Source organism: Dromiciops gliroides, chromosome 3, assembly GCF_019393635.1.
Source record: "Dromiciops gliroides isolate mDroGli1 chromosome 3, mDroGli1.pri, whole genome shotgun sequence".
In the NCBI taxonomy this organism is placed as follows: Eukaryota; Metazoa; Chordata; class Mammalia; order Microbiotheria; family Microbiotheriidae; genus Dromiciops; species Dromiciops gliroides.
Window position 1 is genome coordinate 404,152,762 of NC_057863.1, and position 133,703 is coordinate 404,286,464.

The window sequence follows — 133,703 nt, forward strand, 5'->3', positions numbered from 1 at the left end:
GAATCAATTTACACTTGCCATGGCAACCAATTTGCCAGGGAAATGCTTTAAAGAGTTTGATCAAATAATCAGTTGAGAAAAATAACAAAAACAAATAACTCAGAATATGGGAGCACAATACTCCTAGAATTAACATTGTATTATGAAATCAAAACCATCTTGCAATGTTTCAAAATTAGAGATGAATAAATAGAAAAAAAATACACATGGAACAATAAAAGACAATGAAATTCAAACTAGGGAAATCTAAATGAATATGAACTTAATATTAATAAGAGTATTATAAAATATAAACTTGATCACATGACTATAAAAAACTTTTACAGATATTCTCCTTGTTTTAGAAACTAAGTATAAGACCCAATCTCAAATGCATGAAAATCTCTACGAAAATAAACCCATACCATTAATTTCAAAATGTATATGTAATGGCATAGAAATCCTATGTAACCTCTGAACTGACATTATTACTCTGAGTGAATTCAGAACACTTTTGATTCCGATATCTAAAATCCCCAATACTCATATCAATACCTTGCTGCTTACTTCTACATTTCTGTAAAATATGTACCCTTCCATGGCAAAAGAAGCAGAGTCTTGAACTATGGTGATGATTGTCATTCTTATTCAGCTTAAGTTTTTCTTCTTTAACCCCTCTATATTGTCTGTCAGTCTTTTCACCATACAAATGCTTTATAAGATTACTAATTAAAGACAAAAGCAGGTTAGCAAAATTATGAACAAAACAAGCATATCTGGAATTTAAAGGGCTTTCTAAGGTTGTCTCAGAAGCACAGCCAGGCTGGGAAAGGGCTGAGCCTGAAGCTGCAAATGCAGGTAGAAAAAGTTGAGCATGCGCATCAGATCTCTGGACTTCCCAGGCAGGGGAAGCTATGGGCTTGGCCATAGGAGGAGTAGAGGGTGGGGTCTGGAGAGGAGGGGAGGGACCAGCACAATTTGAATCAGACTTGATTTTGAACTCAGGCCTGGATTCCTCTTCCCCCACTTTGCCTCCAGGTGCTAGGGAATTAAAAGCTTCTAGAGGGTGGGTCATTGCCTCCAGGCATGCAAAATTAGAGCAACAATTAGTGTTAGAATTGGGAAAAGCTGCAGGAATCTCTTCAGGTTTCTCTGAAAAAGCATGGTTGGGAGAGGGAGAGATATTTCCTTGTGTGAGTAAGTTGCTGGCTCTTTTAACAAAAAGAAAAAGAAAAATAGAAAATCCACAAAAACAAAGCATTAACATGATCTTATCTCCCATTTGTCTGGTTAAACAGACCAAAATCAAAAATAGGATAATTAGGGAGTTTAAAAGGTCCATTCGAAAAAATTCAAAGGAAAAACACAGCCAGTACACCAGTACTTAGCAGTTAAAGGGAGAGGGAGGGGAAATTTCTTACCCAACCAGCAGATCAGAAGAAGACTGAGGGTTAGCTTGTCCCTTCGTGGTCGCCATCTGTTAACGGCTAAAATTCTAGCTAAACTGTCTAAAATATCTAATGAGTGGTCGCCAATAAATTATAAGCTTTAGCAAGAGTTAGACTTTTAAGCATTTATTAAGGAGAATAAGAATTTGGTAAAGAGAGAGAGAAAGGCCTAGATTCCTATCTATTAAAGGGAGAGCACATTTCTAGCTCCCTTCTCCGCCAGAGTCCAGAGGAAAGAGAGAGCGAGACTGAGCGCCAGTCTCTTCCTTCCTCCTCCCACTAGCCCGCGTCACTTCCTGACTCCTGGTCTTGCCCTCAAAGACCTTCGCTTCATGGGCAGAACTCTTCTACAGTTAGTATCCAGCAGGTGGCGTTATTCCAATCGTTACAATGGATATATAATTATTCCTTCAATGCCTTGGGCCTAGGTCTAACTGAGAAGGACAATAAATTGAGAGGCCTTGGGTATTAATAAAAATGAAGTCATAACATTTTTGTAAGTCATTTCATAGGTCTTGGTTAACTCGTCTTAAAAAAAAAAGCTAAGGGGGCAGCTAGGTGGCGCAGTGGATAGAGCACCAGCCCTGGAGTCAGGAGTACCTGAGTTCAAATCCGGTCTCAGACACTTAACACTTACTAGCTGTGTGACCCTGGGCAAGTCACTTAACCCCAATTGCCTCACTAAAAAAAAAAAAAAACTTAAAAAAAACAAAAAGTTAAGCCCCTCTAAGATTCTTCCCACCTTTGAATTTATATGACTGATTCATCAATTCTTTAATTATGTTTTTGTTTGTTTGTTTGTTTTTTTTGGCGGGGCAATGGGGGTTAAGTGACTTGCCCAGGGTCACACAGCTAGTAAGTGTCAAGTGTCTGAGGCCGGATTTGAACTCAGATACTCCTGAATCCAGAGCCAGCGCTTTAACCACTGTACCATCTAGCTTCCCCTGATTCATCACTTCTTCTTTTTTTTTTTTTTTTAGTGAGGCAATTGGGGTTAAGTGACTTGCCCAGGGTCACACAGCTAGTAAGTGTTAAGTGTCTGAGGCCGGCTTTGAACTCAGGTACTCCTGACTCCAGGGCCAGTGCTCTATCCACTGAGCCATCTAGCTGCCCCAATCAATTCTTAAATATGTTGATGAATTCAGTGTATTGAGCAAAATTAATCTTGGTCCAGTCCATTTAGCACTGAGGCTCATCCTAGCTCCAGAATATTGTCCCTAACACAGGACAATATTCTGGAGCTAGGATGAGCCTCAGTACTCCAGAAAGATGAATCAATCCCAGTTCATCACCTAGCTGTCACCTTACTTCCCATTTGGTATAACTGGTCAGGTGTAAGTAGTAAGGAGGTTGCATAAATTATTAGAATTGCTTTTTAAAGACCAATACCAGTTTTTAATTTAACCACCAGGTGGTGCTACTAAACCACTGATACACCGTTGGGGTGCCTTGCAGTTTCTGGCATTCCAGCCTGCTCAATACAGTGGAAAGCAGAACTGCATTTGGAGTTAGAGGAACTAAATTCTAATCTAAATTTTTCTAAGTTTAGAGGATCTAAATTGTATTCTAAATTTCTAAATAGCTACGTTATTACCTCTGTGACCTTAGGCAAATTACTCAACCTCTTCACGGCTCAGTTTCCTCATCAGAAAGATGGGAACTAGATGACCTCTAAGTTTCCAATTTTAAATCACTGATCATCTCTGATCTTAAGTCTCTCATCTTTGTGGTTTTGTGCTCTCCTGAACACCAGACCAAGGTCTGGGCTTTTTACGATTCTTGGGGGAGTGAGAATCCTTCTGTCTTTCAGTTCTCTCTCTCTCTCTCTCTCTCTCTCTCTCTCTCTGTGGTCAGGCAACCCATATCTCCTTCCTTAATCAGTTGTATTTCAACGAACACTTGTCATGTGATCAGTTCATAATGGCCTCCAACACACAAGCAAACAAGCTTGACCCTATGCCATGTTTCCTTTAGTAAGGGATTCAGTAAAAGGAACAAAGCTAGAACATCAAGTGCATGCCTTTAGCTTCATCTAGACTTAGGCACCTTTTTTTTTGGTTGGGCAATGAGGGTTAAGTGACTTGCCCAAGGTCACACAGCTAGTGAGTGTCAAGTGTCTAAAGCCAGATTTGAATTTAGGTCCTCCTGACTTCAGGGCTGGTGCTCTGACTACTGCACCACCTAGCTGCCCTGACTTAGGCAACTTTTAACCAGTTGATACCAATGGATAGTTACAGCCATAAATCTGTTACTTTTATGATCTAGATGTCCAACCAGCTTCTCCCCTCTCCCAAGCAAGCAACAGAGTATAGGAAATAAAAGTTCCCAGTTTCTTTTCCAGTCATAACATACTATCTCTCATTCTATAATTGATGTCCAGAGAGTTTCTCCCCTTTATGCTGAAAGGAAGCAGTAAGAAATTTATCAAACACTGACCACCATACCATCTTACTATTGCCAAATGACCTCAAATTTCAAAAGCATTCCTGCTGTGTGACTTAAGAGTAGATAGCCTTTGGATTCTGCACAAGTCCCAAAGATGTTTCTTTAAAAGTTTCTACTGCTAGGCCTACACCAAAAAGAAATCAAAGAAAGAACAAAATGCCATTTATGTATAAAAATATTTATAGCAGTTCTTTTTTCGTGATAACAAGAAATAGAGAAGTTTTCTAACAATTGAAAAATGGCTGAATAAGTTAGAGTACATGGATGTGATGGAATACTAGTGTGCCATAAGAAATGAGGAAAGAGAGGATTTCAAAAACAGAGAAAGACTTCAATAAATGGATGAAGAATGAAATGAGCAGAACTGGTAGAACAATTTATGCAATAAGAACACTATAAAAACAAATGACTTTGAAAGCTATGCGAACTATGATCAATGCATTGACCACCCATGAATCCAGGACAAGGACACCAATGACAAAACGTGCCCTCCATTACAGAGAAGTGATGGACCTCTAGTGGGCCTAGGATCAGTCAGAGGAGGCTCTTCCTGTGAAAAACAAAATGATTAATCAACTAGATAACAGGGCAGACATATCAAGGAATTAAAGGGACATAAAAGTTAATAGCAGGAAGCCAAATGGTAACCGGTGTGTTTACTACCTTACTAGAACCAGGAGGCAACAATAACCCTAGAATTCAGGAATGTGACACCAACTGTTTCAAGTATCCCCCACGCCCCCCAAAAGCTGTAACTTTTTGGTTTCAAGTCCCCCCATCTACCCTTTATAAAAGCATTGCCTTCCCTCTGACTCAGGGAGAATAAGGTCTTAAATCTTCTCCTGCCTGAGATGCTGAAGTCTTAGACTTTCTCCTTCCTGCCACATCCCCTTGTGCCAAATAAAAACTTTATCTCTGTTGGAATATTTGCCTGTGTGCATGCACGTGCATGTGCGCGTGCACACACACACAGAAAACACATATATGCACACATATTGAAGGAATTTGTTTTCCTTGACTGCATATTTTTTACACCAATTTTAATGTTCTTTCTCCTCCCCCTTCATTGGAGGGGAATAGAAGGGAAAGAAAATGGATTTCTATCAACTTTTAAAAGAAGTATGTTGCATATATATAGGGGGACAGGGTGGTGCTACAGATCTGAAATGTAGACTGCCCTTTCACAGATTTTTTTTTGGGGGGGCTGGGCATTGAGGGTTAAGTGACTTGCCCAAGGTCACACAACTAGTAAGTGTCAACTGTCTGAGGCCGGATTTGAACTCAGGTACTCCTGAATCCAGGGCTGGTGCTTTATCCACTGTGCCACCTAGCTGCCCCTTGCCCTTTCAGATGAGGTTACTGGTTTATTATTAGTTTGATTTAACTGTTTTACTTTGTTACAAGACCTCTCATGAGAAGGGAATATTTGGTAAATGTCTATAATAAAAAAATAAAATATGTCAATAAAACTAACAGAAAAAAAGAAAGAAAAAGAAAGTTTTCAAGCAATATGCTTGCTTTCTCCAGGGCAGTAGTACTTCAGTTATATGGCCCAGAAAAACCTCAGCTGATTCTTCCCTAGCAATATATGGATACATTCCAATGAAGGTTCTGAACTTAGGTTTTTAGAGAAAATCTATATCCATTACCATCCATGGATACAGCAACTTATCTAAGTATACATTTTTCTTTAATAAATTGTTCTAGTCTATCCACTGATACACCTTTTATGCCTAGTAAGACTTCAAATCATCTCAGCAAGTCTCTATGTTGAAAGGGAGAGTTAGTGTTAATCCTCTAAACACAGTCAAATTTTAAACCTCATCATAGATTTTTACAATAGTCTACTTGTTCTGTATTAGGTCTAATTCAGGCTAATTTGTTGATGTAAGCTCAGGATTCATTCCTGAGCATTCAAGATACATTCATAGGTCATATAACATGTAGCAAAAGAAGTTTAACAGTAGCCTGGATAGATCAAAGAGAAACAATATAAGAATTGTCAGACTACCTAAAAGTTATGATAAAAAAATCTGAATACAATTATTTTTTATTTTTTGCTTTTTAAGTGGGGCAATTGGGGTTAAGTGACTTGCCCAGGGTCACACAGCTAGTAAGTGTTAAGTGTCTGAGGCCAGATTTGAACTCAGGTACTCCTGACTCCAGGGCTGGTGCTCTATCCACTGCGCCACCTAGCTGCCCCTGAATATAATTATTAAAGAAAAATGTCCTGAAGTGCTAGAACAAGAGGGTAAAACATAAATAGAAAAAATTCTACTGTTCATCATTTGAAAGAGATACTAGGAGGAAACCTTATAGTGATGTCATCATCAAGTTTCAAGATTTCCAGGATAAAAAGAAAATATTGCAAGCAACAAGAAAAAGAAATTTAAATACTGTAAGAAAAGTCAGAATCTCACAAGACCTAGCAACTTCTACACTAAAAGACCATAGGCCTTGGAACATTATGTTTCAAAGAGCAAAGGAGATGGGGTAGCATCCAAGAATAACCTACCAGCAAACTTGAGTGTGATCTTGAATGAATAAAAATATGGATATTTGAGGAACTAAAAGACTTTCAGGTTTTGTAACAGAAGACTAGAACTTAATAGAAAATTCAATATAAAAGATCCAGAAGAAGTATAAGGAAATCATTAATGATTAATTATAAAGCACTGATAAAGTTTAAACTGTTTATTTATGATATATGAAAATGTTATCTGTATTCTTAAAACTGTTATAAATACTATGGTAGTTTGAAAGGAAGGGTGTGGTTGAGTTGTGTATAATGGGGTAATTCTAAAAAAAACAAAATTGGGTAGGAAGAGGTAAAAAAGGAGTAATTGTTTCATAAAAATGGGACATGAAAGGAAGAATTAATACAGAAGAAACAGGTGACAGTGTAGGGCCAGTGATGTTGGAACATTACTCTCATCTCCATTGAAGAGGAAAGAAAGTATATATCTGAAGAGGTTCAGAAGTCTTCTGAACTTCTAGCAAGGTGAGAAAACATGGGGGAAGCATAGAGGAAGGACTTTTAAAGGTGTGCATATCTTAAGATTAGGCAGGTGAGGGAAGAAGATAAGGGAGGGACTTTTATAGGGGTGGGTAAAATAGGTAATAAAAGGGTAAGGAGAGAAGATAAAGTAATAGGGATATGGTAGAAAGACAGGCTGAGTAGGAAAAGTGAGTAAAACAAGATGAAGGGAAATTCACAAATAGTATTATAACTTTGAATGTGAATGGGATGAACTCACCCACAAAATGGAAATGGATAGCAGAATGGATTAAAAATTAGAATACAAAAATATGTTGTTCACAAGAAACACATTCAAGAATGAGAAATACATACAGAGTTAAAATAAAGGGCTGGAGTAGAATTTATTCTGCTTCAGCTGATACAAAAAGAGGCAGGGGTGACAATTATGATCTCAGACAAAGTTAAAGATAAAATATATTTAATTAAAAGAGATAAACGGGGTAACTGCATTTTGATAAAAGGTACAATAGACAATGAAGCCATATCAATACTGAACCCATATGCAGCAAACATTATAGCATTTAAATTTTTCAAAGAAAAGTTAAATGAATTACAGGTGGAGATAGTAGTACTATAATAGAAGGGGAATTTAATCTTCCCCTCTCAGAATTAGAGAAATTAAACCAAAAAATAAATAAGAAAGGAGTTAAGGAAGTAAATAGGATTTTGGATAATCTAGATATGATAGATATATGGAGAGAATTGAATGGAAATAGAAAGAAATACACCTTTTACTCAGTGTTTCTTTGTACCTTTATAAAAATCGACTATAAGTACCTAAAACATTTTATAGTTAAAAGTAGAAAAGCAAAAATATTAAAAATATCATTTTTAGATATGAATGTAATAAAATTATATTTAATAAGGGACCAATGAAACATAAATTAAAAATTAATTGGAGATTAAACAACCTAATCTTTTTTTTGAGGCTTTAAGAAGTTTAATGAAATATTTGTCATATTGTACTTTATTTAAAAAAATTTTCAACATTTGTTTTTATAATATTTCTATTTTCAAATTTTTCTCCATCCCTCCCCTCCCTCCACCCTCCCCAAGACAGCAAGTAATCTGATATAGGTTATATATGTACAATCACATTAAACTTATTTCTGCATTAGTCATGTAATGAGAGAAGAATCAGAGCAAAAAGGAAAAAACTCAAAAAACAACAACAAAAACAATAGAAATAGTATGGTTCGATCTACATCCAGATTCAACAGTTCTTTTTTTTTCTGGATTTGGAGAACATTCTCCATCATGAGTCCTTTGGAACTATCTTGGACCATTGTATTGCTGAGAAGAATCAAGTCTATCACAGTTGATTAACACACGATGTTGTTGATACTGTGTACAATGTTCTCCTGGTTCTGCCCATCTTACTCATCATCAGTTCATGCAAGTACTTCCAGGTTTCTCTGAAATCTGCCTGTTCATCGTTTCTTACAGAACAAAAGTATTCCATTGCATTCATATACCACAACTTGTTCAGCTATTCCCCAATTGATGGGCAACCCCTCAGTTTCCAATTCCTTGCCACCACAAAAAGAGCAGCTATAAATATTTTTGTACATGTGGGTCCTTTTTCCTTTTTTTATGTCTTTTTGGGAAAAAGTCCTAATAGTGGTATTGCTGGGTCAAAGGGTATGCAAAGCTTTAAAACCCTTTGGGCATAATTCCAAACTGCTCTCCAGAATGGTTGGATCAGTTCACAGTTCCACCAATAATGCATTAGTATTCCAATTTTCCACAGCTTCTCCAACATTTATTATTTTCCTTTTTTGTCATATTAGCCAATCTGATAGGTGTCAGGTGGTACCTCAGAGTTTAAACAACCTAATCTTAATGAATGGATTAAGGAACAAATCATAGAAACAACAAACAATTTCATTAAAGAGAAGGACACTAATAAGACAACATATCAAAACCCATGGGATACTGCAAATGCAGCGATTAGAAGAAAATTATAATCTCTAAATGCTTACATCAATAAAACAAAGTGCAGACCAATGAATTAGATATACAATGAAAAAAAGCTAGAAAAAGAGCAAACTAAAAATCCCTAATTAAAAACTAAATTTAAAATCCTAAAATTTAAAGGTGAGCTTAATAAAACTGAGAGTAAAAAACAACATTGAATTCATAAAACTAGGAGTTGGTTTTATGAAAAGAACAAATCAGATAAACAATTGGTTAATTTGAGTTTTAAAAAGAGAGAAGAAAAAATTACTAGTATCAAAAATGAAGAGTGACTACATTACCAATGAAGATGAAATTAAAACAATTATAAGAAGTTATTTTACCCATTTATATACTAATAAATTTAACAATTTAAGTGAAATGGAAGAATGTTTATAAAAACATAAACTGCCTACATTAGCAGAAGAGGAAATAGAATATCTACATAGACTTATTTTAGAAAAAGAAATTGAACAGGCCACAGATGAGCTTTCTAAGAGAAAAGCAGCAAGACTGAATGGATTTACAAAGGAATTCTACCAAACATTTAAAGATCAATGAATTCTATTGTTGAATAAATTATTTGTAATAATAGGTAAAGAAGGAATCCTACCAAATTCCTTTTATGAAACAACTATGATACTGATATCTAAACCAGCAAGAGTAAAACAGAAAAAGAAAATTAAAGACCAAATTCATTAGAGAATATGGATGCAAAACATTCTAAGTAAAATACTAACTAAAAGATTACAAGAATATATTACAAAGATTTTACATTATGATCAAGTTAAATTTTAGCATAATTGATTATATCAATAACAAAAAGCTTAATTATATTAGTAGATGTAGGAAAAGCTTTTGATAAAGGTCAATACTTACTTTTTTTGGGGGGGGGGGAGTCATTTATCAAATGATATAATACAATCTGGAATTCTAAAATTCTAAATTCCAAATAAATAAATTTCACTCTTTGAACATCTCTTGTTATTTTTTAAACACTATGTTTGGCCACAGCCCAAAGTTATTCTGGTTATATATTCTTCACCCTTTCAAAAGACATGGTATATCAACTGTCCAGTTACAGATCTTTTTGTTCTTCCATTCATTTGCCCCACTTGGGTTAGGGATAAGGGTTAGCCTACTGGCTCCTTTTCTGCACAATCTGAGCAAACCGGCTTGTGATGGTAAGAGTAGTATCAATGAATTGGTCAATGCAACTGGCAAGGCAATTTTTAGTTTGAGCATCTAGATGACTTCCTGGTTTTTCAACGCATTTATCCAAGTACAAATCCACGAAGTGGTGTACCTGTGTAGTGAACTGCGCCTTCTGCTGTTCTGCCGCCACCAAATGCTGCAGTTCAGGCTCTTCGGCCTCCACCAATTCCACCATGTTGGCCCCTCCCAATACTTATTTTTATTAAAACCATTTAAAACATTGTTATAAATAGTTTTTTCCTTAAATTGATAAAAAGCATCAGCAAATTGATCTTGTGTTGTTTAAAATATAAATTTTGGGTTCTAATCTGTCTCCCCCAGTCTTGGGGGGAAGCTGGCTAAAATCACTGATAAATTCAATAAGAGTTTAGGCTTTTAGGGGCAGCTAGGTGGCACAGTGGATAGAGCACTGGTCTTGGATTCAGGAGTACCTGAGTTCAAATCCGGCCTCAGACACTTAACACTTACTAGCTGTGTGACCCTGGGCAAGTCACTTAACCCCAATTGCCTCACTAAAAAAAAGAAAAAGAGTTTCGGCTTTTAAAGATTTATTAAAATATATATTATAAGTTAGTGGACACCGAGTGAGCTCCTGAACTCATGACACGATCGCTCCAAAAAACATCCAAATAAGGTCATAGGAAAATGCTCAGAGCAGCAAAACTCAGAGAAGAATGTGCTGACATCATCTTCTAACCAAGAACTGCTTGTAAGATCAGAAGGAGGGAGCTGCTGTGCTGATACAGGAGTCGGGCCCAACCCCACAGTCACCCTGACACAGATCCAGTCTCAGGAAGGCCTCACCAGAGAAGGAGACCCCCAGAGCCTCTGAACCAGCTGAAGCACCAGTGCTGAATGGAACTAAGCTCACAGTCTGGGGAGTGGGCTGAGCCCTGGGCAGGGGAGAGACTACAGGGGTCTATACTGGTTTGAAGGCAGAACTTGGATTTTACACCCCTACTGAGAACCAGGTGGTAGGCTTGAGTAGAAGTGGCCCAGGTGGGGGAGGGGCACAGGCTCATTGGAGCTAACAACCACAACACACAAAGCTGGTTGATTGGCAAGTTGGTCTGGGGTCATCTAGGACCAAGAAAAGGGTTGGGCGAGGGAAGAACCTGATTCTCCTTAAATCATACCACCTGGGACTTCTTAAGCTTGGGATACTGCAGCCTGGAAACAGTGCCCCACTTTAGGGAGCTAAAAGTGAAGTAAAAGAAAGGCAAGATGAGCTGATAGAGAAAGGTGAAGACCATAGAAAGTTTCCTCAGTAACAAGGAAGACCAAGGGGCACCCTCAGAGGAAGATGTCAACATCAGGGCCCCTATATCTAAAGCTTCCAAGAAAAATATGAATTGGTCTCAGGCCATAGAGGTGCTCAAAAAGGACTTTGAAGATAAAATTAGAGAGGTAGAGGAAAAAATGGAAAGAGAAATGTGGGTGATGCAGGAAAGACACGAGAAAAAAGTCAACAGCTTGAAAAGTCAAATGGAAAAGGAGGTACAAAAGCTCTCTGATGAAAATAATTGCCTAAGAATTAGGATTGAACAAATGGAAGCCAGTGACTTTATGAGAACCAAGACACAATAAAGCAAATCCAAATGAATAAAAAAATAGAGGGCAATGTGAAATATCTTCTGGGAAAAACTGCCAACCTGGAAAATAGGTCCAGGAGACCAAATAATTTGAAAATTATTGGTCTACCTGAAAACCATGATCAAGGAAAGAGCTTAGACACCATCTTCCAAGATATTCTCAGGGAAAATTGCCCTGAAATTCTAGAAGCAGAAGCTAAAATAGAAATTGAAAGAATCCACTGGTCACCTCCAGAAAGAGATTCCAAAAAGGAAACTCCTAGGAATATTATAGCCAAATTCCAGAGCTCTCAGGTCAAGGAGAAAATATTGCAAGCTGCCAAAAAGAAAGAATTCAAGTACTGTGGAGCCCCAGTCAGGATAGCACAAGATCTAGCAACTTTTACATTAAAGGCCTGGAGGGCATGGAATATGATATTCCAAAGGGCAAAGGAAATGGGATTATAACCAGGAATCACCTACCCAGCAAAACTCAGCATTATCTTTCAGCAGAAAAAAATGGGACTTTAATGAAAAAGAAGACTTTCAGATATTTGTGATGAAAAGACCTGAACTGAATGGCAAATTTGACTTTCAAATACAAGACCCTAGAGAACCATAAAAAAATTGGAGCTGGGGGACATACCTGGGGTTGTACAGTGGGCAACTGTCTTGTGTCTGAGGCCAGGTTTTGGCTGGGATCCCCCTGGGTCCAGGGGTGATGATTTGTCCACTGTGTCGCTTAGCTAGATGATAACATCTTTAGGGTTTAATTGAGGGGTGAAGGGAATTCATTGGGGGAGGGGGAAGGGCAGAAGCGAAATCCTATATGAAAGTAACAGGAAAAGGCTTATGGAGTGGGGGAAGAGATGGGAGAGGAGCAGGGCAGTAAATGAATTTTACACTCATCAGAAAAGGCTCAAAGATCTTAAACTCATCAGTTGCCTTAAGGAGGGACTAACACACACACACACCCAACTGGGTGGAGTAATCTATTTAATCTGGGCAGTAAATGAGCCTAACACTCATTAAAATTGGCTCAAAGACCTCAATCTCATTAGAATTGGTTCAAGGAGGGACTAATGTACACACTCAATTGGGCAGAGTAATCTCTATAACCCTGCAGGAAAATAGGAGGGTCAGGGATAAAGAGAGAGGGGCAAAAGAAGGAAGGGCAGAGTGGGGGAGGGGACAGACAGAAGCAAATCCCTTTTGAAGAGTGATAGGATGAAAGAAGATGGATAATAGAATAAATATCATGGAGAAGGGAATAGGATGGAAGGGGAACAGTTAACAATAGTAATCATGAAAAAGAGAAAAGGGGGAAAAATTGTTCAGAAAATATTTATAGCAACTCTTGGTGGAGGCTAAGAATTGAGAATCAAGGGAATGTCCATCAATTGAGGAATGATGGAAAAAGCTGTGTTATACGATTGTAGTGGAATGGTCTTGTACTACAGGAAATGACAAATAGGATGATCCCCGAAAAACCTTGAAAGACTAATGAACATCAATGTATGGTGAGGTGAGCAGAGCTGAGAGGACATTGTGTGTAGTGACAGCAGTATTGTTCAATGAGTAATTGTGAATGACTTAGCTACTCTCAGCAGTACAACACTGCTATAGAAAGAACTGATAAAAAGAACACTTCTGGATTGTACATATATAACCTGATTGTGATCTTGTGGAGGGGGGAGGAAAGGGAGGGAGGGAGGGAGAAAAATTTGGAACTCTAAATCTTATGAAAATGAATGTTGAAAACTTGTTGAGAAAAAAAAAGTTAGTGAAGAGAGAGAGATTGAGAACAGATTCCTTATAGCATGAAAATCCTAACTCAGATCTAGCCAAAGAGAAAGAATTTCCTTTCTTAGCAGTCTACATGAAATCTCTCACCATCACGATGGTGTCTGAACAACTAAGAGGCCCCCCCCCCCCGCCCCCCACCCCAAGTTCTCCATCTGCTGCCATGCTTGTTTCCTGGAGGAAAAGAGACCAATCCTCAATGGCTTCTGTGAAACAGGAAGCAGGGCTGTCCACACACACACAGCTTTAAGCTAATTGGCTGGTAGCTCTGATTGACAAGTCCCACAGGTGGCTCTATAGATGTAACTACTGGATGCTAAAGTCACATGGTCTCTAAATCACATGCTTTCTCCTCATGGCAGAACTTCCCTACAGTATCTCTCCAGCAGGGGTGTCATTCCAATTCTCACAATCTAAAACCATTGGTGAGCATTATTTAAAATGGGAATAAGGGGCAGCTAGGTGGCACAGTGGATAGAGCACTGGTCTTGGATTCAGGAGGACCTGAGTTCAAATCTGGCCTCAGACACTTAACACTTACTATCTGTGTGACCCTGGGCAAGTCACTTAACCCCAATTGCCTCACTAAAAAAAAAATGGGAATAAACTAGAAGCCTTACCACTAAGGTCAGGTGTGAAATAAGGATACCCACTGTCTTCAATATTATTCATTATTGTATTTTAAATTCTAGAAATTGAAATGAGGAGAAGAAAAAATAGAAGGAACCAGAATAAGGAATGAGGTAATAAACTATCTCTTTTTGCAAATATTATGATGATATGCTTGGAAAATCCCAAAGACTAAACTAAAAAGATAGACTGAGGTTAAGTGATTGGCCCAGGGTCACCACACAACAAACAAATGTCTGAGGCCAGATTTGAAACAATTAATAATTATGGCAAAGTAGAAGGATATAAAGTAAATCCACATAAATCATCAGCATTCCTAAGTCACAAACAAAACTCTGCAAGGAGAGGTACTAAAAAGCCCCACCCTATTTTAAGTAACTCTAGCCAGTATAAAATACCTGCAAGCACACCTGCCAAAACAAATACAGCAATTATTTAAAAAAAAACTATGAAAAAATATTTTTATAAAAATAAAATCAGATTTAAACAATTGGAGAAGTTAATTGTTTATCAGTAGGCAGGGCCAATAGAATAAAAATGATAACTTTGCCCATACTAATTTATATATTCAATGCCATCCCAATTAAATTACCAAAATTTTCCTACTGAATTAGAAAAAATTAATAGCAAAATTCATTTGGAAAAAACAAAAAGTTAAAAACATTAAAGGAAATAATAAAAATAAAAAGTAAAACAAGGAGGCTTGATAGTACCGGACCTTAAACTATATTATTTCAGTAATTATCAAAACTATCTGGTACTGGCTAAGAAATAAACAGGTAGATCAATGAAGCAGATTAGACATACAATTTACAGCAGCAAATAAACAGAATAACTTTGTATTTAATAAGTGTAAAGACAAGATTTGGGCATAAGAATTCATTATTTGGTAAAAATTTTTGGAAAAATTAGAAAGCTCTATGTCAAAAACAGAGCATAGAACAATATCTTACACAATTTACCAAGATAAGGTCAAAATTGATACTTGACCTAGATATAAAGATATATTTTACAAGAAAATTAGAAGAACATGGAAGATACTACTAATAAGATTCATGGATAGTTGAATAATTTATGAATAAACAAAAGATAGAGAGCAAAGTTAGGTGTAAAATGGATAATTTTGATTACATTAAATTTAAATGTTTTTGCACAAATAAAACAAATGTAGCAAACATCAAAGGAAAGTAAAAAAATTAGGAAAAAAATTTATAGACAGTCCCTCCTATAGTGGTGTCATGTTTCAACTATATAAAGAACTTTGTTACATCTATAAGAATCTAGTTATTCCTCAATTGATACAAGGTCAAAGATATGAATAGGCAGTTTTCCAATGAAGAAATAAAAATGATTTATAGTCATATAAAAATGCTCTAAATCATTATTGATTAGAGAAACGCAAATTCCTTGAGATATCATTTTATACCGATAAGTTTAGTTAAAATGATATAAGGGCAAAGTGACAAACATTAAAGGGGATGTGGAAAAATTGGGACAATAATTCATTGTTGGTGGAATTATGAACTTGATCCAACCATTTTAGAGAATAATCTGGAATTATGCCCAAAGAGTTATTTAACTACCTATACTCTTTGACTCAGCAGTGCCACTACTTAGCCTGTTTATAGCAGCTCTCCTTGGGGTGGCAAAGAACTAGAAATTGCAGGGATGTCCATCAATTGGGGAATGGCTGAACAAATTGTGGTATGTGATTGTGATGGAACACTACTGTGCTGTAAGTAATAATAAGCTCAATGATTTTAATTTTTAATTTTTATTTTTTGCAAGGCAATGAAGGTTAAGTGACTTGCCCAGGGTCACATAGCTAGTACATATCAAGTGTCTGAGGCCGGAGTTGAACTCAGGTCTTCCTGAATTGAGGACCAGTGCTTTATTCACTGAGCCACCTAACTGCCCCTGAGCCCAATGATTTTAGAAAAAACAAGGGAAGACACATTAAAAAATGAAGAATGAAATGAGCAGAACCAAGAGATCATTTTATAAATTAATAACAATATTTTAAAGAACTACTTTGAGTAAGTTATTTTGACTATTATAAATACCCAAATTAACTATAAAGGACATATGAAGACTATCTACCTTGAGGGAAAGAATTGACAAATAGAAGTATGTATAAGATAACTATATCTATATCTTTATCCATCTCCATCTCCATTCTACACCCACACCCACACCCATACCTATATCTGCATCATCTACATCTACATCTACTTCAACATCTACCTCTATATCTACATCTATATCCATATACACATCTATATCTATAACTATATCTATATCTACCTATTTGTGTCTAATGATATCCATCTTTAGGGTGGGTTGGAAAGGGGGAAAGGGAAGAAAAAATGGATAAAAGACATTTACATGATAATTTTGTTATATATTTGAAAGGAATAGCAAGTTGTGCATAGTAGATTTGCAGTTTCATGTACAATCATTTTTTATTGTACTATGTTATAGGAATGTTTGTTTTATTCCACAAATTAAAAATTAAAAAAGTTAAAAGGGATATTGAACAGGCAATTTTCAGATGAAGAAATCAGAATAATTCATGGTCATATGAAAAAATGCTCTAAGTCATTCTTGATTAGAGAAGTGTAAATTAAAACAACCTTGAGATAGCTCTTTTTTTTTGGGTGAGGTAATTGGGGCTAAGTGACTTGCCCAGGGTCACACAGCTAGTAAGTGTTAAGTGTCTGAGGCTGGATTTGAACTCAGGTCCTCCTGAATCCAGGGCCGGTGCTCTATCCACTGCTCCATCTAGCTGCCCCCAAGATATCATTTTTATCAGATTAGCTAAAATGAAGGAAAGGGAAAGCAACAAATGTTGGAAGGGATATGGAAAAATTGGGACACTAATTCATTGTTGGTGGAATTGTGAACTGATCTAGCCATTTTAGAGAGCAATCTGGAATTATACCCAAAGAGTTATTAAAGTGCCTATATCCTTTGTTTGTTTGTTTTTTTTTTTTTGGCAGGGCAATGGGGGTTAAGTGACTTGCCCAGGGTCACACAGCTAGTAAGTTTCAAGTGTCTGAGGTCAGATTTGAACTCAGGTACTCCTGATTCCAGGGCCAGCACTTTAACCACTGCGCCATCTAGCTGCCCCTTGCCTATATCCTTTGACCTGGCAATACCACTACTTAGGTCTACTTCCAAAGATGATTATGGAAAAAGGAAAGAAGTCTATATGTTCTAAAATATTGATAGCAGCTCTTCATAAATTAAAAATAAGGCAATGTTTTTTAAAACAGAAATAAAATTCAGGAAAAAGAAAAAAAAAGAAGAAACAAGACTTTTCCCAGAGGAACTGGCATTGCATTATTTATTTTTCTTAGCCCAGGAAGAAGGCTGAGAAATGAAATTTGAATGAAATGTGTGAGTATTTTGGTTTGGTTTTTGATTTAGTAATTGTTTTGTAGAATATTTTCTCTTGACATTTCTGAGTCACTTTGTCAAAAATCTGTAGATACCTTTTTTCTAAGAAATAAATCAGTCTATGTGGATTAGATGTCATTCCTAACATAATATCTATTAGAAAGGAGAAAAGCACTCCAGATGGGGGAGTGAAGTTTGCCATTGAGAGAGAAAACAAAATATTAAATAGAGATATATGCAATTAAGGAAAAAATTTAAACTTCAGATCCTTATTTTGGGCCTCTGCTGGTCTTCACCTCTATTGTGAGTGAGCAGCTTTAGAAGGAATTGCAACTTTAGGTTACAATTCAGTTTAAATATAAAGCATTGGGGCAGCTAGGTGATGCAGTGGATAGAGCACCAGCCCTGGATTCAGGAGGACCTGAGTTCAAATTCGGCCTCAGACACTTGACATTTACTAGCTGTGTGACCCTGGGGAAGTCACTTAGCCCTCATTGCCCCACAGAAAAAAAGAGAATTAAAATATAAAGCATTAAAGTGTCCATGTGAGTGCTCAAATTCTATTGGAATACAGCTTAAAGTATTGTCCTTTGTGTGGGACCCAGGTAGGTGTTGCTTGGAGAAGAATGTCTGTATAACTGTGGTTATCTAGGTGTAAAAGACAAAGCATTTTTTGCATTCGTCAATGTGACATTGTATCATTCTATCAGGTGTGGACTGTTAGACTTGTGGTGGAAGATTCTGTGGTAGTTTCAGCAATGGTTCCAATCTATAAAAAAAAGTTAGTATGACATTCTATTTTGCCTTATTGCTCTTGAACCAGGTTGATCATTGCCTGCATGTTGTATGCACCCTTAGAATATGAGTGCCTCTGTGACCTTCTGAGTTGTGTCTGGATTTCAGGCCCGTCAATTTTATCTTCATAGAATCTCTCACATACAGTGCCCCCCTTGCCCTTGTCTTCTGAATACTGCCACCACCCTGGTGCAGTCCCTCATAACCTCATGGCCGGACTATTGCAATAGACTGCTGGTTGGTTTCCTTGCCATAGGTATCTCCCTACCTTAGTCCATCTTCTACTCAGTTGTTCAAAATGATCTTTCTAAAGTGCAGATCTGCCTATGTCACTCCACTACTTAATATGCTTGTGGCTTCCTATCACCTCCAGCATCAAATATAAAACCCTCTCTGTGCCATTCAAAATCTTTCATAACCTAGTACTCTCCTGCTGAAGGAGGTCAGCTTTTATTCTAAAACAGCCTATGTCTATGGATTGCTGCAAGGAGTCCCAAAGTTAATTCATTTTGGTGAGAATTTTAAATTTTCCCAAAAAGTAGACTTAGAAAAAAAAAGAGAATTCTTTACAGAATTGTACTTCTGTACAATCTTCCTGAGCCATTTCTTCTCTATGCTCTTTTTACCTTTTTAATTTCTTTTCTATGCTCTTTTTAAAAAATATTACATGCCTTTGATTTCTCATGAAAGCTAGCCACATAGGCAAGGTGGTGAGGATGCTTCCATACTTTTTCTCAAATTATCCTGGATGCATATGACATTAGGAAGAGGACATAAAAATTGTCCCTTTTTTGCGACTTCCTTCTTTGGTCTGTCATGTGACTTTATTGATATTGTCTAATTTCAATGGTAGTCTTAGTGTTGTTATCTAGTTTCCACTGAGGGAATCAACTCTCATTCTTCTGTTCTGGCAAAGAAGGGAAAGAAATAGCAAGCAATTTCAATAATCCATCACAGTTTTGCTTTTTCATTTTCCTCTTTCACTTTTTCCATCCCTTTAAGATATGAAACATATCTCTAGCTGCCCTCTATCTCAGGTGACTATTTTTCAAATTGGGTATATACTAGATGTGATATCAAACTTAAGTGGAATGGTAGTCACTAAACCTTGCATAGAGATCTCTGTGGAAGCATATTGACTTTAAAAATACATATTAACATTGTACGTGTTTCATTGTATTTTTATTTATTTAAAAAATATTTCTAATTACATTTTAATCTGGTTCAGGTCATACTCTGGAATATGGCTACATATGAAGCCTTCAGGCTCCATGTTTAACAACTTTCCACTAAATAATAAAAAGAAACAAAAAAGAAGGTAAAAGAATAATGGCATTTTATGGAGGTCTTAAGTGTGTACTAAGACCATGAGACTGTGAACAGACCATTAAAAATAATAACTTTCGGGGGCAGCTAGGTGGCGCAGTGGATAGAGCACCGGCCCTGGAGTCAGGAGTACCTGGGTTCAAATCCGGCCTCAGACATTTAACACTTACTAGCTGTGTGACCTTGGGCAAGTCACTTAACCCCAATTGCCTCACTAAAAAAAATAAAATAATAACTTTCTAGCATTAGTGAGTGGTTAGATTGCTTAATGTGTGTAAAAGAGATAAGGGATAATCAAACTATCATTTCAGTTTTATCTTTTAGTATTTGACAAGATTTCCAACTCTTCTACCCAGCAAGTACTTATCTCTGAAGACATTTAATGCTCAGATGTAAAATGTGTTAGATCCTATTTGATCTTCAAATGCAATATCTTTACTATTTCAAAGAATTTTCCTTTAGGTTGGATCTAGAATTCTTTCACTTGGTTAGCCACCATGCTTCTATTTGGAAAGCTCCTTCCCTCTGTATTGTCTGGTATATATCCTCCTATGTATACCTTCTCTGATTTCTGTTTTGCCATGATTTGGATAAGTAAATTGCTTTGATAATAATAATAACAACAACAATAATGTAGCATATTTTTTTTTTTGTGAGGCAATTGGGGTTAAGTGACTTGCCCAGGGTCACACAGCTAGTAAGTGTTAAGTGTCTGAGGCCAGATTTGAATTCAGGTCCTCCTGACTCCAGGGCCAGTGCTCTATCCACTGTGCCACCTAGCTGCTCCTGTAGCATCTTTCTTAGTGCCTTGTCTTCCTATAGGGATTCTACTCCACCAGTAAATGGTTAGGAGTTTTTACCACTTGGCACCATGGCTCTTATTGATACTCTTAACTGGCATGCTCAGGCACAGTTATGTTATCTAGTTTCCACTGAGAGACTCAATTCTCATTCCTCTTTTTTATTTATTTATTTTTTTCTAGTGAGGCAATTGGGGTTAAGTGACTTGCCCAGGGTCACACAGTTGGTAAGTGTTAAGTGTCTGAGGCCAGATTTGAACTCAGATACTCCTGAATCCAGAGCCGGTGCTCTATCCACTGCGCCACCTAGCTGCCCCTTCTCATTCCTCTTTAATGGATAACAGGAAGAGAAAGAAACAGGAAGCAATTTCAGTGCTCCATCACAGCTTTTATTTTGATATTTTCTTCTAATCTTTTTCTGTTTCTTTAAGATATGGCAGATATACCTCTGACTAAAAGACTGTGAGTGAGGAAGTATGCCTCTCTACCCTTATGTACCTTCTAGCAGGATGAAAGAACTAAGAAGTGGTTTGCTTATAGGCAGGAATAAAAAACCCAGTACATTTATTGAATAACTATTACAGATACAGAGCAAAATAAGAGCCAGGAAAACAAGTTACACAATGACCACAATAATGGAAAGGACAACAATACTGAAAGATTTCAGAAGTCTGATCAATGTAATGACCAATCAGAATTTTGAAAGACTGAAGATGAAATGTGTTTCCTACCTCTCAGTAGAGAGGAGATACAGAATGAGAGACACATGATCAGACATAGCCAACGTATTGGGTTTTTTGGCTGGATTATACTTACTTGAATTTTTTTTTTTTTTGGTGAGGCAATTGAGGGTAAGTGACTTGCCCCGGGTCACACAGCTAGTAAGTGTCAAGTGTATGAAGTCAGATTTGCACTCATGTCCTCTTGAATCCAGGGTTGGTGCTTTATACACTGCACCACCTATCTGCCCCCTGAGAAATCTTTTAAGAACCTCACTGCTCACTCCTATTATGAGGAAGGGGCTAGAAAATGTGCCCCGACTATACTTATTTGAAAGTAGAGTTCCTAATTGGAGGCAGGAGGAGATGGTTGGAAGTGATAGAGATTTTTTAAAAAGAAGAAAAGAAAGAAAAAAATGCATCACTAAATCGTAAAGAGAAATTTCAGAGGGATAAAGACAGATAAGTATGACAGTTTTGTTACTACTGTATGAGATTGATATGGTTTAAAGAATTGTACATAATATAAGTTTATAGCTCCATATACATTTTTCTTTTCTGTACTTTATCTAATGAAATGTTAATGTTTATTGATATTTATTAAGTTCACAATAAGAAGAAAATATTCTTTATTAAAATATGTAATTATATAAATAATTTCATTATATAACATGTGGAAATGTATGGGCACATAAACATATGTTGTAAGAATCATCAAGCTCAAAAGATACAACAATTTATAGTGGTTTGCCTGTTCTTAACAAAGTTTCAAATACATGCTTGAGCATTGGGCTCACCAAGGAGGAATCAAGCTTTCTCCATCAATACTGAGAGGCTTATTCATTCTCAACAATGAGCCCCATTTTATATAACACTTTGTTGAGGGCAAATTTCACATCCTTATTCCTTAAACTATAGATCAGGGGGTTCAACATGGGGGTCACAAGATTATTTAATATCTGAACCACTGAGCCAAGCAAGGGACTGGGAGTGGGTTGTAGGTAGATGATGATGACGGGTCCATAGGCACAAAGGATTGCTGTGAGGTGTGCACTGCAGGTAGAAAAGGCTCTTCGTCTACCTTCTGTAGAATGTATTCTTGATATAGAGATCCCAATGCGAGTGTAAGAAATGAGAATGAGAAAGAAGCATATGAGAGACAAAAGACCAACATTAGTGAAACTAACCTTCTGGGCTAAGGAAGTATCTGCACAGGCCAGAGGTAAGACAGCAGGAATGTCACAAAAGTAGTAGCCTACTTGGTTGGGGTCACAATAAGGTAACTGGAAAGTAAGGGAGGTCAGGATAGTAGCGTGAATACACCCACCTATCCAGGTACTTGTTGCTAGGATGGAGCACACCCTATGATTCATGATAACTGTGTAACGTAGAGGGTGACAGATGGCAACAAAGCGGTCATATGCCATTACTGTATACAGGAAGCACTCAGTGCAGCCCAGGAAATGGTAGAAGAACAACTGGGCTGCACACCCCTGGAAAGAGATGGCTGGTGTCTGACCAGAAAGATAGAACAACATTTTGGGTGAGGTAACTGAGGAGAAACTCATGTCAAATATAGACAGGTTTCCCAGGAAAAAATACATAGGGGTATGAAGGCGAGAGGAAGAAATGATAGCCATGAGGATGAGCACATTCCCTGACAGGGTGCACAGGTACAAAGATAAGAAGAGAACAAAGAGCACCGTCTCCAGCCCCACTGTTTCAGGGATTCCCAGCAGGATGAACTCAGTCACAACTGTGTAGTTCTTCATTTCCATGGAAAAATTAGCTCTTAGCTATCTGTGAAAAGAAATGTGTAATTTAATGTAATTTAAAAAAATATTACTTTTAAAGCCAAGAGAAAGAAATGATTCAAATTGCTTCGGGGCAGCTAGGTGGCATAGCGGATAGAGCACCGGCCCTGGAGTCAGGAGTACCTGAGTTCAAATCCGGCCTCAGACACCTAACACTTACTAGCTGTGTGGCTCTGGGCAAGTCACTTAACCCCAATTGCCTCACTAAAAAAAAAAAAATTGCCCCAGGAGTTACAGACTACTGCTGTCAGGGTCCCAAAACTTCTGTGTACTAAGTACTAAGGATCCAAGATCTCTCTGACATAGATATCCATGAAGAATAAGACAGAAAGAAGGTAGGTTGAAGTCAGACTGTGGGAGACTTTAAATACCAGTTATTTTATCCTAGAGGCCATTGAGAGATACTGTAATGTTTTAATCTAGGAAGAAACATGGTCAGAAAGCAGAGTCAAGGTGGTGGAAGAAAGACATTAAACACACAGAGCTCCTGATACAATTACCCCCCAAACAGCAATAAAAGAACCCCTGGAGCAGAAAAACCCACAAAAATACAGGCTGAGATTATTTTCCAGCCATAGATAGATTAAAGGGGGCCGTGTTGGGCTGTGAGTAAAGTCCAACCCCACGATCATGCCAACAGAGACCCCAGGCATGCCACACCAGAGGAACTTAACCCCTGAGTCTCTGAATCAGCTGCAGCACTAGCATCTTCTGGAACTGAGCTTGCAATTGGGTGAGAGGGATGAATGGCTGGCTGGGGGTGGGGGTGGGGAGTGTAGGGGTGCCAGTGGGACCTAGGGAGAAATTTGGCTGTTCCACCCCAGTGGGGAACCAGGAAGAAATCCTAAGCTGCAGGAGGCCCAGGTGGGGGAGGGGCGCAGGCTTGTAGAAGCTAAAAACCACCATAGTGCTCTGCTGGCTGGTTAACTAGCAAGTTGGCTTGAGATTATCTTCAGACCAGAGAACAGGCCAGGTGAGAGAAAAACCTGCCCTCCCTCAAATCAAAACACCTGGGACCCTTTGAAGCTGGGGACAGTAATGTAGCCTAGAAGCATGGCCCCCCAGTGGGGAGTTAAAGTCAAGTAAAAGACAGCAAGATGGGCAAGCAAAGAAAGTTCAGAATTATAGAAAATTTCTTCAGCAACAAGGAAGATCAAGGTGTACCCTCAGAAGAGGAAAACAACCTCAGGGCCCCTACATCCAAAACTTCCAAGAAAAATATGAATTGGTCTCAGGCCATGGAAGCTCTCAAAAGGGACTTTGAAGAAAAAGTAGGAGAGATAGAAGGAAGATGTAGAGAGAGGGAGGAAAGAATGGAAAGAGAAATGAGAGCAGTGCAGGAGAGTCATGAGAAAAAAGTTAACAGTTTGAAAAATCAAATGGAAAAGGAGATTAAAAAGCTGTCTGATGAAAATAATTGCCTAAGAATTAGTATTGAACAAATGGAAGTTAGTGACTTTGTGGGAAACCAAGACATGGTAAAGCAAATCCAATTGAATGAAAAAATAGAGGGCAATGTGAAATATCTCCTTAGAAAAACAGCTGACTTGGAAGATCAATCCAGGAGAGATAATTTGAAAATCATTGAAAAAAACCATGACCAAAATAAGAGCTTAACAGCATCCTCCAAGAGATTGTCAGGGAAAATTGCCCTGATATTATAGAAGCAGAAGCTAAAATAGAAATTGAAAGAATCCACTGATCACCTCCTGAAAGAGATCCCAAAAGGAAAACCTTCAGGAATATTATAGCCAAATTCCAGAACTCCCAGGTCAAGGAGAAAATATTGCAAGCAGTAAGAAACATGGTCAGACCTGTGCCTTAGAAAACCTATTTTTTCAGCTGTGTGATAGGTGGATTAGAGAATATAGAGACAGGAAGCAGGGAAACCAACCAAGAAGCTATTGATAGAGTCCAACCAAGTTAGAGGGAGTGAGGCTCAAAATTAGAATATTAGTAGTTTGGGTAGAAATAAATAAATATATTTGAGAGATATTGTGAAAGTAGAATTGTCAAGATTTGACAACCTCCATACAACCAAGCCTACAGAATTCTTCTAAATTCTTCCTCACTAGAACAAAGTGGGACAACAAAGATTAAGTGCTCAACAACCTAAGAAAGGATCAAGCCTTGGTTTTAGTTCTTGGTCATTCAAGTTGGTTCCCCAGGAGTTCCAGCCATTTCTAAAACCAGTGGATTCTTGGGAACCTTTGGTGTTCTAGCTACTTTCAAGAGCCAGAGGATTCATGGAAATATTTGAATTCAAGACTTTCACTTTTCAATTATTCCTAAATGTCTATCATAACTTAACCCCAATCTAAGATATTGAACTTCCACAATTTTCTTGACACTTGAACCTATTAACTCCTTGGATTTTAGAGGTTTATTATATTCAATTACTAATTGCTTTCCTCTCCTTCTTCTTTTCCTTCTTCCACCATAACTTTTCACTCAAAGCTGACATCTTCTACCTCTTTCCATTTTACTCCTTTTCTATACACATATAAACCCACAAGAATGAATTTCTGCTATTTGTTTACAAGAGATATAAATTTATGGTAAGGTAATTGGAAGTGAGTATAAAAGAAAATTATACAGTTCTAAATACTTGACACAATTCATATGTTATTCTATCTAGGTATAGTTTCCTGGGCCTAGCTTGTTCCATCACAATTTCAATTGTCCTAGTACTTCAAATTCCTTGAATGCACCAGGAAAGAAAGATATCTATTATCCTAGAACACCCTTACATAATTGGGATCAACTACTATCTTAGCTGACTGGTCCATTCTAAAATCTGAAAGTCTCTCCTATATCAGAAAGCCTTTTGAATGCCTCTCGGGCTGTGGGTTCTCTATCTACCTTCCTAGGTAATGGATTGAGCCACTTTGCTCCCCTTCTCTTTTCTCCTCTTCCCCTCTCCCTTTTCTCCTCCTCTCCTTTCATCTTCCTCAACCAAAAATAAAAACAAACAAGAAATGCAAATGATGAAATTAGAAAGTGAACCCATAACCTCAAAGATTAGAATAAATTAATTTGAGACAGTTTAAGCCAAGGCCTAGAAAGAGGACCCCCATCCCCACCCCATGGATTTTACAACTAGTTAGGGTCTCATCCCAGTATCATTATTAGATCTCAGAATTTTTTCAACTGACCTGCTCCTCACCTAAGGTGAAATGTGATATCCTTATAGAGAAGAGACACAGATTCCTCTCTACTTCATGCTCTCTCATCTTAGAGATAAAAATTAAAGATAGGAAACCAAGAAATAGCAAAGGCATAGTTGCTATACAACCAAAATTTTTGTCATTAATTAGACAGATTGCCAAAGAAGGTAAATTCGGAATATCTTGGCAAAAAAAATCACAAACCTTTTATCCCTTTGAACCTAGCTTCCTTGTCTTTGTAAACAAGTTCAAGTTGATGAATTTTGGGGACAACTGTTCTCCCTCATGTGGCTTTTGACAATCATCTAATTTTGACTTTTCAACAATGAGAATGAGGCCTCTGTACTCTAGCAGTCTCACTTCCCAGGGTCCAAATTTCTTTAATTGAAAGTGAGAAAGTTGGAAAAGTAGAGAAAAAAAGGATGGAGTGGTGAGGGAGGAGAGAATCAGGGAGGAGAATAAGAAGAGGGCAAAATTTTTGCACTCACATTACTAACAGCCTTAGGCATGACTGACTGAGACTGAGAGGTAATATTTTTGTTCTTCCAAGATTTCTCCTGTCAGGCAGCAAAGATGGGAAAATTTACAATTCTTGTAAAACCTCAACTTTGAAGTCAGGGACTCCAAAAGTTTCTCTTTTTCGGCCAATCAATCAGGAAGAGGATGGTACAGATCTGACAGTACCCTTGCCTCTTCACATTGTGCAACTCTCAGATTCCAGGAACTAAAACGTTTCATATATAAATTAGAGTTTAAATGTACTTATTATCCCTTTGGGACCCTATCCTTGACACTCAGCAAACCTGAACCAGAGGGATCAATTAAAACATGGGTACTCTGGGACCTTAGACAAGGGAAAACACTGGCATAGATAGAATCTTTAAGCTTGGCTTTGGTGAGACACTATGACTCTTTTGTTTGGGTTCCCTAATGACAAGTATTCTGACATATTGCTATTTATCTTTTCACATATGTGTATATTTCTTACCTCTCCAAATATAATTATAGGAGTTGTGGCTTTTATTTCATATTATTTCCATAGCACATAGAACAGTATTTTATAAAAAATAATGAATATCCACAATTAAGATAATATAAATGATTAAGATCGTATAAATGAAAAGAACTCTAAAAGTACCTAAAACTCTGAGTAATCAAAATAACTAGTCTTAGTCCTAGATAAAAAGTAATAAAATGTACTTGCCTTCTCTAAGCAGAGAGGGCAGAATATTTCATACTTTGTAAGATACTGCTACTATGTTAATTAATTTTACTTATTACAAGGAAGAGCTCAAAGTTGAGGTGTTGGAAGATGGCTATAACCAGAAAGGACTAGTTAACTGTTGGCCACACTGCATGGTTCATTGGTATCCATTCAATGTCAAGGGATTTCAAAGTAAGTCCCTTGAACATTAGCTGGGCACCCTTTAAAAGACTGACAAGAGGACATGGACAAGAGGCATGCAGAATAGGCAGTCATGGATGGACTATGATCTACATTATCACAAGGAGTATCCAGACTGATGACTTCACAGGTACAACAAAAGATCCAAGTATGAAAATTTTAATTCCCTTATGACAAAGAAGAATTCAAAAAAGAAAAATATGACAAAAAAGTCCAACACTGGTAAAGCTAAGTTGACTGAACTCTTCAATAAGAAAAACATGTTAATGAATAGATAAAAAACAAGAATCTGGTTGTTTTCAGGAAACACATTCGATGTAGAAATATTTACATAGCTTTGTCTGAAAGAGTACTATAAAATTTACTGTATTATCATACTAAATCATGAAAAGTAAGAGTGACAGATAATAAGCAAAGTAGAATTCAAACCATAAAGGCTAAAGACATGTAGATTGTACAGAAAATTCTTACTTAGATAATATGAATAGATTCCTCAAAGAAATCATTGGAAAATCATTAAAAGGAAAGTAAACTCCAAACAAATGAAAAACTAAGAGTTGTCCCAGAGAGCAGATAATGAAACATACCTTCCTCCTTTAAGCAGAGAAACAGGAGGCTACCAGGACAGAATGTTGTATTTATTGTCAGAATCAGTCACTATATTGCTTAAATAATAAAAGGGAGAGTTTGTAACAATTGGAAGTTTGGGGTGGTAGGATGAGGTATTTCTAAATGTCTATGATTTTAAAACAAAAGGCATCCCTAAAACAAACAAAAAAAATTAAATAGGAAGGTACTAGATATTATAAATACTGAACAAAAACACAGAAAATGAAATTGCCTCTATTTCAATAGAGATGAAATCACTTGTTACTGATGTAGGGCTGGGGAGAGTCATTATTACTAATGGGGAGAAGGGGAGACATTTCTTAGTATTCTGTGTATAGTCAGACCAGTGACTTTTTTTCCCCCCAGCGTGAGGCAATTGGGGTTAAGTGACTTGCCCAGGGTCACACAGCTAGTAAGTGTTAAGTGTCTGAGGCCGGATTTGAACTCAGGACCTCCTGACTCCAGGGCCGGTGCTCTATTCACTGCGCCACCTAGCTGCCCCAGATCAGTGACTTGTTAATGCAAAGATAAAAATAAATACAATTCTAGAAGCAAAAAAAAGATGAGGAAAAAAGACAGGTTTTTTCCTCCTCTATTTTTCTCTTTATCAGTCTCTTTGATAGCTTATTTGTGATATCCTCCCTGTGATGAGTTCTTTCCTTTTCCATCTTCCCTGCCTCTTACTCTTTTTCCTTAATTGTTGCTACTTTATAGTGAAGAATGGGGAGGCTGCTTTAGCTAGGACCTTTTACTTCTCCACCAGCAGTCCCCTTATGCTGGATTCACTTTCATTTCTCTGGTTATAGTTGCTTTTCCTTGTCTTTCATTTATTTTTTGTCATTTAGTGTTTTGGCTTTTCTGAATGGAAAGGCTGAGTTCATATTTCACCTATTACTCATCCTCCCTTTTTGTTCAAAAAGAATCTTCAAAAATTTCAAAAAAGATTGTATAAAGTTGTATCCTCTACCTCTTCTTGTTTCTATTATTTTATTTTGTGCATTTCAGTTATTTTCTGCCAGTTTGCCAGAAGACTCCATATAATTCTTCTTTAAACAACTCCACTTTTCCCCCTACTTGAAATTATTTCTCATTGGATCTACAAAATTTCATTAATGAGAGCTTACTATTTCTCCTTGACTGAAGGTCCTTGTAGATTTTTAGGCCCTGGGATCCTACCTCTCCACTTTCTGCACCATAAGAACTCAGCTATTCTCAAATATAGGAGCTTCATCAGAGTACCTTTCATATCTACCTTTCCTCTCCTCCATCATAAACTCTAAGGTGGAATAGCTACTTCTACCCAAGCTTCCATCATTTCCACTATAACAAGCTTCTACTTCTTGGTGAGAATCACATTCAGAATAGGTTTCTCATTTTGGTTCATTCTCCTTTTGAAGAATGAAATAATCATTAAGCAATTCAAGAAATTATCAAAATCACTTTTTGGGAGAGAGAGGGAGACAGAGAGAGAGAGGGAGAGGGAGAGAGAGAGAGAGAGAGAGAGATATCAGACATATCCAGACAACTGGATCATTACCATATTATTCCTCTGTGCCATTCACTTCACTTGTTTCCCAAACTTCTTATATATAATATTTCATTGTATTTGTCTATGTGACTTGTAGAATACTCCAGTGTTAGTTTTGCTTCCATTTCAGCCACCACATCTTTACTTAAAAGTTTTCTGCTATTTTTCTCCTCTCTGTTCCCCAGTTCCTATATTTCCTCACATAAGCATATATTTTTAGAATATAGCTCTATTCCAATCTTATTCCAAACTTAGTCTGTTTCTTTGGTACCCTCCCAGACTAAACCTAGAATAGAAAAAAGTAGAAATTTTAAAATTAAGATAGACCACCAACTAAACACACACAATAGAAAACTATTCCAATGCTAGAACTTTTAGAATGTTCATAAAATATGCAAGTGTGATGATAATTTTTCATCTTTGATTTTGTGAGATTTAAAATTGGATATTAGATCATAAATCTCCCCTCTTTAACCTTTCCCTTAATTTATCTCCCAGACTAGTAAATGGAAGAAGCTTCTGGTTTTCTAGTTAGAGCTTTTATTGTATGGTAGTCACAAGGTGATGTTGATTAGAAGGATAGGAAAGTAGAAATACAATACAAATCGTCTTAAATCTAAGCTTAGTCAATATTCCGTATAAAACTCACCAAAAGCCGAAGGCCACCTTTGGGGAGAGAGAGAGAGAGACCGTGTCAAGCACGTGCTGCTGCTAACTGCGAGCCGGGCCCAGTTGAACTCTCATCAGCATCAGCCTGTGCAGCGCAGTCAGGAGACCAGCAGAGCAGGAAAAAAGTCCCACTTCCGTTCTCTCCTTGCCTTTTAAGCTCGCACCCTGGAAGTGGAGTGCTAGCAGGCAGTCTGACGTGCGCAGCAGGCGAACTGGCGTGCGTAGCTCATGCCATTGGTCTCCTCCCCGAAAGGGTGGTCCTTAAAAAAAACTGGCATCTTTCAGTTATCCTAACCGACTGTTAAAAAACTTTCATATTTTTTTTACCACAATTTGCTTTTATTCAATTTTGTTATGCCATTCTTTCTACAATGTTTGGCTAACTGAAGCCTTTCTTCTATTAATATTAAGTTTACCTTGCTAAAACCCAATTCTTGGAATGATAGTAGTAAAGGGAGACTTTTTATATTCCTCAGATAAGAAGACAAAGAGGAATTTGAACTTCCCAAAGTGATTTAGCTATTTGTGGAAGGATTCCCCAGATAACTATTTGTGGGAGGATTTCCCTGATGTAAAGCTTTTTGGTTATCTTTGTGATATATATATCCTTTCCCTCCAACTAATATATTGTGACTTCTTTAAAATGTAGCCTTGTAGTTCTATAAATGTAGGATTTTGCAAACTCAGTGTTTAAATCTATATCCTTATTTACTAATTTGTTCAAGCTTAATAACATAAAAATAAGCATGTAATCATTTATCTGTATTTCTAACTTTTATGGCCTAGGAGGACATACTAGATTGTTGTATGTAAAAAGGCATTTCTCTGTTTCTTTGACATATTTTCATCTATAAAAAGCCTCATTGGAATCCTAATCTTTGTTCAGAGTTATTTTTATACCTCCTGAAACTATGCTTAAGCATAAGACCCAGGTTTTTACATCTATGATTTCTGCATTGTAATAGATTTATTTGGCAATGGTGACATAAACCATGAAAACTAAAGAGGAGATATTTTTCCCACAATCAAAATTAAAAGGTTTCACCATCCCACTATGAAAATCTTTACCCCATGAAAGCAGAATTGTGTGAAAATCAAGAAATATCTTCTATGGAGCATACACACAAACAAAAAGACTACTACTTAATCTCCTCAGAAAGACTTTATTATATGTTGTTGCCTTACCCTGATTCACCTGGAAGTGAATCAGGTCCTTCACACAAATTCTTATATTCTATTCTTGTCTATAGGCAAGCCAAAAGGAAATTGACAGTGCTGTTCTTTCATACATTGTCTCAAATGATCAAATATCCCCTTTTGTTCTAGACAAGAAGAGTGATGAATAATTTGTAGAATCAGGAAGACCTGAGACTCACATTGACTCTGTTATCAAGGTTAAGTTATTGATCTCCTCCATGATGCTAAAGCAGAAAAATTACAGTTAGTTTGGATATCTGCATTAGTGGAGGGAGTTTCTAATAAATCAATTAGTAAATCAATCAACAAGCATTAATGCTAGGGATACAAAGACAAGAATGAAATAGTCTCTGTCTGCAGAGAGCTTACATTCAACAGAGGAAACAACATGTACAATGACAAGAATATCTGGAATACACAGAAAGGAAATAAAAGATAATTTTAGGGGTAAGAGAAAAGCACTAAGACCTGGGAGGAGGGAAGGCTCAGAAAAGGACTGAAGCAGGAAGTATCTTTTGGGTTGATGTTTGAAAGAAACTAGAGATTTTAAGAGGTGGAAGTGAGAAATGAGTACATTCCAGGAATGGGGGACAAGGTATGACTCAGACACTGGAGTTCAGGAGAAAGATTAGAATTGGATATTTAGATCTGAGTATAATCTGTGTAGAGATGATAATTCAACCCATAGGACCTGATGGAGTTACAAAGAGATAAGGAGGAAAAGAGAGAAGAGATTCCAGGAGAGAGACTTGAAGTATACCCATAGTTAGGTGGTAAGATAGGGATGAGGGACCAGCAAAGTGGGGGAGCAGGGACAGATAGAAGGAGAATCAAAAGAAATAATCAAAGAGGAGAAAGTATCCAGGAAGAAAGGGTCTTCAACAATGTAGGATGATGCAGAGTTTAAGAATGAGAACTGCGTAGTGGATAAAGCACTGGCCCTGGATTCAGGAGTACCTGAGTTCAAATCCAGCCTCAGACACTTGACACTTACTAGCTGTGTGACCCTGGGCAAGTCACTTAACCCCCGTTGCCCCGCAAAAAAAAAAAGAATGAGAACTGAAAAAAACCACCATTGGATTGGGCAATTGACAAACAGATCACTTATAACTTTAGAGAGATTACAGTTGGATAATTGAATAGTTGAGGTTAGAAGAGAGTTTGCAAGGGGCTGAGAAGTAAGTAAAAGGGGAAAATGTATACAGGCTTTTTTTTTTTTTTTACAGGAATTTAGCCATGAAAGGGAGGAGAGTCAAAGATGAAAACCTGAGGTAATGGGTTAATCAAGTAAACTGTTTTTCATAAGATTGGGGAGAAGGGCATTGGGGTGGGGAGCAAAAGAATTGAACCAGAAGATAAAGAAAAACTGAAGATTAGCAAGAGATCTTGCCAGAAGAGATGAGATAGGATTGTATGAGATCAAAGGTACTAGTAGAAAGCCTTGGCAAGAAGGGCCACCTTTTCATATCAAAGACTAGAGTAAAAAAGGAGTAAGTGGGACATGATATTGAGAAGTTTGGTGATATAAAACAGTGGGAAAATGGGTTTTCACCAATAATTCTCTACACCAATGAAACTATAAGTCAAGACTGTCCCTTACTTCTCCCAAAGTAACACTATTCAAAACTACTACCATGAGAAAGATAGATACACAAAAAAGATGAGTTTCTCTTAGATAATTATTTCAAATGAAATAATAGACAGGCACTGCCTTTCTGGTAATAGACACTTCACGGACTTTGAAGGGAAAGTGAATCTCAACAGGAAAGCTCTTGAAAAGAAGAAAGGATACAACTAACTATTTTTTCTCATTATGTCCTAATTTCTGGCATATGCATTATATGGAAAAGATGGAATGATGACACAGAGAGAAGGCAAAGACATGGTTGCCATTTGATGAGGGACAGGAATCTGACCAAAATTTCTACACAAAGATGGAAAACAGGAGTGACAGTTAGTCCTGCTCCACACAAAACTCTTTTCAAGGCTCTTTTTACTTCCTTGTTCCTCAGAGAATACATTAAGGAGTTCAAAATTTAAATCACAGCACCAAACAAAGGGTTGGTTGTGGACTGCAAATGCATGATGGCAATTGGTCCATGGGCACACATAATTGCACTGAAGTGGGCACTTCAAGTAGAAAAAGCTTTGCTCCCACCTTCAGACAAACAGATTCTCAAAATGACTATCCCAGTGCTGGTATAGGAGACAATAATAGTAAAAAATAATGTTAAAGCTAGAAGGCCAACATTATTGAAACCCACTCTCTGAGCCAGCACAAGCCAAAGGTAGAATGGCAAGACTGTCACATAAATAATAATGTACTTCATTGGGTCCATAGTGAGGCAACTAGAAAGTTAGTGATGTCAATATAATGGCATATATACAACCTACCAATTAGGTATATGTGGCAAGGACCACACAAGGTCTAGGGTTCATAATGACTGTGTAGAGCAATGAATGACAAATGGCAATAAAATGGTGATAAGACATCACAGAGTATAGAATGCCCTCAGTGTACCCAAAAAATGATGGAAGAAGAGCTGGGGGGCACATCCCCTATCAGAGATGGCTTAGCTATTTCCAGAAAGAAAGACCAGCAATTGGGGGAACTCACTGAAGGAAAAAAAAATATGTCAAAGGTAGATAAGAGGCCCAAGAAGAAAAACATGGGAGTGTGAAGATGAGAGGAAAAGATGATGGCCAAGAGGATGAAGGGGTTTCTCATCAGGGTAAAGATGTAGATAAATAAGATGAGAAAGATCACAACCTCCAGCTCCTCCGTGTGGAGTGTGATGTTTAAAATCTAATGTGTGGGGGCATTTAGATGGCACAGTGGATAGAGCACCGGCCCTGGAGTCAGGAGGACCTGAGTTCAAATCCGGCCTCAGACACTTAACACTTACTAGCTGTGTGACCCTAGGCAAGTCACTTAACCCCAATTGCCTCACAAAAAACCCACAAAAAAAAAATCTAATGTGTGACCTTACCTGCCCCTCCCCAATTTGGGGGCGGGGAATTAGCTAAGATTTACTGATAAATTCAGCAACAGTTTAGGCTTTTAAGCATTTATTAAAGTGTATTAGGGGTTAGCAAAGAGAGAGAGGGAAAGCCACCTTCACCTAGCTATCCAAGAGAGAACGCGTGAAGTTCCAAAAGTTAGGAAACCTGTCTACCCTCCTCCTTCTGCTACCACAGGCTTTCTCCCAAACCAAAGAGCATGATCCTGAGTCTCCTTGAGTGGAAGCCCTCTGCAAGACAGGAAGAGGGGTGGTCCCCACACACAGCTCCAAGCTAATTGGCTGGTAGCATTCAAGTCTATTGATTGACATGGCTTGAAGGTGGTCCATGAATTGTGACATGACTTCCAGATGCTGGGATGACCTTAGAAATCTCAGAAAGGTCACCTCATGCTTTCTCAGTTCTCACAGGGGGATTCCCAGGATAAACCCAGTTACCTCTGGGTTCTTTATCTTCATAGGAGAGTCAGCCCTAAGGGAAGAGAAAAGAAATCAGAGGGTGAATACAAATATCAGACACAAAGGGTGAGTTACATGATGCAAATTCATCTTTGATAACCAATATATGTTTTTTGGTTGAAAACATTTCAGTACAAAAACTGGGAAGATTATCACACACTGGAAGAGACTGTTATCCTCAACTTTCAAATCACCATGATTGCAAGTAAAATGGAGCTCATTTAAAGCTTGTATAAAATTAGGGTAGCTCAAAGAAACAAATCAGGAAAAATGATTATTAATAACCAATGATTTGGGCAAATTCAGATTTCTTCTTTTTTCTTTTATCCTCATTTCAAGACCTTAGTCTCTGAAGGTTGAGCTAACATTCTCCTCTATCTAGACCCCACCCAGGTGGGGAAGACATTGTGCTTTATTCAGGTTTGAGTGGGGATAAATTCTTTGAATAAATTGCCCAAGGCAATATTGGGGGTAACAGAAGAAAATGACATAATCAAAGTTCAGGTCCAGCCCCTCATTGTAATATTCAATTTCTCATTAATTGTTAACCAATCAGAGTTGATTGCCACCCTTGGGAACACCCTTCTTCCAATGGACATATAAGTTGTGAGCCTGCTGCCATGATTATATCTGGTCTAAGGGAAAGGTGTCCAAATAACCACATTTTTATTAAAATTCTGGCATTATTAATAAAATGATTAAATTACCCAGAAATTATTTCTCTCAAATCTTCTTAAATGCCACAGAATATAATGGAATGAACTATATTAGTTATAGGAATACTATAACTAATATTAACATAACATATAATAATAAACATAACATTGGAGAAGAAAAAAATGTCCATCAAAAAAATGAAAAAAGCCATAAAGAAATGTCAAAATGAACCTACCAGCCTTGGGCTTGCTCTTATTGTATACTTGTTCCCATTACCATTCCTGTAAATGAGAAATTCATCACTCTTGGGCTCCTGCTTAGCAATTCACAAAGGTCATGGGTGTTAGAGCAACTTTGACAGAGACTGTGTAAAAGTCACAGCCAAGGCATAGGACAGAATGGCGACCTCATTTGTGTAGAATATGCCTTCACTAAGTAGAAAATCATTTTTATATATTGACATAAAAGTAGTCCTCACAGGGATACAAAGATGTTCCACCTCTATCAAGTAGCACTCCTAGAATTTTAAGGCCCAAAAATGAAGTTAGAGGATTGACCCTGAAACTCAAATTTTCAAAAATTCCCAATAAACACTGCTTCAGGTATTGACTCCTCTATCACAGTACCATTGATTATGATCATGACAACTGACAGATATAGGATTTAAAAGTTTACAAAATACTTTCCCTTCATTATCACATCTGGTCTCTCAACAACCCTATTAGGTAGGTACCATAGGTATTACCATGACTACTTGTAGGTAAGGAAATCATCTCAAAGAGGATAAATGACTTGCTGATAGTCACAGAGCTTGTGTATCAGAGGCTGGATTTGGACCAAGTACAACAAAACCATAAAACAAGGAATCTACCCAATGTGTCACTAACCTTTCCAGAATCAACAAAGATTTTCTCACAGAAATTGAACTGATTCATTAATGAAGTATGGTACAATCTTTTTTGTTTGTTTGTTTTTGCAGGGCATTAAGGGTTAAGTGACTTGCCCAGGGTCACACAGCTAGTACGTGTCAAGTGTCTGAGGCTGAATTTGAACTCAAGTCTTCCTGAATTCAGGGCCAGTGCTTTATTCACTGCACCACCTAGCTGCCCCCTGTACAATCTTTTGAATCTCTACTTTTTGTGTCTGTGTAGCTAGGCAAAAACTGCTGAATTTTAGATTCAAGGAGCACAGCCAACTATTCCCAGACCCTGCTAGCCCAATATACTTTTCTCCTCACATTTCCTGTCCTAGAAATTCTTATAGGAAGATGGTCCCTAACTTTGGAAGTCATTCAATACTCCACCCAACCTATGGCTCCCCATTCTGTTCTCACCATGAAAAGCAGTGACAGATCAAAATTGGTTGAACTTACATGTTGTGAGAAAATAATGGGGTTTTGGGACTCCCAGAGGCCTCTGCTGAGAGATCCTGGCCTGACCTTTCTTAAGGCCAGCCCTTAGTCAGGAAGCTACCTCACTCAAAATCACACCCACCTGAAAGCCTTGTTCCTGCCAGAGGATCTATTCTCTGGGCTCTGACATCAGCATGACTGTGCCAAACCACCCTCAAATCCAGTGAACCAATAGATTTGAATTATGCTAGCCAATTAGTTTTAAACAGTGTGTTAGGGCAGGCTCTGCCCCTTCCCTCAGAGAGCTTCCACTTGCTGATCTCTCTCTTTGGCCCAGGAACTTGGGGAGAGCAGATGAAGCCTACTAGGGAGCCCCATTTTCTCTTTTCTCTCTCTTTTATTTCCTAGTTAGGCTTTCCCATCTTTCAGAGCCATGTGCTTTCTCTTTACTAATATCTAGTGTACTTTATCTTTTTTTTTTTGTTTTTTGGTGGGCAATGGGGGTAAAGTAACTTGCCCAGGGTCACACAGCTGCTAAGTGTCAAGTGTCTGAGGCCGGATTTGAACTCAGGTCCTCCTGAATCCAGGGCTGGTGCTTTATCCACTCTGCCACCTAGCTTCCCCCAAACTGGTGCAATAACCTCTAATTTCTAAGTAACAAATATATGATAAACTCCAGCTAATTTTCCCTATACTTGGGACAGTAATAGGGTGACCACATTTAATTTTACTCGACACAATGTTCAAGACAGAACATGATTGACTGTGGATGAGAGATCTTTTTTTTTCTTGTGTTTCATGAAGAGAAGATAGGAGTTTTTCCATCCATGACTTCTATTTTAGGTGCCATGAGGTAGGTTCATTGTATGTAGCAGGCAACCTTGAATGCTTCCCCATATTAGACCAAATTATCTAAATTAGACAACAGAAACTGACTTTTCCTACCCAGTGCAGTTATTTTTTCCCAGACTTTGGTATACCTAGGACTTGGGGTGGGGGTGGAAGGGACTTTTATAATTGGCCTTGATTTCCCCTTGGGATGTCATGTCTGGATACATCACAAACCCAAGAAATCTCTTGAGCTGAGGGAATAATTAAACCTTGAGTGTTTCAAGACTTCAGAAAAGGGGAAACACTAGTAAAGTAGAATCTCATGATATTTTTCTGGAAAAGCAGGTTCTAGAGTGTTATAGGCTCACAAATCCTTTCTAAGTATGTTTCTTTTCCTACCTCCACCACCAAATTGTTAACAATCATAAATATAATGTAAAAAATTCAAAAGATTCTGAGTTAGAACAGAAGTGAGACTGAGAAAGGAGTGACCTCAGCCTCAGTTGGGGAATTCCAGATCTATGCTGACTGTAAACCACCAGAACTTCTCACTTAATGAATATTTACTTTGTTTATAATACCTTCCTTTCAGTAGCCTTGCAGATTCATAGTGCATTTATTTGAGTAATGCTAAAAGTAGGAATGAACTTTTATTTCTTTTGGTTGAGCAAAGTCTTTATGTCAGAGCTTTCTTACCATGGCAGGAAGAAGAAGGTGAAAGAATGCATTATTATACTTCCAATAAACAGAATAATACTTCTGAATTGTTATCATTTGTGGGTGCCACACTGCTACTTTTAACTTCTCTGGACACTGAACCCTGATTCCCACTCATGGGAACCCAGGAAGGCTGGAGTGCCTATTCTTCTTTAATCCTTAGTCCCATTTTCCCTTTCCAAAAGTTATGAGGCCCTGAACCTTTCTTTTCCCCCTGCTCCCCTCTCCAACTGATTCTACTTATACTACTTCAATGAACTAGGAGTCACCAAATAATATACTTTTGGTAATGTGGAGAACCATCAGCCCTTCCCCACCAACCTCTCTGTCAACATCCCCCCCTTCCCAAATGATCTTCAAACTTCCATTATCGCTATTATTTCATTGTTCCCTGTGGATGGGAGTTTGGATTGCATACCCCTTTCTAACCTTTAGACTCATTCCCAGCATGCCAAAAGCTATAGGACCTTAGAGTCCTCTAGTTTTTTCCAAATGATCACCCATACAGATTTGGTGAGTTAGAATTATCAAGAACCATGTGGAGGACCACTGGACCTTGGCATCTGCACTTATGATATACACTATCCTGTTAATGCACCCCAAGGATCCATGGATTGTATGATCTACAGTTGACCCTTACTGTATATGTTTTCTCTTCCAATGAAAATGGAAGCTCCTAAGGCACAGAGAAAATCTCAGTTGTTGTTGTTGTTGTTGTTGTTTTTTTGTGAGGCAGTTGGGGTTAAGTGACTTGCCCAGGGTCACACAGCTAGTAAGTGTCAAGTGTCTGAGGCTGGATTTGAACTCAGGTCCTCCTGAATCCAGGGCCAGTGCTCTACCCACTGCGCCACCTAGCTGCCCTGTGTTGTTTTGTTTTTTAAATTTCTATCTCCAGTATATGACACAGTTCTTGGTACATAATAAATACTTAATAAATGCTTTTTTCACTCATTCATTCATTCATTTGGCGTATATAGATTGCAATAATTAATATTGCTTTCTAAAGTTGTGGATGAACTTGTAATTGTTAAATATAATAGCTTTTTCTCAATTCTCATCCTTGGCTTCTCTCCAACTTTTGACTTTGTTGATCATTGTCTTCTCTCTACTCTATTGTTAAACTACTTTTTCTCATCCTAGATGTCTCACTACTTCTCAGTCTTCTTTGTAATACTTATATAAAAATTACACTTAGTAATGTGAGATTTAAAATTGGATATTAGATCATAAATCTCCCCTACTTAACCTTTCCCTTAATTTATCTCCCAGACTAGTAAATGGAAGAAGCTTTTGGTTTTCCAGATAGACCTTTTATTGTTATGGTAGTCACAAGGTGATGTTGATTAGAAGGACAGGAAAGTAGAAACACAATATAAATTGTCTTAAGTCTAAGCTTAGTCTATATTCCTTATAAAAAACTCACCAAAACCGAAGGCCACCTTTGGAGAGAGAGAGACCATCTGTCCAGCGCCGTCAGGAAACCAGCAGAGCCGGAAAAAGCTCCACTTCTGTTCTCTCCACCCCGGAAGTTGAGTGCATAGCAGGCAGTCTGACGTGCGCAGCAGGCGGACTGTTGGTCTCCTCCCCAAAAGGGTGGTCCTTCAAAAACTGGAGTCTTTCAGTTATCCTAACCGACTGTTAAAAAACTTTCATATTTTTTTACCACAGTAACAATAGGTGTTTCTGAAGGCTCTGACTTGGCCCTTTTTTCTTCTTTATGGATGATAATTCACCTTTTGTTTTCATCAGTTCCCATGGATTTAATTATCATTATTAAACTGAAATTTATATATATGTGTGCATGTATGTCTGCATATACATACATGTGTACATACAATGAATATATACACATAAATAATACATAATTATACACATTTGCATATATAATTTTGTATATAATCTTTTATATACTTGTATGCATGATATTCCTTCCATTAAAATATGAGTTTTTGAGAACAGTTTTTGATTTTGTATTCTCAATGCTTAGAAGGTAACTGGAATATACTAAGAATTTTTTTTGGTGGGGCAATGGGGTTAAGTGACTTGCCCAAGGTCATACAGCTAGTAAGTGTCAAGTGTCTGAGGCTAGATTTGAACTCAGTTACTCCTGAATCCAGGCCCAGTGCTTTATCCACTGCACCATCTAGCTGCCCCTAATATACTAAGAATTTAATAAATATTTATTGACAAAGATTATGAAAATAAATGTGTTATGAATAGTACTTTTCAAGCTTTTCTAAATCCTTAAGCATAATTACAAATACAAAATGTTTCTGTAACTTTAGGAAACAAAAGTTCTATGTAGTTGAAAGAGGCAACTAGGTGGCACAGTGAATAGAATTCCAGGCCTGAAGTCAGTCAACTTTTCCTGAGTTGAAATTTGGTCTCCCACATTTTGTAGTTGTGTGACCCTGGGTAAGTCAATTAATCCTGTTTGCGTCAGTTTCCTCATCTGTAAAATAAGCTGAAGAAGGAAATGGAAAAATCACTTCAGTATCCAAATGTGGTCACAAAGAGTTAGATATGAGTGAAACAACTCAACAACAACAATATCTAGTTGAAAACCTATTTGATTTCATAATGGCAAACAGTGAGAAAATAAGAGTCATCTAACAGAAATAAGCATTACTTTAAAATTTTGCCACAAATGATATAATTGATAGAGAGGGGCAGTGAGAGAGAGAGAGAGAGAGAGAGAGAGAGAGAGAGAGAGAACCTTAAATGCCACCTAAGGGGTTTTGGACTTTACTCAATAGGCAGTAAAAAAAAGTTTTAGAAATGAAATAGAAACTATTTGTCATAAGCTAAAGAGTTCAGATAGTATAAAGTTCTTCATGGTTGTAATTCAGTTAGTCAGTGATGATTATGGGGGGTTTATAGTTTTATAGTTGCCAAACTGATCTTCTGTTGTTTAAGGAAGGTCAGATGAAAAACATCATCCAGCACAGAGAGCTTTAACAAACTCTATTCCCATCCACAAAGGAAGGAAGAAAACAGCTAGAAGTACATTGGCTTCCTTGTACAGGCCTAATCACCTCACATCTTGATTACTGTAATAGTTGTTGGTGAGTCGGTTTGCTTCAACTCTTTGCCCACTCCAATCCATCCTCCATTAAGCCGCCTAAGTGATTTTCCTAAAATGCTGGTCCAAACATGATTTTCCTAAAATGCAGGTCCCTCCCTCCTCCTCCCCTTCTCAATAAACTCTTTTGGCTTCTTGTTGCCTTTCAGATTAAATATAAACTGTTCCATCATTCAAAGCTCTTCATAACCTAGCCCCTTCCTACCTGTCCAATCTTATACTTTACTACCTGACACATACTCTTTAATCCAGTGACACTGGCTTCCTGGCTGTTCCACAAACAAAACCCCTCCATCTCTTGATTCTGGGCATTCTGTCCAGCTATTGAAATGTCTAGAATACTCTACCATCTCCATTCCTTCTACTTCTCTTTGGTTTCCTTTAAGTCCCAACTATTATCCCACCTCTACAGGAAGCTTCCTTAACCCCTTTTAATTCCAGTGACTTTCTTCTGTTAATTATTTTCTATTTAACCTGTATAAAACTTACTTTGTGTATACTTGTTTGCTTGTTGTCTCTCCCATTGGATTGTAAGCTTCCTGAGGGCAAGGACTATCTTTTGCCTCTTGTTTTTTTTATTCCCAGTATTTAGCACAGTGACTGACATATAGTAGGGTCTTAATGTTTATTGATTGATTGCCATTTCTCACACATGACACTCCATTTCCCATCTAAAAATGTTTTCATAGACTATCCCCATGCATGGAATTTTCTTCTTATTCCATTTTCTGGCTTCTCTGCCTTCCCTCAAGTCCCACCTGAAAGAAGCTGTAACGATTGGAATGACGCCACCTGCTGGATACTTACTGTAGAAGAGTTCTGCCCATGAAGCGAAGGTCTTTGAGGGCAAGACCAGGAGTCTTTTCTTTGGCGGGGAGGAAGTGACGCGGACTAGTGGGAGGAGGAAGGAGGAGACGGAGGCGCTCTTCCTTTTGGACTCTGGCGGAGAGCGGAGCTAGAAATGTGCTCTCCCTTTAATAGATAGGAATCTAGGCCTTTCTTTCTCTTTACCAAATTCTTATTCTCCTTAATAAATGCTTAAAAGCCTAACTCTTGCTAAAGCTTATAATTTATTGGCGACCACTCATTAAATAGTTTAGACAGTTTAGCTAGAATTTTAACCCTTAACAGATGGCTGACCACGAAGAGGAAAGCTGAACCTCACTTCTGATCTTTCGGTTGGGTAAGAAATTTCCCCTACCCTAACCCTTTAAATCTTGAGTACTGCTGAATTGCCTGGTGTTTTCTTCGTCTTCCTAAATTTTAACACATTCCCTCTGAGATTACTCCCAATGTATCAAGTATATATTTTGTTTATACAAAATTGTTTGCATGTTGTCTCCTCTCCCCCCTTCCACCCACCCTTTCCCCCCCTTAAACAGTGAATTCTTTGAGAGCAGGGACTATCTTTTTCTTTATATCTCCAGTGCTTAGCACAGTGGCTGACACATAGTTGTCACTTTATAAATGTTTATTGACCAATTGACACTATCAATGATTTTGAATGAATCTGGAGAGTGAGAGAGGCAATACAGGACTGGAGAAAGGAAAATGTTCCTTTGATTTCCTTATTTTTTAATGATAAGAATGGAACGTACCAACTTACTCCAGTGGACATGAGTTTGATTCTCGGTTTAGCATCTGAGAAATCATTCTCTAGAAAATCTGCGCCAATTTCAGGGTAGTTTTGTATCCACTCAATCCATAGTTTGAAAATCTCCACTAATGTATTTACTTTCATTATACATCAAGGGGAATAAATTAATTCTAAGAAATGGAATTTAATGAAATAGCATAAAAAAAGAGCAATACCCAGCCCAATTTGATGTTGGCTTCTTCACCTTCAGGAATAAAACTATTTGGGAAGGGGTAGATTTTTCCCTCCTGCTCTTCCCCTTTGGGAGAATTTAATGGAAACTTAGGATGAAAGTGTGTTGCAAGATGCATGCATTTGCTCAGGTGGCCTGAGAAGGGAGTTTCTGAACTTGAACTTCCCAGCATTCTTCTTCCTTTTTGTTTATGTTTGTGAGCACAGGCCAGAGAAAAAGCGTTCTGATCATGTACTTTCCTAGACTAAGAAATGACAAGAACAGAGATGATATTTGAATTATTGAAGAAACATGTGGTGGAAGTAGACATGTATTTTCCTACTTGGCCTAAAATGTAATTTCTTAGACCATACCAGCTTTGTATCTTCTCTTGCAAGTAGTTTCAATTTCAATTTGGATTTGGAACCATCTATAGAAGGGATTTCCTGAGCAACATAACATTTAGGGAAAGAAAAAGATTGCTCAATAGTCCTTGCAATGGGAAAGTAGAACCATGACACTTAAGGGGTGGAAGAAATGGATGAAAGAGTTTGACTTTAATGGCCCCTCTATAGCCCCCCCCCCCCAATTACTGTGAAATATTTGGATCATATAGATCCCATGGAAAGGCGGTTTCCTATACAGCAACCACATAGCACATTTGGAGACTTGGGGAGACTAAAACACAAAGGGCAGTGTAAATCTGGAAGGTACTATGTAGGAACTTGTCAGAAGCTAGGGGTTCATCATAATGGTAAAATGTTCTACTGGCAATCATCAGTTAACATTTTTCTGAGAGGATTTGTCATTAGTGTATTATATATTTTCTTTATCTGTTTATGGACTCCTTTGAGCCCTTTAAATTTTTTTACTTTAATACTTACATGAGACTTTAGAATCCTTTGACCATAGTTGTGGAAATCTATATTGCAAATTTTATTATTTATTTATTTGGTGAGGCAATTGGGGTTAAGTGACTTGCCTAGGGTCACACAGCTAGTCAGTGTTAAGTTCCTGGGGCTGGATTTGAACTCAAGTCCTCCTGACTCCAGGGCTGGTGCTCTATCCACTGTACCACCTAGCTGCCTTAGTTGTGAAAATCTAGACAAAAACTATACCAAAACTTTATTTTAGAGATTTTTCCAGAGTAAAATCTGAGTAGAAACAATGAGCCAAAGAGATCCCTCTTCAAGACTGGATTCAGTCCAGGTAAGCCCACAATCTTGAGAGCCCATTCCCCTAGGGAGGGAGGTACTCAGTGGATCATGAGTTACATATTTTCCATTATCATACCTTGGCATAGGCTGTTCTTCATATTTGAATGCACCCCTTCTATAACCCTATCTTCTTAGAAAGATACATGTTGTTAATCACATGGGATTCACCTTAGATTTATTACATTATTATACCCATTTAATTTATTATATTATTATACCCATTCACAGTATACAAAATATAGGGGGCTTGAATAGCTTTCTTTGAGGCTCTGTAGAAATGCCACTTCCTACATGACTCCTATGTTGATCTTCCCAGTAGTAAGTGCCATTCAATCCTGACGTTAATTTGCATTTACTTTGTTTAGACATGATATATATTTTTTACTCATCTGTATATACATTGTTTCCCTTCTCTAGAATTTGAACTTCCTGAGGGCAAGTTTTTTTTTGTTTCTTCGGGACCCAACACAATATCTGGCAAGTAGTAGATCTTAATAAATTCTTTTAGGATGAATAAGGCATTTAAACCATTAGTGGAAAAAGTGGAAATGCATTAAGTATCATCCCTTAGAAATATGTATGTATGTGAGTGGTCAGCACATGTGCATGGAAGGGAATAGCAAAAAACACACATGAGCAGACATGCATCGGGAGGAACCCATTTGTAGGAGACTCAGAGTGAAGAATGAGACATACATTTTTTGTATATGATCAGTGATGGAAATTCCTTTGCTGGATTTGTATACTTATCAACATTTTTAAAGCTTTTTTTCCTTCTTTCAAGGTTAGATGTGATGGAGAGGGAGAAAAAAAAGAATTCTGTAAATTTTTTAAAACTAGGAGCAATGAGTCTAATAATTAGGGCTATCCAAAATCAAAATGAGTTTTAGCTTGAGTAGCTTCATCATTTATGATCTTCAAGGAAAAGCATTATGAGCATTTATTGAACATGATGTAGGCATTTTTTCAGGTTTTTGTTGGAATAGATGGCCACTAAGATCTCTTCAAACTCTGAAATTCTATGATTGATTATTTGAAGGTCTAAGGGAAGAGCATAATTGATTGGTGTATGGCCATCTTGAATCCAGGTAGTAAATCTAGGGCAAAGAGGTCCTCAGTCCAAGATGATGCCCAGGAAGTTAAGAGGTTACTGGGAGGGGGCAGCTAGGTGGCATAGTGGATAGAGCACCAGCCCTGGAGTCAGGAGGACCTGAGTTCAAATCCGGCCTCAGACACTTAACACTTACTAGCTGTGTGACCATGGGCAAGTCACTTAACCCCAATTGCCTCACCAAAAAAAAAAAAAAAACAAAACACAACACAAAACAGGTTACTGGGATAAAAAACAAAACAAAATAGGGCAACATTCTCTGGAGAGGTTCATTGGAGTGGTAACAAATGTAAGAATTCAATAATTGAAGTCTTTATAAATTTACTTAAAATTATCTATTGTGTGCAAGACCTTCAGTTAGGTATGAGGTTTCCTTCCAAGTAAAAAATGGAAATAATGTCTACTCTGAAGGATCTTACATCCTTGGGAGGGTAAGAAATTAATACAAAGGGAGAGATCTTGTTAGGACTGCCACCAAAGGGAATCTAGCTTTCTCTTTTTTTAATGGTAAACATTTTTATTTAAAGTTTTGAGTTCCAAATTTTATCCCTCCTTCCCTCCCTCTCCCCCCCAGCCCCTGAAGGCAGTAGGCAATCAGACATAGGTTATACATGTGCAATTGTGTAAAACATTACTATATTAGTCATTTTATATAAGAAAACTTGAATGGAAGAAAAAAATGAAAGAAAGTGAAAATAGCATGGTTCAGTCTGTGTACAATCAATATTAGTTTTTTCTCTGGAGGTGGATAGTATGCTTCATCACTAGTCCTTTGGGATTGTCTTGGATCATTGTATTGCTAAGAATAGTTAAGTCATTCACAGTTCATCAAACAATATTGCTGTCACTGTGCACAATGTTCTCCTGGTTCTACTCACTTCACTATATATCAGTTCATATAAGTCTTTCCAGGCCTTTCTGAAATCATCCTGCTTGTCATTTCTTGTAATATTCCATCACCATCATATACTATAGCTTGTTTAGCCATTTATCAATCAATGGGAATTCCTTTGATGTCCAGTTCTTAGCCACCCCAAAAAGAGCTGCTATAAATATTTTTGTACAAATAGGTTTTTTGAATCTGAGCTTTCTTATTTATAGTTTTAAGTTCCAAATTTTATCCCTCCTTCCCTCTCTCCTCTCCCCCCTCCCTGAGGTGGTAAGCAATCAGATATAGTTTATACATGTGCAATTATTACTATATTAGTTGTTGAATCTTAGCTTTCTTAATCTGAAGAGAGGAGGGTGGAAGTGGTGGTGATGAATAAAGTATTGAGCACAAAATCAGGAAACCAAAGTTTAAGTTCCACTTCAGATGCTTACTATCATAGCCAAAACATTAAACCTGTCAGGACTTTAGATTCTTCATCTGTAAAAGGATAATAATAGTATTTGTACTATTTACCATAAACAGTTGTTGGAAGAAAAAAAAATATATTTTTAATTCTAAAGCACTCTGTAAATGTGAGTTAGTGTCTGGTTGTTTAGTCATTTCAGACTCTTCATGGCGCTATTTGGGGTTTTCCTGGCAAAAATGGTGGAGTGGTTAGGCATTTCCTTTTCCAGATCATTTTATAGATGAAGAAATTGGGGCAACCAAGATTAAATGATTCACCTAGGGTCACACAGTTTGTAAATGTCTGAGACCAGATTTGAACTCAGGAAGAAGAATCTTCCTGACTCTAGTCCCGGCACTCTATCCACAGCACCACCTAGCTGCCCATTGTCTGGTTAATACCTCTATTTATTTTTTTTAAATTAAAAAAAAATTTTTTTTTGTGAGGCAATTGGGGTTAAGTGACTTGCCCAGGGTCACACAGCTAGTAAGTGTTAAGTGTTTGAGGTCGGATTCGAACTCAGGTCCTCCTGAATCCAGAGTCAGTGCTCTATCCACTGCGCCACCTAGCTGCCCCAATACCTCTTTATTAAAAGGGATTTCATTAGTTTGTCATACAGATTCAGAGCCAGAAGTAAAATTTTGCATAATGCTTGATATTGTTCTAAAGCCAATCCAACTCCATTAGAAAAGAAATGTCTTTTATTAAATCAGAAAATATCTTTTTATTAAACATAAGGAATAAATCACCTCCTCATTTCCTGAAAGTGGACTATGTCAGACATTGTCTACTTACCCTGATGCACATAGACCTGAAGCAAGAATGCCTAGACAAGTCCAAAAAACTCTGTGGACCTCTATAATAGGCAGATCAAAAGGAAAACTACAGAAATGTTCAGTCATCCCTTAACAGTTCATCATCAGAATATGTCCCTTTTTTTGTTCACAGGAGATGATGAGTCAGGAAGACACAGGATTAAGTTCTATAGTTTAGGAAAAATACAGAATATGTAACCTTGCGTGAGTAACTTAACCTCTCAATACCACAAGCACCTTGCTAAGAACATATTACACTTTAAGTTGCTGATCTACATTGTTGGAGGACATTTCCAAAAGGTGGTTCATCACACCAATGAAATATCAGAACTAAACTGTCCACAATATTTTCATTAAGAGAGTCATTTCTCTGAGGTTATTAGTCACTGCTGCCTTAGTCATAGAGTTTTCCTAAGTTCCAAAAGGAAAACAAATCCAAATAGGAGGGGTCTTCAAGAGAAGAAAGAACTTGTGCTACTAGTTTATCTCTTTTGGGCCTCATTTCTGGTATATATATATACTATGCAGAAATCAGAGAATGATGACAGAGAGGGCAGAGAAATGGCTATTATTTCATTACTTGGGGACAATGTAGGAATGTGACCAACAGGATGCATAAAAGGATGGAAAAAAGTATTTGACGAGGAAGACTGAAGCCTCCTTATTTAGGCCTCTACAGTTAGTCCTGGCCCACACAAAACTCGTTTCAAGGATCTTTTTACTTCCTTGTTCCTCAGAAAATAGATTCAGGAGTCCAGCATAAGTGAAACAACATTATTCAGAATTTGAACCACAGCATCAAGCAAGGGTTAGGTGTGGACTCAAAATAGATGATGACAATCAGTCCATAGACACACATGATTTCAGTGAGGTGGGCACTGCAAGTAGAGAAATCTTTGCTTCTGCCTTCAGCTGAACAGATTCTCAAAATGGCTATCCCAATGCTGGCATAGGAGACAATAATAGTGAAAAATAATGTCAAAACAAGAAGGCCAATATCAGTGAACACCCCCCCACCCCCACCCCGTGAGCTATCAGCAGATATCAGAATTATAGAGGGAATGTCACAGAAGTAATATTCTACTTCACTGGGGCCACAGTAAGGCAACTGGAAGGTGAGTGATGTCAGTATAGTGTCATGGATACAACCTATCAATGAGGTACATGTGGCAAGGACAACACAAAGTCCGGGGTTCCTAATGACTATGTAGCACAGTGGATGACAAATAGCAATAAAATGATGATAGGACATCACAGAGTATAGAATGCCCACAGTGCACCCCAAAAATGATGGAAGAAGAGCTGGGAGGCATACCCCCTATAAGAGATGGCTCAGCTATTTCCAGAAAGACCAGCAATTTGGGGGAACTCACTGAAGGAAAAAATATGTCAAAAATAGATGAGTCTCAAGAAGAAATACATGGGTGTGTGAGACGAGAGGAAGAGATGATGGACAAGAGGATGAGGGAGTTCCCTAGCAGGGTAAAGATGTAGATAAATAAGAAGATGACAAAGATCACAGCCTTCAGCTCCAGTGTGTGTGGGATTCCCAGAAGGATAAACTCAGTCATTACTGTGTGTTTTTTTTTTCTTTTTAGGGCAATGAGGGTTAAGTGACTTGCCCAGGGTCACACAGCTAGTAAGTGTTAAGTGTCTGAGGCCAGATTTGAACTCAGGTACTCCTGATTCCAGGACCGGTGCTTTATCCACTGTGCCACCTAGCTTCCCCCCCCCTTTTTTTTCTTTATAAGTAAATCAGTCCTAGGGGAAGACAGAGAACAACAAAGAGTGATACAGATGTCAGAGACAAATGCTTAATTTGGCTGGCATAAGAGAAATTCTTTGCCAATAAAATCTTTGCCAATTTCTGCTTTATGTAAAAAAAAAAAATCAACATTTTTTTTTTTTGCAGGGCAATTGGGGTTAAATGACTTGCCCAGGGTCACACAGCTAGTGTTAAGTGTCTGAGGTTGGATTCGAACTCAGGTCCTTCTGAATCCAGGGTCAGTGCTCTATCCACTGCGCCACCTAGCTGCCCCTCAACTTTTTTTAAAATGTAAGAATTGGGAATACTGCTAAGCTCTTGAAGGAAACACTTTCTTTCCCATGAGAGATTGTCACCTTCAATTAGCAGATATCATGATTGCAAAGCAAAATGGATATCTTACTTGGATAAAATCAGGGCTGTTCAAAAGAATGAATTAAAAAGGAATGGAATAACCACTATTAGGAATATGAATACCAATCAGCAAATATCTAAAATTAATGAATAAAAATTCTTCATTATTAAAAATGAAAAAGGCCTTAAACAAGCAGGTGTCAGACATGAATCCATAAGCCTTGGGTCTTTGTTGCCAGACTTAGCTAGTTCTCTGGATTCATAGCTAAATTACCCCAAACACTCTGTGACAGAAGAGGTCATCAAGAGCCAGGTCTAGACATCTGTTAGGAGATTAAAAGGCTATAGAAGTGGGAACACCTCTGGTAGTACAAGTCAAGCCCAAGGCACAGGGCTTAGTATGTTTAGAAAGCTCATATGCAGAGCAACATGCCTATACTAAATCAAAGGCCTCATCTTGAAATATAAAAAAGTACCTTTCATTAGAAGGCAAAGTCATTCCATCCATGTCAAATAGCACTTCTGGAAATGAAAGTCAAGGCCCAGCTGGGTGGTCTGGTGGATAAAGCACTGGCCCTGTAGTCAGGAAGACCAGAGTTTAAATCTGCCCTCATGTACTTGATACTTTCTATCTGTGTGACCCTGGGCAAGTCACTTAATTGCAATCACTTCACAAACAAACAAACAAACAAATAAATAAAAGAAATGAGAGTCAAATTGAAATGTGAGGGCTGATCCCCAATTTCAAAATATCAAACACTTCTAATAAACCCTGTATCTGCTATTCATTCCAGGCATAATCTTTGGTGATCACTATATCATCTAGAATAATAATATTTACTTATATTTTTATATTCTAATAAGCTTTACAAAACTCTTTACAAATTTATTTCACATAATCCCTAAAACACTGTGAAGTATATGCTACGTGTTTTATTATCTCCATTTTACCCATAAGAAAACTGAGTCTCAAAGAGTTTAAATGACTTGCCTATAGTCACTGTAAGAAAATAATGGGCTGATGTGTTTTTTCCAACTCCCAAAGGCCACAACTGGGATTGATTTGGATTGATTGGATTGAATGAGACTGACTGACTTGATTAAAAACTACACCTGCCTGACTCCGAAGAGGGAGTGTTCTCAGAAGCTGTGGACTATGACATCAACACGAGACCACCCTTAAGTCCAGTGAACCAGTGGATTTGGGTGGTGCTAGCCAATTAACTTGAGGTAGGGTGGAAGGAAGGCCTCTTCTCCAGAAGCAGAGGGAGCTTGCTCTCTCAATTTTCAAACAGCCTCCTGGAGGAAGACTTGGAAGAAGAACCAGGCTAGGTTGAACTCTTATCTCTCCTCTAGGGTGGATAGATTTCTTAACTTTCTGAATTCCATGTGTTCTCTCTTTACTCTTTAATAAATGCTTGATGCCAAAACTTGGTGCTAAAGCTTCTAATTTATAAGTAAACCCTAGCTAGTTTTCCCTAGACTTGGGACAGGAATAAGGCGACTACACATTTAGTTTTATTTGTCACATCACAGAACTAAAATTCTAGATTTGAATCAAGATCTACCTGACTGCAAGTCCAAAAGTCTGTCTGTATCTCATACAGCTTCAGAATCAGCAAACCCTTTTCACAGAAGAAACTGAGCTGAGTGTTTCAGGGAATATGCTTCGACATTTGAGACTTTGTTTTTGAGTGTGTCCAGGCATTTGTTTCAGTGTGTGTCTGTGTTTTGGTTTTTGTGTCCAGGTATAAGCTCATGATTTTTCTGGGTCTGAAGGGCTTTGTTGCCCATCTTCTAGTCCTAGTAACCAAATACCTTTGATTCCAATTAGTTCTTGTGTTGTGGGGACTTGTGACCTGGATGGGGGTGGGGGCTAGCTCATCTAAAGATTTGGAGGCTAATCTCGAATCTTGTAAAATAAAAAGAGATTTATTAGGAGAGAGGGATATATGGCCAGGGGACCAAATCACTATGGAGACTGTCCTGCTTGAGTAAGAGAAGACCTGGTCTTTTGTATGTTTATAAAACAAAGAACGGAGAGGAAATTACAATGCAACTGGGAGGGAAATGCAAACAACAGGGAGGGGATTTTGGAATAATGGGGCATCAATGATATACAGCACCCATCCATATCTTGCAGACCTTGGTATTGCTTTTCAGGGTACCAGGGTCCTCCTTGGCAACACATTATTCCTGAGGTGGGAGTCAGAACTGTTTTTCCCTTGGGAAAGTTTAAGGATTCCTTGGGGATTGGAATCTTTGGGTTCTTGGGGTTACATTCCCCCAACACTTGCTCTGGAGGTTCTTATAGGAAGATCATGCTTAACCTTAGAATAATTCAACAGTGCCACTCAATGATGGCTCCCCATTCTGTTCTCAATGAAAGCAGAAAGAGATCAAAATTGGTGAACTTACATGTGCAAGGGGAAATATGTTTGGGACTGAGGCATATCATTCTTTTTATCAAGTTTCTCATGAGGGGAAAATGGAGTATTTCCATCTATGGCTCCCTCAATTTTAGATGCTGTGAAGCAGGAGGGTTCTGTAGCTGGCAACATTGATTTCTCTTTATCAGGCCAAATCACCCACATTGGACTAATGCTGACCTCTTTTCCTCCCCATGGCAATGACTTTCTCTTAGATTTCTGAGGACTACAACTCACAGAGGAATGGTGGTGTGGTTATAACTTGCATTAATATTCCTTTGGAATTTCACATTTAGACATATCACCAACTCAAGGAATCTGTCAAGTATAGGGAGAAAATTAGACCTTAGGAATTTTAAGACTTTAGAAAAGAGACAACACAGTGGCAGAGATGAATTTCATGATATTTTTCTTGTAAATCAGGTTCTGGGGGTGGCATAAGCTTACTAAATCTTTCTCTGAATTTGTTGGTTCTCCCATCTTCTTCTCCTCAGCATTATTATCAACTATAGATACAACATGAGAAAATTAAAGGGCTCCAATATCTCCAGGTTAGAAAAGAAATGAATCTGAAAAGGGAGTATAACCTTGGGCTCAGCTAGTAAATTCCAGATTTGTATTGAATTTTTTTAAACTGCACAATCTTCTCCCTTAAGCAAATTCACTTTGATAATCACAATACTTTCCTTTCAGCAACCCTGTAAAATACCTAGCTTAAGTATTAGAGTAATGTCAAAGGTGAACCTGAGGCTGTCATTCTTCATATTGAATAATCACTAAGTGGCAGAGCTGTCTTGTCATGGCCAGTTCAAATTCCATAAGTAATGCAGTGTTACATCTTCAATCAAAGGAGAAAAACTTTTGAAGTGTCAGAAATTGTGACTCTACCTTCTCATAGCAATCAGTGCCTCTCTTCCCCTCTCTCTGGTCCTCCACTCCAAAACTCCATCTTTTAAAAAATGTAAGTACAAAAATAGTTTTTATCACTGTTTGTAAGAGGTCTGGGTAAGAGGTGGTGGGAACTCTTCCCTCCACCCAAATCACCCCCTGTCTAGATCTTTACTAGGATTTCTCCTTTCCCCATACTTTTTGCCACCAAAAGTTTTAGTTTCTGTCTTTTGGGCGAAATGTCAATTTCACTATCCCCACCCATGCAGGGGGAGTACAGAATGCTTGTCCTTCTCCATTTTTTAATCCTACTCTCCTTCTTTACAAAGTCTGTGGGCCCTTTACCCTTTCACCACTCCTCCAAGTCTCTTACCACAGATGGAAATGACCACTCACAATGGTAAGAGGTAGTAGTTAACCATTATAATAATCCTGACCTAAAATGACACCATATGTCCCACAGAGCTTTCCAATCTATTTTGCTGCTATGCCTTCCATACCCCACCGGAACCCCATGCATTACTATCTGTCCTGGAAATTCACCCTATGGATCCTTGGGCTTTTCTATCTATCCTGTTGCTGATTCTCTTCTATCTGTATGTCTTGCTTTTCTAATTTGGATCTCTGATGCCTAGTATAGCCACATACTTAATAAGTACTTTTTCATTCATTTGTTCATTCCCTATAAAAGTATGAGATCTTGAAGGGCATAAATCATGAGAATAAATACAATACATGATTTTTGAAAGGTTTTTCTTAATTCTTAAGAATAGTTAAGAATGCCAATTAGCTATAATTCATTTCAAGACAAAGGTCTACGTAATGGAAAATTTATCTAATTCCATAATGAAAATGGATGAGAGAAGATATGAGACATTTAACAGAAATGTGCATTACATCAAAATTTCTCTCAATTCATCTATTTGTTCAAAAATGCCAACCTTAAATTCCAACCTAAAAAGTTTAGAGTTTATTTAATGGATATTCATTCAAAATTGTGTGTACAGCTAATATAAACTGTATCTATTAACAAATCAAGAGTTTCACATTACAAGAGGACATTTCCTAGTTCTTAGGTAAGATAATCAGTAATGTTGACTAGAGTTTTATAGCCTTAAAGTTGCCAGTCAGTATCACAAGGAATTAAGGGAATATGATTCCTGACAAATTGTCAGCAATTGTTGACAAACTGTCTTTGAAAGATTTTAGAGAATTAGAGAAATGCCACAGTATTGGAGAAGAACAAATGTTCTGTTTTTCTAGACTTGAAAGAGACAAGAATGGAGGCTACAAATTATAGTTCATTGAATCTGATTCTGATTCCAGATGAAGCAGTGGATAAAGCACCAGCCCTGGATTCAGGAGGACCTGAGTTCAAATCTGGCCTCAGACACTTGACATTTACTAGCTGTGTGACCCTGGGCAAGTCACTTAACCCCCATTGCCCCGCAAAAACAACAACAACAACAAAAACCCCAAAACAAAATAAAAGTAATGGAGGCAGGAGTTCTTAACTTGGGGCCCATGAATTTTTTCTTTCTAAAAAAACCATTACTTTACTTTACTTTCATTCTGAAAAGCAAATAGATGGACAAAAAATTTAGGGAATTCCATAGTAAAGGGGAAGTTTTTTTTTGGCTGGGACTGGGTTATCTTTCTCTTTCTTACTTTTCTCTAGTTTCTTGTAGAAGAAATATGGTGGGGGCAGCTAGGTGGCACAGTGGATAAAGCACCAGCCCTGGATTCAGGAGGAACTGAGTTCAAATCCGGCCTCAGACCCTTGACACTTACTAGCTGTGTGACCCTGGGCAAGTCACTTAACCCCAACTGCCTCACCAAAAAAAAAAAAAAAAGAAATATGGTGGTATTTCTATCCATTCTATCTTCTGCTTCAGGTGCTATGATGAGGCAGAACTAGTGCTTTGTAGCTGAGCTCTTGAGTGCTATCCTGATTAGGCAAAATCAATCAGATTGGTCAACTGACTTTCCCTATCCATTGCGATGATTCTCTCCTTGATATCAGTAACCCCAGGACTCACACAAGAATAGTGGTAGTCTTAAAACTTTTTTTCTTTCTTTCTTTTTTTTTTTTTTAGATGGCACAGTGGTTAAAGCACCGGCCCTGGATTCAGGAGTACCTGAGTTCAAATCTGGCCTCAGACACTTGACACTTACTAGCTGTGTGACCCTAGGCAAGTCACTTAACCTTCATTGCCTGCAAAAAACAAAAACAAAAACAAAAACAAAAATCTAAAAGAAGCCCTTAACTGCCAGTACAAGGAGTTTGACCTTTATTTAATAGGCTTTCACTAAAGGTATGGGATTGTGACTAATTTAAACACTTTGTCATTAAGGTACACAATTCAGGTATCATCAAGCTCCTCATAGTTCTGAATTATCAAGCCAGTAATGTTAACTAGGATTTTATAGACTTAACTTTTTCCAGTTTTGGTCACCAAGAGTTAAGCAGATATGATTTTTGAGCTTCTATCAATGATCTTTAAATGGTATAGGGATATTAACAGGACTTTCGAAAGAATACAAGCAAGCTATCAATAACCAAATGAAAATTTGCTCCAGAATACTAATAAGAGAAATGCTAAAGAAAACAATTCCTAAGTTTCACCTCACATACCACATTAAGAAAAAGAAAAAGGGGGAAATGATAGTTGCTAAAGGTGACATATGAGAAGTAATATATTATTGGTAAAGTAATTTGGCTCTGCACCCCACATTCTCTACATGGAGAATAACCTTTGTTTTTTTTTTTTGTGGGGTAACGAGGGTTAAGTAACTTGCCCTCCGTGGTCACACACCTAGTAAGTGTCAAGCATTTGAGGTCCGATTTGAACTCAGGTCCTCCTGAATCCAGGGCCAGTGCCTTATCCACTTTGCCACCTACCTGCCCCAAGATTCAGGAGGACCTGCTTTATCTACTACACTACCTAGGTGCCCCCAAAACAATGTCATTTCAAAAAAAATGTAGAACTTTAATAACTGGGGTATACAGACTTCACCTAGCTGCCCCCTGAGAATAACTTTTGATCTAAAATACCACTTTGAGGAAAATGAGATACACATTTTCAGACAAGATCATTCTGTCACTTTGCTTTGCTCGGTTATAATTTCATATTGTAAGGGTAGAATTGAGTCTGTTGTTGCTGTTTTATTGATGGAGAATTGCAGGGGAACATCAGAGGGTAGAAATGACAATACAAAAAAACCCAAGAGCATAAGTAATTAAAAAAAATACATAAAAATACTGGAGGCCGCCCCTCATCAAGGCCGGGCATGTTCGCCTCAGGGAGGAGGAGCTGCCCCCTTTGGAGGAGCTGCCCCCTTTGGAGGAGCGGGACCTGGCTTCCCCGCACCGCCTTTTCTGCTACTTGCTGGGAGAGGCTCCATCTTCCCCCGTCCTGTGGGCGCTCCCCAGACCCCAAGTGCCGTCGCGGTCCTGCCTCTGAACGTCTCGCCTGCCCCGAGTGCCGTTCCCCGAAGCGCCGGAGAGGGGAGCAGCGGCCTTCATCCGGGCTCGTCTGGGAGAGAGAGCCGGGGCGGGAGGCCTCCCATGGCCGCAGGGAGGAGGATGGGGCCTAATCAGCTGGTAGTCCTGAGACTGGGTGGGTTTCACCAGTTTTGATAATGTAGGCAGCCAATGTACTGGATGAATGAATACACCTCATCCACTGGAATTGGGGTTTTCCATTCAGGAATAAAAGTGTATGGTAGAGAATTTGCTTATGGTGGTCATCCTTACCCCTTTTCTGGAATATTTGAAATTTCCCCAGGAAATGCTTCTGAACTAGGAGAAACATTTAAATTTAACTGTTGTTTTGGGAAGCACTGATTTCCTAGAAAATGATTTAGAAAAGATTGTAGAAGAATGGGGGAAAGAATACAGAGGAAATGCTTATCATTTGATGCATAAAAACTGCACTTTTCTTCAACATAAATGAAATTGTATCTAAAAGGGCTTCCAAATAGACAGGGCTATTTAGTGAAAACAAACAAACAAACAAACAAATAAAACACATAAATAAATAAACAAACATAAAAAATAAAAATAAAAATACATAGCGGGGACAGCTAGGTGGCACTGGAGGACTCAGGAGGACCTGAGTTCAAATTCGACCTCAGACACTTGACACTTACTAGCTGTGCTACCCTGGGCAAATCACTTAACCCCCATTGCCCAGGCCTCCCAGCCACCTCCCCCCCCCCCCCCAAACCGTAGAAGATAGAAGGAATTTCAGAATAGGACATAAACTAGGCAGCATTAGCTCTACAATGATAAATTTAACATATAATTAAAAAAAACTATTTTATATATGTACAATTTCATATTATTATTCATTCCCTTCTCTCCCAACCCCTCCTCCACAATTTCCTTGCCAATGGTCTTGGTATCTGCATATACATTCCACCCCCACCCCCCCCTTTCTGGAACCATGAACTCTAATCAAATGAACTGTCATTGCTTCCCAGTGGGTTGTGTCTATTCTACCCACTCCTTTATGATCCCACTTAACATTCCTGTAATTTTCCAGACTAAAATACCTTTTTTCTAGCTACTACTGTACTATGTATGTTGCCTCCCCCATTAGAATTTAAGGTTCTGTCATTGTTTTTAAATTTTTATCCCTAGTGTTTAGGACAGTGATACACACAGTGATGACTTAATACGAGCTGTATTCATTCATTTACATACAGTCCTCATTTTCTATTCTTTATTGCATGTGAAAATGTTCATGCTTGTTGATGTTTGTGAAATTCACAGTGAAAAAATAAAAAAACATTTTTAGTGTAGATCCTCTTTGATTGGCTGCCTACATTATCAAAACTGGTGAAACCCACCTAGTCTCTCTTCTTGCACTATTTTTTTCAGCTGCCATCTTTTTGGCTGCACTCTTCTGAGACTCCTAACTTCTGCATTTCAGCATGAATGCCATGAAACTAACTGGTGAGGGGGAGGGTCTTGCCTTCCACTCCTTGCCTCTCTTTTATTCCAAATTAAAGAAAAGGGCCTAGGGGTATTTGTTTCTGTTCTATGCTGTTTGTCTTCCTTAGTTTCAGGGGCTAGAGGTGATCCTCTTGAGACCCATGGGACCAGGAGTTTGAGCTACAGTGACATAGGAGTCAGAAATTCAGGTGTCCCAGAGTGCCAGCCTGATTGAGAAGCCAGGGTGCTTTTGGACTTGATCCCCAGAGGGGGTTTGGCTTTTGACTTGGGAATGGATTCTAATAGGAAGCAAGTTAAGCTATGAACTCAGTCCTCCTCTCTCCTGAAACAGAAGTGGTACAAAGCTTGGAGGTCATATTGTGTCTCCCACTCTTAGGGGGAGTGTATTTGTGATTATACCTTTTGCAGTAAATAGTTCCTTTATAAAAGATTCAGAGCTACATTAAAAAGAAAGATTATGGAGAATTAAAGAGATACCACAGGACTGGAGAAGCACAATTTTTGATCCAAAGTTCAAAAAAGGGAAGAGAATGAAGTCCACAAACTATAGTACAATAAACTTGACTTTGGTTCCTAGTTTAGCATCTGGGTCACCCCTTTTAGTCTTCTGGCCCTCCAGAAAAACTACCTCAAAATCAAGAAACTTTGTGGTTCCACATGGATCCAAACTATATACTTCACAAAGTCTTATTGGTGGGTTTACTTTCACTAGTCAAAGGACACAATAAATTCACAGGAAAAACATATAATTAAAAATAAGACAAGTATTAATGGGACGTTACCCCTAATTTCTACTTTTTAACCTTTCCCCTTATGGTTTTTTTTCTGGAGTCTAAGAGGGCCAAGGGAGAGATTTTTTCACTCTCCATATTCCCCACTCTACCTCCCTATCAAAGCAAGGAGTGGCAATTTGTGGAAAACACACATGGCCAGGTGTATGCGTTTCCCCAGGTGTCCTGCAAGAGAATTCTTCAGCATCAGCTTCCCAGTCTTCTTCCATGCTACCCTATGCCTTTCTGGTTACCTTTCTGAACACAGGTCAGAGACTAGAGACCTGATAGCTGACTTTTCCACCACTAGAGAGGCTTTCATCATTCTTATCTGGATTTTGATTGATTCCCAAACTAGTGTCCTTACATCTTGTCTTTCCTGCTCCAATATGTCAGACACTACTTGGTTAATTTCCCTAAGGCAATATACTGCTCTAATCATATGGCTTATCCCCACTTCTCTATATTACAAACCTTTTATGGCTGCTAATTGCTTACTGAAAAAAGTCCACATTCCTTACCTTGCTCACCTTTCCCATGATCCCCCCTCCCCCTGCCTGCCACCTCCACATTACACTTTGATCATAAGCTCATATAGCATCATACAATGTAGAGCTGGCAGGAAATGGAGAAATTATCTAGACCAACTCTCTTATTCTCCAGATGAGGAAACTGAGTCCAACAGAGATTAAGTGACTTATTGAAGTCATATGTAGAGTTGTATGTAGCAGGGTCAGGATGTGATCCAAGATTCTCTGACTCCAAATCTTTTAACTATTTTCTCTTTTAACATAACGATTGAGCAAAAATTGGAAGACGATTATGTCAATGAGGTTCATTAATGCTAGTTACTGATATGATGATGAAGTGACAGGAAGCCTCATAGGGATGGAGCACCAAGCAGAGGGAAATAGATTTAGGGGTCTCTGGGGGTAGTGGAGAGGGGAAATTGTTTGTACTCTTAGACTTTGGGGGTCTTCTCTCCCATCATACTGGGAGTTCCTTAAGTACACCCCCCCCCCAATTTTTTTTTTCAATCCATGATGACAGAGAATCCAAACAGAACTCGATGAGTTGCTTCCTTTGAGCAGCTGACTCTACCTTCTAAACCTACCTTCATCAAAGGGATTTCTCTATCCTATCTGGACTTCAAATGGTTTTCTCCTAAAGCTGCTAGAACCTTTCTTGTAGCCACATCAAGAGACTGGTGAGATGGAGGAGAAGAGATGAGCTCTGAGAGATTGAGAGGTACAATGAAAAGAGCACCTTTTCAACCTTTTATTAACTTCTTGTTCCCTTTTTTGTTTCCTACATTCTTTTTTTTTTTTTTGGGTGAGGCAATTGGGGTTAAGTGACTTGCCCAGGGTCACACAGCTAGTAATTGTTAAGTGTCTGAGGCCGGATTTGAACTCAGGTCCTCCTGAATCCAGGGCTGGTGCTCTATCCACTGCGCCACCTAGCTGCCCCTTTGTATCCTACATTCTTGTCAAATTGGACTAGCCCCTGTAAGAAATAATGTTTTTTTGTCAATGTCCAAAGGCCCCAACCAGACGAGATTAACCTAGACTGATTGAATTAAGTGAGACTGACTGATTCTGCTGATTAACTCACTTAAAGTTGACTTGATTAAAACCACACCTGGCTGACTCCCAAGGGGGAGTGGACTATGACATCAACACAAGACCACCCTCAAGTCCAGTGAACCAATGGATTTGGATGATACTAACCAATCAGCTTGAAGCAATGTGTAAGGACCGCCTCTCCTCCAGACCTAGAAAAAGTTTCCACATGCAGTTTGCTCTGGCAGTTCATGGCAGAAGCAGGCTCATAGTGGAGGACTTGAGGAAGAACCAGACCAGGCTGGAGCTCTAGGCTTGATAGGCCTTTTATTAACTTTCTGAACTCCGCGTGTTCTCTTTTTACTAATACCTGGTATGCTTTAATAAATGCTTAATGCCCAAAGACTGGTGCTAAAGCATCTAATTTAAGGTGATCACACATTTAGTTTTACTTGCCACACCCCCCATTCCCCAAACACATCTATTTACATTTGCTAACACTATTCATTAACAAGGAGCACTCTTTACTTATTGAAGTCCTACCTATCCTTCAAAGCCCAGGTCTGTTTGTGCACCCAGGTGAAACATGGAGGCTAGTGAGGGAGGGGTGCTATATGAGAATATTAAGGATTAGCTTTCCTTAGTGTTAATTCATCAGATTGTCACATGTTTGAGTTTCTTAGTCTCTTGTCTTGTGTCTAGTCTTCTATCTCATTACTCACATGACTTAGAAGTCCCCTTACACCAGAGGTTCTTAATTTTGTGCTATTGGAACCCTTTGGCCAACTGGTGATGCCTATGGATCTTTTCTTAGAATGCTTGTAAGTATAAAAAAATTAAATATATAGGATTACAAAGAAAACCAATTATGTTGAAATATAGATATAAAAATATGTTTTTTTTAGAAAGAAAAAATTCACGGGCCCCAAGTTAAGAACTCCTGCCTCCATTACTTTTATTTTGTTTTTGGGTTTTTGTTGTTGTTGTTTTTGCGGGGCAATGGGGGTTAAGTGACTTGCCCAGGGTCACACAGCTAGTAAATGTCAAGTGTCTGAGGCCAGATTTGAACTCAGGTCCTCCTGAATCCAGGGGTGGTGCTTTATCCACTGCACCACCTAGCTGCCCCCTCTCCATGACTTTTAAATGTAATTGATTACTCTTTAAACATAGGTAGACCACAAACTATCAAATTAAATAATGACAATTGTCCTCCAGAGGTCATGCCCACAAGATTATAGTGGCATGTACATATAATCCTTGTTTCTAAGGAGGCTGGGGCTGGTGGATTGCTTGTGCTTGGGAGTTCTGAGCCATAGCAGGACTAAAGCTGATCAGGTGTCCTCACTAAGTTTGACACCAATGTGGTGAGCCCCTTGAGAATGAGTTGAACAAATCCAGATTGGAAAAACAAAGCAGGTCAAAACTTTTGTGTTATTCAGCAGTAGGATTGGGCCTATGAACAGCACAGTGTACTTTAGTTAGCTGGCCAGGATTTAGGGAGCAAGTTGTACTACCTATGGGACATCTCATAGGCAACCTGAATTTAATTAACATATTTAAAACAATTTATTATCTTCCCTCACCTGGCCAAACATACCCATCTTTATTCCAAAGTCCCCTTTGGGTCAGCTAGCTGGAACAGTGGGTAAGGCACTGGCCCTGGATTCAGGAGGACCTGAGTTCAAATATTGCCTCAGACACTTGACATTAGCTGTGTGACCCTGGGCAAGTCACTTAACCCCTCATTGCCCACCCCCCCCCCAAAAAAAAAGAAAACCATAAATAAGATCACAGAGAATCGGGCATGATTGAAAAATGGACTAAACAACAACTGTGAACCAAAGTCCCCTTTTTCTGTTGAGGCCACCAATTTCCTTCCTATCACTCAAGATGCCAATCTTAGAGTCATCCTTAGATCTATACTCACCATCCAATCAATTGCTATGTCTTGTTTATTGTATATCCATGGCATCTCTTGCAGATGTTCCCTTCTTTTCACTCATACAGTAACCACAATAGTTTAGGTATCACCTCTGGCATGGACTATTGCACCAGCCTCCTAATTGGATTTTTTGTTTCCAGTCTTTCCCTTCTCTAAAATGTCATTCATCCAGGTGCTGAAATAATCTTCCTAAAGCCTAAGCATCTACTTTGCAAGGTTGTTGTGAGGATAATCAATCAAATGAAGTAATATTTGTTTAAAAAATAAAGTGCTTAGCACCGTGCCTGGCACACAGGTACCATATAAATGCTTATTACCTACTGTATCCTGGGTCATTGCCAGTCATCTTCATTATGTCTTGCCACTGGACTCAGATGAATCTGGAGGAGAGAGTGAGGCTAATGACATTGCACAGCTCTGCCTCACAAATCCAATCCACTCTCAACTCAAGACATCGCCTTATTTGTTTGTTTGTTTTGTGGGGCAATGAGGGTTAAGTGACTTGCCCAAGGTCACACAACTAGTAAATATCAAGTGTCTGAGGCCATATTTGAACTTAGGTCCTTCTGAATCCAGGGCCAGTGCTTTATCCACTGTACCACCTAGCTGCCCCTAGACATCACCCTTATGATGTCATTGGTCCTCTTCAAAAACAAAGGACAAACAACAATGATGGTTGTAATAGAACTAAGCTAATTAACTTTCAGTTCATAAGCATTCTAGCCAGTTGTGTGATAAACAAAAAAGACATATTTAGACAATCGGTTGTTTTTGATAATATACATTAAATGAACCCTATTAAACAAAAAATGATCACTAGGTCATAGTCCTAGTCCCACTGTAAAGAAAACCAAATAACCTGAATAATCAAATATCTAATATAAGTCAATAACTGGTAAACCTCTTGACATTCCATATCCATCTTCAAGGCAATAGAGCTTGAGGAGAAGTACCTCCTAGCTCGGTGGGCTCCTTGAAGCTATTCCATTTGGGGGAAATGTGAATTTCAGAACATTTGTAGGTAAGGAGACCTCTGGGCTCAAATTCTTAGCTTATTCTCACCTTTTTCTGTCAGTACAGTTATGATGCTTAGTTTGGAAACTATGGAAAAGAGAAAAGAATTAGCTCCACTCATCTTCTCCCATCTACTTCTGCTTACCAAATGACTGGCCCAATGCCCAGAATTAGATGATTAGAATTAATTTTTACTATACCCATGCATGTGTATACATACATATACACACACATGAATAGAGAAATATTATATATACATATATATGATAAAATTGAAAAACAATTATGTTCTTAGGAAGGAAGAACAAGTGATAAAAGCTTGGTTCGTCATTTTATTTTTATCATAAAATGTGTTTAAATAAGAGGGCATCGATGCTCAATGATGTTAATTATTATTTTTGAGCTGCAAGTCTTAGTTAATAACTTTTTGCTCTGATATATTCTTTTATTAAACATTTATTGAGTATTTGCTTTTATGTTATATTCAAGAAACTCTTCTAGGTTCAGGGAAGACAATGAAAGAGATGGAAAATGGTCCTTGTCCTTAAAGACCTCGTAAGAGCAGGGGAATTGGAGTTAAATGGTCTGGCTTCAAATTCTGTCTCTGCTACTTCCTACCAGTGTCCCCCTGAAAAAAACCACAGTTCAGAGGTCTTTGTGGTTCAGTTTCCTCATCTGTAAAATTAGGGAGTTTGATTGGATGATCTTAAAGGATCATGTGTAACTCCTATGATCTTAGTTCATCATTTGAAATAGAATCATAGTCTTAGACCTCAAAAAGACCTGAGAAATCATCAGGTTCAGTTCCCTCATTGTACAGACATGGAAACATAGGTTAGGTGAGTTGTCCAAGGTCATATAAGTAGCTTTCTGAGGTAGAACTTGAACCCAGATGTGCTTGTCCCTATTCACTACCCTCACTCTGCATCAAAGCCACATTGTATGTCACCTAGCTGTGTGCCTTCATTTCTGGTGTATCAGGAATTGTTGCTGGCCTTTTCACATTTAGGAAATTCACCCAAATACATGTTGTAAAGATTGCATTCGCAAGACAGTAATGCAAAATCATGAATGATAAAACAGAACTCTCTATTATTGCTTCTTACTACCTTCAAGTCTTTCTCAAAGATAAAACTAATCAATCAAAAATATATTTATTAAGCATGTGCCAGACACATAACACAAAAGATTTTTTAACAATCTGGAAGGATAAACCTAGACATCTAATAACTGCTATTCAATTCCTCACATATTACTAAACTAAAATTTGCTTAGAATCAGAATCCTTTTTTTTGCGTGCTAGATTTTGTTGTACAAATTAAAAAGACAGAAATGGCAGTAAGATCAACTAATTTGAAATATTCAGCAAGTTTGAACAATAGAAACTAAAAAGCTTTCTTTTTAGTATCTGAGTACACAGTATTGCAGGCAAAGACAAAATTTGTCAAATGCCTTAAAAAAAAAAAAGACTGGGCACTATTCCCTTTTTTTTTTTTTTTTTTTGTGGGGCAATGAGGGTTAAGTGACTTGCCCAGGGTCACACAGCTAGTAAGTGTCAAGTGTCTAAGGCTGGATTTGAACTCAAGTCCTCCTGAATCCAGGGCTGGTGCTCTATCCACTGTGCCACGTAGCTGCCCCTACTATTCAATTTTGAATGAGAGTTCACTCAGCTGCTAATGCCTCACCCTTTAAGGTTACTTTTGTAATAAAGAACTGCTGCCAGCACAAAGAATATCAGCATGCTTAGCTAATGTCTCTGTTAATGTGGAAGAAGCTGTGGGGTCTGTTTCCAAGAGATTCAAGATAACATATAATGGGGGGTAGCTAGGTGGTGCAGTAGATAAAGCACCAGCCCTGGATTCAGGAGGACCTGAGTTCAAACGCAGCCTCAGACACTTGACACTCACTAGCTGTGTGACCCTGGGCAAGTCACTTAACCCTCACTGCCCCGCCCCCCAACTGTGAACCATTATGTTCTTCTAGAAGTGCTTTGGAGAAACTTTATCAGCAGATATTCTATAACTGATTCTGGTCTGCTAATCATGTAGCAGACAGTAGAAGTAGACTCTTTGGCTACAGTTGTGGAACTGGAACTATGGGTACCTTTTCAAAAGGTCAAAAGACCTTGGCTACCTCTCTTAGTGGATTCTATTCTTGATTTGACTCACCTATCTTTCTACAAAGTCAACATGTAGCCCCTTGAAAAGAGGCCTTGGTCCTTTTGTTTGACATTTGTTCTTCCATTTGGGTGGAAGAATTGAAAACTACAACCTTGTGAATCTCTAAAGGTCAGGAGATCAAGCCTTCCAGGTGAATAAATGACTAGGTTTTCAGGTGCCCTGGAATTGAGTCTATGTCATGTTTGGTAACCAGCCCTGCTTCAGTGCCTAGAAGAGTGAAGAATGAGCTTTGGAACAGAAACAATAAGTCATTTGGTATTGATTCTGCATTTGAACTTGAAGTTGTTGCAACTAGCATTTTATAAGAATTGAGTTAAGTCTTAGCATACCTGCCCCAGAGATTGAGGTAGTATAGGAAATAGTATGCCCCTGAGATGGGGTAGGGGGCTGGGGGGCAGAGGGGTGGGATGAGTGTTTATACTTCTATTCTTCTGAATATTTGAGATAAATATCCCTTGGCAAAAGTGAATTCATGTTAATTAGTTGAACAGAACTTCAAAACCTCTACTGGTTTGGGTGGAGGAAGAAGACACACATCATGAGGGTGGCTTAAGTCAATGGCATTTAGAGAAGAGAAATTACAATGTCCCAAGATTTTCTCTAGAACTCTAAAGTTGAAATGTAGCAGCCTGGGAGCTATATTAGTTAGCCCAGAGAGTATTCACTACACATTATGTTTACTCTTTATGTACTTGTATGCATGTATCCATACACACATATGTATAATATGTATATATGTATGTACATATACATGGAAGTATATAAAGAGTATACACACATACATACATACATATTGACTGACTATTTTAGAATGTAAGCTCCTTGAAGGCGGGTAGTTTTTTACTTTTCTTTGAATCCTTGGCACTTAGCACTGTGCCTGGCCCAGAGTAAGCACTTGATAAATGCTTCTTGATGGATTGATTAGGAAAATATGACACAAGCAAAAGAGACTTCACTTACCAAATAATTGTTCTTCATAGTAGTATTAATGAGATCCAATTTGCTGCTTGTTCTTCCAAGGTAAAAGAATATCTCTTTGGCAGCCATTAATCTATAGGAAGATTTTTTTTTTTGTCCTGTTACCACAAGTAACATAACTCCAAATACATTAAGTTGCTCCATAATTATACCCTGCGCTATTCCTGATTCAGATAACACTCAAATTAGGACTAAGATGGTTTTGGAGAAATAGTTCATGAAACTTCCTCTATGCTCCCTAGGTAGACGTTATCTCTCTGCTCTGATATAGATAATACTTTGCATCTCCTAATTTACTTCCATTTTTATATCATGTTATGATTATTTGTGTGGACCCTTTCTCCTTTACTTGACTGTAACTTGCATGACCTTATTTGATTAATTGTTTTTAATGTATAAAAATATCTGTTTTTTCCTGTATTTGGGGTCCAGCCCTAAGCTGAGGAAGGGGCTTTGTCTTGTTTTGTTGAATAATTGGCATTCATTGCTTAATAAATTGATATGCTTAGAAGATCCAACCTTTGTTTCCTAGTCATCTCACCTTTAACCCAACACACTACTGATATATTGCTAAAGTATATAAGGCAAAACTAGTGGGTCTTTTGAGTGGTCAGCTAGCACTTCTCTAGCTTTTACCATCATATCATCGCTTCTATATTCAGAGTATTGCTTGTACTTAAGGTTCTTTACAGGTCTATGAAAGTATCCATATCTCATATCTTAGAGGAAGAAAAAAGTGGAAATAACAAAAAAGATATTTCTTTTAGCAATTTATTCCCAAGAGGGAACCCAGAAAGAACAAGAATAACAAAAAATAAAACAAGATTTAAAGAGACAATTGTGAGAAGCAGACCTGTCCCATTAGTTACACCTCACAATGATTCCTGACCTGTATAGCACCTTCTTCAGGGCTCTCTTTACTTCCTTATTCCTCAAAGAATAGATTAAAGAGTTCAGCATAGGGGAGACAAGATTATTAAATAGTTGAACCACAGCACCAAGCAAAGGGTTGGGTGTGGATTGAAAGTAGATGATGATGACTGGTCCATAGGCACACAGGATTGCAGTAAGGTGGGCACTGCAGGTGGAGAAGGCCTTGCGCCTGCCTTCTGTGGAACGAATTCTCAAAATGGCTATCCCAATTCGGGTATAAGAAACAAGAATAGTGACAAATAATGTTAAAGCCACAAGACCAACATTAGTGAAGCCTACCCTCTGGAATAGGGAACTGTCAGCACAGGCAAGGGGTAAGACAGCAGGAATGTCACAGAAGTAATGCCCCACTTCATTTGGGCCACAATAGGGTAATGAAAAAGTGAATATAGTCAACATGGTGGCATCAGTACATCCCACCATCCAGGCACACACAACCAGGACCACACAAAGTCTGGGATTCATAATGACTGTATATCTCAATGGGTGACATATGGCAACAAAACGATCATAAGCCATTACAGAATATAAAACACCCTCAGTACACCCCAAGAAATGGTAGAAGAAGAGCTGGGAGGCACAACCTCTATAAGAGATAGCTTGGCTTTGCCCTGAGAGGTACAGTAGCATTTTTGGAGAGGTCACTGAGGGGAAAAATATATCCAATATAGATAAAAGTCCCAAGAAGAAATACATGGGGGTGTGAAGGTGAGAGGAGGATAAGATGGCCACGAGAATGAGTGAGTTACCTCCCAGGGTAAAGAGGTAGATGAAGAAGAAGATGACAAAGAGCATAGTCTCCAGACCCTCTGTGTGAGGGATTCCCAGCAAGGTAAACTCAGTCAGCCCTGTGTAGTTCTTCATCTTCATAGAAAAGTCAGTCCTGGAGGAAGACACTAAACCACAAAGTGTGAATAAAGATGTCAGAGAGAGAGAGAGAGAGAGAGAGAGAGAGAGAGAGGATGAGTTTGATTAATATGATACAAATACATGCCAGGTCAATAATTTATGTTTTTGGTTAAAAACAACAGCTTTATGCCATAATTTATGATTCTCTTAAAAGACAGCAATAGTCTAGGAAAGCAAATCTGTCCTCTCCCATTAAGTACCACTCTCAGCTATTTCATCAGCTCACACTTATCTAGCACACTAAAGTTGACAAAACACATTTCTCATAATGATATTTAGAGAGAAATAGTGTGTATATTACTCTCCTTGTTTTATAGATGAGGAAATTAAGACTCAGAAAGTTCATGTTACTTCCCCAAGTTCACCCAGCTGTCACAGAGGCAAAGCTGGCCCAGCTGGCCCAAAGTCAGGGTCTTGGCTGACGAATCTACAGGTCTTTTCCTTTTTATGGGGGTGGGGTGGGGTGGGACTGGGAAATGAGGGTTAAGTGACTTCCCCAGGGTCACATAGCTAGTAAATGTCAAGTGTCTGAGACTGGATTTGAACTCAGGCCCTCTTAAATCCAGAGCCAGTGCTTTACCCACTGCACCACATAGCTGCCCCATTCTATATGCCTTCTTATGCTGATCTCATCAGTTCCCATGGATTTAATTTCTTTCTTTTTTTTTTTGCAGGGCAATGGGGTTAAGTGACTTGCCCAGGATCACACAGCTAGTAAGTGTCAAGTGTCTGAGGCCAGATTTGAACTCAGGTACTCCTGAATCCAGGGCTGGTGCTTCATCCACTGTGCCACCTAGCAGCCCCCCCGGATTTAATTTCTATCTCTTTGCTGATGATTCTCAAATCTACCTAGCTTTTTGTCAGACCTCTTTGTTGACCTCCAATCTTATATCTCCAACTTGCCTTTCAGATGACCATGAACTGTATGTCTGGTAGACATCTTTTTTTGTGAGTCAATGGGGGTTAAGTGACTTGCCCAGGGTCACATAGCTAGTAAGTGTCAAGTGTCTGAGGCCAGATTTGAAGTCAGGTACTCCTGAATGCAGGGCCGGTGCTTTATTCACTGCGCCACCTAGTTGCCCCCGGTAGACATCTTAAAATCAACATGTGCAAAAACCAAATATGGAAAGTGGAAGTCAGGGGAGGTGTTGCACCTACTGACCTCCCTAGCCTTCTTTAAGTATTAACTAAATCCTTCTTTTACTGGACATCTTCCTCATCTTGACTTAATTCCAGTGCTTTCCCTCTGTTAATTATTTCCCATTCATCCTGTATATAGCTTTTAAAAAAAGTTCTCTTTTTTTTTGAGGCAATCGGGGTTAAGTGACTTGCCCAGGGTCACACAGCTAATAAGTGTCAAGTGTCTGAGGCCAGATTTGAACTCAGGTCCTCCTGAATCCAGGGCTGGTGCTCTATCTACTGTGCCACCTAGCTGCCCCCTATAGCTTGTTTTTTATATATCTGTTGGCATATTGTCTCTTTCAAAAGATTGTAAAATCTTTGAGGTTGGGGACTCTCTTTTTGCCTCTTTTTGTTTCTCTTAAGTATCCCAGCACTTAGCACAATGCCTGGCCCACAGTAGTCATTCAACATATGTTTATTGGGGCAGCTAGGTGGTGCAGTGGATAGAGCACCAGCCCTGGAGTCAGGAGGACTTGAGTTCAAATCTGGCCTCAGACACTTAACACTTACTAGCTGTGTGACCCTAGGCAAGTCACTTAACTCCAGTTGCCCCCCTCCAAAAAAAGACCAATATATGTTTATTGATTGATTAATTACTTTGTGTAATATATTATGTTGAGTACTGTGGGATGTTTAAAAAAATGAAAAAAAGACTTGGTACCTGACCTAAAGGGGGGATGGGATATATGCATAGAGAACCACCATAAAAAGTAGAATGAGAGAAAGGTTTGAGATATGAAAAAGAACCCTGGCTATGGAGCCAGAGGAGCTTGGTTCAAATCTTACTTCTGATACTTACTAATTTTTTACCTCGGGTGAATCTCTTAACATCCTAGGTTACCATTTTCTTATCTGCAGAAGGAGAGGGCCTTTCTAGGTGGACTGAGATCACTTTCAAGTGTGGATTTGTGATCCTTTTAAAGAAAGAAGGCTCTAGAAGAGCTCAATGAAAGGAACCTCCAGCGTAGGGAAACTAAGAAGGCTTTTTGGAGGAGATAGCATCTGATCTGAGACTTGAAGATGGGTAGAATTTCAACAGGGGCAAGGAAGAGCTTTGAGTTGGAGAAGATAAAGAAAACAAGTTATAGAGATTTCTTCATTTGTTTAATGACAGATAAAAGATCTCTTTCAGTAGTACCTTATTGACTATGTATAAGGAATGTTGCACAACTACTTTTGGTTGGAATGTAGGGTATGTGAAGTGAAATAGTAGATAGGGCTGGATAAAGAGAGTAGGGCTAGACTACACAAGGACTTTTAGACAAGACTGAATTTTCGTACCATTCAGAGAAATTGAAATGTTTCGAAAATAGTTTGATTGGAGTTATACCTCAGGAAGAGCAACTAGCTGGGTCAGTGGACAGAGCACTGGGGTCAGAATAAGGAAGATAAGTCTTTTTTGAATTTGAAATCAGCCTCAGATACTTACTTAGCTGTGTGATCCTGGGCAAGTCACTTAACCCTGTCAGCTTCAGTTCCTCATTTGTAAACTGAATTGGAGAAGAGAATGGTAAACCACTCTAGCATTGCCAAGAAAACCCTTAATAGGGTCACAAAGAGTTGGACAGATCAACAACAACAACAACAGAATTATTCCTAAAGCTGAAGCTGTGTAGAATGAGGGTAGTATATGTGTGGAGGAGGAACTGGAGGCAAGGAGATACTTTTAGTGGTTGCAGTAAAAATGGGAAATTAGGGGCTAATGTGAGAAAGCAGAGCAAAGCACTTATATTCTATGTAAACCTTAAGGAATTTGGAGAGCAGAATCAAACTGTTGAAGGCCCTGGATCCCAGTGGATGAGCCACTATAGCAGTTCAAAATCCCTCCTGTGTTCCTCTCTTGTTCTCTATTTCAGTAATGGCCTTGGGTGATCCTGAAGGTGCACTCTCTCCTCTCCTAAGTCATCTAGGAAGTGAGGACCAAAAGGATTAAGGGAAGTCCAGAGCACTTACTTGTCCAAGAAGGATGAGTGACCAGGCTGAAAAAGAATGTTTTTCTTCAAGCTCAGTCCTCTAACTCATTTAGGTTCAATGGAGCAAGGCCTGAGCCCTATCCAGGGATCTCAATTGTTCCTTTTTTCTCATCATCTTCATTCAGGAAAAGGGTGACAATAATGTTGAGGTTTGTTCCCCCATGCACAGCAGCAAATTCCAGGCAGGAGGAGCTGCAATGTTTTCCACACTGTCAAAGGTTTAAATGGTCTTGGTCTCCCTGTGGGTTCCCATCCCTTGGTATGCCCCCAGACATAGGGAGGTCCCTGAGCAAAGGGACCAATTAGTTAGATTTCAACTATGGTAGGGATTTAGAAATGAGAAAATAATAGAACAGAAAGCAGTAATTGAGACAGACATCCCTGGAAATGGAAGGGTCCTGATCCTGATCCTAAATACAAAATTGTTGCTCCTCGTTAACCCTGGAATCTAGCACTTAGCCTAGTGTCTGGCACACAGCAGCAGTGTATAAATGATTATTGAGTGTAAATCAAGGCAAATGCTCTCTCTCTATCTCTCTCTCTTTTTTTTTTTTAGTGAGGCAATTGGGGTTAAGTGACTTGCCCAGGGTCATACAGCTAGTAAGTGTTAAGTGTCTAAGGCCAGATTTGAACTCAGGTACTCCTTACTCCAGGGCCAGTGCTCTATCCACTGTGTCACCTAGCTGCCCCACATATGCTCTCTTGAGGGCATTTAGATCTCTCTTTCCCCATAGGGGAAGACTGGCAAACACAAGGGTCAGTTCTTCAGATTTAAATTCCTTTTTTCCTAAAAGGGAAGGAAACCAGAGAAAGACAATACTTGTGAAATTAGAGAAAGGTTTTATTAAGCAGGGAAGAAAAGAAAAATTTAGCATGTTGTTATGGGAATGCAGTGTGATATGGGGTTGGGACATATCAAGGAATTTGGGACTATTAGAGTTTAAACTGGCCACCTAAACTAAAGGACAGACACACCTTGAGAAGTAAGAGAGATAAGGAGTGGCTGCTGCCTGATCAGCCAGGGGACAGAGATAACTCCAGAAGTCCAGACTGCCACCTCTTATTCAAATGTTCCCCATGCCCAAAGGGAGCTTTCCATTGTCAGGTCATCATTTCATCTGTCCATCCCATCTACCATCTATAAAAGCTTTTGCCTTTATTCTGCTCAAAGAGATAGGTATCTTAGGGATTCATGTCTCTGAACCATTCCCCCTTGAGAGAAGTCTTGGTCATTTTCTCTAGCACCTAGATAAAAGATTATTTTATTCTAATTGGATTTGTGTTCCAGAGGGTGTAATTCTTTAAAGAGGAATACCTAAGGACCCCCACCCCCCATCACCGATTTCCGATTTCCCCCATGACAAGTGGGACCTCAAGAAAGCTAAAGATCTCAACTCCCCAGGAATCCTTGAACTCTCCAAGGAGAAGGGCAGCTATCTTCCACCTCAGGAGTGGGTGTTGCTGTAACCCTGGTACATGATTGATAAGTAATACCTAGGTCAGCATGATATGCAAGATATGGATGAGTGCTTGTATCTTACTGATGCCCTATTCCAAGAAAGAACAGAACAAGATTGATATTAAACTTTCATAACAGATATTTAACATTTCCATTTGAACGATTTTAAGCTCCACAACATGAGCATCATTTGTATGAGTTTAAGAGTATTTTTAGAATACAAACAAGCTGCTTGATTTTGATGTGTTTATCTGTTATGAAAGTTTACTATCAATCTTGTTCTATTCTTTCTTCATTAGTCGCTGTGCTTCCTTTTCCATTTTCTTTGTTCTGCTGCGCTTTTTTCTCTGTCAGCTATTGGGCTGCATCTTCTTCTTCCCATGCATTTGTATTCTCCTGCCAGGTATCCAAATCACCTAATTCAGGAGACTGGTGAATAAAAGGAATATCTTGTGTTGCTGCTAATCTACTAGAGAAACCTGTAGTACCATCTGAAATGCCAAAATTTAATGGTTCTCTCTTCTTTCTTTTTTTTCCTTTTTTTTGGTGAAGCAATTGGGGTTAAGTGACTTTCCCAGGGTCACATAGCTAGTTAGTGTTAAGTGTCTGAGGCCGGATTTGAACTCAGGTACTCCTGAATCTAGAGCCGGTGTTCTGTCCACTGTGCCACCTAGCTGCTTCCCGGTTCTCTCTTCTTAATAATAATTTTCTGTGTTTTTCTTATAGTTGGTGCCATGTATTTAAAATACTCAGGTTCCAACTGTTCCATTGTATTTTGTTGTGCTGTCCCATTTCCATTCCCTCCTTCAATCTTTTTTTTTTTTTAATTAATTTATTTATTTTGAGGGGCAATGAGGGTTAAGTGATTTGCCCAGGGTCACACAGCTACTAAGTGTCAAGTGTCTGAGGCCAGATTTGAACTCAGGTCCTCCTGAATCCAGGGCTGGTGCTCTATACACTGTGCCACCTAGCTGCCCCCTCTTCAATCTTTATACTTGTGAGTGCATCTTCATCCCAGGAGCTCCAGTCTTCAACTTCTGACTGCTTAGGAACTGGTGAATAATCCACTGTGGTTGGCAAAGTTATTTGATCTCCACTCAATTTTCGTTCTCTGCCAGATCTGCATATTAACCTCTTAATGAATGAGAGTACTGTGGCCAGGCAGGTACAAACTTTAAACAACGGGAACTATGTGATAGCCATGATGGGAAGGAGAACCTGCCCCTCCCCCTCCCCACCAGCCTGGTGGAGACTCTGACTCATTACACTTACACTTACACTTACACTTACACTTACACTTACACTTACACTTACACACACACACACACACACAGAGTTTTTTTTTTTTTTTCAGGGCAATGAGGGTTAAGTGACTTGCCCAGGGTCACACATTATATATATTTTAAACAAAGGCAGCCAAGGAATTTTGGAGGAAAAGGAGGGCTTAGAAAGCAATGAGTCAGTGGGACCCAGGGGGAGGGAGAGTGAGGAATTTCAGAAATGAAGGATGTGGCCTTTGATACACAAATCAGAAGGCATCCTTGGTGACAAGTATTTCACAGTTAAAGGCTTAATTAGGTGTCTTTATAAGATCTCTCAAAAAACAGGATAATTCTGAGAGCATCATGACCAAAGTTAGGGGAATCCCTGAAGACAAAAAGACCATAAACAGGATATGTTCAAAGTCTCATAATGTCCAGTCACATAAGTTTTTGAAGACAGGGATGTCTCTTGAGGGTCCATAAATCACTACCACCCAATGGCTCAGGATCTGCTTCAAAGCTGATATGAACTTAATTGGCCTCAGAGTTACTAATTTTCTGTATATCCAGATAGGTTTACTTTCAGTCACTGCAAAGGATTGTCCAGAAATTATGCTCCTTAGTCAATATAGACAGTCCTTGTACAGCTCTTCTTGTTACCTGGATAATTAGGGCTCTCAAGCAAGTCAAGGTAGTTAGGGTACTCATTTACAAATGCAGTAATATATGACTGTCTGCTTGATCTAAAAGACCTGTATTGAAAGCAGCATAAGCAGATTTTGACAGTGCCTGAGCTGTCCCCATACCAAAGAAGCTCCAGACTAGAAATATTCTTATTCATGAGATTTGTGATACTTTATCTTTGTGTATGAGAAGACATACCTAGTGATTTTATATCTAGGAACACATGCTAGTCATGGGTGAAGCTCTGCTAAGCTGTGCAATTTGGGCTTTCTTGGTAATGCAAATTCTCCCTGTCCTAGGGAAGGAGCCACCTTCCCTGCTCTCCTTCCCTCCCTTTACCTCCAAGAGACCGGAGAATGTAAATCATAGGAAGACAGGTTGATATAGGTGACAAAGAGGGTCTTTGAGATATGACAGACAAATCAGGGCTCTCACATTTACATATTTTGTTCTTCAGCTCAACTTCCTAATATGCTGCCTTATTGCTCATCTTCCTTCTTAAGGCAGTAGTTTTCCAACCTCATGATCGTAACACTCCTTTAACTTTTTTTGGGGGGGGGCAATGAGGGTTAAGTGACTTGCCCAGGGTCACATAGCTAGTAAGTGTCAAGTGTCTGAGGCCAGATTTGAACTCAGGTCTTCCTGAATCCAGGGCTGGTGTTTTATCCACTGTACCACTTAGCTGCCCCCTGCTTTATCTTTTAAAACAATACTTGAGGACCCCCAAGATACTTTGTTAATGTGGGTGATAACTCTCATTTTTGTTACACTCCTTTGGACTTTTCCCTCATACTCCCAGGAACCTTATGATCAGGAGCTTCATCATTTTGAAAGATATCATCAGTCCCTCTGCTATTGGAGAGCAAAGGTTTCTTTCCCAAACTTCCATTTAAAGAAGGCCAGCCAACTAGACTTGCCCATGATGGACCTGGCCATCTCTAAACCATACTTTCTCCTCTCTTCCTTCCTCCCTTTTCAGCACCCCCCCCTTAAGTGGGGTTTGGGGAGGCTTCTGGCAGAAGGTGGGATTTTAGTTGGGATTGACATTTATTTTATTTATTTTTTTGGTGGGGCAATGGGGATTAAATGACTTGCCCAGGGTCACACAGCTAGTAAGTGTCAAGTGTCTGAGGCCGGATTTGAACTCAGGTCCTCCTGAATCCAGGGACGGTGCTTTATCCACTGCACCACCTAGCTGCCCCTGGATTGACATTTATAATTTTAAAAAATATATATTAATTCATAAGAATAACAATAGCAAGCTCATTAAATGTAACAAATTACATAATTTCATGGAAATACCTACTTTGCAAAACTAAAACAATGACAAAAATGTCAGTTTCTCGTTTTGTTTTGTTTTGTTTTTTGCAAATCTCTATAGTCTGGTGTGTTGTTTGAAATTGTATGGGGGGGGCAGCTAGGTGGCGCAGTGGATAGAGCACTGGCCCTGGAGTCAGGAGTACCTGAGTTCAAATCTGGTCTCAGACACTTAACACTTACTAGCTGTGTGACCCTGGGCAAGTCACTTAACCCCAATTGCCTCACTAAAAAAAAAAAAAAAAAGAAATTGTATGGGAATGCCTGTCTCTGTTCTAGGTTTTAGGGAAATTAGGTGGGGTTTCTAATATATTGCTACTTATAAATTAGAGGCTTTAGCATCAGTCTTTGGCATTAAGCATTTATTAAAGCATATTAAATGCTAGTAAAGAGAGAGCACGTGGCTCTGAAAGTTCAGAAGCCCTACATATCTAGGATAGAGGGGAGAGAGAGCATGGGCTGAGTGGCTGCCTCTTCCAGTGTCCTGGCCAAGAGCCTATGCATGTATGTGTATGTGTATGTGTATGTGTATGTGTGTGTGTGTGTGTGTGTGTGTATGTGTATGTGTGTGCATGCTGTGCATGTAAGCTCCCTGCAGTCTGAAGGAGAGATGGCTCTTACACACTGCTCAAAGCTAGCACCATTCAAATCTATTGGTTTACTGGACTTGAGGGTGGTCCATGAGCAGTGCGTACTGAGGTCAGAGTCTAGAGGACAGACCCTCTGTGGGGCAAGGCTTTCAGGAAGGTGTGGTTTTAATCTCTACTGTCTCTATTTAGAGTCCAAAGTCCAATTTATTGACTGGGCTGGCTCTTGAGTGGGAGGGGGGGGGCCTCTGGGACCCCACCAAACCCATTATTTTCTCACAATGGCTTAATAGAAGACAGCTAGATTCTCATATCAGCTTCTGCATTCAATCTGCTATGATTTGTTTTGGTTGCATTTTAGGAACAAAACCTGGCTTCCCATAGCTACATTGTTGGATAAGGCAGGAATATCATGAAATAGTGACCTTCAGGACCTCCTGAAAACATTTTAGAGATCTCCTGGGGTACACAGACCACACTTTGAGAATCCCTGACTTTAAAAAAAAAAGAAAGAGAATCCCCGACTTAAGGGTTCTAACTGGGAAGGAATTTTTGAAATAAATATCTTCGATAAAGGCCTTAATTTCTCAATTATATAGAGAACTGAAGTCAAATTTATAAAAATACAAGTCATTGCCCAATTAATAAATGGTCAAAAGATATGAACAGGCAACTTTCAGACAAAGAAATCAAATAATCTATAATCATATAAAAATGCGGGGCAGCTAGGTGGCGAAGTGGATAGAGGACCAGCCCTGGAGTCAGAAGTACCTGAGTTCAAATCTGGCCTCAGACACTTAACACTTACTAGCTGTGTGACCCTGGGCAAGTCACTTAACCCCAATTGCCTCACTTAAAAAAATGCTTTCACTATTGATCAGAGAAATCAAATTAAAACAACTCTGAAGTATCACCTCACACCTATCGGAGTGACAAATATAACAAAAATAGAAAATATTGGATGTTGGAGGGGATGTGGGAAAACTGGGACCCCAATCCACTATTGGTGGAGTTGTGAAAATATCCAACTGATGTGGGATGGAATTAGAGTCAAATTGATCATGAGTCATCCCAAAAGAATGACAAGACTCAGTGACTCAGTTTCCCAAGTTTTATTGCAATACTGTGAGTGAACATAGGGAGAGAATCAGAAAAGTGGAAAGGTATCTATTGAATAGGGAAAGGAATGACAGTTATATTTATAGTATGGATAAATTGATTATCAGTCTCATTATAATAATCTCCACCTTAGGGATGTTATGTTTAAAATCTAAATTGTGGTCGACTTAAATCAGAAGCTTCAGCTCCAGTCTAGCCTAGAGTTCCAGCCTGGTTGGGTTCTTCCTGAAGTCCTCTTCCACGAGCCTGCTTTAATCAGGAACACCTTTTTGCAAGCTGTTTGTGGAAGCTTTTTTATAGATCTGGAACAGAGGTGGTCCTTACACACTGCTTTAAGGTGATTGGTTGGCGTCATCCAAATCCATTGTCTTTGAAGGTGTTCTCAAGTTGAGTTCACAGTCTAGTTTCTGAGAACAATACCTTCTTAAGGGATAGCCAGGTGTGATTACAATCCAGTTAACTTGAAGTAGGCTTAATCAGCAGTCAATCACTCTCACTTGATTCAATCAGTCTTGATTAATCTCCAGGTGGGTCTTTGAGTATCTGCTAAATCCCATTATTTCATCACAGGGAGGTACAGCGGAGGGCTTATCCTAATTTGGAGTTCCTGGGGGCTTGAGCCAACCCCCAGGTGGGTACCTTTTTCTGTGGAAGTGTGTTTTTGGGGTTTATACGTCATAAGGTGAATCTGGGGACAAATTTGGCCTTTTCTGCACATGTCACTTTTTGATTCCCATGTCCAGTTTCAAAATATTTTCATTTATCAATTTGAATTTCTATACCCTGTCAGTGTATCATTGTTATAGTTAAGGTCTCTATGACCTGCCTCTTTATGTTCTTATGAATACTGATTAATGTGGGTAATGAGAACCTAGGCCCTGATTTGTATTAATGAAGACTCAAGCCTTAACTTATTCATTAACTGGGGTATGAATCCCTTTTAGAGCTCAGATCTAAATTAGAGCTTGGGTCTTAGGTTTTCTGTTAACCCCTTTTTTTCCTCCTACATCACAACCATTCTGGAGAGCAATTTGGAACTATTCCCAAAGGGCTATAGAACTGTGCATACCCTTTGATCCAGCAATACTCCTTCAAGGTTTATATCCCAGAGACATCCCCCAAAAGAGAAAAAGACCTATTTGTACAAAAAATATTCCTAGCAGCTCTTTTTTTTTTTTTAGTGAGGCAATTGGGGTTAAGTGACTTGCCCAGGGTCACACAGCTAGTAAGTGTTAAGTGTCTGAGGCCGGATTTGAACTCAGGTCCTCCTGACTCCAGGGCCAGTGCTCTATCCACTGCACCACCTAGCTGCCCCTCTAGCAGCTCTTTTTGAAGAACTTTCCCTTCTAACAAAGTAAAAGTTATATAGCTTAATTTTTTAAAAGGTCCTTCAGATGGGTGAATAGGGAAAGGTACTTATTATTTCCCTTATTCAGACCAGTCAAGTCAACCACAGAAAAACATAGTTTAGGCATCACCTTTGCTTATTTGAAAGGGATCATTTGCATCAAAACATACTAATCTATGAGTCTGAAACAAACTCACCAAAGGTACTAGATCCCTTTTGTATGGTTCCAGAGGCAATGGGTCACTATTTTTTTTTTCTTTTTGCGGGGCAATGGGGGTTAAGTGACTTGCCCAGGGTCACACAGCCAGTAAGTGTCAAGTGTCTGAGGCTGGATTTGAACTCAGGAACTCCTGAATCCAGGGCCGGTGCTTTATCCACTGTGCCACCTAGCCACCCCCAATGGGTCACTATTGATAGAGCAATCTATCTGAACTCAAGAAGCTTAGCATCTGGTCTTAATTGTACCATTTATTAGCTGTGACTTTGGCTAAGACTGTGAGTCCCTCTGAGACTTAATTTCTTCATTTGCAAAACTGGGATCATACCTGAACTGAATAGAAAATTTGACTTTCAAATACAAGACCCTGGAGAAGCCTAAAAAGATAAACAGGAAAAAGACTTCATGAGGGATATTAAAAGATCAAACTGTTAACATTCCTATATGGGAAGATAATACAGAGGACACAGGTCTGAACTGAATACGAAGGGATGTTATGTTTTGTTCTGTGTGGGGTGTCTTATGTATGGGGCCAGATTTGGGCTTGGGGCTTCCTGGGTCCAGGGCTGGTGCATTGTCCACTGTGCCACCTAACTAACCCATAATGACATCCTTAAAATAGGGTTGAGGTGTAGGAGAAATAGACTGGGGGAGGGGGAAGGGGAGAGATGGTCTGGGGAGAGGTTGTTCACATGAAGGAAACAAGAAAAAAGCTTATGGAGGGGAGGGGAAGAGGGAGAAGGAATTGGGGAGTGATTGAACCTTAATATCATCAGAATTGACTCAAAGAAGGACTAACATACATACTCAAGTGGGTATAGTAATATATTTTGCCCTGAGGGAGGGGAGGGAGATAAGGGGGGGGGGAAGAGGGAAAGGAGGGAAGGGCAGATTCTGGGAGAGAGTAGTAAAAAGCAAAATACTTTCAAGGAAGGTGAAGATGTTCTGCATAACGGCACAAGTATGAAATATTGAATTGCTTGATTTCATAGGGAGGGTTGAGGAGAGAGGGAGGAAGAAAATTTGGAACATAGAATTAGCTCAAAGACCTTAAACTCATCAGAGTTGGCTCATGGAGGGAATAACATTCACACCCAGTTGGGAGGAGTAATCTATTTAACCTTATAGGAAAGTATGAGGGGAAGAGGATAAGGAAGGAAGGGTGAAAAAAAAAGGGAGTGCAGAGTAGGGGAAGGGACAGTCAGAAGTAAAATACTTTTGAGGAGGAATAGTTTAAAAGAAGATAGAAAATAGAGTAAATATCATGGGAAGGGAATAGGATGGAGGGAAATAGTTATGATGACTTTGCTGGGCTAATATGAAGAAAATTCTTTGTCAAGTTTAAGGTACATTATTTAGGTTATGATGAACAGGATACTATTAGAAAAACCTGGAAAGACCTACATGAACTGAAGCAGAGTGAAATGCACTGTATACAAAATAACAGCAATAGTGTAAAATGATCTGCTGGGAAGCATGTGGTTATTTTCAGCAAGGCAATGGTCCAATATAACCCTGAAGGACTTATGAAAATGGCAACCCATCTACAGAGAAAGAAGTGATAGTATCTGAAAATAGATGGAAACACATTTTTTTCTTTTCTTTTTTTTTCTTTTTTGGTGAGGCAATTGGGGTTGGGTGGCTTGCCTGGGGTCATGCGGCTGGTGGGTGTTGGGTGTCTGGGGCTGGATTTGGGCTTGGGTGCTCCTGGTTCCAGGGCCAGTGCTCTGTCCGCTGCACCACCTAGCTGCCCCTGGAAACACATTTTTTAAAAAAATGTTTTTTCCCTTTGACAGTTCCTCAGTCTGAAGTTTTGGGAGTTTTTTGACTGTTTTTTTCTCACAACCTAGCTAATGTGGGAATGTTTTCCATGACTACTCATGTATAATTTATTTTGAAATGCTTGAGTTCTAGTGGGTGGGGGTGGGAAGAGAAGTTGGAACAATTTTTTTTAAAAATTGATGTTAAAATTTGTTTTTACATATATTTTGGAAAATAAAATTCTATTAAAAAAAACTGGGATCATAGAATCATATGTAGAGCTAAAGGAGGTACCTCTGAAGTCCTCTTAATACTTGCAATGTCTGCTTTGTGGTAGATCCTATATCTATTATAAGACTGAGAACCTATTTTTATAATAACCACAAAGTGCCATGTAAATGTAAATTATTTTTATTTGTGAAAATTCTTCAAAACTCTGTATTTCATGACTATGAAATGAAACAGATGAGCCTTTGAGCTTAGCTACAAAATGAATCTTCCATTTGACATAGCCACATCCCCAGATGGCATGTGCTGGGCAAATAATGAATGTACAACATGTAATAAAGAAAAAACCTCAAAAACATAAGTGCCTCTGAACCTTTTAAATTTGCATGCCACACTACAGACCTCATGACCTTTGTTATATGCCTGATAGGAAGCTTGGCATTGAGAGTTTGCTATGGACTTTTAGCAAACTTGACACTAACATCTTAAGCACTAGAAAACCCATGAGTTAAGCAACATGCCACTTTGAGGAGGAAGGAATGGATTTCAGCAGAGCTTTCATATTTATTACCATCCTTCTTCTTTCTTTTGTCTTTTTTTTTGAGGAAATTGGGGTTAAATGACTTGTCCAGGGTCACACAGCTAGTAAGTGTTAAGTGTCTGAGTCCAGATTTGAACTCAGGTCCTCCTGAATCCAGGGCTGGTACCTTTTTTTCCAATAGTACAAATGGACAGCTCTTCACTAAGCATGTCTCCCAAGGACATTTGGCCGTTGTGGAAAAGTTAGTGGATTCTGGAGCCCAAATTGAATTCTGTGATATGGTAAATATTTTTATTCCTTCATTCTTTCCTTCCTAGTGCTAAGCTGGAAAGGACCTCAGAAATTATTTAATTTAACCTCTCCATTTTATAGATGAAAAAATTGAAGACCAGGCTGGTTAAAGCCTTGTCCAAGGCAGCATAGCTTTTCAACTTTGGAAAGATAAATAGAGTACTTGACAGTTAATAAAAAACAAGAGACTTTGAAATATCTGGCTGAAAGGAGTGAGAAAAATGAGAAAAGGTCAGGTCATAGAAAAGGGGAACTCTTCTATTGAAAGATAAAAGGACAGTGGCTGAAAGTAGTCATAGGGAATAATATATATCCCCCAAGCTCTAAATAGGAAGGGAAGGAATATATAAGGGGAAGAATGTAAATCTGTTTTTGAACAATGTTCATTGTGATCTGAGTGCTGTGTCATGATTGAGTCAGTAGCCACTGCATCAGTGAGATTCTGAACTTTAGCATGTGCTAAATGAAGAGGGTTTATGGAAAGTGCCTCCTCTAGAGGCTTCAAGAATTGAATGTGATTTCCACAAGGATACATACACTTTATGGATTTGCTCAATTGGTGAGGCAATATTTTCTTCAAACAAAATTTAATTTGGGGGTATGTAACAAAGGGTGAGTCATAAGGGTAGAGGAAATAGATTTTTTTTAAAAAAAAGATCTTTACATTCAATTTCAAGTGAGGAGAAACAGTTGTCCACAACCAAAAGGGCAAACAAGATCTCAACAACCTGGAGAACCTTGGTGCCAACCTCTGCCCCCCAATACTCATGCCATGACTGATGGCCAGAGATAGGAAAAACTTCCATCTGTGTTAAATGAATCCTTCATTTGATATTTAGATTACTTTTAATTTGCTTTTTTACTCAACAAAAGAATAGCTCTGCAGTGCAAAGCCCTGTTCTTGGAATACAGTGGCTGCTTCCACTTCAAAGTTGCTTCCTTTCTATGCAAAATATTTCCTTTCCAATTCTAAGTTTGGATTTCCAAGATGAGAGCAATCAGAAGCATCCACTTTCACAGTAAGACACACGAATCACTGAAATATTGCTTGCTTTGAACACCAACAGATGAGTTAAGCCTAAGGGGCATTTAGAGCGGTAGCTACCCCTCCCACTCTTGTTTTCTTCCTGAAATGTTTGAAAATTTTAGAATGGAGAGCAGAGCAATGGTGTAGTGAATTCCAGTTAATGTTGACATCCATGTTAAATAATTTAGGTACCATCCTCCCTGTTGCCCTACTCTTCCTGCCTTCCACCAGCTCCCCTAGACTTTTTCTTAAAAGACATATTCTTTTGTCTACATTTTGAGAGAACTGCTATAACCCTTCACTTCAATTTGCCTTTAGGTACTCCTTAAAATATTTCATTAACAAGGTGATAAAAATAGTAGCATTGAAAATAAACCACAACCCAACCCTGTGAATTATATTAAGAAGACAAATCCTCTTATAATGTAAAAAATAACTACCCTGCCCAATCTGAGTTAAATATATTTCTCTCCACAAATATTTTATTAATTTAGTTTCTGAGTTGTGCATATAATCATCCCTCCTTCCATTTCCCTGACATAAAGCAATACTGAGTATCCACTGTGTGATCAGAATCACTTTTTCTAAAAATAAATATAATGTATTCATTCAACACTTATTAGGCACCTGCTGTGTACAATACATTATACACAACAAATTGTATGTTTTTATGCTTTCTTTTCTATTAGGGTTATTTGCATATTGCCATATCCCTTGTAAACTCCATTAGGGAAAGGACTGTATCTTAATTTCATATCTCCTTGAAAATCTATGGAAGTGCTTGGTATGTAGGAGAGACTTCATAAATTAATGCATGTTAAAACAAGGATAAATAAGGTATGATCTTTGTCTTTAAACCTAGATATCAAAATGCCACCTAGAAAACAGATCTTGAGAAAGGAGGATGTAACAATTCTATAAGATTACATTTTATTTTAAAATTGCCTAGGTTTTAATTATTTATCCTTTGCAAACTACAAATCCTGAGGCAGATGAACATATAAAGGGAATATTGAGAGCAAGTTTATGTTGATTTATTTGTTCAAAACAAATAGAATGATTCTACCCCTGAGCTACTTTTTCAAGCTTCATTATCTCTAATTAGTGTAATTAATTAAAAATAACACAATCATGGACAAGCCCCTTATCCTCTTACTAACCTCAGCAAGTCTTTAGGTAAAACATCATCTTCTTTAGTGATGGAATACTATTGTGCTATAAAGAAGTGATGAACAGGATGCTTTGAGAAAAAACCTGGAAAGACTCACATGAACTGATGCAAAGTGAATTGAACAGAACCAGGAGAACACTGAGACATTAACAGCAATATTGTATAATGATCAACTGTGAATGACTTAGCTGTTCCCATCAATACAAAGATCCAAGACAATTCTGAAGAACTAATGACTAAAAAATGCTATCTACCTCCAGAGAAAGAACCGATGAAGTTTGAATGCAGAGTGAAGCATACTTTTTTAAACTTTCTTTATCATTTTTGCTTTTTTGGTCTGCATTTTATTTTGCAACATGGCTAATATGGAAATATATTTTGCAGGACCACACATGTATTGCCATTATCAAATTGTTTGCCTTTTCAATGATGGAGAAGGGGAAGGAGGCGGAAGAATTTGGAACTCAAAATTGTAGAAAATGGTTAAAATTATTTTTTACATGTAATTGGGAAGAAATAAAATATTATGAGCACATGAAAATGCTACCTTTCTTGTAGGCAGATCTCTAATTAAGTAAGAATGATGGAGAAATACGGTTTATTTTTTAGGTTCCAGCCAATGGCTCCTTAAATTTTTTCAATACTGACTTATAGCCAAGATGGCTCCCTGAATGGAGGCAGACAGTCTAGGTCCCACATATCTACTGTAGCAAAAACCAAGAAATTCACAGCAGACTGAATAATGACCAAGAAAATCTGTAAGATTTCGCTATATAAGTGACTTCTTCCACTCTAGCACTGCCTAAGAAATCGACCAGAAGCCCCTGTGCAACAGAAATGGGGGCTGTCAAAGGTGGTGGCATCTTAGTGTGAGCAGAGGCAGGCTAGAGACCCATGTTTCCCTTATGGCTCTGTGTCCTGGAAAACTCAGGGAATGGCAGTGACCAGTGCAGCATGGTAGTCAATGCTTAGCCCTAGACAGACAGTGAAGGAGTGCTGAGGCCCCTTGCATTCTGTCATGAGATGCCAAGGAGGATCCTAAAACTCACAGCATCAAGGAGGCCAGAGCCATAGCAGTAGAGTCAGGGCAAGAACCCAGGTGATCCAGGCCACAGGACCAAACAGAGGCAGCCATCCTACCCCAAAACACAGCAGGGGACCCCAGCATCAAGACTGAATTTTCTATAACAAAATCTGTAGAGATGAGTAAAACAAAGATGACACTGGCTAACATATAAACATTATTGCATATTTAGAAATGCCCTAAAAATACAGCCTAGAAGAATTACTTCTCATAACTACAAATGAAGACTTAGAGTGAAAAATGGACTCCTCATAAGAACTATATGACTATTTAGAAGAAATGAAGAGATCAATGACTTCATGAGATAGCAAGGAATATTAGAACCAAATCAAAAGTTTGAAAAACAGATGAAAGAATAAGATATCTGAAATTAACTATGACTGGAACAGAAAAAACCCAAGGAGATATAATTTTTTTTAAAGTGAGGCAATTGAGGTTAAGTGACCTTCCCAGGACCACACAGCTAGTAAGTAGCAAGTATCTAAGGCCAGATTTGAACTTCCTGAATCCAGTGCTCTATCCACTATGCCACCTAGCTGCCCCCAAGGAGATATAATTTAAGAATTATTAGATTCCCTGAAAACCCTAATAATTGTAAAGGTCATGGCATGATATTTCTTTTTCTTTTTTTTTGCTGGGCAATTGGGGTTAAGTGACTTGCTCAGGGTCACACAGCTAGTAAGTGTTAAGTGTCTGAGGCTGGATTTGAACTCAGGTCCTCCTGAATCCAGGGCTGGTGCTCTATCCACTGTGCCACCTAGCTGCCTCCATGACATGATATTTCAAGACATTACAAATGAAAACTGCCTAGATCTGTTAGAAATATAGAGCCAAGTAAAGACAGAAAGAGAGTCTTTTGATTAAATCAAGAAACATTTACCACCTGAAGGAGCTTACAGTCTAGGAGGGAGACAATATGCAAACAAATATATGCCAAGCAATCTATACATAGCATAAACATGAAATAATGAACTAAAAGAAGGTACTAGAATTAAGAAGGGTTGAGAAAGGCTTCCCGTAAAGGATGAGATTTTAGTTGGAACTTTAAGGCAGGGAGGTCAGTAGTCAGAGCAGAGGAGGGAAGTGTCTTGAGTGAGGAACAGCAAGGAGGTCAATGTGTGAGTTCCTTCAGGGTAGAAACTTCTTTTACCTCTTTCTTATTCCCAGAACTTAGCACAGTTCTTGAAACAGCAAGTGCTTAATAAATGCTTATTGACTGACTGGCTACTATTAGCAAACACATGTTTCTTATTGGAAATTTTGGTTATTATTTGAACAAAAACAAAACCAGAGGCAGAGAAATTTAAGTGAAGATATATTTCAAGCCTGTGAAGCAACATACCACTCACCTCCATGAAGAAGTGTTGCCCTGCAATTTGTGGATATTGCTGCCTTGGCATCACTTTCAGAGAGTCCTGTGAGAAAATAATGGGTTTTGGGACACCCAGAGGCCCTGGCTCAAGAGGATAATATTGGGATTGATTGGATTGACTTTGCTGATTAACTCACTTAAAATTGACTTGATTGAAACCACACCTACCTGAGAGCCTGGCCCTCAGTGGGTATGTTCTCTGAACTCTCACCTCTGCACATTCTGCTCATGGACCACCCTCAAGTCCAGTGAACCAATGGATTTGGGTGATGTTAGCCAATTAGCTTTCTTTCTTTCTGGGACAATGAGGGTTAAGTGACTTGCCCAAGGTCACACAGCTAGTGAGTGTCAAGTGTCTGAGGCTGGATTTGAACTCAGGTCCTCCTGAATCCAGGGCTGGTGCTTTATCCACTGTGCCACCTAGCTGCCCTACCTTAAGCAAATTAAGAGAGCATGGAATGAGGCAGCTAGGTGGCACAGTGGATAAAGCACCGGCCCTGGATTCAGGAGGACCTGAGTTCAAATCCAGCCTCAGACACTTGACACTCACTAGCTGTGTGACCTTGGGCAAGTCACTTAACCCTCATTGCCCTGAACCCCCCCCCCAAACCCCAAAAAACAAACAAAAAAAGAGCATGGAATAGTTTATCTGTCAGATTTATGGACAGAGGAAGAATTTAGGATCAAAGAAGATATAGAGAGCAAAACAAAATGTAAAATAAATAGTTTTGATTATATAAAATTAAAAAACTTTTGCACAAACAAAACCAACATGACCAAAATTATAAGGAAAACAGAAAACTAGGAAAATTTTTGCAAGAAATATCTCTGATAAAGGCCTCATTTCTCAAATATATAGAGAACCAAGTTAAATTTATAAAAATACAAGTCATTCTGCAATTGATAAATACTCAAAGGATAGAAACAGGCAGTCTTCTGATAAAAAAATTAAAGCTATCTATAGTTATATGTAACAGTGCTAAAACAGTATTGATCAGAGAAATTCAAATTAAAACAACTCAGGTATCACCTCATACCTCTCAGAGTGGCAAAAATAACAAAAAAAGGAAAATATTGGATATTGGAAAAGATGTAGGAAAATTGGCACATTAATCCATTGTTGGTTGAGTTGTGAACTGATCCGAACTTTCTGGAGAGCAATTTGGAACTATGCCCAAAGGGCAAGAATACTATGCATACCATTTGATCCAGCAATACCACTGCTGGGTTTACCTTACAAAGACATCCCCCAAAAAGAGAAAAAGACCTATTTGTACAAAAATACTTATAGCAGCTCTTTTTTTTTTAGTGGCTAAGAATTGGAAATAGAGGGGATGCCCATCAATGGAATGGCTAAAAAAGTTATGATTGTCATGGAATATTATTGTGCTATAAGAAATGACAATAATCCAAGAAAATTCCAAAGAACTCATGATGGAAAATGTTTTCTACATCCAGAAAAAAGAAGTGTGGATTCAGAATGCAGATTGAACCACACTGTTTCTACTTTTGTTTTTGTTTTTTGAGGATTTTCCCCTTTGTTCTGATTCTTCTTTTACAACATGACTAATGCAGAAATATGTTTAATGTATATATATAACCTATATCAGATTGCTTTCTGTCTTAAAGAGGGGGGAGAGAAGGGAGGGAAGGAGAAAAATTTGGAACTAAAAATCTTATGAAAAGAAATATTGAAAACTATCATTACATGTAACTGGAAAAAAATAAAATACTTTTATGATTTAAAAAAAAAGATAAAAAAGAAATGACAAGGAGGATGATTTCAGAAAGGCCTGAAAAGACATATGAACTGTTGCATACTGAAGTGAGGAGAATCAGGAGAATGCTAAGCATAGTGTCAGCAATATTGTTTGATGAAAAACTGAATGATTTAACTATCCTCAGCAATACAATGATCTAAGATAATCCCTAAGGACTAATGATGAAGCATAGCATCCACCTCCAAAAAAAAATTTATATTGATTGAACACAGACTGAAGCATGCTATTTTCCACCTTCTTTCATTTTTTTCTTTTATTCAAATTTTCTTATACAAAATGACTAATATGGTAATGTTTTACATAATTTCATCCATATAGCTTATATCTGATTTCTTACCACCTGGGGGCATGGAGTGGGGAGAGGCAGGGAAGGAGGAATAGAATTTGGAAATCAAAACTTTAAAAATGTTTATCAAGTGGGCGGCTAGGTGGCACAGTGGATAAAGCACTGGCCCTGGATTCAGGAGGACCTGAGTTCAAATCCGGCCTCAGACACTTGACACTTACTAGCTGTGTGACCCTGGGCAAGTCACTTAACCCCCATTGCCCAGCAAACAAAAACAAAAACAAAACAAAAATGTTTATAAAAAAAAAGAGAAATTCCTCTTGAATTTGGACTTTGTGCTGAGCATCCTTTTTAAGGATGCACATTTTTTAAAAACCTGAGTTCCAAAAAAATGGGTGACACTATACTATGGCATCTTCATTATTAACACTTTCTTTTCTCATACAATTTCATATCTAAAAAGTAGTGACTGTATCTTAAAATAGTTTTAATTTCTGGATGGCATCTGGAGGTAAGAAGGTCTTTCTGAGGCTCATCCTGCGCATAACTATACTGAATTAATTTTCTAAATGTTTATTTTCTCCTACAATGAATGATTTTCAGTTATAGAACGGTTATCTTATTTCTTTTTCTTTTCTTTTCTTTTTTTTTTGGTGAAGCAATGCGGGTTAAGTGACTTGCCCCCCACAGTCATACAGCTAGTAAGTGTCAAGTTTCTGAGACTGGATTTGAACTCAGGTCCTCCTGAATCCAGGGACAGTGTTTTATCTACTGTGCCATGCTTTATCTACTGCACCACAGTCATCTATTTCTAAACTTGTATTGATGCCTTTTGTCTTTAAATAAGTCATACTTGGGTGAATAAAAATATCTTAGAAACAATTAAAAAATTCCTTATAAATTAGAATTGGGTAAATGAAAGCTACTGACTCTATGAAACATCAAGAATCAGTCAAACAAAATCAAAAGAATGAAAAAAACCCAGAAGAAAATGTAAAATGCCTCATTAGAAAAATAACTGACCTGGAATATATAGATGCAGGAGACATAATCTAAGAATTATTTGATTACCTGTAAGTCATGATTAAAAAAAAAAGCAACTGGACAACATTTTAAAAGAAATTATCAATGAAAACTGCTCTGCTATCTTAGAACTGGAGGCTCAAATAGTCATTGAAAGAATTCACTGATCACCTCCTGAAAGAGATCCCAAAATGAAAACTTTAAGGAATATTTTAGTGAAATTCCACAATTATCAGGTTAAGGAAAAAATGCTGCAAGCAGCCAGAAAAAATAAACACAAAACAAAATAATTCAGATATCAAGGAACTACAGATAGGGTTACAGAGGAATTAGAAGTTCTGCATTAAAGAATCAGAGGGAGGCAGCTAGGTGGCATAGTGGATAAAGCACCAGTCTTGGATTCAGGAGGACCTGAGTTCAAATCTAGCCTCAGACACTTGACACTTACTAGCTGTGTGACCCTGGGCAAGTCATATAACCCCCATTGCCCTACCCAAAAAGAAAAAAGAATCAGAGGGCTTTAGATATGATATTCCAGAAGTCAAAGGAGCTTAGATTACCACCAAGAATCATCTACCCAGTAAAACTGATCACAATCTTTCAGGTAAAAAGATGGATATTCAATGAAATTGGGGATTTTTAAACTTTCCTGATGAAAAGTCCAGAGCTGAACAGAAAATTAAGTTTTCAAATATAAAACTCAAGAGAAGCATAAAAAGGTCAACAGGGGAAAACCACATTATTCATTAAGGTTAATCTATTTACATCCCTACACTAGAAAATTATACTTATAATACTTGAGAACTGTATCTCTACTGGGGCAGTTGGAAAGAGTATACATAGAGAATGTGGGTATAAATTGACTTTGATATGATGATATTAAGGCAGAGCTAAGGTGGTAGAGAAAAGCCAGGAAGCTGCCTGAGTTCTCCCAAATTTCCTTCAGAAACAAAGTTAAATTTAGCCTTTAAATGGATTCTGGAGATACAGGACTTTCAAAAAGATCTAATGAAACAATCTTACTGCTTAAGATATCCTAGAAGGTCTTCAGGAAAGGTCTGTCTCACCTGGGTAAAAGGGGAGCTCAGCTCAGTGCAGAGGGAGTCTCTGCAAACCAATGGAAGGCTTTTAGCCATAGCACAGATCAGCAGCTGAGGACCCTTGGTCCTACATCAGCAAGCTAGAGGAACAGGAGGCCAGTCTTGAGGCCCCCTGCCTCTACACAGAAGGAAATCTGCCAGCTGGGATATCCACTACACAACATGGCCAGGTCACCCCAGTGCAGTGCACTAAGCTGCAAGTCACTGAGGCCTCACAGTAGAAAGCTGGTGACTGGCCCCCTGGCCCCTAGAAAGAGACTTGGGACAGTGCACCCTGTACCCCAGGAGCAGAGCTCAACCTTAAAAGGCACAAAATAGGCTAAAATATGAATTAGAAACAGAAAAGAACTCTTGCCATAGAAAACTACTATGGTGACAGGGAAGGCCAAAACACAAACTCACAAGAGGACAACAATGTTAAAATGCCTACAATAGAAGCCTCATGGGAGAAGAGGAATTGGATGAATTAAAAAATTCAAAAAGGATTTTTTAAACCAAATAAGAGGTAGAAGAATTGGAAAAAGAAATGAGAATTATGAGAGAGAGAGAGAGAGAGAGAGAGAGAGAGAGAGTCAGAGTCAATAGCTTGGGAAAAGGACAAAAATTGGCTGAGGAAAACAACTCATTGAAAAAATACAATTTGTCAAATGGGAAAGGAGGTGCAAAAACTAACTGGGGAAAATAATTCCTTAAGAATCAGAATTGGACAGATGGAAGCTAATGACTCAATGAGACAAGAGGAAGAAATAAAGCAGAATCAAAGGAATATAAAAATAGAAGAAAACGCAAAATACCTCCTCAGAAAAACATCAGACTCAGAAAATAGATCTAAGAGTGACAATTTAAGAGTAATTGGGAGTGCCTTTTTCATCCATCCAGCCATTGTGGTGGAAGCTCAGCTGTCATCTCATCATCATATCTTCTCATAAAACATTCAGAATCAAGAGGTTCCTGGCCAAGAAACAGAAGCAGAATCAACCCATTCCTCAATGGATTCAAATGAAAACTGGTAATAAGATCAGGTGCAACTCAAAGAGGAGACACTGGAGGAGGACCAAACTTGGATTGTAAAGAATGGCCAGTGCAACGAAAGACATTCTGCAACCCCCCATTCTACCCCTATCCCTTACCACACTATCCATCCATCCATCCATCTAACCATTCATCCACTAATCACTCAATCACCTCATTGCTTCTGATAAGAAGTAAATAATACTACTACTGCCCTCCTATTTTGGAAGCTGTCTGTTAAGATACAGACATCCAAAAAAAATACAACAAAATGTTAGCTTTGTCTTGCCCTTAATGTTTTTCATGGATTGCATTCATGTGTTTGGGTAATGTGTGTGTTGTGATATAGTTTAAATTACTGTTACCTGCAAACCTGCAAAAAAAAAAAGAGTATTTGGGAGCGAGGAAGGGGGCAGAGCCAAGATGGCAGAGGAGAGGCTGTGACTCCCATAAGTTCCCAATAAACCTGTCCACTCACTCCCAAATAATGCCATAAAAAAACAAAACAAACAAACCCAAAGCAGCCTAACTCACATAAGAACAGAGTGAGACTATTTTCCAGCCAGAAACAGCAATTGAGATCACCTGCTGATTGGGCTGAAAGAAGAGCTCAGCACACAACCTGGACCCCACCCACGAACAGACACCTCTGGGTCTTCAGTGCCAACGGCCTCTTCTGAGGCTTGGCTTGCAGACAGGTAAGGGGGGTCGGTGGTTGGCTGGGGTGAAGTTGCTGTAGTCTCTGCTGGAGTTGGGATGAAGTGCCTGGTTCTGAACCAGTGTGCCAAATTGAGTGGTGGCAGCCCAGTGGGGAGGGGCACAAGTATGCCAAGCTTCTGACCACAGAGAATCAGATTTCAATCAGAAATCTACTTCCAGCTTGAGATGTCAGCAAAGAAAACAGCAGATGATAGAGAGCTTCTTTGGGGGAAAGATAGACCAGAATACACCCTCAGAAGAAGATAATAACAAAGTCAAAGCTCCAACATCCAAAGCTTCCAAAAAAAAATATAAATTGGTCTCAGGCCTTGGAAGCACTCAAAATGGACTTTGAAGAGAAAGTAGGAGAGATAGAAGGAGGATTTAGAGAGGTGGAAGAAAGAATAGAAAGTGAAATGAGAGGAATGAAGGAGAGTCATGAAAAAAAGTCAACAGCTTGAAAAGTCAAATGGGAAAGGAGATAGAAAAATTCTCTGAAGAAAATAATTGTCTAAGAATTAGGATTGAACAAATGGAAGCTAGTGACTTTATGAGAAATCAAGACACAGTAAAGCAAATCCAATTGAATGAAAAACAGAGGGCAATATGGAACATCTCCTTGGAAAAACAGCTGACCTAGAAAATAGATCCAGGAGAGATCATTTGAAAATCATTGGTCTACCTGAAAACCATGACGAAAATAAGAGCCTAGACATCATCTTTCAAGAAATTGTAAGGGAAAATGGCCCTGATATTCTAGATGCAGAGGGTAAAATAGAAGTTGAAAGAATCTACCAATCACCTCCAGAAAGAGATCCCAAAAGGAAAACTTCCAGGAATATTATGGCCACATTCAAGAGATCCCAGGTCAAGGAGAAAATATTACAAGCAGCCAGAAAAAAGGAATTAAAATACTGTGGAGCCACAGTCAGGATAACACATAATTTATCAGCTTCTACATTAAAGGACCAGAGGGCATGGAATATGATATTCCAGAGGTCAAAGGAATTGGGACTACAACCTAAAATAACCTACTCAGCAAAACTGACTATAATGTTTCAGGGTAAAAAATGGGACTTCAGTGAAAAAGAGGACTTTCAGGCATTTGTGATGAAAAGACCTGAACTGAATAGAAAATTTGACTTTCAAATACAAGACCCTAGAGAAGCATAAAAAGGTAAACAGGAAAAAGAAATCATGAGGGACATTAAAAGGTTAAACTGTTTACACTTTTACTTGAGAAGATAATACTTCCAACTCATAAGAACTCTCTCAGTATTAGGGCACCTGAAAGGAATATACTTAGACAGAGGGCACAGGTATGAATTGAATATGAAGGGATGATATCTGTAAAGCATTTGTCCATGTTTTTTGTGGGGCAGGCAGGATGGGGTGGTTTATGTCTTGGGCTGGATTTGGGTTTGGGGTCTCCTGGATCCAGGGCTGGTGCTTTGTCCACTGTATCACATAGCAGACCCATGATGACATCTTTAAAATAAAGTTAAGGGGTAAAAGAAATGCACTAGAAGAAAGGGAAAGGGAGAGGTGGAAGGGTATAAAAAAGATCACATAAAAGAAACAGCTTGTGGAATGGAGGGGAAAATGGGGAAGGAGTGGGGGAGTGAGTGAGCTTTACTTTAATCAGAATTGGTTCAAAGATGGAATAACAGAAACACTAAAGTGGGTATAGAAATATATTTTACCCTGAGGGAAAGTGGGAGGGGAAGGGGAAAAGAAGGGGGAGAGGTGAAGGAAGGGAGGGCAGATTGGGGCAGGGGGCAGTAAAAAGCAAAACACTTTCAAGGAGGGATAGGGTGAAAGAAGATAGAAAATGGAGTAAATATCAAGGGCAGGGAATAGGATAGAGGGTAATACAGTTAGCAATAGTAACTGTGAAAGAAATTATGAGCAGGATGCTATCATAAGGATGTATGAAAAATGCAAACCATTAACAGAGGAAGAACTGATCGTATTTGAATACAGACTGAAGTATAATTTTATTTGTTAGTTCCTCTTTCTAAAGTTATTCTATTTTCTTTCACAACTTGATTAATGTGAAGATGCTTGGCATAACTGCACATGTATGACTTGTATTGAATTGCTTGATTGCATAGGGAGGGTTTAGGAGGGAGGGAAGAAGGAAATTTAGAACACAAAGTTTAAAAAAAATCATTGTGAAGCAATGATGAGCAAGTGGATTTCAGAGAAATCTGGAAGGACTCACATGAACTGATGCTGAGTGAGATGATCAAAACCAGGAGAACATTGTACACAGTATCAACAACATTGTGTGTTGATCAACTATGATAGATTTGACTCTTCTCAGCAATACAGTGATCCAAGATAGTTCCAAAGGACTCATGATGGAAAATGCTCTCCAAACAAAACAAAACTGTGGAATCTAGATGCAGATTGAACCATACTATTTCTCCTTTTTTGGAGGTTTTTCCCCTTTTGCTCTGAGTCTTCTTTCATAGCATGGCTAATGTGGAGATATGTTTAGTGCGATTTTACATATATAACCTATATCAGATTGCTTGCTGTCTTGGGGATGGGGGAGGGAGAGGAGGGAGGGAGAAAAAATTGAAACTAGAAATCTTATAAAAACAAATCTTGAAAACTATCTCTACATGTAACTAGAAAAAATAATAATAAAAATAATTTTTTTTTTAAAAAAAGAGTAACTGGACTACCTGAGGACCATGATAAAATAAAAAGAGCCTGGAAAGCGTATTTCATGACATTATCAAGGAGAACTGCCCTAATGTCTTAGAACCAGAGAAAAAAATAATCATTGAAAGAATCCACTGATCACCTCCTGAAAGAGACCCCAAAAGGAAAACTCCAAGGAATATCATAGCCAAATTCCAGAATTATCAAGCAAAGATGAAAATACTGCAAACAGCCAGAAAGAAACAACTTAAATATCAAGTAGCAACAATCAGGATTATACATTACTTGACAGCCTCAACAATAAAGAATTGGAGTGGTTGGAACACGATATTTTGGAAGGCAAAGGAACTTGGATTACAAGTAAGAATGTACTACCCTATGAAATTAATCATAATCTTTCAGAGGAAAAATATGGATATTCAGTGAAATAGGAGACTCTAAAACTTTCTGTAAAGAATTGTGATTTGAGGTTTCTATGACCCCGTCTTTGCCTAAAATTAGAAACCCTCTGTGCCCTGACCCCAGCGCTTGCCCATGTGCCCTGACCTAGCTCTGGTGTGTACCCATGCACCTGCATGGGCCTGGCTAAATTATAATGAGGGCAGCTCTTCCATGACTGGAAGCCAGGTGAGGGCAGTCAGGTGACCTCTGGCATCTGGAAGCTGAAGGGGGGTTGGCAGTTGTAGAGCAGCTTGTTAATTCTGTCAATCAGGGCTGCTGGCCAATTAACTTTGGTCTATGTATCTGTCTACCCTGTTTCCTGGGAGCCTGGGGGTTGCTGGTAAGGAGAAGGGAGGAGATTCCCCATTCTGGCATTGGAGCTGGAAAGAGAAAGGACACAGCCATGTGTTCTGCTGAGCCCTGGGTGGTGGTATGATTAAGGTCGTATTGTTTTCCTTCCCCCATTCCTTTTTTCTCCTTTCCCTTAATTCTACTAATCTTGTGTTTTTAAGTTCTTTCTTGTTAATAAACCCTATTCTGTTTTTGAAAGAGGCTATTAATCTCCTTCCTTGCCCCAATATTGCGGCAAGCTGCCTAACTAACACTCCCCAATGATTAATTCTTTAGCTGTTGAACTGCTATATTTATGCTAATCTTTGGTATAGCATTGTCAATGATCAAATTATTTTGTTTTGTTTTGTTTTGTTGAGGCAATTGAGGTTAAGTGACTTACCCAGGGTCACACAGCCAGTAAGTGTTAAGTGTTTGAGGCTGGATTTGAACTCAGGTCCTCCTGACTCCAGGGCTGGTGCTCTATCCACTCAATGATCAAATTAAACAGCGAGAGTTCTTCAAAATATAACTCATATAGAACAAATTTAAACTTGATACATACAGCATATTACATTTCCTAATAAAAAAACCAGAACTGAACAGAAAATTCAGTCTTCAAATACAAGATTCAAGAGAAGCATAAAGTGGTAAAATGGGGGAAAAAATAAAACATGTTATTCAATAAGGTTAAAATGTTTACATCCCTACACAGGAATAAGATACATGTAGCTCTTGAGAACTGTATCTCTATGAAGGCAGATAAGAGGAGTACACATAGAGGGTGTAGCTATAGGTTGATTTTGATGTGATGATATTAAAAGAAACAACCTTAAGGGATGAAAAAGAAAAAGGATTATACTGGTAAAAGAGGAAAGGAGAGGCAGAATAGGGTAAATCACATCACATGAAGAGGCACAAAATACCTATTACATTAGAGGGGAAAAAGGGAGGGGTGAGCATTGTTTCAACCTTACTCTCATCTGATTTGTCTCAAGGGGGGGATAACAAACAGACTCAGTTGGGTATAGAATTTTATCTTACCCTGTAGGGAAGTAAGAGGGGAAAGGGGAAAGAAAAGGGTGGGGTGCTGATAGTAGAGAAGAAGAAACTAGGAAGCAAAAGGGAAAAGAGAGGTGGCAATTGGGTATAGTAATATATCTTGCCCTGAGTGGGAGGGGAAGGGGATAAGGGGGGAGGGGTGAAGGAAGGGAGGACATATTGGGGGAGGGGACGGTCAAAAGCAAAACACTTTTGAGGAGGGATAGATTGAAAGAAGATAGAAAATAGAGTAAATATCAAGGGGAGGGGATAGGATGGAGGGAAATACAGTTAGCTATAGTAACTGAAAAAAAATTGAAGCAGAGATTAGGATGGAACACTATTGTGCTATAAGAAATGAAGAGCAGGATGCTATCAGAAGGACTTATGAAAAATGCAATTCATCCACAGAGAGAGAACTGATGGTATCTGAATACAAACTGAAGTATAATTTTTTTGTTAGTTCCTCTTTCTAAAGTGTTTTTTGTCTGTTATGTTTTGCATGACTGCACATGTATAACTTATATTGAATTGCTTGAGTTCTTAAGGTGGGGGGGAAAGGGAAAGAGGAAGAGAATCTGGAACACAAAGTTTTAAAAAACCTATGTGAATATTTGTTTTTACATGTAACTTGGGAAAAATTCTAAATAAATAAATTAATTTAAAAAAGTAAAGGGAGATAGGACTGGTAGAAAAAAGGGCAGATTGAGGGAGATGGTGGCCAGAAGGAAAACACTGGTTAGAAGGGATGGGGGAAAGGAGAGAGAAAATCATAAACAAGTGGGAAAATAGGATGCAAGGAAATACACAGTTAGTAATTATAACTGTGAATGTGAACGGAATGAACACTCCCATAAAATGGAAGCAGATAACAGAATGGATTAAAAACCAGAAATCTACAATATGTTGTTTACAAGAAACACACTTGAAACAGAGAGATACTTACATACAGAGTGAAGGTAAAAGGTTGGAGCAGAATATATTATGCTTTATCTGAAGTTAAAAAAAAAATCAGGAGGGGCAGCTAGGTGGCACAGTGGATAGAGCACCAGCTCTGGAGTCAGGAGGACCTGAGTCCAAAACTGGCCTCAGACACTTGACACTTACTAGCTGTGTGACCCTGTGCAAGTCACTTAACCCCAATTGCCTCACCAAAAAATAAACAAATAAACAAATAAATAAATAAAAATTTTTTAAAAAATCAGGGATAGCAATCTTTATCTCAGACAAAACAAATGGAAAATAGACCTGATTAAAAGAGATCAGGAAGGAAAATACATCTTGCTAAAATGTAGACAATGAAGTAATATAAATACTGAACATGTATACACCAAGTAGTACAGCATTCAAATTCTTAGAAAAGTTAAGTGAGTTCCAGGAAGAAATAGACAGCAAATCTATATTACGGGGGCAACTCAACATCCCCCTCTCAAAACTCGATAAATCTAATCACAAAATAAATAAGAAAAAAAAACAAAGGAGGTGAATAGAATTGAATAAAAATTGAATATGGTAGACCTCTGGAGAAAATCAAATGGGGATAGAAAAGAATATACTTTTTTCTCAGCAATACAGGGCACCTAGACAAAAATTGTCTATATTAGATCATAAAAACTTCACAGTCAAATGTAGAAAGGCAGAAATAATAAACGCATCCTTTTCAGATCATGATGCAATAGAAATTATATGTAATAAATGGCCATGGAAATATAGACCAAAAATTAATTGGAAAAAATAATCTCATCTTTTTTTTTAATTGTTTGTTTGTTTTTTTGCAGGGCAATGAGGGTTAAGTGACTTGCCCAGGGTCACACAGCTAGTGTCAAGTGTCTGAGGCTGGATTTGAACTCAGGTCCTCTTGAATCCAAGGCCAGTGCTTTATCCACTGAGCCACCTAGCTGCCCCCAAAATAATCTCATCTTAAAGAATGACTGGGTCAAAGAACAAATCATAGAAATGAAAATTTCATCAAAGACAATGGCAATAATGAGACAACATACCAAAACTTACAGGATACAGTCAAAGCCATTCTTAAGAAAAATTTTATATTTTTAAATGCCTACATGAATAAAGTAGAAAAAGAAGAGATCAATGAATTGGGCATATAACTAAAAAAGATAGAAAAAGAACAAATTAAAAATCCCCAATAGATATGATGATATTAAAAAAAATTAAGGAATGAAAAAAGGATTGTACTTGGAGAAGAGAAAAGGGGAAACAGAACAGGTTAAATTATATCACATGAAGAAGCACAAAAGCATAGATGGTTCTTTATGTATAGGTACTCAGGGAAAGGAACTGGAAGAAGTAATTTATGTGGAATTGGTTAGGTCTATGGCCCTGTGTGGGCTAGGAGTCATCCAGAGGTTTCTCTGCCTCCTTCTAAGGTTCCCTGACACGGGGGCCTTGTGTTCTATATCTTTTTCTAGAGTAAAGATGTCCCATACTGGGCCACTATCTTGACTGTTCTATGGATGCACAGTTCCAGTTGAGACCAGAGAGAAGAATGGGAACTGCTGGAAAGGAAGGCTGTGACATGGATCCAGTCTCAATCTGGTAAGGATTCCACCTTGAGAACCTTGTCCCTCATAAATCATGAGACTTACTATTCCCTCAGGATACTACCTCATTAACCTAGATAGGTAGGGTGGGAGATGGAGGGATTGATTGCCTGATTCCTTTCTGTCCCACTTTTTTGGTCTGTCAACCTAGAGGAAGGACTCACAGAGAGTAAGGGACATAGAGGGGACATAAGAAGAGGGTTGGGAGACAGAGTAGACTTGTCTCTCTTCACATTCCTTCTTCCAGGCTGCTGGCATCATTCCTACTTTTGTCCCATAGATGCCCCCAGGATGAGCCTGAGACTGACCTAAAAGCTATTCATTCCTCTGGTTTCAAGAATATTGTACATTGAGAGTGTTTGTGGGGCCAGGAAAAGTGAAAGGGAAACTTAGGGATGAGAAAAGAGGAAGAGCATGACTCTTGTGGGGGAATATAGAAGTTCCTAATAAAAGCACTTTCTGTTAAGCATAATAAATGCCTCATGAATGTTTATTGGAGCTAGAAATGGTTGGAGGAGGGCAGAATGGGAGTAGGGGTAGCTAGGTAGTGCAATGGATAGAGTGTTGTCCCTGGAGTCAGAAGGATCTGAGTTCAAATCTAGCCTCAGATGCTTACTAGCTGTGTGCCCCTGAGCAAGTCACCACACTCTGTTTGCCTCATCTGCAAAATGAGCTAGAGGAGGAAATGGCAAAACACTCTAGAATCTTTGTCAAAAAAAAATCCCAAGTGGGGTCACGAAGAGTCAGACACTACTGAAACAACTCAACAACATCAAGAAGGGAGAGAAAGACTTAATAAAGGAAGGAAGGATGAAAAGGAAATAGGATACAGACTGGTGAAGCAAACCTACTCCCCTCATTTTCCTGGCATTTATTTTCTTGTGTTTGTAGATTCTTCCCTAGGTGAATGCATCAAAGCAGCCAATGCACTCCTGAAATCATCTGTGGATCCTGTTGTCTTTGGCCTGTGACAGTAGAAATGGGAGTATTTATCTTTGGCTGCTGCTCCTTACCCTCCATGCTGCTAAAACCTGTTGATGTGCCTTCCTTCCTCATTCCCTATAGAAAGTGATCAATTAGATTCCATTTGGTTCAATTCAGGTATTTATTAAGGATGCTACCAGGGGTTAGGCATGTGCTAGGAGCTAATCCTACAAAGACAAAAGACATAGTCTTCTCACACAAGCAGCTTGCATTCTACTGAGGAAAGCAGCAAGTTCACAAATCACTAAATTCCAAAATATGAATAAAATAAATAAAAATAAATTTAGAGAGGAAGAAAGAAGGAACAACTGGGAGAATCAAGAAAGGCCTCTTTCAGTTCCACAAACACTGTCCTAGATCATTCTTTGTAGTTTCCAGAGCTCTGTCACTGCATAAAATCCACGAAGTTCAGCACTGGGAAAGGCAGATATTTCTCTAGCTTTTCCCCTTCTCCCCTTTCAACTATCTCAAGGAATATTAAAAACAGACTGGTTCCCCCCAGTTTTAAACAGGGAGGGAGATGCTAGTTTGAAGTGTCTTTTAGTCTATGTATAGGTAGGGAGGAGAGAGTGAAAATTAAGATGAAGGTAGAACATGCATCTACCATGACATAGGTTATTGTATAGCAGAAGTAGAATTATTTTCATTTGATAACTTAAAAAAATTCTTCTAACACTTTATCCTGCACATTACCTGGACCAAGCTGGTGAGCCAGGAAGGACCTCAAACATAGGGAGCTAGAGGTGGAAGGCAGGCATTAGGTCTAACCTAACTTTGTGCCTGGGGGATGGGTTGGGAAGAGATACCTAAATTACCCTGAACCATTCTGCTTCTTCCTGTGTGGCCTTTATATCCTCTCCACCTACAAGCACTGATGAGGTCTCCATGCCACCTATGGGAGCTATTGGAGACATAGAGACTTCCCTGTGGTCATGGGGTGGAATCCTATGACCATGGGCTGCATGCCCTTTGCTTTTATGCCCTGTTCTCGTCAGAACAACACTAGTAATAGTAGTAGAGAAATCCAGGATAGAAATACACACCTCCCTCTTTCTGAGATGAAGGAAAAGGCCTCCTCTGCATGTTACAGTCTGCCCTTTCTATCCTCACTTGCTTTGTCATGGGTACTTAAGCTTTTCAGAAACATGCTATTTCCTGCAAATATTCTAGTAACAAGAATAAAATAACTTGGGTTAGCTAGGTGGCGCAGTGGATAGAGCACCGGCCCTGGAGTCAGGAGGACCTGAGTTCAAATCCGGCCTCAGACACTTAACACTTACTAGCTGTGTGACCCTAGGCAAGCAACTTAACCCCAATTGCCTCACCAAAAAAAAAAAAAAGATATATTCTTAGAATAGCCCTAGCTAATATAGCATGGAACTGTCTTATAAATCAAACACAATTAATATAATAAGTACATGGTTAATTAATCATAACTCATATACATAGCATAAACTAACATATCTAACTCAAACTTCATCCTGTTGTGAGGTTAAAAATTAGACATTGTTTCTTAGTAATTTAGTCATTTTATTAATAAAGCCAGCAGATTATTAATAAAAGGATTGTAATTTGGTAGTCTCTGTCAGACCAAAGACAATGAGTGGTGGGGCTCACAGTTCATATACCCTGAAACAATAATAGTTTACCTCTTCAGAAAGAGAATATTGGGCATGGTGACAAACTATAATACAAGAAACAGCCTAGAAACATGCAGGGATGCTCATCACCAAAAGGTTGATGCATTTATGAAACCCTCTACAAAAGTTTAGAGTGGTTGAGACCTGCGCAGTGAATGGAAAAATCACATTGAGAAATATTTTGAAACCCTAAAAAATATGAGAATTTATACGTTGGATTTCATTTAGTCATTAAAATTTGTGAATTACATGTCACCCACAGTCAAAATAGTCATTAAAATTTTTTTAATGTCAAAAGGTACAAATTCAAAATGTCTTCAAGCTTGTGATATATTAACCACTGACATTCACTGCAAAAGGCTGTCCCTGTATACTGTTATATGCAAAGGCTTGCCCTGTCTGTTACTTGCTTCCTGAGGGGTACTTTCTCATTCAAAGCATCCTCAAGTTTCTCTGAGTTGATTATTTTTATGTTGTTCCACACTTTAGTTGATGCTGCTCTTTTCAGGCTGTTTGATCAAGCATAGTGGAGAGTTTGTAGTATCATAGAAATTTGGACAGAAGAGAGTTTCAAGGAGAAGATGATCAATAGTATCAAAAGCTGCAGATAGGTCCAGAAGGATGAAGACTCAGAAAAGGACAGTAAATCTGGTCATTAAAATCTTGATTATTGGTAAATTTGGAGAGGGTGATTTGAATGATGAGGCTGGACGTCAGACTATAGAAAGTTATGAAGAGCATAAGAGGAAATGAAGTGGAGGCATCCACTGTGGATGGACTTCTCAAAGAGTATAGACACAAACAGGAGGAGAGAGATAGGATGACAGGTATCAAAGGTGGACAGATCAATTGAGGGGTTGGTGAGGATGGGAGGGAAACATGGTCACGTTTATAGGCAGTAGGTAAGCAACAAGTAGATAGGGAGAGATTAAAGCTAAATGAAAGAGAAAGGATGATTTAGCGGGCAATCTGCTGGAGAAGGAAAGGTTGGAATGGGATCAATTGTGCATATTGGGGGGTTTGCCTAGGGAAGGAAAATAGCCACCTGAGTGAATCCTGCCTCAGGTAAATTTTGCTAATCTTCCTCTGGAAGCACTCCAGTTTGTCAACATTCCTTTAAATGTAGGTCACATAAAAACAATAAAATGTAATGTATGGGAAAAACAAACAAAAGAAACAAATAAAAAAAATGTAATGCATGGGTGCTAAATGATATTTATTGAATTCCTTCCCTGAATCAGGACAATCATAAAATTAAATACAAATGCAATCTGTGACAACCAAGATGTAGGAATGCAGCATTGGTTCTACAATGATAAACTTAATATGTACTTAAAAAAAAACGGGGGGCAGCTAGGTGGACCAGTGGATAAAGCACCAGCCCTGGATTCAGGAGTACCTGAGTTCAAAACTGGCCTCAGACACTTGACACTTACTAGCTGTGTGACCCTGGGCAAGTCACTTAATCCCCATTTCCCCACCCCAAAAAATGCATTTTGGGACAGAAGTGGAGCCCAACCCCAGAGTCACACTGACACAGATCCAGTCCCGGGAAGGTCTCACCAGAGAAAGAGACCCCCAGAGCCTCTGAATCAGCTAACAAGCCAGTATTGTCTGGAACTAAGCTCATAGTCTGCTGAGAGGGCTGAGCCCTTGGCAGGGGGAAGATTACAGGGATCTCTGCTGGTGCTGAGGCAGAACTTGGGTTTTTCAGCCCTGCTGGGAACCAGCAGGTAGGCTTGAATAACAGTGGCCCAGGTGGGGGAGGGGCACAAGCTCATCAGAATGGACAACCACAGCACACAAAGCTGGTTGATTAGCAAGTTGGTCTGGGGTTATGTATGGACTAAGGAACAGGCCAGGCAGGTGAAGAACCTGCTCCTTCTTAAATAATACCACCTGGGACCTCCTGAAGCTTCGGATAGTGCAGCCTGGAAAAGTGCCCCACTTTAAGGAGCTAAAAGTCAAGTAAAAGAAAGGCAAGATAAGCAGACAGAGAAAGGTGAGGACCATAGAAAGTTTCTTTAGTGACAAGGAAGATTGAGGTGTATCCTCAGAGGAAGATGTTGATGTCAGGGCCCCTATATCTAAAGCTTCCAAGAAAAATATGAATTGGTCTCAGACAATAGAGGTGTTTGAAAAGGACTTTGAAGATAAAGTTAGAGAGGTAGAGGAAAAAATGGAAAGAGAAATAAGGGTGATGCAGGAAAGACATGAGAAAAAAGTCAACAGCTTGAAAAGCCAAATGGAAAAGTTCTCTGATGAAAATAATTGCCTAAGAATTAGAATTGAACAAATGGAAGCCAGTGACTTTATGAGAAACAAAGACAAAATAAAACAAATTCAAATGAATAAAAAACCAGAGGGCAATGTGAAATATCTTCTTGGAAAAACTGCTGGCCTGGAGAATAGAGCCAGGAGAGATAATTTGTAAATTATTGGCCTCCCTTAAAACCATGATCAAGTAAAGAGCTTAGCCATCATCTTCCAAAATATTCTCTGGGAAAATTGCCCTGAAATTCTAGAAGCAGAAGGTAAAATAGAAATTGAAAGAATCCACTGATCACCTCCTGAAAGGGATCCCAAAAAGGAAACTCCTAGGAATATTATAGCCAAATTCCAGAGCTCTCAGGTCCAGGAGAAAATATTGCAAGCTGCCAAAAAGAAAGAATTCAAGTACTGTGGAGCCCCAGTCAGGATAGCACAAGATCTAGCAGCTTCTACATTAAAGGACCAGAGGGCATGGAATATGATATTTTAGAGGGCAAAGGAATTGGGATTACAACCAAGAATCATGTATTCAGCAAAACTGAGTATAATCTTTCAGAGGAAAAATGGGACTTCAATTAAAAAGAGGACCTTCAGGTATTCATGATGAAAAGACCTGAATTGAGTGGCAAATTTGACTTTCAAATACAAGACTCTAGAGAACCATAAAAAATTGGAGTTGGGATCTTCCGGGGCAGAGCCAAGATGGCAGAGGAAAGGCAGTGAGCTCCTGAACTCATGACACAACTGCTCCAAAAACCATCCAAATAAGGTCATAGGAAAATGCCCGGAGCAGCAAAACTCACAGAAGAATGTGCTGAAATCATCTTCTAACCAAGAACAGCTTGGAAGGTCAGAAGGAGGGAGCTGCTGTGCTGATACAGGAGTCAGGCCCAACCCCACAGTCACCCTGACGCAGATCCAGTCTCAGGAAGTCCTCAGCAGGAAGGAGACCCCCAGAGCCTCTGAATCAGCTGAAGCACCAGTGTCATCTGGAACTAAGCTCACAGGCTGGGGAGTGGACTCTGAACCCTGGGCAGGGGAGAGACTAAAGGGGTCTATGCTGATGCTAAGGCATAACTTGGATTTTACACCCCTACTGAGAACCAGGTGGTAGGCTTGAGTAGAAGTGGCCCAGGTGGGGGAGGGGCACAGGCTCATTGGAGCTAACAACCACAACACACAAAGCTGGTTGATTGGCAAGTTGGTCTGGGGTCATCTAGGACCAAGAAAAGGGCTGGGCGAGGGAAGAACCTGATTCTCCTTAAATCATACCACCTGGGACTTCTTAAGCTTGGGATACTGCAGCCTGGAAACAGTGCCCCACTTTAAGGAGCTAAAAGTCTAGTAAAAGAAAGGCAAGATGAGCTGATAGAGAAAGGTGAAGACCGTAGAAAGTTTCCTCAGTAACAAGGAAGACCAAGGGGCACCCTCAGAGGAAGATGTCAACATCAGGGCCCCTATATCTAAAGCTTCCAAGAAAAATATGAATTGGTCTCAGGCCATAGAGGTGCTCAAAAAGGACTTTGAAGATAAAATTAGAGAGGTAGAGGAAAAAATGGAAAGAGAAATGTGGGTGAAGCAGGAAAGACATGAGAAAAAAGTCAACAACTTGAAAAGTCAAATGGAAAAGGAGGTACAAAAGCTCTCTGATGAAAATAATTGCCTAAGAATTAGGATTGAACAAATGGAAGCCAGTGACTTTATGAGAAACCAAGACACAATAAAGCAAATCCAAATGAATAAAAAAATAGAGGGCAATGTGAAATATCTTCTGGGAAAAACTGCCGACCTGGAAAATAGGTCCAGGAGAGATAATTTGGAAATTATTGGTCTACCTGAAAACCATGATCAAGGAAAGAGCTTAGACACCATCTTCCAAGATATTCTCAGGGAAAATTGCCCTGAAATTCTAGAAGAAGAAGCTAAAATAGAAATTGAAAGAATCCACTGGTCACCTCCAGAAAGAGATCCCCAAAAGAAAACTCCTAGGAATATTATAGCCAAATTCCAGAGCTCTCAGGTCCAGGAGAAAATATTGCAAGCTGCCAAAAAGAAAGAATTCAAGTACTGTGGAGTCCCAGTAAGGATAGCACAAGATCTAGCAGCTTCTACATTAAAGGCCTGGAGGGCATGGAATATGATATTCCAAAGAGCAAAGGAAATGGGATTACAACCAAGAATCACCTACCCAGCAAAACTCTGCATTATCTTTCAGCGGAAAAAATGGGACTTTAATGAAAAAGAAGACTTTCAGATATTTGTGATGAAAAGACCTGAACTGAATGTCAAATTTGACTTTCAAATACAAGACCCTAGAGAACCATAAAAAAATTGGAGCTGGGGGACATACCTGGGGTCATACAGTGGGCAACTGTCTTGTGTCTGAGGGCAGGTTTTGGCTGGGATCCCCCTGGGTCCAGGGGTGATGATTTGTCCACTATGTCACTTAGCTAGATGATAACATCTTTAGAGTTAAAATTGAGGGGTGAAGGGAATTCAGTAGGGGAGGGGGAAGGGTAGAAGCGAAATCCTATATGAAAGTAACAGGAAAAGGCTTATGGAGTGGGGGAAGAGATGGGAGAGGAGCAGGGCAATAAATGAATTTTACACTCATCAGAAAAGGCTCAAAGATCTTAAAATCATCAGAGCTGTCTCAAGGAGGGACTAATAGATACACACAACTGGGTGGAGTAATCTATTTAATCTGGGCAGTAAATGAGCCTAACACTCATTAAAATTGTCTCAAAGACCTCAATCTCATTAGAATTGGCTCAAGGAGGGACTAATGTACACACTCAATTGGGCAGAGTAATCTCTATAACCCTGCAGGAAAATAGGAGGGTCGGGGATAAAGAGAGAGGGGCAAAAGAAGGAAGGGCAGAGTGGGGGAGGGGACAGACAGAAGCAAATCCCTTTTGAAGAGTGATAGGATGAAAGAAGATGGACAGTAGAATAAATATCACGGGGAAGGGAATAGGATGGAAGGGAAAGAGTTAACAATACTAATCATGAAAAAGAGAAAAGGGGGAAAAATTGTACAAAAAATATCTATAGCAACTCTTGGTGGAGGCTAAGAATTGAGAATCAAGGGAATGTCCATCAATTGAGGAATGATGGAAAAAGCTGTGTTATATGATTGTAGTGGAATGGACTTGTGCTACAGGAAATGACAAATAGGATGATCCCCCAAAACCTTGAAAGACTAATGAAAATCAATGTATGGTGAAGTGAGCAGAGCTGAGAGGACATTGTGCATAGTGACAGCAGTATTGTTCAATGAGTAATTGTGAATGACTTAGCTACTCTCAGCAGAACAATGATCCAGGACAATCCCAAGGTACTAATGAGGAAGCATACTATGCACTGCTATAGAAAGAACTGATAAAAAGAACACTTCTGGATTGTACATATATAACCTGGTTGCGATCTTGTGGAGGGGGGAGGAAAGGGAGGGAGGGAGGGAGAAAAATTTGGAACTCTAAATCTTATGAAAATGAATGTTGAAAACTACCCTTACATGTAAATGGAAAATAAAATAAATGTTTGTTAGAAATGCAAAAAAAAAAAAATTGGAGTTGGGGGACATACCTGGGGTTGTGCAGTGGGGGACTGTCTTGTGTCTGAGGCTGGGTTTTGGCTGGTATCCCCCTGGGTCCAGGGTGGATGCTTTGTCCACTGTGTCACCTAGAAGCCCCATGATAACATCTTTAGGGTAAAATTGAGGGGTGAGAGAAATGCACTGGGGGGGGGGCGGGGTGGAAGGGCAGAGGGAGCATGGTGTGAAATCCCATATGAAAGAAACAGGAAAGGGTTTATGGAGTGGGGGAAGAGATGGGGGAGCAGCAGGGAAGTAAATGAACTTTACACTCATCAGAATAAGCTCAAATACTTTAATCTCATTAGAGTTGGGTGGAATAATCTATTTAATCTGGGCAGTAAATGAGTCTAACACTCAGCAGAAGTGGATCAAAGATCTTTATCTCATCAGAATTGGCTCAAGGAGGGACATTTTCTTCTGTTTTTTTTTCATTCTTTTGATTTTGTTTTACGGATTCTTAATGTTTCATAGAGTCAGTAGCTTTCATTTACCCAATTGTAATTACACTCAACTGGGTAGAGTAATCTATCTAACCCTGCAGGAAAATAGGAGGGTCAGGGATAAAGAGAGAGGGGCAAAAGAAAGGAGCACAGATTGGGGGAGGGGACAGATAGAAGCAAATTCCTTTTGAAGAGGGATAGGATGAAAGAAGATGGATAATGGAATAAATTTTGTGGGGAAGGGAATAGGTTGGAAGGGAAAAAGTTAACAATAGTAAACATGAAAAAGAGAAAAGGGAGAAAAATTGTACAAAAAGTATTTATAGCAACTCTTTGTGGTGGTTAAGAATTGAGAATCAAGGGAATGTCCATCAATTGAGGAATGACTGAAGAAGCTGGTGGTATGTGATTGTAGTGGAATGGTATTGTGCTATAGGAAATGACAAACAGGATGATCCCAGAAAAACCTGGAAAGACTCATATGAACTGATGTATAGTGAAATGAGCAGAACTGGGAAGACATTGTGCATAGTGACAGCACTATTGTTCTATGAGCAATTGTGAATGACTTAACTATTCTCAGCAATACAATGATCCAAGACAATCCCAAGGGACTAATGATGAAATACTATGCACTCCCATAGAAAGAACTGATAAAAGGAGCACTTGTGGATTGTACATATATAACTTAGTTGCTGTCTTGTAGAGGGGGGAGGAAAGGGAGGGAGGGAGAAAAATTTGGAACTCTAAATCTTATGAAAATGAATGTTGAAAACTACCCTTACATGTAACTGGAAAAAATAAAATAAATGTTTGTTGCATTGAAATAAAAAAAAATGCATTTTGTACATGTACAATTTCATAGTTTTATTTACTCTTTTCTCTCCCAACTCCTCCTGCACTGCTTCCTTGCCAACAGTCTTGGTGTCTTCATACACATTCCTTCTGCTCCCCTCTTCTCCCTAGTTCTGGAACCCTTAACTATGACCAAATGAAGTCCCTCATTGTTTACCAATGGGGTGTGGTTATTCTACCTACTCCTATGATTCCACTCAACATTCCTGTAATTGTCCAGACCAAAATGTCCTTTTCTAGCTACCACTGCCCTAGGTATGGTGTTTTCCCCAGCAGAACATAAGGTTCTGTCATTTAAAAAATATTTATATCCTTAGTGTTTTGGAAAGTGCTACCCACATTAATGATTTAATAAGAGCTTCATTCATTCATTCAGTCATTCCTATACGATGCTCATTTTCTATTCTTCATTGCATGTGAAAATGTTCATGCTTGTTGATGTTTTTGAAATTCACAATGAAAAAAGAAAAAAAATTAGTGTAGACCCTTTTTGAATGGCTGCATACATCCAGCCAGTCTCTCTTCTTGCACTATTTTTTTCAGCTGCCATCTTTTTGGCTGCACTCTTCTGAGACTCCTAATTTCTGCATTTCAGCATGAATGCCATGAAATTAACTGGTGAGAGGGGAGGGTCTTGCCTTCCACTCCTTGCCTCTCTTTTATTCCAAATTAGAGAAATGGGCCTAGGGGTATTTGTTTCTGTTCTATGCTGTTTGTCTTCCTTAGTTTCAGGGGCTAGAGGTGATCCTCTTGAGACCCATGGGACCAGGAGTTTGAGCTACAATGACATAGGAGTCAGGAATTCAGGTGTCCCAGAGTGCCAGCCTGATTGAGAAGCCAGGGTGCTTTTGGACTTGATCCCCAGAGGGGGTTTGGCTTTGGACTTGGGAATGGATTCTAACAGGAAGCAAGTTAAGGTATGAACTCAGTCCTCCTCCCCTTTCCTGAAACAGAAGTGGTACAAAGCTTGGAGGTCACATTGTGTCTCCCACTCTTAGGGGGAGTGTATTTGTGATTATACCTTTTGCAGTAAATAGTTCCTTTATAAAAGATTCAGAGCTACATTAAAAAGAAAGATTATGGAGAATTAAAGAGATACCACAGGACTGGAGAAGCACAATTTTTGATCCAAAGTTCAAAAAAGGGAAGAGAATGAAGTCCACAAACTATAGTACAATAAACTTGACTTTGATTCCTAGCTTAGTATCTGGGTCACCCCCGTCTAATCTTCTGGCCTTCCAGAAAAACTACCTCAAAATCAAGATACTTTGTGGATCCACATGGACTCAAACTATATACTTCACAAAGTCTTACTGGTGGGTTTACTTTCATTAGTCAAAGGACACAATAAGTTCACAGGAAAACCATATAATTAAAAATAAGACGAAAAGTAGTAATGGGACATTACCCCAAAATCTGTACATTTTAACCTTTTCTCTTCCATACTTTGTCTGGAATCCACAAGGACCAAGAAAGAGACTTTTCCACTTACCGTATTCTCCTCTCCACATCCCTTTCCAAGCAGGCAATGACAATTTGTAGAAAACACACATGGCCAGGTGTATGTGTTTCCCCAGCTGGCCTGTGAGGGAGTTCTTCAGCATCAACTTCTCAGCCTTTTTCCATGCTAACCTATGTCTTTCTGGTTATCTTTCTGAATAGAGGTCAGAGAGTAGAGACCTGATAGCTAACTTTTCTACCACTAGAGAGGCTTTTATCACTTTTATCTGGACTTTTATTTTTTTTTTTTGTGGGACAATGAGGGTTAAATGACTTGCCTAGGGTCACACAGCTAGTAAGTGTCAAGTATCTGAGGTTGGATTTGAACTCAGGTCCTCCTGAATCCAGGGCCAGTGCTCTATCCACTGTGCCAACTAGCTACCCCCTCTTATCTGCAGTTTCATTGGCTCCAAAACTAGTGTCCTTACATCTTATCTTTCCTGCTCCAATATGTCTGACACTATCTGATTAATTTTGCTAATGCAGTATACTGCTCTCATCATACCAGTCACCCCACTCTGTAAGGGCTAAAATTCTAGCTAATCTGTCTAAAATATCTAATAAATGGTTGCCAATAAATTACAAGCTTTAGCAAGAGTTAGACTTTTAAGCATTTATTAAGGAGAATAAGAATTTGGTGAAGAGAGAGAAAGAGGCATAGATGCCTACATCTATCTATCTCAGGGAGCCAGCCTTTTAGCTCCACTCTCCACGAGAGACCTCATGAAAGAGAGTGAGTCACACCTCCTTCATCCCACAAGCCTCATGTGAAACTGGCCACACCCCATCCACATGCACACACATTTCCAAGCTAATTGGCTGGTAGCCTTGATTGACAGTACCCACAAGCAAACGTCGCTTCCTGATGCCAAGGAAAGCTGCATGGCTTGCCCTCAGACACCTTCTTCTCATGGCAGAGCTTTCCTACAATAACTCTCCAGCAGGTGGTGTCATTCCAATCATTACAACTCCTTTCCATCACAAATTGAAAAAAGTTCACATTCCTCACCTTGCTCACCTTCTTCTATGCCCCTCCCCCATTTCCACATTACACCTTGTTCATAGGACCATATAGTATCATACAATGTAGAGCTGGCAGGAAATGGAGATATCTAGACAAACTCTCTTATTCTACAAATGAGGAGACTGAGGCAGATAGAGATTAAGTGACTTACTGAGGTCATATATAGAGGTTGTGAGTAGCAGTGCCAGGAAGTGATTCAAGATTCTCTGACTCTAAATCATTTAGCTGTTTCTCCTTTAACATAACTATTGAGCAGAAATTGGAATACAAATTATGTCAATGAGGTCCATTAATTCCAGTTACTGATATGATGATAAAGTGACAGGGAGCCTCATAAGGATGGAGCACCAAGCTAACATAAATGTATTTAGGGGTTTCTGGGGGTAGTTAATAAGTCCTGTTTTTAAAATTATCTATATATCTATATATCTATATATATCTCCAATGAAATATCTATCTATCTATCTATACTATGAAACAAGTAATGACTAATAGGGCATGTTTGTAGTCCTTTGTAAAAATTGTGAATGACCAAATATCTAAGATAAGTCAGTAATTGGTAAACATATTGATATTCCGTATCCATCTGCAGGAGAATAGAGCTTGAGGAAAAGTACCTTCTAGCTCAGTGGGCTCCTTGAAGTTTTTCTGCTTTGGGGAAATGTGAATTTGTGAACATTCATGAGTAAGGGGCCATCTGGGTCCAAATTCCTGGCATATTTCCACCTTTTTCTATCAGTACAGTTATGGTGCTTAGTCTAGAAACTATGGAAAAGAGAAAGGAATTAACTCCACTCCACTCATTTTCTCCTATCTACTCTGCTTGCCAAGTGATTGGCCCAATGCCCTGAATTGAATGATTAGAATTAATTTTTGTTTTACCAATATGTGTGTGCGCACACACACACACAAACACACATACATATGAATAGACACACACACACACACACATATATATACACACATAGAGCAATCAATCGATTGATTGATAGATTGATCCTTCCTAAGGGTATATATATGTTTTTTTACTTTTATTCTATCTATCTATCTATCTATCTATCTATGCCTATCTATCTGTCTATATTTATATATCTGTAGATATATAAGTATAGCTAAATCTACTGATATATTCATATAGAAATATCTATATGTCTGTGTATCTGTATGATTATATATCTATATGTCTATAGATATATAGATAGATATGGATATAGGATAAAAGCAAAAAATAGATATGTGCCTCTATGAAGGAAGAACAAGTAATAAAAGCTCAGTTTATCATTTTGTTTTTCATCATAATAATTTGTTTTAATAAGGTGTCATCAATGTTCTATCATATTAATTATCATCTTTGAACTGCAAGTCTCAGTTAATATTTTCTTGGTCTGATATATTCTTTTATTAAGCATTTATTGAGTATTTGATTTTATGTTTAATAACTATGTTCAAGAAGCTGTTCTAGGTTCTGGGGATATAATGATGGAAATGGAAAATAATCTTTGCCCTTGTGATGTTTAAAATCTAATGTGGGTCCTTACCTGTCCCCCTCCCCCCCCAGTTTTTTTTGGAAACTATCTAAGATTTACTGATAAATTCAGCAAGAGTTTAGGCTTTTAAGTATTTATTAAAGTGTATTAGAAGTTAGTGAAGAGAGAGAGGGTGAGAACAGATCTCTTATAGAATGGAAAACCCTAGCTTAGATCTATTCAGTGTAGCCAGAGAGAAAACCTTGCCTTTCCCTAGCAGCCCACATGTAGTTCTCTCACCACACCAAAGTCCCAGATGAAAAGAGGCCGATTCTCAGCGGCTTCTCCCAGAAGCCCTCTGTGAAACAGGAAGCAGGGCCATCCATACACAGCTCCAAGCTAATTGGCTGGTAGCTCTGATTGACATGACTACAAGCAGTTCTATAGACGTAGCTTCCAGATACCAAGTCACATTCTTTCTCTTCAGGGTGAAGCTGCCCTGGTTCTTACAAAGTCTTTCTCAGCAGGGGATGGCACCCTGATTCTCACACCCTTAAAGACAGTTTAAGAGCATGAAAATTGGAGTCAAGTGATCTGGCTTCAAATTCTGGCTCTGCTATTTACTACCATTGTATTCCTGAACAAACCATGATTCATAGGCCTCTGTGTCTCAGTTTCCTCATCTGTAAAATTACAGAATTTGACTGGATGGTCTTAAAGGATTACCTCTAACTCCTTTGATCCTAGTTCATTATTTGAAATAAGATCATACTATCAACCTTAGAGAGCATCAAGTTCAATTCCCTTGTCGTACAGATATGGAAACTGTGGGTTTAGATAGGTTAATGTCGAAGGTTACATAAGTAGTTATCTGAGGTAGAACTTGAACCCATGTGTGCTTATCGCCACTCACTACCCTCACTCTGCATTAAAGCCACATTGCACATCCCCTAATCGTGTGCCTTCATGTCTGTCTTCTCCTATGTGTCAGGAATTATTGCTGGTCTTTTCATATTTAGGAAATTCACCCAAACACATGCTGTAAAGATTGCTTTCCCAATTCAGTAATTCACAATCATGGTTCAGTGGATAAAGCACCAGCCCTGGATTCAGGAGGACCTGAGTTCAAATCCAGTCTCAGACACTTGACACTTACTAGTTGTGTGACCCTGGGCAAGTCATTTAACCCTCATTGCCCCACACAAACAAACAAAAAAGAACTCTCATTGCTTTTTACTACCTTTGAGTCTCAAAGATAAAACTAATCAATCAATCAAATAATATATTTATTAAGCATGTGCCAGGCACTTAGCAGAAAAGATGTCCAAAAATCTAGGATAAACCTAGACATCTAATAACTACTATGCAATTCCTCACATTTTACTAAACTAAAATTTGCAAAGAATCAGAATCCTTTTTTGGCTAGATTTAGTTGTACAAATTAAAAAGACACAGATATCAGTAGAATCAACTAATTTGAAATATTCAGCAAATTTGAACAGTAGAAACCACCAAATTTTCTTTTTAACAATTATCTGAGTAGACAGAATTGTAGTCAAAGGAACTTTAATTAAGAAAAATATTTGTCAAATGTCTTTTTTAAAAAACAAACTGGGCACTGTTTGCCTTTCTTTTTTGGGGGGGCAGGGCAATGAGGTTAAATGACTTGCCCAGAGTCACACAGCTAGTAAGTGTTAAGTGTCTGAGGCTTGATTTGAACTCAGGTCCTCCTGAATCCAGGGCCAGTGCTCTATCCACTGTGGCACCTAGCTGCCCCTACTGTTCGCTTTTGAATCAGTAGTTCTCTCAGCTACTTATGCCTTCTCCTTTAAGGTTGCCTTTGTAATAAAGGACTTATTCCTACACAGAGAATATCAGTATGCTTGGCTAATGCATTCTGTTCATACGGGGGCAGCTAGGTGGCACAGTGGATAGAGCACCAGTCCTGGAGTCCAGAGAACCTGAGTTCAAATCTCACCTCAGACACTTAGTGGCTGAGTAACCCAGGGCAAGTCACTTAACCCAAATTGCCTTAAACATCTAGGGCTATCTCTAGTCATCCTGATATATATCTTGCCACTGGATCCAGATGGATCTGAAGGAACAAGTAAGGTCGGTAAACTTGTCCAGTCTTCCCTCACTTAAATCCAATACACTGAAAGTCATGACATCATCCTGATGTCATGGTCCTTTTGGAGAACAAATGACAAAAAACAGTTGTTCATTTGGAAGAAGCTGTGAGGCCTCTTCCCAAGAGATTCAAGATAAGATGTAATGGGAAGTGCTTTGGAGAAACTTTACCAGCAGATATTCTGTAAATGATTCTGGTCTGCTTATCATGTGGCACACAGTAGACTGACTGGCTACAGTTGTGGAACTGGAATTATGGGTAACTTTTCAAAAGACCTTATGGTCTCTCTCTTTCTAGTGGATTTTAGTGGTTTAACTCCTTTGCTGACAGTGTCAAGTGAGACATAGTAATGTAAAGAGAGAGGTCTAAGGCCCGCTCTCTCCAAAGTCACCATGTGGCCCTTTGAAAAGGGGCCTTGGTTCTTTCACTTGGCATTTGTTCTTTCATTTTGGGTGGAGGAATTGAAAGCTAAAACCTTGTGAATCTCTAGGCAGGAGATCAAGCCTTCCAGGTGAATAAATAACCAGGTGTTCAGGTACCCTGGAATTGAGTCTATGTCATGTTTGATAGCTAGGCCTGCTTCAGTGCCCAAAAGAATGAAAAATGATTTTTTGAACCCAGTCCAACAATATCAGAAACAATGAGTCATTTTGTGTTGATTCTTCATTTGAACTTGGACTTGTTGGCTTCAACATTTGATAAGAATTGTGTTAAGTCTTAGCACACTTGTTCTAGAGAAAGGGGTGGTATAGGAAATCATATGCCCCTGAGATGGGGAAATTGTTTGTATTTATATTCTTGCTATATCTTTGAAGTAAATATTCCTTGGTTAAAGTGAATCGATGGTAGTTAAAACTTCACTGGGTGTGTGTTCCCCTCCCTCCATGGCTTCCATATTCAAAGAGTATTGTTTCTATCTAAGGTTCATTGCAGGACAATGAGGTTATGAAAGCATTCATATCTTATATCTTAAAGGCAGAAAAATTGGAAATGACAGAAAAAATATATTCCTTTTAGCAATTTATTCTTGAGAGAATCCATAAAGAATAAAAAAAATACAAGATTTGAAGAGACAATTTTGAGAAGCAGACCTGTCCCTTTAGTTACACCTCTACAATGATTCCTGACCTGTATAGCACCTTTTTCAGGGCTCTCTTTACTTCCTTATTCCTTAAAGAATAGATTAAAGAGTTCAGCATAGGGGAGACAAGATTATTTAATATTTGAACCACAGCACCAAGCAAGGGGTTGGGGGTAGACTGTAGATAGATGATGATGACTGGTCCATAGGCACACAGGATTGCAGTAAGGTGGGCACTGCAGGTGGAGAAGGCCTTGCGCCTGCCTTCTGTGGAACGAATTCTCAAAATGGCTATCCCGATACGTGTATAGGAGATAAGAATAGTGACAAATAATGCTAAAGCCAGAAGACCAACATTAGTGAAGCCTACTCTCTGGGCTAGGGAACTGTCAGCACAGGCAAGGGGTAAGACAGCAGGAATGTCACAGAAATAATAACCCACTTCATTTGGGCCACAATAGGGTAATGAAAAAGTGAATATAGTCAACATGGTGGCATCAGTACATCCCACCATCCAGGCACACACAACCAGGACCACACAAAGTCTGGGATTCATAATGACTGTATATCTCAATGGGTGACATATGGCAACAAAACGATCATAAGCCATTACAGAATATAAAACACCCTCAGTACACCCCAAGAAATGGTAGAAGAAGAGCTGGGAGGCACAACCTCTATAAGAGATAGCTTGGCTTTGCCCTGAGAGGTACAGTAGCATTTTTGGAGAGGTCACTGAGGGGAAAAATATATCCAATATAGATAAAAGTCCCAAGAAGAAATACATGGGGGTGTGAAGGTGAGAGGAGGATAAGATGGCCACGAGAATGAGTGAGTTGCCTCCCAGGGTAAAGAGGTAGATGAAGAAGAAGATAACAAAGAGCATAGTCTCCAGACCCTCTGTGTGAGGGATTCCCAGCAAGGTAAACTCAGTCAGCCCTGTGTAGTTCTTCATCTTCATAGAAAAGTCAGTCCTGGAGGAAGACACTAAACCACAAAGTGTGAAAAAAGATGTCAGAGAGAGAGAATGAATTTGATAAGCATGATACAAATACATGCCAGGTCAATAATTTATATTTTTGGTTAAAAACAACAGCTTTATGCCATAATTTATGATTTTCTCAAAACACAGCAATAGTCTAGGAAAGCAAATCTGTCCTCTCCCATTAAGTACCACTCTCAGCTATTTCATCAGCTCACACTTATCTAGCACACTAAAGTTGACAAAACACATTTCTCATAATGATATTTAGAGGGAAATAGTGTGTATATTACTCTCCTTGTTTTACAGATGAGGAAATTAAGACTCAGAGAGTTGATGTTACTTCCCCAAGTTCACCCAGAGGCAAAGGTGGCACAAACTCAGGGCCTTTGTTGATAAGTCTATGGGTCTTTTTTCTCTCTCCTTCTTTCAGTGAATGTAAAGGGAAACATTAACTTGGAGAAATTTTGGAAAGAAGACAAAATATTTCAAAGGAAATAAGTAGATAAGTGAACACCTACAATTGATGTAGCAACAATAATTTTTCTTTAAAAAATAACAGGGCTACCATTGACAAATGGACAAACCCAAGGCAGCTTTTTAAAGCCTCTTTAAATAGAAACAATATGAAATAATAAAGATTTATTTAGTAGCCTCAGCTGTAATGGAAGACTATTATATTAGGAATTGGTGGACATGTAGTCAATCACTCAATTGACAAGCCTTTATCAAACACCTATTACCTACCAGACATTGTACTAGGTACTGGTTATAATATTTCAATAAGCCATAGACCCTCCTCTGAAGGCTTTACAGTTTAGCAGGGAGATAAGACATTAATCCAGACATCTATAAAACAATAGAATATAGAAGGGGCATTACACGTCCAGGAGACAGCTGTGGTGTTTGACAGTTGAAGCAGTGGGAATGAATGATATTGCTAAAGGAAAGATTGTAAAGGGAGAAGAGAAATGGCCTAAGGCCAGAGAAAAAGGCTAAAGACTGCATTATCATTTCTGCAGGTAAATAAGAAAGACCTCAATGTCAGAGGAATGAAAAATTTGTTTGGGGGTCAGTCATGAAGGGCAAATTTGTAGGAGATTTAAAGGATGCATAATTAAGGAGGTCTCCAATAGTTGGAGGTATTTTGGGTAACAGAAGGAATTGAGTATTTATAAAGTACCCACTATGTGCCAGGTACTGTACTTGGGCTCTTTGCCTGGGATCAGAGTTCAAGGTACACTGAGAAAGTCTAGGATTGGATTGGTGAGAATAAACTTTGCTGCATGTTGAACAGGAATACTGGATGTTGGACAGCAAAGTCACTCTCTGAGAGTGATGTCTTTTCCTGAAATGGGATCTAAAAGAAGCCAATAAAGATCCACCCATGCTTGAGACCACCATGACCACCATGACCACCAAAATAATTTGGACATGTTTTCAAATAATTGGAGCAGGAAATTTAAATAAGCAGGGATATTTCAGGACACAAAGTCATCAAAGGTGGTTACTCAACAGAAATTAAATTATATGGAAACCATGTGGGGATTAAAATTGTCCAACCTATATTAAAAGAGACTGAGGCAGAGCTCTGAGACAATTGAACTTTATTAAAGAGTCCATGGTCCTTTCTAATGAAGTGGACCTCAAATCTTCCTCGTGATCTGAGATGTCACCTTCTCCCAGGGACTTATCTTCATAAGATTTAATACCAGATTTGATACTTGAACATTCTAAAGAGACTATACAAAGTACAAAACCTCATTGGTGTATTGATCTTGGTTCCTGGGCTAAAACATGATGCATCAAGTAGAAATATGTCAGCAGCGGGGTTTCAGGTTGGGCAAAGCTAAGTTGTCATGAGATGGTCACTTGCTCATGTTGGATAACAGAGAATGGTCCAGAGGTACAAAAATAAGTTGGAAGATTTTCTGGGTAATTGAGTCGCCTCTGGAACATTGGGTTTGGTCACCATGACAAGGTAAAACAAGGCTGGAGGACCTTTAGTTACCTTCCTATGATCAAGCAAGTGAATGTACAACCTGAAGTTCACAGCTCTGGGGCCTAATATATACAACTTATAATCACTACCCCTATGGAACCATATCAAACTGATTAATACTGATTGGAAAAGAGTAGGGGTTCAAATAAGTGATTTCTTACAAGTACATGTCCTAGGCACTGATTAGAGTAGGCAAACTTAGAAGAGAGTCTTACAGCTGTGGTCAGGGATCACACAGAAGTGGCTATAGTTTTGTTATCTGGATTTCTTAAAATGGTTTTGAATTATGAGCAGTGGTGGTTTGGAGAGCAGTACATAGAGAATAATACAATGGACAAAATAATAGAGGATTGAAATACACCAGCATCAGCTTTAAAAAAAGGCAGACTGCAAATATGTTTTAAACAGGATTTCCTGAGCTATGGGTCTCTCTTACCCAAGCATAGTCAACTTGTAAGACAGAGGGAATTTAAGAATAGTCTTTTATCTTCTCCCTCTATATTCCTTCTCAAGCTTATCTCATCAGCTCCCAAGGATTTAATTTCTTTCTCTTTTCTGATAATTCTCAAATATACCTATCCTTTCTTCAGACCTCTTTGTTGACCTCCCATCTCACATCTCCAACTTGCTTTTCAGATAATCTTGAATTGTATATCCAGTAGACATGTTAAACTCAACATGGGCAAAACCAAATTCATTATCTTTCTTTTCCCCTGCCCCTCACCTTCATATTCCTGTGGAGGGCAACACCATCCTCCCATTGCCTCAGGCTCAAAACCTAGAAGTCATCTTCAACTTCTGATTATGTTTCATTCCCCATACTGAAGCTTTGGTGAAGGAGCATCAATTTCACCTTTACAACATCTCAAAAATATGCCTCCTTCTCTTCCCTGACATTGTCACTACTCCAATGCAGGTCCTCTTCACCTCATACCTAGATTATTGCAATAACCTGCTGGTGAGTCTGGCCACTTGAATTCTTTCCCCACTCCAAGCCATACTCTATTCAGCTACTAAGATGATTTTCTTAAAGCTCAGGTCTGACTCCATTTTTAATATATTCCAGACACTCTTTATTGCCTCCAGGATCAAATAGCAAATGCTTCATCTGTTATTCAAAACCTTCTCAAACCTATCCCCTCTCTTACTTTTCCAGATTTCTTATACCTTATAGTCTCCAAGATTAAATACAAAATACTATATTTGGCATTCAGAGCTTTTCATAAACTAACACCCTCTTACTTTTCCCAACTTCTTACACTTGACTCCTAACCATGTACCCTTCTATCCAGTTATACTGGCCTCCTCGCTACTGAAGGAACAAGGAGCTCCCATCTCTCAGTTCTGGGCATTTTCTCTGCCTGTCCCCCATGTCTGGAATGTTCTCCCTCCCCTGTTCCAGCTACTGACTGTTAATATCAGTATATGTATCACCTGGATTTGATGGAGGTGCCTTATTATCCAAAAGTAATTTTTATGAAACCCTGGGTTAATAGGAGCAAAATGTCCTTCAACTGAACTCAAACTGAACCCAGCTTCTGTATTTACTCCATACTTATTATACCTGAAATTGTTAAACTGCTTTTGCTTCTGGGTTTATTTTTGTATCACACTATTGAAACTGACAACGCCCTGTAACCAGTGGACAAAAACAAAACCCCTTATATGCCCACAGAAAGAGGGAGTCTCTGAGCCCTTTTGGGAAGGTCTCCACTTAATCATGTTTCTTTCTTTTTGGGACAAAATTAATTGGTATTGTATTTTCCTGACTGTCTCTGATCTGGTTTATCCTGTAGGAGATATTATGTTCTCTAATCTGGTTTTGTTCTGTGGGAGACATGTCTGTTTAGTATTATTAATTTTTAGGAGATATTATAAAATTAATTTTTCTAATCTATTTTTTCTTTTTATAGGAGATAGGCAGATAAAAACCATGTTTAATTTTTTTCTACATGACCTTTCTAGCCTGCTTTAAGTAGTAACTAAAATCTTTCTTTTCCTGGAAGTCTTCCTCACTTCCACTTAATTCCAGTGCTTTCTCTCTGTTAATTTTCCCCATTCATTCTGTATAGAGCTTGCTTTGTATATATTTTATTGCATATTGTCTCCTTATTTAGATTACAAGATCCTTGAGGGAAGGGACTCTCTTTTTGTGTTTTTTTGTTTGTTTGTTTGTTTCTCTTAAGTACCCCAGTACTTAGCAGGGTGTATGGCATCACTAATCACTCAATAAATGTTTGTTGAATGATTGATTACTTTTTGTAATACACTGTGTTGTGTACAGTGGGAGATTAAAAAAAAGAAGAAAAAAGACATGATCTGAAGGTGCTTATGATCCAATAGGGGAGAGAACCACCATAAAAATAGAATGAGAGAAGGGTATAAGATAAGAGAAAGAGGCCTGGCTATGGAACCAGAGGATCTTGGTTCAAATCCTACTTCTGATACTTACTAATTTTTTACCTTGGGCATGTGTCTTAAACTCCTGGGTTACCATTTTCTCATCTGCGGAAGGAGAGGGCCTTTCTAGATGGACTGAGATTACTTTCAAGTCTAGATTTGTGATCCTCTTAAAGAAAGAAAACTTTAGAAGAGCTCATCAAAAGGAACATCCAGTATATGGAAGCTAAGAGGGCTTTTTGGAGGAGATGGCATCTGATCTGAGACCTGAGGATGAGTAGAATTTCAACAGGAACCAGGAAGGGCTTTGAGGTGAAGAAGATAATGAAAATAAGTTATTGAGATTTCTTCATCTGTTTAATGACAGGTGAAAAATCCCTTTCACCATCATCTTATTGACTATGTTTAAGGAATGTTGAATAATTACTTTTGGTTGGAATGTAGCTCATGTGAAGGGAAATAGTAGATAGGGCTGGATAGAGTAGGGCTTGATTACAAAAGGACATTTTAGACCAGATTGAGTTTTCGTACCATTCAGAGAAATTGAAATGTTTTGAAAATAATTTGATTGTAGCTATGCCTCAGGAAGAGCAACTAGCTGGGTCAGTGGACAGAGCATGGGGGTCAGAATAAGGAAGATGAGTCTTTTTGAATTTGAAACCAGCCTCAGATACTTACTTAGCTATGTGACCCTGGGCAAGTCACTTAACCCTGTCAGCCTCAGTTCCTCATTTGTAAACTGAGCTGGAAAAGAAAATGGCAAACCACTCCAGCATTGCCAAGAAAACCCTTAATGGGGTCATAAAGAGTTGGACAGATTAACAACAACAACAGAATTATTCCTAAAGGTCAATCTGTGTAGAATGAGGGTAGTATATGTGTGTGGGAGGAACTGGAGGCAAGGAGACATTTTTAGGAGAGTATTCCTAGAAAGAAGTAAAGGTGGTTGCAGTAGAAATGGGAAACTAGGGGCTGATGTAAGAAAGCAGAGCAAAGCACTTCTATTCTATGCAAACTTTAAGGAATTTGGACAGCAGGATCAAACTATTGAAGGTCCTGGATCCCAGTGGATGAGTCACTATAGTAGCTCAAAATCCCTACTGTGTTCCTCTCTTGCTTTGTATTTCAGTAATGGCCTTGGGTGATCCTGAAGGTGCACTCTCTCCTCTCCTAAGTCATCTAGGAAGTGAGGACCAAGAGGATTAAGGGAAGTCCAGAGCACTTACTTGTCCAAGAAGGATGAGTGACCAGGCTGAAAAAGAAAGTTTCACTTCAAGCTCAGTCCTCTTACTCATTTAGGTTCAATGGAGCAAGGCCTGGGCCCTAGCTAGGAATCCCAATTGTTCCTTTATTCTCATCATCTTCATTCAGGAAAAGGGTGACAATAATGTTGAGGTTTGTTCCCCCATGCATAGTAACAAATTCCTACCAGGTAGTAGGAGCTATATTATTTTCCATACTGCCAAAGGTTTAAATGGTCTTGGTCTCCCTGTGGGTTCCCACCCTTTGATATGCCCCCAGACACAGGGAGGTCCCTGAGCAGAGGGACCAATTAGTTAGATTTCAACTATGGTAGGGATTTAGAAATGAGAAAACAATAGAGCAGAAAGCAGTAATTGAGACAAACATCCCTGGAAATGGAAGGGTCCTGATCCTGATCCTAAATACAAAATTGTTGTTCCTCGTTAACCCTGGAATCCAGCACTTAGTCTAGTGTCTGGCACTATGGTAACAGCAAGTAAATGTTTATTGACTGCCTGCCTGATCTAAAAGGCCTGTATTGAAAACAGCATAAGTAGTTTCTGATAGTGCCTAAGCTGTCCTCATACCAAGGAAACTTCAGACCCAAAATGTTTTTCATCATGATGATGTAGGAGGCAAAAAAAGGGTTAAAAGAGAAACCTAAGACCCAAGCTCTAATTCAGATATTAGCTTGTATGATATGATTATGGATTTGAGTCAGATTAAACTCTGAGGATGGGGTCTGGAAGGTACCCAGCCCTGCCCCAGTATAGTTCGTTTAGAAGTTTATTGCTTGTCAAATTCTCACTGTCTCCTTTAAGTTTTATTGCCAATTAACAGTATTTTTACTTCTGCTCAGTCTCCCCACTTGTCAGCTACATATTAGTTTTGTCTGCAATCCATCATGTGTCAGAACCCCAGTCAGTGGGTCAGGGAGTTAGCCCACCAATTCAATACTCGGGACTCAAGAAGAAAGGACAGGGCTCAGCACAGGATGCAGCAATTGAGTTGAGACCAGATGTTAAGTGACATGTCTCTTTTTCTCAGAGCAGAATCCCCTTGACCCTAGGGTCCCAACAATGTGTTATTCTTTTATTCTTTATTCTATTCTTTTCTTCCCAACATAACCGAAGATAAATTTTAACCCTGTCATCCTTAACAATGCTGAAGCACCTGAGTGACTCTTCCTGTTATTCAGGTTGAATATCTTTAGAGACAGGGGCCTGGAGAGGGGAGTCAGTGGGAACTGTGAGATCTGAAACATCTGACTGTCACTCCCCTGTTTCCTCTTCCTTTGGTTTGACCTTGTTCCCCCTCCCCTTTTCCCCCTTGCTCCTGGAACACGTATGCATGTCTCCATACACTGATCACGAGCTGAACACGCACCCTGGGTGAGACAGGATTGGATGTTAGATTGTGAGCTCGACCTAGTGTGTGTGGGGACTTTCCCTCTGACCAACATTCCTATATAAGGTCAAGGAATGTATTGGCTGGCGCGGCTCGGGCATTGAGCTTGCCCATTCCTATGGGAATGTAATAAATCTGTCTCTGCTTGACTTGGTGGTCTCCTCGAGTTATTTGGGTAAACTGAGGCAGTTTGCTCCATACAAGCTCTAAAAGGGAGTCAGACCCCAGATAATGGATAATTTACAAGTCAAAATGCTAGGTTCTCATAGCCACAGTGATCAGTATCCATAATGGGAACAGAGGGAAAGAGGCCATAATGACATTAGACTAAAATGACAAGGCTGTAGATATTCTAAAGAAAAATGATTATATTTTGATACTAGCCATGGGAATCAGAAAGAGACATGTGCAGAAAAGGACAAATTTGTCCCCAGATTCACCTTATGACGTGTAAACCCCAAAACACACCTCCACTGAAAAAGGTACCAGCCTCGGGGTTAGTTTAGGACCCCAGGAACTCCAAATTAGGATAAGCCCTTCCCTGAAACACCCCAAGGTAGAGATTATTATAATGAAACTCATAATCAATTTTTCCATACTATAAATATAACTGTCTTTCCTTTCCTTGTTCGAGTGATACCTTTCAACTATTCTGGTTCTCTCCCTGTGGTCACCCACAGTATTGCAATAAAACTTGGGAAACTGAGTCACTGAGTCATGTAATTCTTTTGGAATGACTCACGATCAATTGGACCCCAAATTCTATCCCACATCAATGAGATTTGTGACACTTTGTTTTTGTGCGTGAGGAGACACACCTAGTGATTTTAAACAGAGGAAATACCTGCTAGTCTTGGGGTAAGATCTGCTAAGCTGTGCAATTTTGGCTTTTTTGGTAATGCAAATTCTCCCTGTCCTAGATAAGGAGCCAAGGTCCTTCTGTTGGGGGGACTTGTGACCTGGATTGGGGGCAGGTAGCTCACCTAAAGAATTGGAGGTTCATCATGAATCTTGTAAAATAAAGACATTAGGAGAGAGCAATGGGGAAACATCACTGTGGAGACTGTCCCACCTGAGTGAGAGAAGATCTGGTCTTTTGCATGTTTACAAAACAAAGAAAAGGGAGGGAATTACAAAGCAAGAGGATATGCAAAAACTAGGAAGGGAAACATAACTGGGATCTTTGGATAATGGGGTACCAGAATGATATGCATGCATCCATATTTTGCATATCATCTTGTAGATCTTGGTATTTCTTATCAGTTTACCAGGGTCCTGCTCAGCCACACCTTATTCCCCAGTTGGGAGGCAGAACTAGTTTTCCCTTGGGAAAGTTTAAGGATTTCTTGAGTGCTAGAATCTTTGGTTTCTTGGGGTCCCACTGCATTCCTACACTTCCCTGCTCTTCCCTTCCCTCCCTTCAACCTCACCTACCCAAGAGACCAGAGAATATAAATCATGGGGGCACAGGTTAATATAGGTGACGAAGAGGGACTTGAAATATGACAGACAAGTCAGGGCTATCGCTTTTACATATTTTGTTCTCCAGTTCACCTCCCTGATATGCTGCCTTGCTGCTCATCCTCCACCTTGCTCCAGGGTTGCCTTAAGGCAATAGTTTTCCAACCTTATGATTTTATTTTTGTTTTTGTTTTTTGCAGGGCAATGAGGGTTAAGCGACTTGCCCAGGGTCACACAGCTAGTAAGTGGCAAGTGTCTGAGATTGGATTTGAACTCAGGTCCTCCCGAATCCAGGGCTGGTGTTTATCTACTGCGCCACCTAGCCACCCCCAACCTTATGATTTTAGCACTCCTTTACACTTTTAAAATAATGCTTGAGGACCCCTAAAATACTTTTTAAATGTGGGTGGTAACTCTCATTTTTGCTACACTCCTTTGGACTTTTGCCTCACACTTCCAGGAAACTCATGATCAGAAGCATCATCATGCTGAAAGATAGCATAAGTCCTTCTGTTTGGGGTGCAAAGGTTTCCTCACCAAACCTCCATTTAAAAAAGGTACCCAGGCCAGCCAACTAGACTTGCCCATGAAGGATTTCTCCATCTCCAGGTTGTACTGGGACCCTAAGAAATCCAAAAGATTCAAACCCCCTAGGCCAAGGTGAAAACAGCTCTCTCTCCCACCTCAGGTATGAGGTGTGGCAGGACATGACCCCAGTAAGCTGATAAATAATAATAAGGTCTGCAAGAGGATATGCAGGATATGTATGGATGCTGCATATTCTACTGATACCCCCTGTTAACCTGGAAATTAAGGAAACAATCAATATAGGAGAAATAAGGTCTTTAATGGGGCAGAGGAACTATATATAGCTCATGGTATCCCAAAGCTTGGAAGCTAGGAATACCCAAAGATGGGGACCGAGGACAAGGTTTTTATGGGGTAACAGAACAGAAGGGAACCAAAAGATTGCTTTAGAGTCACATACAATTACTTAATGTAAATGAACCTTTAACAAAAGAAACAATAGAACTCCTCCTGAGTTAAGTATAGACACTACTAACTCTAAATAGAAACTACTTAATGTAGGTGGACTTTTTTTTACATAATAACATAAAGTCCAGGGAGTAAGGCTGGGATCATTTTGCTTGGGGGAAGGTCCATAAATCGAACAAGAGTCTGGAATTGACAAAAGATTGGTTAGCCCAAGGCAATTCATTTGCCTGGGAAGGGGAAGTTGGTGGGGATCAGTCAGTTCTCAGTAAATTTGTAGTTATCACTCCTTATTAAAGATCCCTTCTTAGTTATAAAGCCCCAGTTTTTGCATTTCCTCTTGCTTTATAATTCCCCTCTCTTTCTTTTGTAAAGATAAAAAAGACCAGATTTTCTACTCCATTGGTACAGTCACTGTGGTGATCTGGTCCCTGGCCATTATTCCTCTCTTAATAAATCTCTTTTTCTTTGACAAGATTCATGATGAGCCTCCAATTCTTTGGGTGTGCTAGCTCCCAATCCAGGTTGCAAGTCCCCCTCCAACAAAACAACGAGAGAAGTTCTATTGTTTTGTTTTTTGTTTTTTGCAAATCTCTACAGTTTGGCTTAATAGAAGACAGCTGGGGGAGGGGGTGCAGCTAGAGGGGGCAGCTAGGTGGCAAAGTGGATAAAGCACCAGCCCTGGAATCAGGAGGACCTGAGTTCAAATGTGGCCTCAGACACTCGACACTTACTAGCTGTGTGACCCTGGGCAAGTCACTTAACCCTTATTGTACCAAACCCTTATTGTAGCCAAAATAAAAAAAAAATAAAGAAGACAGATGGATTCTCATATCAGCTTCTGCATTCAATCTGCTATGATTTGTTTTGGTTGCAGTTTAAGAAAGAAACCTGGCATCTCACAGCTACACAGTTGGATGAAGGAGGAGTATTTTAATAGACAAATAACCTCTTTGTATTAGGAAATAGCAACTTTGAGGATACCCTAAAAACATTGTAGAGATCTCCTGGGATATGCAGACCACACTTTGAGAATCTCTGACTTAAGGGCTGTTGATGAACCATATGGTAAACTTTCAGATGTGGATTAAGGAACTTGTAGACAATCCCTTCAATGTAGAATATGTAGTTTGTATTAAGTGTCTCAGGTAGGGCGGGGCTTTCTGGGAACTCTAAACATCTGCATCTCTCACTTCTCTCCCTTTGCCTGGAAACTAGACCTGAGGAAGTACTTCTGAGTAGGTAAGTAATTGACATCCCCTCTGCAGAACCTGAGGTTCCTCCCCCTGGCTATAGAGCTTCCCTCCCATCTCCACCTGAACCCTCCCAGCAAGTCTAGAGGTTCTTCTAGTTCTGGCTCTAGGGCTCAACTTTGTTTCTGTCCCTCCCGGCAAACCCCAGAGACTAGGTATGGGGCAGCATATTTCCTTCTCTCCCTTATAGCTCACTCCCTTCTGTGTCCCATGCCCTCTACACCCCATCAGCGCTGGGACAGAACGGCTGCAGCCTCATCCCTCAGGCTCAGCTTTTTGTCTTGTCTGGTGTTACTGGAGGCTCATCAGCCCCTCCTAGACCTGAATGTGAGGTCCCCTAGTTCCTTGGTTTACTCCTGCCTCCATGGCTATGCATCTCCCTTAAACCAATGGCATCTGCACTACTGGGCGCTGGCTGATTCAGGTCAGCAAAGTAAGGAGGGTTTGGCTCTAAGTGGGAAGGAGAAAGTCTCTAAATCTGGGCTGAGAGCCTGATGTTTACTACCAACTCTGAAAACCCTTGTTCTTCCCACCACCAACCTCCACATCCCGGTATTAAATACTTTATTGTCCTCCTAAACTTGAGAGGAAGGCTTGGGTCTTGGAAAGAACTCCAGATTTGGAATTCAAGATTCAAAAGACCTGAAATGGACCTTGGACAAATCCCATCTCTGGGCCTCAGTTTCCTGATGAGAATGAGAAGCGTGTATTTCTTATGGAACTTTCCATTTCTAATATTGTGCCATTATGAGAACTCTGGCCTTGTTGTCCAGGCCTTGGATGTTTCCCCCATTTATGACATTATTTACTACCCCATCTCTTCCTATTCTTTATGTTATGGGGGAAAATGGGGTATGGGGTTTGGGGTAGGGGTTGGGTTCTTAGGAATTCCTCTTTAAAGAATTATACCCTCTTGCACACAAAAGCAGTTAGAATAAGATGGTAGTTTATTTAGGGGCAAGGAAAGGGAAGGGGGGGAAGGGAAGGGAAGGGAAACCAAGAGAAATCCTTGGGCTTCTCTTGGGGAGAAAGGCACAAAGCACATGGCTCTGAGGAACCAATCTCCTTGAGCAGGAGGCTGGTAGGTACTTATTTTTTTTTTTTAATTTTTTTTTTAAGTGAGGCAATTGGTGTTAAGTGACTTGCCCAAGGTCACACAGCTAGTAAGTGTTAAGTGTCTGAGGCCAGATTTGAACTCAGGTACTCCTAACTCCAGGGCCAGTGCTCTATCCACTGCGCCACCTAGCTGCCCCACTGGTAGGTACTTTTATAGGGGACTGATGGGGGTGGACCACCTGCCTGTGGAAAGTTCCTTTAGTGAGGGAGAATCATCCCCCACTGGTGGTGGCTAGAGGAGTTGGGTGAGGAGTGGAGGACCATCCCCCACTTCTAGTGATTAGAGGAATTGGGTGAGGGGTGGCTACAGAACTCTCAAGCCATCTCTCTCTTCAGGACACAAAGGCCACAGCCACACCCAAAGCTTCCCCCCCATCTTATAATATTGATGTTATTTTATACACAGTAAATTTCACTTTCTATCAGCTGATCTGTCTGGTTTTTTTTTCTGAAAGCATCCTGCTCATCATTTCTTATAGCACAATAGTATTCCATTGTAATCACATACCACAATTTAATCAGCCATTCCCCAATTGATGGGCATCCCCCTCAATTTCCAATCCTTTGCCACCAGAAAAAGAGCTGATATAAATATTTTTGTACCTTTAGGTTCTTTTCCTTTTTGTTTTTTGTATATTTTTGGATACAGACCTAGTAGTGGTATTGGTAGGTCAAAGACTATGCATGGTTTTATAGCCCTATGGGCATAGTTCCAAATCGTTCTATAGAGTGGTTGAATGAGTTCACAACTCCACCAAATAGTGAATTAATGTTTCATTTTCCCCATATCCCCTATAGTATTTGTCATTTCCTCTGCTATCCTCTAATCCAATCCAATAGGTATGAGGTAGTACCCCAGAATTGTTTTGATTTGCATCTTTCCAATCAACAGTGTGTTGGAGCATTTCTTTTCATATGCCTATAGAGAGCTTTGATTATTTCATCTAAAAATTGTTCACGTTTTTTGATCATTTATCAGTTGGGGAATGACTCATTTTATTTTATTTTTTTTATTTTTATTTTTTTTTAATGTATGAGGTATTTTATTTTTTCCATTACATGTAAAGATAGTTCTCAACTTTTGTTTATACATGCTTTACAATTTCAGATTTTTCTCCCTCCCACCCCTCCCTCCCCCCTCCCCTAGACAGCAGGTAATCTGATATAGGTTATATCTATATATCTCTATACATATACATATATATATATATATACACACACACACACACATATATATATATACACATAATAACATTAATCCTATTTCTGCATTAATCCTGTTACAAGAGAAAGAATCAGAGCAGTGATGCAAAACCTCAAAATAGAAAGAAAAAAAAAAAACCAACAGCACTCAAAACAAAAGAAATAATATGGTTCAATCAGCATCTATACTCTACAGTTCTTTCTTTCTTTTTTTTTCTTGGATTTGGAGATCCTCTTCTATCATGAGTTCCCTGGAACTCTTCTGTACCATTGCATTGGTGAGAAGAATATAGTCCATCACAGTAGGTCAACACTCAATGTTGATGATACTGTGTACAATGTTCTTCTGGTTCTGCTCATCTCACTCATCATTAGCTCACGCAAGACCCTCCAGGTTTCTCTGAACTCTTCCTGCTCATCATTTCTTACAGCACAATAGTATTCCATTGTATTCATATACCACAACTTGTCCAGCCATTCCCCAATTGATGGGCACCCCCTCAACTTCCAATTCCTTGCTACCACGTAAAGAGCAGCTATAAATATTTTTGTACATGTGGGTCCCTTTCCCCCTTCCATGATTTCTTTGGGCAAAAGACCTAAAAGTGGGATTGCTGGGGGAATGACTCATTTTAATCAATTTGACTCATTTCTCTACATGTTTGAGAAGGGAGGCCTTTGTCAGACAAATTTCAAATTTTTTTTTATTATTGCCAACTGTATTTCCCTCCATCCTAGTCTCTCCCTATGCCATTTATTTTATTCTCTGTGTCCTTTCACCTTGTCCCTCAAAAATGTTTTGCTTCTGACTACCCTCTCCCCTAGACTTCCCTTTCTTTTCTCTACCCCATCCTCTTCCCCTCCTTTTTTTGCAGGGTAAGATAGATTTCTAAATTCAATTGAGTGTATATGTCTTTGACCCAGTTCTGATGAGAGTAAAGTTCACTCACTTCCCCTCACCTCCCCCATCTTCCCCTCCACTGTATAAGCTTTCTCTTGCTGTTTCTTTGTGAGATAATTTACCCCATGACACCTCTCCCTTTCCCTTTGTCCCAATGCATACCTCTCTCACCCCTTAATTTAATTCTTTTTTAGATATTATCCTTTCATATTCAACTCACATTTGTACCCTCTGTCTATCTATCTATCTATCTATATCTATATCTATATCTATATCTATATCTATATATATATATATATATATATTTTCACCATCCAACTGTCCTAATAATGAGAAAGTTTTTGACTTACAAGTATTATCTTCCCATGTAGGAATATAAACACTTTTTACATCTCTTCTGATTTCCTTTTCCTGTTTTCCTTTTTATGCTTCATTTGTGTCTTGTATTTGAAAGTCCTATTTTCTATTCAGCTTATTCAGCTTAGGTCTTTTAATCAAGAATACCTGAAAGTCCTTTCTTTTGCTGAATATTTTTTCCTCAGAAGGTTTATACTCAATTTTGCTGAGTAGGTGATTCTTGGTTGTAATCCCAGTTCCTTTGCTCTCTGGCATATCATATTCCAAGCCCTCTGATCCTTTAATTCAGAAGCTGCTAAATCCTGTGTCATCCCGACTGTGGCTCTACAATACTGGAATTGTTTCTTTCTGACTGCTTGCAGTATTTTCTCCTTGACCTGGGAGCTCTGGAATTTGGCTATAATATTCCTGGGAGTTTTCGTTTTGGGATCTCTTTCAGGAGTTGATCAGTGGATTCCTTAAATTTCTATTTTACCTTCTGCTTCTAGAATATCAGGGTAGTTTTCCTTGATACTTTCTTGAAAGATGGTATCTAGGCTTTCCCTTTTTTTGATCATGGCTTTCAGGTAGTTCAGTAATTTTCAAATGATCTCTCCTATATCTATTTTCCAGGTCAGTTGTTTTTGCAATAAGATATTTCATGTTTCCTTCTATTTTTTTCCTTCTTTTGGTCTTGTTTTATTGTTTCTTGATTTCTCATAAACTAATTAGCTTCCATTTGCTCAGTTGTAATTTTTAAGGAGTTATTTTCTTCAGTGAGCTTTTGTACCTCCTTTTCCATTTGCCCAAATTGGTGTTTCAAGGCATTCTTTTCCTCATTGGCTTTTTGTACCTCTTTTACCATTTAGCCTAGATTGGTTTTTTTAAGTTGCTATTTTCTTCAGTTTTTTTTTCAGGCTCCTTTACCAAACTATTGATTTTTTTTTCATCATTTTCTCTTACCACTCTCATTTCTATTCCCATTTTTTCCTCTACCTGTTTCACTCTGTTTTCAAAGTCCTTTTTGAACCGTCCACGGCCTTAGACCAATTCATATTTTTCTTGAAAGCTTTGAATATAAGAGCTTTGACTTTATCTTCTTCTGAATATGTACTTTGATCTTCCTTGTCACTAAAGTAACTTTCTACAGTTGGAATATTTTTTCTGTTCATTTTCCCAGCCTATTTCTTGACTTTTAACTCTTTGTTAAAGTGGGGCACTGGTTCCAGGGTAGAGTGTGCACTGTC

The 133,703-nt window shown here is 38.9% G+C and overlaps 5 protein-coding genes and 3 pseudogenes across 5 annotated transcripts; 1 reads left to right on the forward strand and 7 right to left on the reverse strand.

Moving 5' to 3' along the window:
* Window positions 1–10,006: 10,006 nt before the first annotated feature.
* On the reverse strand, window positions 10,007–10,258 carry LOC122745680 (mitochondrial import inner membrane translocase subunit Tim8 B-like). The gene has a single exon (XM_043991088.1). The coding sequence runs from the start codon at window positions 10,256–10,258 to the stop codon at window positions 10,007–10,009; it is 252 nt and encodes an 83-aa protein (XP_043847023.1).
* An 11,704-nt stretch (window positions 10,259–21,962) lies between these two features.
* On the reverse strand, window positions 21,963–22,904 carry LOC122750428 (putative olfactory receptor 10D4). Its single transcript, XM_043997149.1, has one exon. The coding sequence runs from the start codon at window positions 22,902–22,904 to the stop codon at window positions 21,963–21,965; it is 942 nt and encodes a 313-aa protein (XP_043853084.1).
* Window positions 22,905–33,647: 10,743 nt separating this feature from the next.
* LOC122747691 lies at window positions 33,648–41,656 on the reverse strand (annotated as a pseudogene).
* Window positions 41,657–48,585: 6,929 nt separating this feature from the next.
* Window positions 48,586–59,316, reverse strand: LOC122747692 (annotated as a pseudogene).
* Window positions 59,317–67,620: 8,304 nt separating this feature from the next.
* Window positions 67,621–68,562, reverse strand: LOC122747693 (olfactory receptor 148-like). Its single transcript, XM_043993576.1, has one exon. The coding sequence runs from the start codon at window positions 68,560–68,562 to the stop codon at window positions 67,621–67,623; it is 942 nt and encodes a 313-aa protein (XP_043849511.1).
* A 4,907-nt stretch (window positions 68,563–73,469) lies between these two features.
* On the reverse strand, window positions 73,470–74,430 carry LOC122751225 (annotated as a pseudogene).
* A 17,146-nt stretch (window positions 74,431–91,576) lies between these two features.
* On the forward strand, window positions 91,577–92,485 carry LOC122747694 (60S ribosomal protein L39-like). Its single transcript, XM_043993578.1, has 2 exons — window positions 91,577–91,690; window positions 92,294–92,485. The coding sequence occupies exons 1-2, from the start codon at window positions 91,577–91,579 to the stop codon at window positions 92,483–92,485; spliced, it is 306 nt and encodes a 101-aa protein (XP_043849513.1).
* Window positions 92,486–117,182: 24,697 nt separating this feature from the next.
* Window positions 117,183–118,121, reverse strand: LOC122750429 (olfactory receptor 148-like). The gene has a single exon (XM_043997150.1). The coding sequence runs from the start codon at window positions 118,119–118,121 to the stop codon at window positions 117,183–117,185; it is 939 nt and encodes a 312-aa protein (XP_043853085.1).
* Between the last annotated feature and the right edge of the window lie 15,582 nt (window positions 118,122–133,703).

What these genes read in the sequence shown, in the direction of transcription:
- LOC122745680 (XM_043991088.1), bottom strand. Translation starts at nt 10,258, where the DNA reads ATGGTGGAATTGGTGGAGGCCGAAGAGCCTGAACTGCAGCATTTGGTG.
- LOC122750428 (XM_043997149.1), bottom strand. Translation starts at nt 22,904, where the DNA reads ATGGAAATGAAGAACTACACAGTTGTGACTGAGTTCATCCTGCTGGGA.
- LOC122747693 (XM_043993576.1), bottom strand. Translation starts at nt 68,562, where the DNA reads ATGAAGATGAAGAACTACACAGGGCTGACTGAGTTTACCTTGCTGGGA.
- LOC122747694 (XM_043993578.1), top strand. Translation starts at nt 91,577, where the DNA reads ATGGCCAGGTCACCCCAGTGCAGTGCACTAAGCTGCAAGTCACTGAGG. An exon ending in GACTTGGGACAGTGCACCCT is followed by an intron (nt 91,691 to 92,293) that starts GTACCCCAGGAG and finishes TCATCCATCCAG; the next exon opens with CCATTGTGGTGGAAGCTCAG.
- LOC122750429 (XM_043997150.1), bottom strand. Translation starts at nt 118,121, where the DNA reads ATGAAGATGAAGAACTACACAGGGCTGACTGAGTTTACCTTGCTGGGA.